The sequence below is a fragment of the Equus caballus genome, chromosome 4 (genome assembly GCF_041296265.1).
Source record: "Equus caballus isolate H_3958 breed thoroughbred chromosome 4, TB-T2T, whole genome shotgun sequence".
In the NCBI taxonomy this organism is placed as follows: Eukaryota; Metazoa; Chordata; class Mammalia; order Perissodactyla; family Equidae; genus Equus; species Equus caballus.
Window position 1 is genome coordinate 93667411 of NC_091687.1, and position 131336 is coordinate 93798746.

The 131336-nt window shown below is 43.7% G+C and overlaps 2 protein-coding genes and 1 long non-coding RNA gene across 25 annotated transcripts; 2 read left to right on the top strand and 1 right to left on the bottom strand.

Annotated features, from left to right (window-relative positions):
* Positions 1 to 8967: 8967 nt before the first annotated feature.
* Positions 8968 to 67091, top strand: LOC106783088 (WD repeat-containing protein 91). Of its 7 annotated transcripts, XM_070265891.1 has the most exons (16): positions 9051 to 9187; positions 10512 to 10774; positions 17489 to 17668; positions 18458 to 18664; positions 20193 to 20275; positions 22514 to 22613; positions 23822 to 23977; positions 25765 to 25958; positions 26736 to 26886; positions 28236 to 28330; positions 28488 to 28656; positions 30769 to 30877; positions 31573 to 31685; positions 62201 to 62287; positions 62768 to 62925; positions 65388 to 67091. In XM_070265891.1, exons 5-15 carry the CDS (start codon positions 20256 to 20258, stop codon positions 62921 to 62923), a joined length of 1350 nt encoding a protein of 449 aa, XP_070121992.1. In that variant the 5' UTR covers positions 9051 to 9187; positions 10512 to 10774; positions 17489 to 17668; positions 18458 to 18664; positions 20193 to 20255; the 3' UTR covers positions 62924 to 62925; positions 65388 to 67091. The 7 variants fall into 7 exon arrangements, with proteins under 7 accessions (XP_070121996.1, XP_070121999.1, XP_070121998.1 ...); XM_070265898.1 differs by lacking the exons at positions 62201 to 62287; positions 62768 to 62925; positions 65388 to 67091 and adding an exon at positions 54134 to 56440 and having other exon boundaries at positions 9005 to 9187; positions 10512 to 10691; positions 28413 to 28656; XM_070265897.1 differs by lacking the exons at positions 62201 to 62287; positions 62768 to 62925; positions 65388 to 67091 and adding an exon at positions 54134 to 56440 and having other exon boundaries at positions 9010 to 9187; positions 10512 to 10691; positions 28410 to 28656.
* Positions 26264 to 86360, bottom strand: LOC100067491 (solute carrier family 23 member 1). 16 transcript variants are annotated; one of them, XM_070265868.1, is made up of 14 exons: positions 86035 to 86302; positions 79379 to 79525; positions 76239 to 76396; positions 65089 to 65248; positions 59952 to 60133; positions 58908 to 59028; positions 57628 to 57784; positions 56544 to 56797; positions 35211 to 35375; positions 34693 to 34801; positions 34501 to 34596; positions 32892 to 33147; positions 27298 to 27436; positions 26264 to 26856 (listed from the first exon to the last, which is right to left on the bottom strand). In XM_070265868.1, exons 1-13 carry the CDS (start codon positions 86299 to 86301, stop codon positions 27418 to 27420), a joined length of 2091 nt encoding a protein of 696 aa, XP_070121969.1. In that variant the 5' UTR covers position 86302; the 3' UTR covers positions 26264 to 26856; positions 27298 to 27417. The 16 variants fall into 16 exon arrangements, with proteins under 16 accessions (XP_070121969.1, XP_070121972.1, XP_070121970.1 ...); XM_070265871.1 differs by lacking the exon at positions 32892 to 33147 and having other exon boundaries at positions 79379 to 79522; positions 86035 to 86310; XM_070265869.1 differs by lacking the exon at positions 32892 to 33147.
* Positions 83646 to 104312, top strand: LOC111773260 (uncharacterized). Of its 2 annotated transcripts, XR_011438268.1 has the most exons (6): positions 83727 to 84085; positions 84925 to 85022; positions 86028 to 86307; positions 87153 to 87441; positions 98576 to 98764; positions 101176 to 104312. It is a non-coding gene; the product is annotated as an uncharacterized lncRNA (long non-coding RNA). The 2 variants fall into 2 exon arrangements; XR_011438267.1 differs by lacking the exons at positions 98576 to 98764; positions 101176 to 104312 and having other exon boundaries at positions 83646 to 84085; positions 87153 to 92815.
* The last annotated feature ends 27024 nt before the right edge of the window (positions 104313 to 131336 follow it).

A 131336-nucleotide genomic window follows, 5' to 3' on the forward strand; every position in this document is an offset into this window, starting at 1 on the left:
TTAGTACCTAAAAAAAAAAAAGAAGGTGAGATGATAAGAAAAATAAAGCAGAGAGTGAGAAAGGGTGGACAGGGGAGGGGGTCCATTTTAAATATGGTAGTCAGAGAAGATGCTCAGAAAAGATGAGATTTGAGCCACAAGTTGAAGGGGGCCAAGGAGCAAGCCATGCATATATGATGTGCGAGAATGCTCTGGGTGGAGGGCACAGCCAATGCAAAAGCCCTGGGGCAGGAGTGTGCCTAGTGCAAAGCAAGGTATCCCTGTGGCTGGAGCAGAGTGAGGGAGTGAAAGGAGGAGAATAGTGAGAGGTGAGGTTAGAGGGGCAATGGGGATGGGTACAGGGTTTTCATGGGACCACTCTGGCTGCTGCATTGAGAACAGACAGCAAGGGGGCAGGGGTGGAAGTGGGAAATGGAAGACCAGTTAAGCCATTACAATAGTACAGGTGAGAAAATATGGGAGCTGGTGGTGGAGGAGGTTAGAAATCACTGGATACTGGAGGCAAAGCCAACAGACTATCCTGATGCATTGACTAGGGAGGGGCACCACAGAAAAAGGAGAGTCAAGGGTGACTCCCAGGTTTTGAGCCTGGAGAACTGGAAGGATGAAATGAAAGGATGGGCAAGACCATGGGTCAGGTGAGTTCAGTTCTTGCAAATCAATCATTGGTCAACTCCTCGATTAATTTTCTTTATAAAACTAATTTTAATTATGCAAACAATACACACTCCCATTGTAAAAATGAAACGACTTTGACCCCACCCTGGTCTTCTTTCAACCTTTACAGAATTAACTACTGTTGTTAGTTTGGTATGAATGCTTCCAGATCCTTTGCTAGATGTTTACATACCTACAGATATTCTCTTGGAAAATATAGTTTTATTTTATGAGTTTTTGGAGCAAAAAAAATTTACATAAGTGTATGACTCTGAAACTTGATATTTTCATGCAATAATATGAGTTGGGGATAAGCTCATATTTGTATGTAGAGATCTACCTCATTTTCACTGCTGTGTAGTATTCCATATATTAGACAACTGTAAAGGAAAGGTGAATTCATTTGAAAGTGAAGAAACCTTTTGCAAAGTGTAACAGTCAGGATTCTCCAGAGAAGTAGAATATATATATTCTGAGATTAAATATATATATATATATACACACACATAGAGAGAGAGAGGGAAGCTGCCCTAGCTACTGCAGAAGGTGGAAGCAGGATTGCAGAGGCAAGGAACTGTTTTTAGGAAGTGTGGCAATAGAGATGGGACTCGCCCATTTTGTCCTCCACTTGATGTTTGTGAAGGCAGTATTACTTATTAACCTGGGAGACTTGAATTGTTCCAGCAGTGAAAGTGAATGATTTTATAGACTCATAAATCTATGGACCTACTGCTGGCAATGTAACTCCATTATTGTCAGTTTACTGCCCTGTGCAAACGGGGACGTCTCCACCTCCTAGGCTGGAAGGCAGAGGGGCTGGAGAGAGGCAGGTTCTCATTCTCACCTGAGCTAGCCCTGATTAACATGATCACAGTGTCCTGAGAGAAGGTGGCTCACTTTCAGTCTCTGGAACGTGTTACCTTGAAACAGACAGACCAAGGTTCCCAGCAGGTGCCTGATACCAGCATGAGGCCCGTAGACTGTAAGAGCTGGAAGGACCTCAGGCTCCCTCTCATCCAAGGTCTTTATGTTGCAGATGAGGAAGCTGGGAGCCAGGGAAGTGACACAACTCGATAATCAGAGTTGAGTAGTGAGGTCGTATATTTGGTTCCAAAAACGGAATTGTATAAGCACAGGATTGGGAATTTCTATTCAGCAGCAGTTTATATTTAAAAGTGTTGGGGGGTTACTTGATAAAAGTTTTATGTGAATCAGCACTAAGATATGGTTTTTATAACAAATGGACATGCTATGTTTAAAGACATTCACTATATCTATAAAATCAAATTAATGTGTTCATAGTAAGAATTCAAAAAATATTAAAAAGTATAAAGACAAAGTCAGAAATAACTCATAAAATCCAACACCTCTAACACCTAAAGCCAATAACTTTAAATATTTTTTGTGTACACACATATCAGAAATATTATATAAAGCAGTCATATTGCATTTATAGTTTTGTATCACATTTCTTAAAATTAAACATTTTAATCTGAGATAACTGTAGAATTCACACGCAGTTGTAAGAAATAATACAGAGAGACTCCATGTACCTTTTACCAAATTTCCCCCAATGGTAACATCTTACAAAACTATAGTTCAATATCACAACCAGGAAACTGACATTTACAATCCACTGATATTATTTATATTTCCCTGTTTTACTCATACATGTGTGTGTCTGTGTGCTTAATTCATTAAAATTCTATCACATGTGTGGGCTCATGCACCCACAACCCCAGTCAAGATGCAGAGCAGTGCCGTCACCACAAGCCCTTATATAATCATACCATTTTCCTCTCATGTGCCCACACCTATTGCTGACCCCTGGCAACCACTAATCTGTTCTCCAAAATCTCTGAATTTTGTCTCTTCAAAAATGTTTTATAAATCAAATCATACATTTTGGTATGTATGTAACCTTATGGGACTGGCTTTTTTCACTCAGCATAATTTCCTTGAGGTCCATCCAGGTTGCATGTGCCTCACTAATTCATTTCTCTTCATTGCTGCATAGTATTCCATGGTGTGGATGCACCACAGTTTGTTTAACCAGAAGAGACGAGGTAGACTGGCCATGCCCCGAGTCCCAGTATTGCCTGTTTATTTTAGCCTCTACTAAAAAGAGTTGAAGAACATTTGAGCGGTTTCCAGTTTTTGACTATTACGAATAAAACCGCTATGAACATTCGTGTACACGTTTTTGTGTGAAGATAACTTTATATTTCTCTTGGGATAAATGCTCAAGAGTACAATTGCTGAGTCACATAGTAACTGTGTGTTTAATTTATAAGAAACTGCCAGAATTTTTTTCTGGAGTGTGAAACATACATTTTTAACATAAGGTGTGACTACTTTGCTAAACAATTAGTCTTTGAAAAAAAACATGATTTTTAAAGACTACATAATATTGCATAGGATGGATGTAGCATAATTTATTTAAGCTTTTCCCAAATGCTGAAGATTTTGGTTGTTTCACATTTCTTTCCACACAGAAATCATTAATAGTGCCCTGCATGTGGAGTTGGCACGAAGCACAGGCCAGCTGGAACTGGTTCTTGCAGTGCCCAGGGGTGAGCAGGTTCTGAAAGACTGATTCATGCCAAGTGCACTGCACAGGGGCCTCGGGAGACATCAGGCTGTCACTGTTTTCATCATTTGATGAGAAATATAACTGTCAGACAGAGAGTGTTTATGGTAGCACTGGCATAAACGACACCCCTGCCACCTATGTTGGAAGGCTGTCACAGTCAGAAATTCCCTTTTAGTTTACCAGGAGAAAGACACCAGAATGTCACAACTCTTCGTGTTGTCAAGTGCCAGGAGAATCAGATGGTCCATTGGTGCACTTGGCACCAGGAAAAGGGTGGGATGCCGCCAATGGCTCAATTTTGAGTGGTCTAGACCATCCTTCTCATTTTGGGAATGGCCTTGTCGTAGGACAGAACACAAGACCTCTGCTGGCCAAGGTGCACAGAGAGCTTTGACGGGCTCTGCCCAAAGTCACGCTCTTGATTTCTGTGTTTAAAATCTTTTCTGACTGACGCCATATTTGTTTTGTGAGTTGATGCCCTCAATCAAGTCCTGTGTTGTTAGTGCCGTGGAGTGGATTCCATCTCCGAGCAACCCCATGTACAGCAGAGTGGAGCCCTACCTGGTCTTTTTGCACCATCCTCTCCCCTTCTGGCCTATATCAGACAAGGCTCTGCTGCTATTCACGGGGTTTTCATGGACAATTTTTGAGGAGTGGGTGGCCAGGTCCTTCTTCCTAGTCTACCTTAGTCTGGAAGCTCTGCTGAGACCTGTCCACCATGGGTGACCCTGCTGGTATCTGAAATACCTGTGGCATAGCTTTCAGCATCACAAGGTGACAACCAAGAGATGAGTGATGTGGTTCCCTGACAGGAACATGAACCCAGGTTGGGTGGTGAGAGCGCCAAATTTTAACCACTAGATCACCAGGGCTGGTTCAATCCTGTGAGCCAGTAGCTTTTCTCTCTTTTTCCACTAACTGCATCTTTGCTTTCTGAGTAGATTCTGCAGTTTCACACTCAATGGGAAATGCAGGTTCCTCATCCTCAACTTCTTAGGGGATACCTCACTATAGCCTCCAAGTACTTACAACTTTCACTATCGTAAGTAACTTTCATTATTACAAATAACTTGCACTTTGATAAACAACCCATTCTACATGAAGCTTGCCATTTTTTTAAGGGAAATTTTAGAAGTGAAATTATCAGGTTCAAGAGTATGAATATTTTGGGGGGTTTGATCATTTATAGATTTATCCCTAGAAAAGTAGCTAATTCTGGAGCTTTATGAGAATGCCCACTTCACTTTATTTTTATCAACACTAGGCAGTAGTTTTTTAAAAAAATGCAAATTTGTAGGTGAAAATGGTATGTATTTTAATCTCTGTGTCATTATTTTTGGTGAGCTCCACACTAACGTGTAAACAAGCTGCCTCCTAAGCCAAGGCTGAGGGTCATCAATAGGGAAACTGGGAATTGCTAGTGAGTCATGGGGGACCACTTCCGGGTCGCAGAAGTGCTCATACATTTTTACGGCACTGGCCACAGTAAGAAAAGATGTCTCTGCTGAAGGCAGTGGCAATGGATGCTCTGGACTGAGCAGGTATCTGGAGTTCCAGGCAGCACAGTCGTGTGGACTTTATTCACTCACACATTAATTCACCAAACAGCTATTGAGCACCTACGCTGAAGGGACTATACCAGGCATGGGGGAAACTAGGACCAGCAAGACATACTCTCTGCTCTCGGAGTTTATAGTCAAGGAGGTAAGACAGACAGTTACAAAGCAATGTGGTAAGCTCATATAGGGTGCCATGCTGTGGGAACAGAATGAGAAACACCCAGTGCTACTGTAGAAGTAAGCTCCAGGGATGACGAGGCTGAGTCTTAAAGGATAGTAAGAGTTCAAGTGAACAGCCATGGGCAGAGTCAGGCAAAGGACTGGGTAAAAAGAAATCTTGGAAATTGTAGGGCACACCAAGGGCAGCCCAGAGCATCAAGATTAGAAGTAAAGGCAGGTGGCGAAATTCTAAGGAAACCCCAGGACCTGGGATGGCTGCGGGCGCTCTTGCACCTCTGCCCTGTTATCGCTGGCTGCCCAGGGTTAGAGAGAGTGACCCCTGCCCCATGCAGAATGCTCCAGCCATTAAAGACCCTGCATGGTGTTCTGAGCTCTAATGCTCCTCAGGAGGAGGGGTAATTCATCCTCATTCACCCAAGTGGCCTGTCTCACGAGTTGACTGACTCAGAGATGCTGCCGTGAAGCTCTCAGCAGAGCACTGGTGGACTTGAATCAGAAACGTGAATTTGAGACCTTAACTAAGTCATTCAGTCTCCCTAAACTTCAGTTTCCTGTTTCAAAGACAAAGAAAAAAGGACTTTACAGGGCTGCATGAGGTTCAAATGAAATAAGGTATGTACAAGTGTTCTGCAGCTATAAAACATTATCAGTATTGCTATTAAGCTTAAAATACTCACTTATACATGGAACCCTGTTGATGGGCAGCTGACCCCATCTACCCTCTCTTACCATGAAATAAGTGATTCTCAAACATATGTGTCCCTAAGAATCACCTGGAGCTTGCTCCAAATGCACATCCCCAGGCACCATCCCAAGCAATTCTGACTGAGTAGGTCTGGGTTGGTCGCAGGAATTTGTAATTTAACAAAACCCTGAGGTAATTCTGATGCAGTTGTGACACAATTACACTTTGGAGAAACAGGAGCTGAATTCTACAGTCTAATGTAGCAATGTACAATGTACAATGTAGCTCCCTCTGAGGAGCAAGACTGAAGCCCTCATTCACCATTTCGAACTAAGAGCCTCTGTAAATGCTTCTCAACTGAACCGGTACAGTTAGGTTTGAGATGTCTGTGGAATATCCAGATGGAAATATTGCCAGGGATTGGGGCGGGAGCTCAGGAGGAAGGTCTGGGCTGCAGGGAAGATTTGGGAGTCCTGAGTGTACAGGTAATAGTTGAAGCCTCCAGGGGGGTGAGGTAGGATGGCGGCCATGCTCCAGGTCCCAGTCTTATTTACTGTCTACACGTCCCTGTTTGTTTTAGCTCCTACCCAGAAGAATGTGTCTGGATGCCCCACAGTCTCCTCTTCCTGAGTTCTGTCAGACCATGAATGGTATTATCATCCATCCAGAAGCCCAAGCCAGAAACCTGCCAATCACTGACTACTCCTCTCCTTACTCACCTTAGCTAATCAATCACCAAGTCCAGTTGATTCCACTCCTCGATAATCCTCAGATCTTCCCCCAGTCTAGTCTCATCTCTTGCTTGGAATGTCACAGCCTCCTAACTGACGTCCATCCCCCTTCCAGCCCTGCTCCCATCCACTCCAGACTCTACTCTGCAGCCAGAGTGTATGTGCTTCAGTTGTCTCGCTTCTCCGACCAGCCGGAGCTGGTCCTGAGGGCAGAGACAGTGGTCTTGCTTATGAATATGTCCCTGACACCTAGCACAGTGCCTGGCTTCTAGTAGCTGCTCATGAAGTGTACACTGCCCCTCCACCGTCCCCGTGCTCCTTGTCCTCCCTTCTCTTCCAAGTCTAATGCTCAAAGGCAAAGAGAGATGACTAGATTGGAAGAAAAGGTAACTTGTGGTTCACCTCATGGGCACCCACATAATTCTCTTTGCATAATGGAACAGCTGTGGCCCTGATAGTACCTTCTTAAGTGACCCCAGGCTACCTGCTACTTTCATAGCAGATGCCAGAGCATAAGCAGTAAAGGCTTAATCAGATCAACTAACTGCAGCTAATGAAGGAGCTGGAGAATCCAGTGCCTTCTCCATGACATAAGACAACTCAGTGAAATATCTCCAAAAATCTTTAAAGAGGAGTAAAATGGTATGAAGAGAAGATGGGGGAAGAGGAATGCTTAGGATGGGAAACCGGTCAGAAGCCCACACACAGGAGTAATTCAAGAGTGTATATTCCTTCCAATAGGGCTGCCCTGCTGGGACCCTCACTGAAATTGCCCTCACTCATGCATTCAGTAAGTATTTATTGAGCATCTACTGTAAGCCAGATACTGTTTTAGGCTCTGGGGATATAGAAGCAAACAATTCAGACAAAAATCTCTGCTTTCATGCAGCTTATATTTTAGTGTGGGAAGGGAGACAATAAATTAAATAAGTAAAACATCTAGTTTGTCAGATGGTGATAAGCACTATGGAGAAACAGCTATCAGGGCCAGGGGTTAAGAACACTGGAGGTGAGAGCACTATTTTGTACAGGATGGTCAGAGAGGGCCTTTCTGAGAAGGTGACATTTGCACAAATCCATGAAGCCTCCTTCCCATGTTTGCTCAAATGAGCTCTCCACGTGGGAATCTAGGAGAAGACATTCCAAGCAGAGGAAAGAGCTTGTGCTAAGGCCCAGAGGAACTGCCTTTCATTGATCCGAAAACCAATCTTAGCTGGTTTTATAGGCTCTGGTCTGGGAAGGGCCAGGGCAGGAGGAGGCTGGGGAGGTGGGAGCTGTGGCTGCACACTTCAGAAGCCCTCAGGGAAATCTAATTCACAGCTTTCCCCATAGAGGAAGGTTTTGGCGGTTGCTACTAGTCCAGATTTCCCAAGTTCACTTTCGAAGATCTGAGATCCCAGGCAATGTAGGATCTGGTCTGGTCCTCCCCGCAGTCACTCTCCTTTCCTGCCCCACAGGGCAAGGCTGGTTGCCTGGGGATACTTACACCTGTGGAGACAGGTAAAGCAGGCGAAGAGATGGAACCAGTCTCTACCTTGTCTTGCTGTGGCTTGCTCTTTGTTATCTTTTCAGGTTCCTCTAGCAGAGATCAGAGGCCTCTGGGGCTAAGTTCCCATATAGTTGGCTTGGAGGGTCTGGGCAGAGCAGCAGAGATGACTCTCAGTTGTACTTTGACAAATACAGAGCCATTCCTCTAGAGGGAAAGAGAAAGGCACAAACCTTGCTTTTTAAAGGTGGGCTATTCACTGCTAAGCGTTTCACATACATTATCTCATTAAATTTTCAGGACTACTCTGCAAGGTAGGTGCTATTGTCACTATTTTACAGACAAGGAAAGTAAGGCTCACTGATACTGGCTATTTCCATGCTTACAAAAATATTTACCCTTTGTAAACATTTCAAACAAAAAATCGTAAAAGATAGGAAGTGAAAGTCCCTCGTAATCTCACCTCTTTGAGAAAACTACAAGCGGTTAGCGTATGATCTTCTTGAATTTTTAAAATGTACAACACACACACACACGTACTTTTCTTTTCCTTCTTTTCTTTTCTTCTTTACAAGAAACTGGGACCCTATTATACATACTGTTCTGAAACTTGCCTTTTCCTCTCAACAGTGTGTCTTGGTTATCTTGCCGCATAGTTAATCTTATTAACAAGAGCGGGGCTTTGGGGGGAGTTAGAGCTCTCTGACGACAGGCTTGGCTGTGGGACTTCCCACAAGTCACTCTGCCCCTTAGGACTCCAGTCTCCCCATTTGTAAAACGAGGGCAGGGCACAGAGGAGTCTGCGCTGTAATGCCAATGAGCAAGGCACCTCAGCCCCCAGCCCGCCTCGTGACTATCTCCAAGGTCCAGCCCTCCTTGACTCGGACAGCGGCCGCTGCTTTCAATAACTCGGACGACAACACCGCCGCCAGCGTAGCCAGGAAACTAACGCAAGCAGCGCGCCTTCCAGTCGCTCACCCAGAGAGTGCTGACGACGGACCGGTGGGGCGGGGCCGGGGCGGGGCCTCAGGCGCGCGGCGCGCGCGGCGTGTGTGCTGGTAGGCCGGCCGCGGCGTGACGTCCTCGGCGCCCGCGCCCCGCCCCGCCCCCCGAGGCCCAGGCCCCGCCCCCCGGTCCTGGCCCGCCGCGGCTCCTCCCCGCTCTGGCGCAGCGATGGCGGAGGCCATACAACGCACGGACGAGCTGGTCCGCGAGTACTTGCTCTTCCGCGGCTTCACGCACACCCTGCGACAGTTGGACGCCGAGATCAAGGCGGACAAGGAGAAGGGGTTCCGGGTGAGGGGCCGGCGGGCGCGGCGCGGGCAGAGGCGACCCCGAGGGATCCCGGAGCGGGCTGTCCCCCAGCGCTGCCCTCCGGGGCGGGAGCGGCGCTGTCACCGCGCCGGGGGGACCGTCGACTTTGGCGCGTCAGGGCCTCACTTGACAGATGAGGAACTGAGGCCCTGAGAGGTCACGTGACCTACCTGAAGTTGCCCAGCGAGTCAGGAGCATCGCCTAGGCTAGAGCCCAGCTGCCCTGACTCCTGGTCCAGGGCTCCGTTCTCCATCCCAGCCTCTCAGCAGCTGGTGGCCTGTCGTGGGCCAGGATGGCCAGGAGGTTTTAGGAGCTAAGGTTGAGTTTTGGCAACAGAAGTATTCCAAAGTTGGCTTCCGAAGGCATTGGGAGCAAAGGCTTCTGCAGCCCTCAGTGTTAGCAGGGTTCAAGTATCCGTGGTGTTTGTGTAAAATGGCTTTGTCACTGACTCCTTGGCAGTGTTCTTCGGCAGTTGAGGAAGCCTTTATTGAACATTTTAAAACGTTATACTTCCTCTGCTCAGACATGATTTTCTGCTGAGAAGCTCTTGGAATTTGTGTGTGTGTGATTTGTTTGCTAACTTCAGTTGGTGTTGGCAGGTGAATTGAGAGAGACAGTGAGCCATCAGCAAGAGCACTGGAGGGGAGTTAGGAGACCTGGGTTCTTGTCTTCCCGAAGCTAGTGTCTGCTTAGTGGCAAAAGCAAATCATTTCAGCTGTCCAGGCCTCAGCGTCCTGATCTTTAACATGGGCATGTTGGATTGGTATTGGTATCCAAAACCTCTTCCAGACTGTGTTCTGGTGTGATTGTTCCTCACAAGGAGGTGACTTCTTTGGCTGACACACTGAGCAGTGGTCTGGGCTTTGGTGGTGCCTTGATGACTTGAAGGAGTCATCTCACTGTGAGCCATGGAATCCTGGCCCGGCAGAGCTAGGAGGAGGACCATGGAGACTGTCTCACTCTCTGTATTTTCACTTGTTGAAGTCTTAGGCAACTGAGACCAGAGAGATGAAGTGACTTTGCCAAGTTGGATGAGTAAGTCAGGCAGATCCAAGACCTGAACCCAGATCCCTTGCTTTCTGGCACCTGAAATTTCCACGATGTTAGAGAGTCAAACCACATATCTAACATCAGAAAATAACCTAAAAGCCATTACTGTTTTGAAAGTTTTATGGATTGCTAACTTTAAAAAAAAATAACATCTAGAAGCCACAGCAAAAGGAAAAAGCCATATTTACTCTGTGGAGTGAGGGGACAATTCTGTTCTGTCCTTCACCACCTTCTCCATCCTTCTTTCTCTCACCAGGTGGACAAGATTGTGGACCAGCTGCAGCAGTTAATGCAGGTGTATGACTTGGCTGCTCTTCGGGATTATTGGAGCTACCTGGAGCGTCAGCTCTTCAGCCATTTGGAGGATATATATAGACCCACCATCAACAAGCTGAAAACTAGCCTGTTACACTTTTATCTTGTCTACACAATCCAGGTGCCTGTTGGTACAGGGATCCCTTGTGAAGAGAGTTCTTTGATCCAGAAATAGATTTTCTTTTAACCCCTAGGGAAGACTCGGTATGTTACTCTGGGAAAAGGTGAAACAGTCACAGTGCAAGTTATTTTTGGCTGTTTTCCTGTGTTTTTCCTTCTCATCTGTAGATCATCTGACTTGTCCTCCTCTTTCCTGATTCCCCTCTTGTTGTAAGCACGTAAGCCTGGGTGGTGTTTTAAAGAACATAAGTAGCTGGGTTAAAGTTTGAGTAATAAAGGTTATAGCTGACCTGGGGGAATAAGTCACTTAGATTATTTGAAAATCAACTAAGAATTAATTTTTAGGATGGAATTTATCATCAGGGCTTCAGTTCAAACCAGCTTCTTTGAAATTACAAGGAACTTGAGAAAAGAGTGATGATTTCCTTTATTTTATAAGTTTGTAGATCATGTTTGGCCACTTACCTAGCAGGCTGGTATCCGAAGGCTCTGTGTTGTGCAGTGATGAAGAATCTTACCTGTGGACTTCTGTCTCTTCCCTTTCCTTGCTCCCTCCTCTGTCTTGGCAGACAAACAGAAATGACAAGGCTCAGGAGTCCTTTGCAAAGCAGGCCACAGAACTCCAGAACCAGGCCAAGTGGAAGGATTGGTTTGTCTGCCCTTCCTGCCATCCCCAGACACCAACCCCACCTTTGCCACCAACTTCTCTCGACAGTGGGCTGACACTTTCATTGTGTCCCTGCACAACTTCCTGAGTGTCCTGTTTCAGTGCATGCATATCCTTTCAGCTGCCTGGGGCTCTGGGCCCAGTCTGAGGCATCTAGACAGTGTGATCAGTGGCTGCTGCTCTTAATGCAGTCATTTCTCTACAAAATGCCCAAGGATCATTGTCGTATGAGGGGCTGCACAGATTGTGGTTATTTTCATCACTCTGCCAGGGAATCATAGGTCTCAGAGCTGACGCTGTGCACAGGCATGTTACTCTCGTATCAGTGGGGTGGAGGAGCCCTCACCCAGAGCTGACACGGGTTGGTAGGCAGCTGCTTTTAGTGAAACCGCTGGCCTCCAGAGCACCCTCCAATGAGCAGGCACTTCAGCCCCTAGCCTGCCTCATGACTATCTCCAAGGTCCAGCCCTCCTTGACTTGGAGGGCAGCTGCTAACACCCCAAGAGAGCAGATCACAAGAGCAGAGCAAGAAAATCACAAAAGCAGGCAGGAGAAAGCACCCCTCCCCCCACCCACCCAGCACCTGGCTCTAGTGCCTGGGATCTCAGCTGAAGGCAGAAACCTCAGAATACGCACCTCTTGACCCCCACCCAGTGACAACAGGCAGTAGCTGTGACCAAATAACACCAGAAAGCGAGAAAACAGAGCCATTCCCTCTAGCAACATCAAACATTATATCAGATCTGTAGAGCAGAGAGCAAATGACAAGTACCCAGAAATCAGTCTGGAGGACACAGAAATATGTAATCCAACTGACAAAGAATTCAAATTAGCTATCATCAAAAAACTCAACGAGTTACAACAGAATGTAGAGAAATAATTCAACAAGTTCAGGAGCTACTTCACAAAAGAGATTGAAACTGTAGAGAAGAGTCAGTGAGAAACGTTAGAGATGAAAGACACAATGGAAGTAATAAAACAAAGTATGGATTCCCTGAACACTCGAGCAGACATCATAGAGGAGCATATCAGCATAGTCGAATATAGACATGTTGAAATGCTCCAGATAGAAGAGGAGAGAGAACTAAGACTAAAAAGAAATGAAGAAAGTCTCCAAGAAATATCCGACTCAATTAGGAAATGCAACATAAGAACAATAGGTATTCAAGAAGGAGAAGAGAAGGAGAATGGAGCAGAAAGCTTGTTCAAAGAAATAATAGCAGAGAATGCCCCAAACCTAGGGAATGAGATGGAAATTCATGTGGAAGAAGCTATCAGATCTCCTAAATATGTCAATGTAAAAATACCTACTGCAAGGCAGATAGTAGTGAAACTAGCAAAAGTGAATGACAAAAAACGAATACTAAGGGCAGCAAGGCAGAACAAAATAACCTACAAAGGAACCCCTATCAGGCTTTCAGTGGATTTCTCTGCAGAAACCTTACAAGCTAAGAGAGGCTGGGATAACATATTCAAATCTTTGAAGGACAAAAACTTTCAGCCAAGAATACTGTATCCAGCAAAAATATCCTTCAGATGTGATGGAAAAATAAGAACTTTCCCAGGAAAACATAAGTTAAGGGAGTTTGTAGCCACAAGACTCCCCCTACAAGAAATTCTCAAGAAGGCCCGCATACCTGAAAAAAAAAAAAGAGAGAGGGTTTACAAAGCACAGAGTAAGGAGACAAATAGGTAGACAGAATCAGAGCAGGATAGGAAATACTCAAGTATAGCATTAAAGACAAAGGGAAGGAAACCACCAAAAACAAAGATAATCTTGTCATTTTAACCACAAACTCACAACACAAGATGGAATAAGATGTGAGAAAACAACTTAGGAGGGGAAGAAGCAAGGGACTGAATCGGTTTAGTCTAAGGAAATAAGAGGCCATCAGAAAAGGGACTATCCTACCTGTGAGATTTTGAATGCAGACCTCACGGTAACCACTAAACAAAAAAGCAGAAGAGAGACACAAATAATAAATAAGGAGAAAACAGAAACACAACATAAAAAATTATATAACTTGACTGGTAAGCCAAAATACAAAGGACGAGAAACAAAGGAAATGCAGGAGAACCAGAAACCAAGTGATAAAATGGCATCATTAAGTCCTCATATATCGATAATCATCCTAAACATAAATGGATTGAATTCTCCAATAAAAAGACACAGAGTGGTGAGATGGATTAAAGAAAACATCCCCACAATATTCTGCCTCCAGGAAACACATCTCAGCTCCAATGACAAACACAGGCTCAGAGTGAAGGTATGGGAGACAATACTCCAAGCTAATAGCAAACAAAAGAAAGCAGGTGTTGCCGTATTTATATCAGACAAAATAGACTTTAAGACAGGTAAAGAGAGAGAAAGAGGAGCAGTATATAATGATCAAAGGGACATTCCATCAAGAAGATATAACACATAAGTATCCATGCACCCAACACAGGAGCATCAAAGTACATAAAGCAACTATTAACAAACCTAAAAGAAAATGTTAATACAATAACGGTAGGGGACCTTAACATTCCACTCACATCAATGGATAGATCAACCAGACAGAAAATCAACAAGGAAATAGTGGAATTGAATGAACAGCTAGACCAGTTGGACTTAATAGACATATACAGAACACTCCATCCAAAAACAGCAAAACACACATTCTTCTGAAGTGTGCACAGAACATTCTGAAGGATAGATCATATGTTGGGAAATAAGGCAAACCTCAACAAATTTAAGAAGATTAAAATAAGAATCTTTTCCAATCACAATGCTATAAAGCTAGAAATTAATTATAAGAAAAAAGTTGAGAAATGGACAAAGATTTCGAGGCTATACAACATGCTGTTGAACAACCAATGGATCATTGAAGAAATTAAAGGAGAAATAAAAAAAATCTGGAGACAAAATGAAAACATACCGTACCAACTCATATGGGGCAGCAAAACATGTATTAAGAGGGAAATTCATCACAATAGAGGCTCACCTTAATAAACAGGAAAAATCCCAAATAGGCAAGCTCAAACTACACCTAATTGAATTAGAAAAAGAAGAATAAAAAAAGCCCAAAATCAGCAGAAAGAGAGAAGTAATAAAAATCAGAGCAGAAATAAATGCTATTGAAACAAAAAAGGCAGAAGAAGGGATCGATGAAACAAAGAGCTGGTTCTTTGAGAAGATAAATAAAATTGACAAACGTCTAGCCAGACTTACAAAGAAAAAAGAGAGAAAGCTCAGATAAATAAAATTAGAAATGAAAGAGGAGAAATAACAATGGATACCACAGAAATACAACAGATTAAAAGAGAATACTATGAAAAACTATATGCTAACAAAATGAACAATCTAGAGGAACTGGATAAATTCTTAGACTCTTACAACCTCCAAAAGCTGAGTCAAGAAGAAATAGTGAATCTGAATAGACCAATCACAACTGAAGAGATTGAAACAGTAATCAAAAGCATCCCAAAGTATAAAATCCCAGACCAGATGGCTTCCCTGGGGAATTCTACCAAACTTTCAGAGAGGATTTAATACTTATCCTTCTTAAGCTATTCCAAAAAATTAGGGAAGACAGAATGCTTCTTAAAATATTCTATGAGGCCAACATCACTCTGATAACAAAGCCCGACAAGGACAGCACAAAAAAGGAGAACTACAAGCTAATATCACTGATGAACATACATGCAAAAATCCTCAACAAAATATTGGCAACCTGACTACAGCAGTACATCAAAAAGATCATACATCACAATCAAGTGGGATTTATACCAGGGACATAGGGATGGTTCAACATCTACAAGTCAATCAATGTGATAGACCACATTAACAAAATGAGGAATAAAAATCAAATGATCATCTCAATAGATGCACAGAAAGCATTTGACAAGATCCAACAACAATTTATGATAAAAACTCTGAACAAAATGGGGACAGAAGTAAATTACCTCAACATAATAAAGGCCATGTATGACAAACCCACAGCCAATAAGATACTCAATGGGGAAAAACTGAACACCATCCCTCTGAGAACAGGAACAAGACAAGGATGCCCACTGTCACCTCTCTTATTCAACATGGTACTGGAGGTTTTGGCCAGAGCAATTAGGCAATAGAAAAGAATAAAAGAAATTCAAAAAGGAAGTGAACTCTTGCTGTTTGCAGATGACATGATCTTACATGTAGAAAACCCTAAAGAATCCATGGGAAAACTATTAGAAATAATTAACAACTACAGTAAAGTTGCAGGGTACGAAATCAACTTACAAAAATCAGTTGCACTTCTAGACTCTAGTAATGAATTTACAGAAAGACAATTCAAGAATACAATTCCATTTACAATCACAACAAAAGAATAAAATATCTAGGAATAAATTTAACCCAGAAGGTGAAGGACTTATACAATGAAAACTATAAGACATTATTTAAAGAAATAGATGATGATATAAACAGATGGAAAGAGATTCCATGCACATGGATTGGAAGAATAAACATAATTAAAATGTCCATACAACCCATAGCAATTTACAGATTTAATGCAATCCCAATCAGAATCCTAATGGCATTCTTCACAGAAATAGAACAAAGAATCCTAAAATTCATATGGTGCAAGCAAAGTCGCCAAATTGCTAAAGCAATCCTGAGAACAAAGAACAAAGCTTGAGTCATCACAATCTTTGACTTCAAAATGTACTACAAAGTCATAGTAATCAAAACAGCGTGGTACTGGGACAAAAACAGACGCACAGACCAATGGAACAGAACTAAAAGCCCAGAAATAAAACCGCACATCTACAGACAGCTAATCTTCAACAAAGGTGCCAAGAACATACAATGGAGAAAAGATAGTCTCTTTAATAAATGGTGTTGGGAAAACTGGACAGCCACATGCAAAAGAATGAAAGTAGGGCATTATCTCACACCATACAAAAAAACTCAAAATGGATCAAAGACTTGAAGATACTATAGGTAGCACACTCTTTGATATCAAACTTAAAAGGATATTTTTGAATACCATGTCTTCTCAGACAAGGGAAACAAAATTAGAAATAAACAAGTGGGACTTCATCAGACCAAAGAGCTTCTGCAAGGCAAAGGAAACTAGGATCAAAACAAAAAAACAACCCACCAATTGGGAGAAAATATTTGCAAATCATATATCCGACAAGGGGTTAATCTCCATAGTACATAAGGAACTCACACAACTGAACAACAAAAAAATATACAGCCCCATCAAAAAATGGGCAGAGGATATGACTAGACATTTTTCCAGAGAAGATATACAGATGGCCAATAAATACATGAAAAGATGTTCAACATCACTAATCATCAGGAAAATGCAAATCAAAACTACATTAAGATACCACTTTATGCCTGTTAAAATGGCTATAATCACTAAGACTAAAAATAACAAATGTTGAAGAGGGGTGTGGAGAAAAGAGAGCCCTCATACAGTGCTGGTGGGAATGCAAACTGGTGCAGCCACTATGGAAAACAGTGTGGGGATTCCTCAAAAAACTAAAAATAGAATTCCCATATGACCCAACTATCCCACTGGGTATGTACCCAAACAACTCAAAATCAACAATCCAAAGTAACATAGGCACCCCTACGTTCATTGTAGCACTACTCACAATAGCCAAGACGTAGAAACAATCCAAGTCCCCATCAACTGATGATTGGATAAAGAAGATGTGGTGTTTATATACAATGGCATACTACTCAGCCATAAAAAAGACAAAATCATCCCATTTGCAGCAACATGGATGGACCTGGAGGGAATTATGCTAAGTGAAATAAGCCAGTCTGAGAAAGACAAACACCAGATTGTTTCACGCATATGTGGAGTATAAACAAACACATGGACAAAGAAAACAGTTCAGTGGTTACCAGGGGAAGGCGGGATGGGGGTTGGGCACGGGGGTGCAGGGGAGCACTTTGTGGTGACAGACAAGAAATAATGTACAACTTAAATTTCACAATGATGTAAACTATCATGAACTCAAATAAAAATAAATAAATAAATTTAACATCCAGAAGCCACAGCAAGAAGAAAAAGCCATATTAACTCTGTGGAGTGAGGGGACAATTCTGTTCTGTCCTTCACCTTCTCCATCCTTCTTTCTCTCACCAGGTGGACAAGATTGTGGACCAGCTGCAGCAGTTAATGCAGGTGTATGACTTGGCTGCTCTTCGGGATTATTGGAGCTACCTGGAGCGTCAGCTCTTCAGCCATTTGGAGGATATATATAGACCCACCATCAACAAGCTGAAAAACAGCCTGGTCTGCTTTTATCTTGTCTACACAATCCAGGTGCCTGTTGGTACAGGGATCCCTTGTGGAGAGAGTTCTTTGATCCAGAAATAGATTTTCTTTTAACCCCTAGGGAAGACTCGGTATGTTACTCTGGGAAAAGGTGAAACAGTCACAGTGCAAGTTATTTTTGGGGTGTTTTCCTGTGTTTTTCCTTCTCATCTGTAGATCATCTGACTTGTCCTCCTCTTTCCTGATTCCTCTCTTGTTTTAAGCACGTAAGCCTGGGTGGTGTTTTAAAGAACATAAGTAGCTGGGTTAAAGTTTGAGTAATAAAGGTTATAGCTGACCTGGGGGAATAAGTCACTTAGATTATTTGAAAATCAACCATGAGTTGATTTTTAGAATGGCATTTATCATCAGCACTTCAGTTTAAATTAGCTTCTTTGAAATTACAAGGAACTTGAGAAAAAAGTAGATTTCCTTTATTTTTTTACTTTTTATTTTTGCTGAGGAAGATTCACCCTCAGCTAACATCCACAGCCAATCTTACTCTTTTTGTGTGTGAGCCACCACCACAGCATGGCCACTGACAGACGAGTGGTGCAGGTCTGTGCCCAGGGATGGAACCGAGGCCACTGACATGGAGCACACCAAACTTAACCACTAGGCCACCAGGGCTGGCCCCATTTCCTGTATTTTATGGAGTTTGTAGATCATGTTTGGCCACTTACCAAGCATCTCCGCAGCAGGCTGGTATCCAAAGGCTCTGTGTTGTGCAGTGATGAAGAATCTTACCTGTGGACTTCTGTCTCTTCCCCCTCCTTGCTCCCTCCTCTGTCTTGGCAGACAAACAGAAATGACAAGGCTCAGGAGTTCTTTGCAAAGCAGGCCACAGAACTCCAGAACCAGGCCGAGTGGAAGGATTGGTTTGTCTGCCCTTCCTGCCATCCCCAGACACCAATCCCACCTTTGCCACCAACTTCTCTCGACAGTGGGCTGACACTTTCATTGTGTCCCTGCACAACTTCCTGAGTGTCCTGTTTCAGTGCATGCATATCCTTTCAGCTGCCTGGGGCTCTGGGCCCAGTCTGAGGCATCTAGACAGTGTGATCAGTGGCTGCTGCTCTCAATGTAGTCATTTCTGTGCAAAATGCCCAAGGATCATTGTCTTGTGAGGAGCTGCACAGATTGTGGTTATTTTTGTCACTCAGCCAGGGAATCGTAGGTCTCAGAGCTGATGCTCTGCTGCTGAAGTAATAGCTGTGCCTGGGGACAGGGACTGTCATGGCAGTGGGGTGTTAGTGTTGGGCTCTGAGAGGAGCCCTCACCCAGAACTGACACAGGGGTTGGTAGGCAGCTGCTTTTAGTGAAACTGCCAGCCTCCAGAGCACCCTCTCTGGGCATGCCCTCTGCCCTGCGGGAGATCGCTTGCCTTTGTTGGGGTTGGGTAGCAGGTGAGAACACTTCTTGGGCTGGAACTTCCTCCCTGTGATGGTGACCTCAGTGTTCTTCAACTTTGCAGAAAACAGAGCAGCTTTAAGAATAGATGTGTGGATACTTGAGAGAGAACGTAAATAATTTACAGCCTGCCATATCTACCATTTTGTCCTGGAAAGCCTGCGATCCCCAGGCCGAGACCAGGGCATCCTCTGTTGCTCATGCTCTAGGCTAGAAGTCTAGGGGAGGAGAAGGGAGTCTGGTTTGAATGGGGCTGCCTGGTGAGGCACTGATAAATTGGGCGTGTGGAGGCCCACCCCCAGAGGCCGTTTGGCCTCCGAGAGGACCGTCTTCTGGGGGCAGTAGGAAGGGTGCCCTTTCCTTCCATGTTGTGGGTGATCATTGATTCCACTTGCTCATTCCAGGTTTATCTGTTTCTCTCCCTCTTGCTGCTCTTCATGCTGAGGGCTTTCAATAGAAACTAGCAGGGGGCTCATCCCAGAGATGGTTATGTCAAGACTACATGGGACCTCTAGGGAAATTGGAAATGTCACTCCAGATCTTATCAGTAGAAGACAGTGCCCTGCAAACCAGGCCACACTCATTCCAGCCACAGTCTCTTCCTCAGCACTGAGGCCCTGCCTGCTGTGTGCCCCTCCTGACTGAAGCTGTCTGAGATGGTTGGGAAAGATGGACACCCTGACCCAGAATGTGGATGTTCATGGGGTGGCGTGTGGCCAGCCCTCCTGCCCAGCTGGTAGAGCAGCTGGCCGTCTGCCTGCAGAGCCACTGGCTGCCGGGCTCACTTTTAGCCGAATGTGGCTAAAGCTTAGACTGGCTGTGAAGCCCACTGTATTCTGGCTCTTTACTGCTGGTATTTGGCAAAAACCATTCAGGTTTGGATTTATGTCCTCTCTGTGGGCTGGCTGGGCAGATTGTCATGTGCCTGTGAGTCTGTCTGAATGAAATCAGGCCAGGCCCAGCATCGGGGGAGAGACTTTTCGTAAAGCCGTGAAGAGCCCACAGCACCGAGTCTGTTCTCTCTTCCCCGCGTCTCCTGTTCAAGGATGTGGCTGCTGTGTCAGGAGTTTGGGAAGGACTTTTAATCGTTTCACAGGCAGGCTTATTCTTTAACCTTGTGCACCAGTCCCCGTGATCCTGAACTTCGACGCGGAATGCCAGAGGACCAGCCAGGTTCAAGAAGAAAATGAAGTTCTGCGCCAGAAGGTTTGTTCTGAACAATCTTGCTGCTTGGGAAGTGCTTCTGCTTCTCGTGTGTGAGATAGGGTAGTGGCAGTGGAGGGCTGATCAGTACTGGAAAGCACTGATGTCAGAGGAGCGTGTGTCACCAGGGAGTCAGTGTTGGGGATTTGGGGGCTGTAAGAGTCTCTGAAAACCAGATGCGAGGTTCATATTATAAGTCATGTGTGTAGCGTGAACAGCATAGTAACAGTAATGAACTTCGAAGAGGAAAAGACTGTATGTGCTCATGCCTTACGACTAACCTGTTTTCATGTCTATTTTGTAACCCGAGTCCTTTTCCACGTCTATATTGTTTACAACCCAGATACAGCTGTTCTGCTCAGCTCTGTGTTTCTCTAGTCTGGTAAAATGGCAGAGCCAGGAGACCCACGTTTGCTTTTACATTTTGTCTGAGGATCACTTTTCTGTCTGGAAAGTAAGATATCCTCAGAAAAAGGAGAATTATAAGCTGTTTAGTTTTTAGAGTTTTTAAGATTTTTGGGTTTGGGTGTGTGTGTATAGTTTTCTTCAGGCAAAAGATGAAAAATGCTGAACCTGTTACCACCTACAAACATAGCTTCCTAACCTTCCACACAAGAGGGGCCAAGTAAAAACTGAAACACCAGGCTTATGGCCAGGAAAGGGTTTCTATTTTTGGGTGACAACAGCCAGGAGATGAGAGTGAGTCCTCAAATTTGTCGCATTTCATTTCAACTCCCTGAAAGAGGGGAAGCAAGGGGTTTTAAAGATTTATGAGAAGTGTGGCTGCTTGTAGATGTAGGGGGTGGGGGGTGCGGGGTGGGGTTGGAGTCAGTGGCCTTGCTGGTCATAGCTTTCCCACTAGCCTGTATTCAGCCTTGGGAGGCTGTATGCAGGGAGGAGGAGTTGATAAGGAAATTTGCAGGTAGGTAACCTTGGCTGTTTGTCTTCATGGCGATAGTGGCTTTTGGAGCCAGGGAGTAAGCAGGGAAAGAGTTTTTTCGTTTTAACCCCACATGTGCTGAGTATAATGTAGGGGAATTGATACATGAGTATGCTGTTGTTTAATCTCCACATATTTATGAATTTCTTAGTTTTCTTCTTGGAATTGATTTCTAGTTTTATTCCATTGTGATGCTTGATATGCTTCCAGTCTTCTTAAATTTATTAAGACTTGTTTTGTGGCCTAACATATGATATGTCCTGGAGAATGTTCTATGTGCACTTGAGAAGAATGTGTATTCTGCTACTTTTGGATGGACTGTGCTATAAATGTTCATTAAGTTCATCTGATCTAATGTATAGGTTAAGTACAATGTTTCCCTTTGATTTTCTGTCTAGATGATCTCTCCATTATTGAAAGTGGGGTATTAAAGTCTCCTAATCTTATTGTATTGTTGCCTGTTTCTCCCTTCAGTAATATTTGCCTTATATACCTAGGTGCTCCTATTTCAGGTGCATAAATATTTACAAATGTTATATCCTCTCATTGGATTGACCCCTTTATCATTATATAATGACCTTCTTTGTCTCTTATTACATTCTTTGGCTTAAAGTCTATTTTGTCTAACATAAGTTTAGCTACCCCTGTGGAATTCTTCAGTCTAATTTGCCCTCTGGATGAGTAGATATGGGGAGGACTCAATGGATTTATGTAATGAGGGCTGGCACCCTGCAGTCACATCCCAGGGAGTGAGCACGGCCCCCCTGGGGACCATGTGAGGGACGCCGTGGTTACATAAAGATGACCTCTCTGTCATCAGTTGTCTTGACCACCTTTTGCTTCTGGGAAGGTAAGAGAAGTCTTCTTCTAGTTTCTAAAACTGTGGAACCTCTTCAATGTTCCATGGACCATGGGATACCTCTCAAGAATGGCCAGAAGCACAAAGAGAGGGCCTTGTCTTAGTTATGTTATTTAGCTCCAGGATTATGACATTTCTTCTTATCTTTTCTATTCAGCATCACTTTCTTCCAAGTGCTCCCTTCATAGTATTGCTTTCTTCAGGTTTCTCAGAGCATGGGGTTTCCTGTCAGATCTGGGTGTGAATTCCTGCTCTAATAAGTTCTCCCAGTGTAGACCAAATAACAACCTCTCTAAGCTTCAGTTCCTCATGTTAAAATCATGTCTTCCTCTTTAACGGAATGTTTGTAAGGTTCTTAGCATGGTGCCTTATAGATGGTAAACATTCAATGAGTAATATATATTGGTGCTATCATTGTGATTGTTGTTGGTTTTCTTCTTAGGTTTATTTCTTTGGGCTTGACTAAGAATCCTACTTCTCCCAAAATAAGCCGAAATTCAGAGAATCAAATACTCTCTCTAGAAGAAACATCTATTATAAGCGTAAGTAGATGCCACTGGAGGTTGCCTTGGTCAGAAAAACAAAAATAACAAATACCCTGTAGGTCAGCCACAGTTAGGCTCCAGGTAAACTGATCATCCTTTAAAATTTCCTTTCTTAACTGTTCACATGGCTCCAAGGTCCCAAGGAATCTATGTTAATCAGTTTGAGTTGTTTAGTGTTAACAAAAAAAAAAAAGTAAAAGAACTAGAAAGCAACAAGCAGACTGTGGTTGAGTTTATTCTCTTGACTTAGGTCTTGTGTAGAGATGGCTTGTGAGGAGGTTGGTCTCAAGCCTGAGTGGCTGTTTGCTTCATATCCCTTTGCTAAGAGTGTAAAACAAAGGATGGGGGAGGCAGTGTTGACCATCACAGTTTGTGGGAATAAAGTTGGAAAAAGGCCAGCCAGAGAATCTGGAAAGGTGCTGAGGTGACAGCTCCTGTTAAGAAGGCTCTAGATTAAGAAATTTCTCTCCATGGGGGCAGAGTAGGGGTTATTAATACATTTGCTATAACCTTGGTTGACCTTATCACTCTTGTTACGAAAAAGAGCCAGAAGATGCCAGTTTCTTTCCTGTCCAGTTTATCTTGCTCCAAGTTGCTTGAATTTTCAATAATTTCTGTTAAGAATTTTTGGTTGCCTAGTGATCATTTCCAAATACCTCAATATTTGTTACATCAGCTGGCTTAGTCATACACTTGGCCCAAAACAAGAGAGGGTCTTGTGTTCCTTTTTCCCCCCAGGTTGTATGTTGCATAAATATATATTTCTTTGTATTGCCCAAACATACAGTTGATAATGTTTCTAACACCAATCATAGGGCCTGACCTGCCTCATACTCATCACTTAGTAAGTGCTGGTCTCCTGCCCCGTAACTAAAGGGAATTGTTCCGATCAGATGAAGGAGATAGATGTCTGTCTACCTCCAGGTGACAGCTGTGGCAGGCTGAGGGGTGCAGGTGACCTGTCTTCTCGTGACGGGGACTAGAGAACAGAGAGGAGGGGTCCAGACTGCTCGTGTTTCACTCTTGCCCTTGCCCACCAGCTGAGATGGTAACATTTTAACTCCCTGCTCAGCACAGCCAGGGGACCCTTACCTGGGAGCTGTGGGTGGAGAGGCTACCCCTGGGCTCCTGCTCCCTCCTGGCCTGGTGTCATGGCCTGGGCACAAATGGCAAGAGACTTCCCAGCCTACTGTCTCTCCCCCTAGACCGCTAAGGGGAAGGAGCCGGCGTGTGGGCCCAAGGACAGGAAGAGCCTCTTCAGCGGGCTGGCCACAGGGGAGTCCAGCTGGTCGCAGCACCGGCAGCAGCACCTGCAGGATCACGGCAAGGAGAGGAAGGAGCTGCTCTCTCTGACTCTGCAGGTATGGCTTGGCCTCTCACGCCCGCCACACGGACAGCACGTGGCTACTGTGGAGGGCCGTGGGAAATGGAGGGGGCGTGCAGGGCCTGCTCTCACCTCTCTTGATTTCTGCTGCTGTGTAGAGCGTGGTTTTGCCTAAGTGGGTCTAATTGCTTGTGCTTTGGCTGTTTTGCTGATATTTTGCCTGGCTCCTCCATGGTCCCTTTTCCCAATATAATATTTCCCTAATTGGGGCCATAAGATGCCAACTGAAAGTGTTCCCACAATGTGGGTTCTGTGATTGAATTGGTTTGGGACCCCTTGCATACAGCGTCCTCCCCAAAAGTTAACTGTGCATGTTAATAGCAGCATGCCGCACGCTCTCAGTCTTGGCAGAGAGACACTTGTTTCCCTTGGTTTAACCCAGAATCCCCAAGACTTGCTTGATCACAGGAGCCTGTCTTCCTGCACCGCCTGAGGCCCATCTGCTAAAGTGGCGGCCCTGAAGGCCATGTGCCCACACAATGTCGTACGGCGACCCAGGCCCTTGCCATGCTGCCCCTGAGCCTCCCCTTGCTGCTGAACATGGCTCAGGGTCTGCTCTTCCTGGTAGCATAAGCTGCCTCCATTGTATCAGATGCTCTGGATTGAAGACAACAAGCCCAAGGGATTTACTGCCTGTGTCTCTTGTCTGTGCCACCTTGTTGATCATTTGTCTCCTAATTGGGGCTACTTGCCTATTTTAAAGGCATTTCTGCCCCTGCCCAGCCCTGTAGTGGTTCTGGTTTGATGGTAATAGACCCTGACACTCCCATCTCAGATCCTTCTGTTCTGGCAGGAGCTGCAGGATTAAAGATGCACCTGAGCTCAGCCCCTCCCATAAGGCTCCTTTCTGAGCTCCGAGGTCTCTGTGCTCTGTTATTTTTTACCATAGAACTGCTCTTCCTGTGACCCAGAGGAGCATCAGGAGCCACAGGGTCGCGGAGGTTGGCTGATGCACCGGCCTGGGTTATGTCTGGGTGAGCAGGTAGTGATGTGGCAGCCACCACTTAGTGCACCAGGAGGCGGAGACCAGGGCAGCTGCGGACCCCGGGGTGGCAGGGTATGTGGGGTGCCCTCTGGCGTCTGGCCTTGCTCTGCTCCGCTGCTGTCCTTGGGTGGCCATGTTTATGCCTGGCCCGTGGCCTCAGCCTCTCAGTCACCCCCTCCCAGGAGGAGGTGCTGGTTGGCATGGTGGAGTACTCGTGAGGGCCGGGCTTACCTCTGATTGACCCGGCTTCACATCCACATCCTACCCCTTGCAGCTCGTGACCTTGGGCAAGTTACTGACCTTCTGCAGCTTTCCGTCTTAGTTTCCACGGCTGTACAATGGCGTTAATGATGGGATCTCAGATGGTTTTGGGGAGGATTAAGTGAGAGAATCACTCATACTCACACGGCATGGGACACACAGTAGGCACTCACTAAGTGGCTTCTGTTGTAATTGGCCTGTGTAGGCACTGTGTATCCTGAGCCCCATCAGCCCTGACAGGGAGGGGCGCCGGTGACCCCTCCTCCCTTAGCAGGGCCTATGTGAGGTGCAGGGTCTCTAGAAAGGGGCCGTCGGTGAAGCGGGCCCCTGCCTTTCCGGGGGTGAGTGGGCACTGTTCTGGCAGTTCAGAGCTCTCCTCTAGGCTCTGAGACCACAAGACCTCCCTCATTGTGCTGTGGCCTAGCGTTCTGGATATCCCATTGTGTGTCCCCGGAGGAGGTGAGGCCGAGCCCAGAGCAGACCCGTCACAGTGACTTGTCCCACTTTGTTTTGCACAGTGTGCAGAGAAGAAGCCTGAAGCCAGTGGCCCAGAGGGAGAGCCCTGCCCAGAGCTCCACGTGGAGGCGGCGGAGACGCTGACACGGGCCTCCACAGCAGGCCCTGACGGCGGAGGGGTCCACCCCGAGCAGCCATTCACTGTGCTGGGCCAGGAGGAGTACGGAGAGCACCACTCCTCGATCATGCACTGCAGGTGGGTTCGGGTGGGGGCGAGGCCCACCAGGGAGTACACTGACCGGGGTGGGGGCTGGTCTTTTCGGGCTGTGCCTGTGAAGGTGTGGCAGGCAGGAGGATGGGGGAGAACAGAGGTACAGATGGTGGGATGGTCCCAGAAGGACCGTGGTCACCCCTGAACAGTCAGAGGAGGGCACGGCAGCTGTCATCGGGGGTCCTGCTCAGAGCTGCTGTTGGCCTGGTAAACCTCTCCATCCTTTCTAACCATGGGAGTCTGAGCTTTAGGAACAAGTTACCTCTTATTTAACTCAACTTTAGACTCACTCAACTTTAATTTGCTTTATGTGGGTACTTTCAGGTAAATATTTGATATGGTAAATATTTTACATGGTAAAAACCTGCCCTTTCATGAACAGACCCTCCTGGGGTGGACAGAGGGTCGGTGGGTTCCTTGCTTTGACAGCCCTGATGGGCTCCGGAGCTGTGAGGCTGGAGGCTCTCAGTCTCCAGAGCCTGCGAGTGCTGAGCACGGGGCCGGGGACATCTTGCCCACTGTCCTGTCCCCAGGGTTACCCACAGGGCTCGGCAGACAGTGGCTGCTTCATAGGTAGTTCTTGGACAAATGAGTGAGTGAATATTTCTGGAAATCGTCCATGCCCATCCTTGGTGTGTAGGCAATTGGCGATTATTTTTTAAAACAATTGGCAAGTCAGAACAGCCATCATCTGGATGTTAGCTGAGGAGGTGGCCGACTGAGGCAAGGATGCTACCAGCTTCCCTCTTTCTTTGGCCTTAGAGTGGACTGCTCGGGCAGGAGGGTCGCCAGCTTAGACGTAGACAGGGTCATCAAGGTGTGGTCCTTCAATCCCATCATGCAGACCAAAGCGTCCTCCATCTCCAAGTCGCCGCTGCTCTCTCTAGAGTGGGCCACCAAGCGGGACAGGCTGGTGAGTAACGTCTTGCCTCGTGCTCGCTCTGCGATCTAAGTGACGAATTCCCCAGGGCTCTCCACCATCGCCTCTGGCACCACAGGCTGAGTTGAAGCAGCCAAGCTAGGCTGCCTCCCTTCTCTCTCTCATTGGGAGTTTGGGGACCACACATCCAAGACTGTCTCAGCAGGCTTCTGTCTGGGGGCGACAGGGAGGGTACTGGACTCACAGAATTGAAATTAGACTGCGGTGGGGCCTGGAGAAAGCTCTCCGGTCAGACGGCACAGGCCATCTTCCTACCTGTGGTGGTCTGGTCCCCTCTCTATCTGCCCTGGGAGGGACCCGCTACCTTCCTGTTCTCCCCCATTAGCTCCTGTCGTCTGTCCGCGTTTCTAACAACCCACCACAAACATTCTCAGCGGCTCCCACCTGCTGCTGAGACCTCTCGCTGTGCCAGCCCCAAGGGAAGCAGCTTCAGCTGTGGGTGGTGTCCTGTCTCGTTACAGGTCTAACGCAGTCGTGTTAGGAGAGTCTTCCTCCTTCTGGACTTTAATATTTGCGATAGGATCTGTAGTTAAGCAGGCAAAGTTGATTTATAGTTTTTTTCTTTCGTTGTGTTCATTTTGAGGGGATCATAACAGGCCCCACATGGGGAAAACCTTATTTTTTTGTAATTTCTGACAGCTGCAGGAATTATCTGCAGGAGCTTCCCCACACCAGTGTGATTTGCCCAGTGAATGCCGAGGTCATAACGTGGGTGACGCTCCTGGGAACACCCTCAGACCTGCCTCTGGTGCTTTCTTCTGGCGGTACTCGTTATTACCTTTGAAGCTTTTCACCATTAAATCACAAATTCCTGAAGGCAAGGAGAGCTGCTTCTGCTTTTTCTAGAGGCCTCCACAGACCCAAGCTGAAGCTGTCTCCAGAACACGCACACGGGGCAGTGACCCAGGCCCGGGGAGCACCAGGGCCGGGACCCAGGGAGGTGGTGGGGGAAGTCAGGAGCGAGAGGGAAGGTCTGGAACAGCTGGGATTTCAAACGGAAAGAAAAGGAGGGCAGATCAGAGGGTCTTCTTTAGTCAGCTAGAACATTCCCACTACTGCACATCTGAGCTGATGCCTCTCTGCCATCCAGATTTCTTTTGTGATTCTGCTTGTGTTCAAGATCAGCTCTCATGTCTTTATTAGATTTCAAGGAGGTCCTTTTTAGCCAGATTTCACTGATCTACCTGGAGAAGTGCCGGGGCCTCACCCCTGCAGCCTGCCCGGACTGGTCCCTCACAAGAGGGGGCCTGGCCCACAGTGGTCCTGCCTGACCAGCCTGACCCCGGGCTGTTCTTCACACCTCCCACGCTTTCTCATTCCAGCTCTTGCTGGGCAGTGGCATGGGGACAGTGCGCCTTTATGAGACGGAAGCCAAGAAGAGTCTCTGTGAAATCACTATCCACGATGATATGCCCAGGTGAGCTGTTGGCCGGCCCCCACTCACTGTGCCCTGTGGGCCTGGTCCTTTGCTGAGCCTCTTGCCCTGTCTCCTGTAGCAGGGCCCAGCCTCAGAGGCATAGCTCATCCTTCCTCTGTGGCGGGTGCAGTGCTGACCAGCCCCACGTGTGTTGCAGAATCCTGTCTCTCGCGTGCAGCCCCAGTGGGGCCTCTTTCGTCTGTTCGGCTGCGGCTCCGAGCCTCACTTCTCAGGGGGACTTCTTGGCCCCGGACATTGGCAGCAAGGGCACTAACCAGGTTCCTGGCAAGCTGTTGCTGTGGGACACGAAAACCATGAAGCAGCAGGTACGGGCCCTGCCCCTGGGGTCTCCCTGGGGCTGTCACCCTCCCAGACTCTACTTCTGAGTCTTTTCACTCTCTTTGCTTTGGTTTCCTCAGGTTTTGATTTGTCAGGAAATTTGAGAGTTGAAGTGTTGAAAAGGAGTCCTACCCTGTTTGGGCAGATTGCTAGCAACCTAAGTCATTCAGAATTGTGCCACAAACTGAGAAGTCACACACAGCCTATTAGAGGGCCCTTGTGGCTATTTAAAAAAAAATTTTATTTAATTTTTGTTTATCTGTAAAGACTTCATTTATTTTTGAGCAGTTTTAAGTTCACAGCAAAACTGAGAGGAAAGCACAGAGATTTCCCTGGTAGGCCCTGCGCCTTCATGTGCACAGCCTCCCCCACTGTGCACAACCCACCGGAGTGTGATACGTTTGTTACACTTGATGCATCTGCACTGACTTGTCATAGTGACCCAAAGTCCGCGGTTTACATTAGGGTTCACTCTTGCTTTGAACATTCTGTGGGTTTGGACAAATGTGTAATGACACGTATCCCCCATGATAATATCATACAGCGAATTTTCACTGCCCTAATAATCCTCTCTGCTTCACCTCTTCATCCCTCCTCCTGCCTACCCCTGGCAGCTGCGGATCTTTGTACTGTCTCCATAGTCTTGCTTCTTCCAGAATATCATCTAGTTGGAATCACACAGCCTTTTCAGATTGGCTTCTTTCACTTAATATCGTGCATTCAAGTGGTTGATTTTTTAGGAGACAACTGGAATCTCCTTCTGACTCCCTGTTAACTTAGAATTGCTTAAAAATTATAGCAGCAGCTAGAAGTAGTGAGGACACATGCGTATTCTTGAGAAGTGACAGCCGTGTGAAAGCTTGCTCATGGGGCCACGTGGCCCACCTTCCTCAGGAGCTGAGGACCTGTTCCCGCCCAGAACAGTAGGTGCTTGCAGCTGTGACCCGAAGGCCTAGGGAGATTAAATGATGTTTAAAGTCACTTCTTTAAAAGGCAGTGATGTTTCTTATTAAAGTTAGTTTTGGTGCTCAGAAGTGGTGTGGCCTTAAGTTAAACAGATGGTTTCCTGATGTTGCTGGACACTTGAAGGGTCCCTGTCTTACAGGTGGCCTGTGTTCTGAGTGTTCGGTTTGCTCCTCACTGCATCTGCCGGTAGGTAGAAATGGTGTAAATTCCCATCCGGAAGTCTCACAGGTGTCTCTAGCCCATCAGGGCCACACCCGAATTCTTGACCCCCGCGCCCCACCACGCCTGTTCCTCCTCTCGTTTTCCTCATCTTGGCAAATGCATCCCACTGAGAAACTGTGCCTTTCTAGGCCCATCCTTCTCCCTCACCCTGCACAATCAATCCATGAGCAAACGTTGTCAGTTCCACCTCCAAGATGTGTTTCCAGTCTGACCACATCTATGCACTTCCAGGGACACACCCTAGACCTGCTCTCTAGCGCCCCTCAGCGGACAGCTGCAGGACCTCCTACTGTGGCCACCACACCCTGTACTCCCCACCCCACCCCCCGCCAGGGGTAAGCAGACAGTGCAGCACGTCATTCTCCTTCCTGCTCTGCCAGGTTTCCCATCCGAATTCCCTCAGGCCCTGCATGGTCCACTCCTCCCCACGCTCCAGCCTCCTGGTACTTCCTGCCCTTCTCGTCCTGCACCGCAGGCCCTTCCTGCATGCTGTCCCCTCTCCAGAGGGTTCTTAGCCCACTCTGTCTGGCAGACATCTGTCCTGCCGCATCTCTTAGAAGCTTTCCTGTATACAACTCAGTTTAATTAGGTCCTTCTTAATCTTGCTGTTTTCCTCAAGGCACTTACTATGATTTGTAATTTATGTTCACTTGTTATTTTAAAATTACAAAGTAAATATTGAATACATACAGGAGAATATTGGAATCATAGATATATGGTATAATGAGAAGAAAAGCAGTAAAATAAGCACCTATATACCACGACAGTTTAAAAATGAAACATTACCAGTATTTTTTGTGTGCCCCTCCCCAATCTCTGTCTCCTACCTCCTATCAGAGAGAACTGTCTTGAATTTTGGCTTATTATTCCATTAAATTTTTTAATTAATTTATTTATTTGTTTTTTGCTAGCTCCAGTTCTCCCTGGATCCAGAGCCCATTGCTATCCACTGCACAGCCTTCAATCACAATGGGAACTTGCTGGTCACAGGGGCGGCTGACGGCGTCATCCGGCTGTTTGGTAAGCAAGTGTGCTCATGGCAATCCTGGTCCCCTCCTTAAATGGCCCAGGGAAGAGAGCTGGGTTTTTCCCGCTGGACTATAGGCTAGCAAACCCAATTCAAGATGCTCATAATAGAGATTAACTTTGGTCAGGGTCTGCTGTTTCCAGAACACCCTCTGTAATCACCTTGCACATGGTCAGTTTCAGTGGACGCAGGAGGGGTGGAGCTTAGCAGCCCATCTGTCTTGAGCTGTTCCATCTGAGTCCTCAGGCCTAAGTGAGATCCAAGAGGACAAGAGGACACACGAGAGTAATGCTGTCCTGTCCTCTTGGTGCGGCTAGTTGATTATAACATAAAAGCATTACAACAGTGTGCACTGGAATCATCTGGCGTGCTGTTTAAATATGTTCATGCTGCGCCTGTCGCAGGAGACCCAGAGTCGGAGGGTCTGGGATGGGACTAGTGACTGTGTCTTTAACAGATCCCCAGGGTGCCCTGGTGGGAAGTTACAGAGGCCTCCTAGGAAGGACTTGTGTGTCCTCCTAGACATACGGGCTCTGCCCAGGGATTGCTGAACCTTACTTATGACCTAGGGAAAGAAGCTGCTTGTGAGGCTCAGGGGCAGCCTGGCCTCTTCGGCAGGTGCCTCCTGTCATGGGCAGATGCCTCCCCAGGGCCCGGGTGGGAATCTTAGTGGCGTCTGTTGCCTCAGATATGCAGCAGCACGAGTGCGCGATGAGCTGGAGGGCCCACTGCGGGGAGCTCTACTCCGTGGAGTTCAGCTACGACGAGAACACCGTGTACAGCATCGGCGAGGACGGGAAGGTGGGTGAGCAGGGTCTGGATCAGGAACTTCCCTCCCTCTGGCTCAGGCATCTGAGATTCCAGAGCGCACCAGAATAGCATGATGGGCTGGGTTTAAATCCTGACCATAGCTTTTACTAGCTCTGACCTTGAGCCTCTCTCTACCCTGTTTTGTTGTCTGTAAAACAGGGATAATAAAAGTGACCAATCTGAGGGGATCTTTGTAAGATTTAGATGAGTTCAGTGTGCATTGGCCATTCTTATGAAAGAGGAGTACCCACATCCTTTCTCCTTGTTGTAGCAAAGTGACTCATCCCACTGTAGATGGAGCGGTGGGGTCCGGATTTGGGGCCAGGTTGTGCTGCCGTGAGCTTGATTGTTGGATGGTCACAGCATGGATGTCTCAAGTTTGCCAGGGGTAGCTGCATAGGCCTGAGCAGAGTCAAGAATTGTAAAAAGGAAGCTGGGGGAAAAGGTAAAACTAAGTGCCCCCTTGTAGATTTTCTACAGGGTGGGGCAGACAGAGGTGGGAGACAGACTTGCTGTTCATGTATGCTCTCCTGGACCTTTTGGATTTTATACTATCTACTTGTATCATCCTTTGTTCATAGGATTCCTTCTATGGTTTTGTAAGTTCTCCCAGTATCCTTCCTTCCTAGTTACAAGAACCAATAAATCCCATCTCCCGTGTTTTGAGTTACACTTTTCTAATTTCCAGCCAAAAGGGCCCTAACAAGTTTCACAGAGATCTCCTATGTGGCTTAGCAGGGAATTTGGACCCTGTGGCCACCACTCTTGCTGCACCAGGGCAGAACCGTCTGACTTATTTCACTTAGAATAATGCCCTCGAGGTCCATCCATGTTGTCACAAGTTGCAAGATTTCATTTGTTTTTATGACTGAATAATATTCTATTGTGTGTGTATGTGTGTGTGTATATATACAGATATATACATACATACATATATATATAGACACCACACTATCTTCATCCATCAATGGACATATGTTGTTTCCGTATCTTGGCTATCGTGAATAATGCTGGAATGAACATGGGGATGTATATATGTTTTTGAATTAGTGTTCTCATTTTCCTCAGATAAATACCCAGAAGTGGAATTGCTGGGTCATGTGGCTGTTGTTAAATTTTTGAGGATCCTCCATACTGTTTTCCATTGTGGTTTTACCAATTTACATTCCAACCCACAGTGCAGAGAGTTCTCCTTACATCTTGGTTTCTGTGGCAACTTTGAGGCACTCTCCTGAGGAATCCTGGGAGTAGAGGGTAAGCTGGCACGCTCCCACCTCAGCTCTCCCACGATGTTCCAGTTTGGGCCAGAAGGGGAGGTACCGGGTATAGGAGGAAGTGCAGAACTTTGTGCCAATCCCACAGGGGAGGCCGTAGACCTCTGACACCTTCGCAGTCTCCTCAGACTCCTCATGGATTTGATCCCATGTCAGGAGGCCTCTCTCCTCCAGACTTCCTAACAGGAGACAGTGAGCAGTCAAGACTGAGCCCTGATAGAGCTGGGCAGACATGGGCTGGAGGGAGCCTCCAGCACCCCCTGCAGGCACTCATGAGGTCTCCTGTCACTGCCCTCCACCTGCCAAAAGGGCCCCCTCCTCCTCCTCCAAGCCCATCTCAAGAATCACAGCTCAGCTCATCAAGCATTCCCTGAGATCCCCCTGTGGGGCTGATGTGATCCAGAGCTCCGGGGCACAATCTTATATGAAACACCATCCTTTCCTCATCTTCAGGAGTGGGCCTTTCCACATTTAATGTTTCTGAAATGAAGATGCATTTTACATGTGGTAGAGAGAAGAAATGTGGAAAACAGAATACCATGAGGCAGGGGCTGTCCTAGAGGGCCTGTCAAGAGGCCGTAGGAGGATCCAGAAGGGAGGACTGAAAGCCGTCAGTGATGGCAGCTCTGCACCCTTCACCTTCAATGTCCTCAGCACTTATGGACTCACTCGGTTCATCATCACAGTTATTAACCAGAGTTGTAATTGTCTGTTTTCTTGTCTCTCTCTCCTGTTCGCCTTGAGTCTCTGGGAGGCAGAGGCATGTCTTTCTGCTCCTTGTATTCTCGATACATGCCATATGGAATACAGCAAGTGCTCAATGGGTTTTTATTAAAAAAATGAATGAACGGATCAATGAATGAATGAATACTTGTATTCTCTCCCTCAACAACTAGACTGCAGGCTCTGAGGATGAGCTTGTGGGTTTTTTTTTTCCCGCTTCTGGTGTATTTCTCACCTTAGGGCCTTGTTATGGTGTGAACTGTGTACTCCCAAAAGTCATATGTTGAAGCCTTAACCCCCCATACTTCAGAATGTGACTGTGTGTGGAGACAGAACCTTGAAAGAGGTGATTAAGTTAAAGATGAGGTCTTCAGAGTGGGCCCTAATCTAATCTGACTGGCATCCTTCTAAGAATAGAAAATTAGAACAAAGAGAGAGACACCAGGGATGCACATAACCAGAGGAAAAGGGATGTGAGGACACTACAAGAAGGTGGGCATCTGCAAGGAAGGAGAGAGGTATCAGGAGAAACCAACCCTGCCAAAACCATGAACGCAGACTTCCAGCCTCTAGACTGTAATAAAATACATTTCACTTGGTTAAGCACCCCAGTCTTCGGTATTTTGTTATGGCAACCCTAGGAACCTAATAAATGCCAGTACACCACACCCAGACCCAGGGTCTCCTCAAGGTATGCTGTGGCCAGCCTAAGATGGCTGGCTACATCAGGGGCTGAGAAGTAATGTGAGTGGCCCAAATGTTTACTATGTACCTGAATTTCTGGCTTATAGAGGGAAGGTGAGCCTTACCTGGGATGGTGTTGTCCAGTAGAAAGCCCAGAAATCCGCCTACAAACATGTCCGTGGTCAGCAGCACCTGGATGACCTGGTCCAGTTGGAGAATCCCTAGAGTAGAGACAAAAGTGATGGGGATTCCCAGGGACAAAGGGCCCCACTGGATCTGCCCTTGGAGTGGTCACAGTATAGAGGATGGAGAATCACCTGTTTGGAGCTTCTCACTGTTCTTGTTCACCCAGTTGGGAACGGCAAGCCCACAGAAGATGGAGAAGCCAAAGACAAAAATGTTCCTGGACGAGTTCATGTCCACGTACTGCAGGAGAGAGGGCCCCGTGGCAGCCCAGAACCATCATCTGTACTGCATATCAGTCTAATATCCTCAAATGCCCCCTCCCCTCCCACCACTACCAGAGGTGGGGAGCGAGGCTGGACTCAGAGTGACACATGCTTTCAGCAGACAAGCCAGGCCCCAATTCCCACTTGACCTTGGGAGTTGAGTGGTTTACATAATCCAATTCAAGCTGATGCAATTTCTGTTTTTCAGAAGTTTGGATGTTTCTGGCTATTTATTTCTTCGATTTAGGGGCAAGGGTGGTTCCTGAGACCAAGGATCCCCTCCTCTTACTCACCCCTGCCCCAGCCCTGTTCCATTCATCTCAGTCCCCATGGGCTCCTTTCAGGGCATGCAATGCTGCTCCTTTTCCAAAGGTGCCTCGCCTCACCTGCAGATTGGAAATTCCCACAGCAGCGATGACCCCGAACATCACCAGGAACATGCCTCCGATCACAGGTGTTGGGATAGTTGCAAATGCAGCCCCAATCTTCCCAAATACTCCCATCAGGAGCAGCACACAGCCTGCAGCAACAATCACCATTCTGCTCCCCACCTACAGTGCTCAAGGAGATGGAGGACAAGGAGCTCAGCACCAGCCAGGCCACATGCCCCAGAGGTCTCTGCCCTGCTCCCAGGACAACTGAAACATCACTCCAGTTGATTTGAGAGAACAGCACCTCCCAACCCCAAAATGGCCCCCCTCTGCTCCCACATGGGGTTTGAGAAAGTATAAGGATATGACCTTTGATCCTGGTCTCTGCCCTCACCTCTCAACTCTGCTGTGCTTACATTTGTTTTCAAGTCCTGACTTAAATACTCCTCCTCTAAGAAGTCTTTACAATGGACCAGAAATTCTCTCTTGGGGAGGCATTTCTCCCATGCTTAAGAATAGAGGTTTGAGAGCCAATCCAAGCTCTGTCTCTAACTATCTGTGTGACTTTAGGTACATTACCTAACCTCTCCAAATGTCAGCATCTAAATTTATCAAAAGGGATTAATAATGTTTACTTTGCAAACTCATTGTATGAGGCCAGTACTACCCTGATACCAAAGCCAAATAAGGACACTACAAGAAAATAAAACTACACCCAACATCCTTGACGAATGCAGATGTAAAAATTCTCAACAGAATATTAACAAACCGATTTCAACTGCACATCAAAAAGATCATACACCATGATCAACTGGGTTTTATTCCAGGGATGCAAGGATGGTCCAACATCTGCAAATCAATCAATGTGATACACCACACTAATACAAAGAAAGATAAAAAATCATATGATCATCTCAACAGATGCCAAAAAAGCATTTGATAAGATCCAACATCCATTTATGATAAATATTCTCAACAAATTTGGTATAGAAGGAATATACCTCAACATGATAAAGGTCATATGTGACAAACCCACAGCTAACATCATGCTCAACAGTGAAAGGTTGAAAGCTTTTTCTCTAAGGTCAGGAAGAAGACAAGTGTGCCCACTTTCACTACTCCTATTCAACTTAGTAGTGTAACGACATAGTACTGGAAGTCCCAGAAAGAGCAATGAAGTAAGATAAAGAAATAAAAGGCATCTAAATGAGAAAGGAAGAAGTAAAATTGTCTTTATTTGCAGATGATATGATCTCATGTGTAGAAAATGTGTAAAAAAGACTCAACCAAGTAACTGTTAGAACCAAGCAAAAAATCAGTAAAGTTGCAGGACACAAAAGCCAACATACCAAAATCAGTTGCATTTCTGTACACTAACAACAAAATATCTGAAAAAGAAATAAAGGAAACAATCCTCTCACAGTAGCATTAAAAATAATAAAATACTTAGGAATAAATTTGACCAAGGAAATGAATGATCTGTACCCTAAAAACTATAAGACTGATGAAAGAAATTGAGGGAGAAACAAATAAATGGAAAGATATCCCATGTTTACAGATCTGAAGAATTAATATTGTTAAAATGCCAAAACTACCCAAAGCCGTCTATAGATTAAATGCAATCCGTATCACAATTCCAATGACATTTTCCACAGAAATAGAAAAAACAATCTTAAAATTCATAGGTAACCACTAAAGGCCCTGAATAGCTGAAGCAATCCTGAGAAAGAACAATAGAGCTAGAGGCATCACAATTCCTCATTTCAAACTATACTGCAAAGCTATAGTAATGAAAACAGTAGGGTACTGGCATAAAAATAGACATGTAGACCAATGGAACAGAATCAAGAGCCAACAAATCACCCCTGCCTATACAGTCAACTTATATTTGACAAGAGAGCCGAGAATACTCGATGGAGAAAGGATAGTCTCTTCAATAAATGGTATTGGCAAAACTGGATAACCACACACAGAAAAATGAAATTGGACCCCTATCTTACACCACTCACAAAATTTAACTTGAAATGGATTAAAGACTTAAATGTAAGACCTGAAGCCATAAAACTCTTTGTGGAAAACAGAGAGAAAGCTCCTTGACATTGGTCTCACCAGTGATTTTTTTGGATATGATAGCCAAAGCACAAGCAATTAAAGTGAAAATCAACAAGTGGGACTACATCAAACTAAAAAGCTTCTGCACAGCAAAAGAAACAATCAACAAAATGAAAAGACAATCTGTGAAATGGGAGAAAATATTTTCAAACTATATATCAGATAAGGATTTAAAATGCGAATGTATAAAAGACTCTTACAACTCAATAGTAACAAAAAAAGTGATTTAAAAATGGGCAGATGAGGTTGGTGTCAAGATGATGGTGTAGGCAGACTCTGAACTCACCTTCTCCCACAAACTCAACCAATTTACAACTATTCTTAGAATAATTACTCCTGAGAGAGCACTGAAAACTGGATAAAAATAACCCCAGCAATAGGGAACCATCCTGACAGAGATGGAAGAGGCAGAAATTCTTTTCTTGGGAGAAAAAAGGCTACTTTTGTGAGCCACAGAGCTTCATGGCTGGCTGGGAGCAATCCTAAGGTATGAAGCCTTCCCTGGAGGAGTGGGGAACCTGAGCGAGAGATTGATGCCACTATAAGCATTCTTCGGACTCAGCACAATTGAGACATGTCATAATATTGGGCTTTGCCAGCTATTAACTACAATGGGGAATACCCCCCGAATAGATATCAGACATAAGCAAAAAAAAGTCAGCTTTTAAGGGGCCCACACACAAATTCACCCATTTCAGAAAGCAACCTAAAGTCACCCAGAAAGAAAGGTGCACAGTCTTTTCTTGAAAGAGACTCAGCTGATAGGCTCTGGGCACCTCTTGGTGAGAGGTGAGAGCTCTTCAGGGACTGAGACATTGGTGGCAGCTGTTATTGTAACCTAGTACAGGCATGCTGACACACACTGGCAGATACCATTGGAGTTCTTCCCCTGGCCTCTTAGCCCAGGGGTCTGCCCCACCCACTATGGCACTAATTTAATACAGCTCAGCCAGGGCAGGCAGCCCACCCTAGGGACTGGCCTCTCCCAACAGCAAGCCCTTGGGCAACTTCTTGGCCTGCATAGACTGGGTCCCTGGAGCCTCTGCAGGCAGGCAAGTGGGTCTGCCTCTGCAGGGCAGGGTGTGTGCAGGTAGAGTGTGTGGGGACCTCTGCAGTGGTACAACTGGGTCTGCTTCAGGAGGTCAGGACATGTGCATGGACCAGGACTGTGTTTACAGTGTGTGTGGACCTGTGGGGCATGGGGCTTGTCAGCAGCAGAAGACCTGTGCTTCTTAAACAGCCACATAGGGGACCAGCCCCACCTTCCAAAGCCTGAAACAATTGGTTGCTCCTATGCGTGGGGCCAGCCCCACTCAGCTACAATCCTGAGACAGCTGACAACAGCTTAGCAGGCCAGTGGCCTATATCAATTGTAAGCCCCTGAGCCTAGCAGCCAGCCACACTGGGGGCCTACTCAATTGACAGAGAAACTTCAACAGTAATATGCTATTATACATTGTACCCAAATGTGCTGGGGCTCCCCAAACCTGAAAAAGTGCCTGAAGGGTCCATAGCAACCACATGCAGCTGATCATTAGAACCAGCTGGCAGGGGGGACAGCCTAGCCTCCCTACCACAAAAGAAGGACACACGTAGCTCACACAGGGGACACCCCTGTAACATTTGGTACTGGTGACAAGAGGGAAGCAAACTGCTGGACTTCATAAGGCATCTCTTACGTAAGTCCACCTCTCCAAGATCAGGAGACATAGCTGACCCACATAGTATATATATACTTATAAAATATATATATTATAATGTATATTATATATATATTATATATATAAGTACAGAGAAAGAAGCAAAACAAAGAGGCAAAGGAATACTTTCCAAACAAGGGAACAGGAAAAGACCCCAGAAAAATAACTAAATGAAACAGAAATAAATAATCTACCTGACATAGAGTTCAAACAATAAGTCATAAGGATATTCACTGATCTTGAGAAAAGAATGGAAGAACTCAGTGAGAACATCAACAAAGAATTGGAAAATATGAAAAACAACCAATCAGAAATGAAGAATACAATACTGGAAATGAAAAATTAACTGGAGGGTCTCAATAGTGGAGTAAATGATACCTAAGAATGGATCAGCAAGCTGGTTGAAAGACTAGAGGAAATCACCCAAGCTGAACAGATAAAAGAAAAAAGAATTAAAAAGAACAAGAATAGCCTAAGGGAACCCTGGGACAACATCAAGCACACTAACATTTATATTATAGGTATCCCAGAAGGAGAAGAGAGAGACAAAGGGTCAGAGAATCTATTTGAAAATGTAATAGCTGAAAACCTTCCTAACCTAAGGAAGGAAACAGACATCCAGGTACCAAGCACAGAGAGCACCAAACAAGATAAACCCAAAGAGGCCCACACCAAGACACATTATAATTAAAATTTCCAAAATCAAAGATAAAGAGAGGATCCTAAAAGCTGCAAGAGAAAGGCAAGAAGTGACGTAAAAAGGAAACCCCATTAAGGCTATTAGTTGACTTCTCAGCAGAAACCTTACAAGCTGGAAGGGAGTGGCATGATATATTTAAAGGGCTGAAAGGAAAAAACCTGCAGCCAAGAATACTCTACCCAGCAAGGTTATCATTCAGAATGCAAGGAGAGATAAAGAGTTTCCTAGACAAGCAAAAATTAAAGGAGTTTATCACCAGGAAACCACTTCTATGAGGAATGCTGAAAGGACTTAAGTGGGAAAGAAAAGACCACAAAGAGGAATAAGAAAACTATCAAAAAATAAAAAAGGCAATAAAATCACTGGTAAAGGCAAAAATACAGTAAAGTTAGTAGGTCAACCACCAACGAAGATAATATGAAGGTCAAAAGACAAAAGTACTAAAATTACCTACTTCAATGATGAGAGGGTAATGGATATACACACACAAAATAAGAGGTTAGATATGATATCAAAAACAAAATGTGGGAGGAGGGGAGTAAAAGAGTAGAGCTTTTAGAAAGAGGTCAAACAAAAGAGACCATCAACTTAATATAGATTGCTATATACATAGATTATTATATATGAACCTCCTGGTAATCACAAACCAGAAACCTATAATAAATACCGAAATAATTAAGAGAAAGGAACCCAAACATAATACTAAAGAAAGCCATCAAACCACAAGGGCAGAGAGCAAGAGAAGAAGAAAGGGACAGAGAAGAACTACTAAAACACGCAGAAAAAAAGTAACAAAATGGCAATAAGTACATATTTATCAATAGCTACTTTAAATGTCAATGTACTAAATGCTCCAGTCAAACAGCATAGGGTGGCTAATTGGATAAAAAAACAAAACCTATATATATGCTGGATACAAGAGATCCACTTTAGACCTAAAGACACTCACAAACTGAAAGTGAAGGGATGGAAAAAGATACTCCATGCAAATAACAAAGAAAGGAAAGCTGGGGTAGCAATACTTATATCAAAAGAAATAGACTTTAAAACAAAAATTGTAACAAGAGACAAAGAAAGGCACTACGTAATGATAAAGGGAACAATCCAACAAGAAGATATAACACTTATAAATATCTATGCACCCAACATAGGAGCAGCTAAATATATAAAGCAACTATAACAGACATAAAATGAGAAATAGACAGTAACAGAATAATAGTGGGAGACTTTAACTTTCCACTTACACCAGTGGATAGATCATCCAAACAGAATACAAGTAAGGAAATATCAGCCTTAAATGACACATGAGAGCATATGGACTTAGTAGATATATACAGAACATTCCACCCCAAAACCACAGAATACACATTCTTTTCAAATGCACATGGAACATTCTGCAGGATTGATCACGTATTAGGCCACAAAACAAGTCTCAGTAAATTTAGTAAGATTGAAATAATACCAAGCATCTTATCTGACCACAAAGGCATGAAAATAGAAATCAACTACTATAGGAAGAAATCAGAAAGTCACAAATATGTGGAGATTAAACAAAATGCTACAATGGTTGGGTCAGTGAAGAAATCAAAGGAGAAATTAAAAAATACATGGAGACAAATAAAAATGAAAATACAACATGCCAAAATCTGTGGGATACAGAAAAAGTGGTTCTAAGAGGAAAGTTTATAGCAATACAGACCTACCTCAACAAACAAGAAAAATCTCAAATAAACAATCTAACAATGGAACTGGAAAAAGAAGGGGAAAAAATGCTCCCAAACAGTAGAAGGATGAAAATAATAAAAATCAAAGCAGAAATAAATGAAATAGAGATTTAAAAGACAACAGAAAAATATCAATGAAACCAAGAGCTGATTCTTTGAAAAGATAAACAAAATTGATGAACTTTTAGTTAGACTCACCAAGAAAAAAAGAGAGAAGCCTCAAATAAATAAAATCAGAAATTAATGAGGAAAAATTACAATGGACACCTCAGAAATACAAAAGATTATAAGAGAATACTACAAAAAGCTATATGCCAGCAAATTGGATTATCTAGAAGAAATGGATAAATTCTTATAATGATACAACCTTCCATAGCTGAAACAAGAAGAAATAGAAACTTTGAATGACTGATTGGATCACCAGTAAGGAGACCGAAACAATGATCAAAAACCTCCCCAAAAATAAAAGCAGTACCAGATGGCTTCCCTGGTGAATTCTACCAAACATTCAAAGAAGACTTAATACCTGTCCTTCTCAAGCTCTCCCAAAAAATTTAAGAGGAGAAGAAGCTTCCTAACTGATTCTATGAAACCAACATTACCCTGATACCAAAACCAGTTGACAACACCATAGAATAAGAAAAATACAGGCCAATATCACTGATGATTGTTGATGCAAAAATCCTCAACAAAATGCTAGCAAATCAAATATAATAGTACATTAAAAGGTCATATACCATGATCAAATGGAATTTATTCCAGGGATGCAGGGATGGTTCAACATCCACAAATCAACCAACATGATACACCACATTAACAAAATGAAAAATAAAAATCACATGATCATCTCAATAGATGCAAAGAAAGCATTTGACAAGATACAGCATCCATTTATGATAAAAACTCTGAATAAAATGGGTATGGAAGGAAAGTACCTCAACATAATAAAGGCCATATATGACAAACCCGCAGCTAATATCATTCTCAGTGGAGAAAACCTGAAGGCTATCCCTCTAAGAACAGGAACCAGACAAGGATGCCAACTTTCACCAATCTTATTTAGCATAGTATTAGAAGTCTTAGCAAGAGCAATCAGGCAGGAAAAAGAAAGAAAAGAGATCCAAATTAGAAAGGAAGAAGTAAAACTGTCACATTTGCAGATGACATGATTTTATATAAGGAAAACCCTAAAGAATTAACTAAAAAACCTTTAGAAGTAAGAAAGGAATACCATAAAGTTGCAAGACACAAAATCAACATACAAAAATCAGTTGCATTTCTATACACTTACAGCAAAGAAGAAGAAAGAGAAATTAAGAACACTATCCCATTTAAAATTGCAAAAAAAAAAAAAAAAAAAAACCCTAGAAATAAACTTCACCAAAAAGGTGAAAGATCTGTACCCTGAAAACTAAAACATTGTTGAAAGAAATTGAAGAAGACACAAAGACATGGAAAGGTATACCATGCTCTTGGATTGGAAGAATTAACATAGTTAAAATGTCCATACTATCTAAAGCAATCTACAGGTTCAATGCAATCACTATCAAAGTTCCAACAACATTTTCCACAGAAATAGAATAAAGAGTCCTAAAATATATATGGAACAACAAAAGACCCTGAATAGCCAAAGGAATCCTGAGAAAAAAGAACAAAGCTGGAGGTATCACACCTCCAGGTTTCAACATATACTACAAAGCTGTAGTAACCAAAACTGCATGGTACTGGCACAAAAACAAACACACAGATCAATGGAACAGAATCAAGAGCCAAGAAATAAACCCACACGTTTATGGACAGCTAATATTCGACAAGGGAGCCAAGAGCATACAATGGAGAAAAGAGAGTCTCTTTGATAAATGGTGTTGGGCAAACTGGACAGCCACGTGCAAAAGAGTGAAAGTAGACCATTATCTTACACCAAACACAAAAATTAACTGAAAGTGTATTAAAGAATTGAATGTAAGACCTGGAATCACTAAACTTCTGGAAGAAAATGTAGGCAATATGCTCTTCAACATCAGTCTTAGCAGCATATTTTCAAGTACCATGTCTTACCAGGCAAGGTAAACAATAGAAAAAATAGACAAATGGGACTAAATCAAACTAAAAAGCTGCTGCATAGCAAAGGAAACCATCAACAAAACAAAAAGACAACCTAACAATTGGGAGAAGATATTTTCAAACCATATATCTGATAAGGGGTTAATATCCAAAATATACAAAGAACTCATACATCTCAGCAACAAAAAAATAACCCAATTAAAAATGGGCAAAAGGTCTGAACAGACATTTCTCCAAAGATAATATACTAATGGCCATCAGGCACACAAAAAGATGTTCAAGATCATTAACTATCAGGGAAATGCAAAGCAAAACTACAATGAGATATCACCTCACTCTCATCAGAATGGCTATAATTAACAAGACAAGAAACAATAAGTGTTGGAGAAGATGTGGAGAAAAGGAAACACTCATACATTGCTGGTGGGAGTGCAAACTGGTGCAGCCACTATGGGAAACTGTATGGAAATTCCTGAAAAAGTCAAGAATATTACTACCATATGACCCAGCTATTCCACTGATGGGTATTTATCCAAAGAACACAAATGCATCAAGATACATGTACCCCTATGTTCATTGCAGTATTATTCACAATAGCTAAGACTTGGAAGCAGCCTAGATGCCCATTAAGTGATAAATGAAGTAGGAAGATGTGGTATATATACACAATGGAATACTATGCAGCCATAAGAAATGATGAAATCCAGCCATTTCTGATAACATGGATGGACCTTGAGGGTATTATGCTAAGTGAAATAAGTCTAAGGGAGAAAGTCAAATGCCATATGATCTCATTCATAAGTAGAAGATAAAAACAATGACAAACACATAGAAACAGAGATTGTATTTGTGGTTACCAGAGGGGAAGAGGGGAGGTAGGAGGGTAAAAAGGGTGATTAGGAACATGTATGTGGTGGTGGATTGTAATTAAGTCTTTAGGTGGTGAACATGTAATCTACACAGAAATCAAAATATAATGATGCACACTTGAAATTTATATAATGTTATAAACCAATGTTACCACAATAATAAATAAATGAATGAATGAATAAAAAATGGGAAGGGGAACTTAATAGATATTTTTCCAAAATACATAAAAGTATGCTCAACTTCTCTAATCATCAGGGAAATGCAAATCGAAACCACAATGAGATATTATCTCACACTTGTTAGAATGGTTATCATCAAAAAGATGAGATAACAAGTCTTGATGAGGATATGGAGAAAAGGGAACCCTTGTAGACTCTTGGTGGGAATGTAAATTGGTGCAGCCATTGTCGAAAACAGTATGGAGGTTCCTTAAAAATTAAAAAATAGAACTACCATATGATCCAGCAATACCACTTCTGGTATTTATCTGAAGAAAATGAAAACACTCACTGGAAAAGATATATGCACCCCCATGTTCATTGTAGCATTATTGACAATAGCCAATATATGGACAACCTAAGTATCCATTGATAGATGAATGAAGAAAATGTGGTATATATATATATATACACACACACACACCAGATGTATATCATATCACAATCAGCCATAAAATATGAAGGAAATCCTGCCATTTGTGACAATATGGATGGACCTTGAGGGCATTATGCATGGTGAAAGAAGTCAGACAGAGAAAAATAAATACTATATTTTGTTATTAAAATGTGGAATCTAAAAAAGCTAAACCTGTAGAAATAGAGAGTAGAATGGTGGTTACTAGGGGATGTAGGCTGGAGAATATGGGTAAATGTTTGTCAAAGAGTACAATTTCCAGTTAGAAGATGAATAAATTCTGGGGATCCTAATGCATGGGATTGTGATTCTAGTTAACAGTACTCTATTATGTACTTGAAAGTTGCTTAGAGAGTAGATCTTAAGTGTTCTCACCACAGAAAAGAAGTGGTAATTATGTAACATGATAGAGGTGTTAATGGTGGTCATCATACTGGAATATAAAAGTGTACTCAATAAACACACCATACACCTTAAACTTACACAAGGTTATATGTCAAGTGCATCTCAATATGGCTGGGGCTGATAAAAGGAAAATCAGTGTACCTGGAGCACAGTGACACACAGAGACATAGAAGATGGGATGGAGAGTAAGGCAAAGGCTCTGTCATGAGGGGCTTTAAGGGCCGTAGAAAGGAGTTAGAGTAAAATCCAAGGACAGAGCATGAGCTAAACATGGTACATATCTACTATGGAATATTAGTCAGCCTTAAAAAGGAAGAAAATTCTGACACCTGCTACAACATGGATGAACATTGAGGACATTATATGAAGTGAAATAAGCCAGACACAAAAGACAGATACTGGGGGCTGGCCCCATGGCTGAGTGGTTAAGTTTGCACGCTCCTCTTTGGTAGCCCAGGGTTTACTAGTTTGGATCCTGGGCACGGGCCTACACACTGCTCATCAAGCCATGCTGTGCTAGCATCCCCATAGAAGAACTAGAATGACTTACAACTAGGATATACTGGGGTGCTGGGGCTTTGAAGAGAAAAGGAAAAAAGAGGAAGGTGGGCAACAGATGTTAGTTCAAGGCCAGTCTTCCTCACACACACACAAAATGATACTGCATGATTCTACTTATATAAGGTACCTAGAGTAGTCAGATTCATTGACACAGAAACTAGAATGGTGGTTGACGGGCTGGGGCAGGGGGGAAATAAGGAGTTGTTTAACTGGTTCAGGGTTCAGATTTTCAAGATGAAAAGAGTTCTGAAGATTGGCTGCACAACAATTTGAATGTATTTAACTCTACTGAACTGTACACTTAGAAGTGGTTACAATGGTAAATTTATGTTATGTGTACTTTATCACAATTAAAACTAAAAATCCAAAGACAAAGGAAACTCAATAAAGCTGTGTTAAATAGGGTGGTGACATGATGTGAGTTACATTTCAAAAAGTTCCCTCTATAAAAAGTCACTTCATTATTATTAGTAGATACATTTCCTCAGGACAAATTAGATTTTCTCGACAAGCAATTATTATGGAATATGTGTAAACTATGATTTCTCCTTAATCTCTATGGGGGTTCATTTAGGTACGAAACTGAGACAAGGCTCCCTCCCAGCATTAACTGGTCCTATCAAGAATCTTACAAGTGAATTTTTTCCTAGTTCATTTCTCCAGAGGATCGATTATTTCACTAGGGTCACTACTAATTGCTATTGCCTGGTTTTCATAGACTTTTTGAGTAGCTAGGAGTGTGAGAATGCTAAGGATGTACATTTCACCCCCTCATAGTAGATTTTAAAATAAAATAAGTTTATACAAAGGTTAAAAGAACCAAACAAGAGGAGTGAGGTCTGCATCATCGCAAAGTGAGCTCTTCCCTTAGACTCTCTGAGATACAATGAAAAGAACGCTCATAAACCAACAGAGGACATTCACACAACATAATAGACATCTGAGATCCCATGCAACCATACGTCTGAAGGTAGAGGTGGTGGACCCCCTGAGAAGCAGTGGAAAGAGTTAAAGGGATCTCCTCTCCCTCCCCGAATGGCAGTGATCTAGGGCATGCGACTGCATGTAGCTCTGAGAGAAGAATGGGGAAAGGGGAGCGTCTACAGGAACACCTTCACCTCAGAGTGGCCTCCCAGCCTGTGGGAACGCTCAACACCGAGGTGGCTAAACAATCACAGGGTGGGTCTTCACCAAGTCGATCAGCCCAAAAGGGCAGACAGTGAGTGGAGAGAGGGAGCACCTGTGGGATTGTGCACATGAAAGTGAGGGCACCTCCCCACTCCTGGTGCACCAGCTTGGCCAGTCAGTAGGATCAAAGGACCCTCACCAGAGTGCCTGCGCACATATGTAAATCAGCAGCAGCCAGTGGGCAAATGCAGACAGGCCCTACCAGCACAGCTTCCAAAGGACAGGCACAGCTGCCAAGGATCATGGTGGACTTAGAATACACAGCTCCTGCCCCCCACCCCATGGCAATTGGTGGATATGCAACCAGATACTATCACTATGTAAAGACACAAATCCACCCTGTCAAATAGTATGAAGAGGTATATTAACACTCCAGACCAGAAGGAAAAAGACAAGCACCCAGAAATCAATCATGAAGTCACAGAAATTTATAATATAAGTGACAAAGAACTCAAAATAGGTATCATAAAAAAACTGAACAAGTTACATAAAACTCAGAAAGACAGCTCAGTGAAATTAGGAAAAAAATTAATGAACAGAGGGAATTATTCAAAAAAGAGATTGAAAGTATAAAAAAAAGCAACCAGAAATGTTGGAGATGAAAAACATAATGAATGAGATAAAGAAAAATGTGGAGTCCTTAAATAACAGAGCTTATAGTATGGAGGACAGAATTAGCAATTTAGAGGACAGAAATACAGAAGTGCTTCAGATGGAAGCATGGACTAAAAAGAAATGAAGATGGACTAAAAAGAAATGAAGAAATCCTCTGAGAAATATCAACAAACTCAATGAGGAAATGCAACATAAAAATTATAGGTATTAAAGAGGGAGAAGTGAGGGAGAAAGAAGCAGAGAGCTTATTCAAAGAAATAGTAGCTGAGAACTTCCCAAATCTGGAGAAGGGGCTGGAATTACAAGTAAATAAAGTTAACAGAACTCCTAATTACATCAATGTAAAGAAAACCTTCTCCAAGGCATATATTAGTAAAAACTGCCAAATCCAATGACTTGGAAAAAAATATCAAGGGCAGCAAGGCAGAAGAAAATAATATACAAAGGAAACCCTATCAGGCTTTCAGTGGATTCCTCAGCAGAAACCTTACATGCTAGGGAAGAGTGGAATGATAATCAAAATTCTGAAAGATAAAAACTTTCAGCCAAGAATACTCTATCCAGTGAAAATATCCTTAAGATAGGATGGAGAAATAAAATCTTTCCCACATAAAGAAAAGCTGAGGGAATTTGTCACCACAAGCGCCCTCCCAATAAGAAATGATCAAGAAGGCCCTAATAACTTGAAAAAAAAGAAAGAGTTTACAAAGACTTGAGCAAGGAGACAAATAGGCAGACAAAATCAGAAAACTGCAGCTCTCTCTCAGAACAGGTTAGCAAACACTTAATTATCACATTAAAGATAAAGGGAAAGAAAGCATCTAAAATAGCTATAATCCCTTCATTACAACCACAAACTCACAACACAAAACAGAACAGGTTGTGAGAACAATAACTTAGATGGGGAAAAGGAAAGGGATGGAACCTGTTTAGACTAAGGAAATAAGAGGCTATCAGAAAATGGACTATCTCATCTACAAGATCTTTTATACAAAGTTCACATTAACCAGTAAACAAAAAATCAGAACAGAGACACAAATGATAAATAAAAAGGAAATTGAGAAATCATCATAGAGAACCACAAAACTGAATTGGCCATTGGGAATACACAGGATGAGAAACAAGGGAAATACAGAACAGGAAAATGAGATAAAATGGCAGTATTAAGCCCTCATATATCAATAATCACTCTAAATATAAATGAATTGAGTTTTTCAATCAAAAGACACAGAGTGGCTGGATGGATTAAAAAACAAGACCCAACAATATGCTACCTCCAGGAAACACATCTCCACTCTAAAGAGAAATGCAGGCTCATAGTGAAGGGATGGAAGATAATACTCCAAGCTAATGGCAAACAAAAGAAAGCAGATGTTGCCATACTCATGTAAGACAAAGTAGACTTCAAGATAAAAAAGGCAATGAGAGACGAAGGGCAGCATATAATGATAAAAGGGACACTCCACCAAGAGGACATAACACTTATATATATTCATTTATATGCACCAAACACAGGCACACCAAAGTATATAAAGCAAATATTAATAGAGCTAAAAGGAGATATTAACAGCAACACAATAATAGTAGGGGACCTTAACACTCCACTTACATCAATGGATAGATCATCCAGACAGAAAGTCTAAAAGGAAATAGTGGAAGTAAATTAAAAACTACACCAGATGGACTTAATAGATATATATAGAACACTCCATCCCAAAACAGCAGAATACACATTCTTCTCAAGTGCACATGGAACATTCTCAAAGATAGAACATAGGCTGAGGAACAAGGCAACCCTCAATAAATTTAAGAAGATTGAAATCATGTCAAGCATCTTTTCCAGCCATAATGCTATGACACTATAAACCAACTACAAGAAAAAAGCAGAGAAAGTTGTAAATATGTGGAGAATGAATAACATGCTACTGAACAACCAATGGATCATTGAAGATTAAAGGAGAAAAAAAAAATATTGGGAGACAAATGAAAATACACCATACCAACTCATATGGGATGCAGAAGAAGTAGTCCTAAAAGGGAAATTCATAGCAATACAGGCCCACCTTAACAAACAAGAAAAATATCAAATAAGCAATTTTAAACCACACGTAACAGAACTAGAAAAAGAACAAAGAAAGCCCAAAGTCAGCAGAAGGAGTGAAATAATAAAATTTAGAGCAGAAATAAATGAAATTGAAACAAAAAATATAGAAAGGATCAATGAAACTAAGAGCTGGTTCTTTCAGAAGATATACAAAATTGGCAAAACCTTAGCCAGACTCACTAAGAAAAAAGAGAGAAGGCCCAAATAAATGAAATTAGAAATGAAGGAGGAGAAACTACAACAGATACCACAGAAATACGAAAGATTATAAAAGAATACTATGAAAAACTATATGCCAACAAATTGGACAATCAAGAAGGGATGGATAAATTCTTAGGCTCATGCAACCACCCAGAACTGACTCAAGTAGAAATAGAGAATAAGAATAGATCAATCACAAAGAGATTGGAACAGTAATCAAAAACCTCCCAAAATATAAAAGTCCAGGGCCAGATGACTTCTCCAGTGAATTCTACGAAACATTCACAAAAGATTTAATACCTATCCCAAAATATGAAGAAGATGGAACACTTCTTAACTCATTCTATGAGACCACCATCACCCTGATCCCAAAGCCAGACAAGGAAAACACACAGAAGGAACTTTACAGGCTAATATCACTGATGAAAATAGATGGAAAAATCCTCAACAAAATATTGGCACACAGAATGCAGCAATACATTAAAACAATAATACACCATGATCAAGTGGGATTTATACAAGGGACACAGGAATAGTTCAACATCCACACATCAATCGATGTGATACACCACATTAACAAAATGAGGAATAAAAACCACATGATCATCTCAATAGGTGCAGAGAAAGCATTTGAAAAGATCCAACATCTATTTATGATAAAAAGTCTGAATAAAACTGGTATAGAAAGAAAGTACCTCAACATAATAAAGGCCATGTATGACAAAGCCACAGCCAACATCATACTCACTGAGGAAAAGCTGAAAGTTATCCCTCTGAATGCCCACTCTCACCACTCTTATTCAACATACTACTGGAGGTTTTGGCCAGAGCACTTAAGCAAGAAAAAGAAATAAAAGGTATCCAAATCGGCAATGAAGAAGTGAAACTCTCACTGTTTGCAGACGACGTGATTTTATATATAGAAAACCCTAAAAAATCCATCAGAAAACTATTAGAAATAATTAACAACTACAGCAAAATTGGAGGATACAAAATCAACTTATGAAAATCAGTTGGATTTCTGTACTCTAATAATGAACTAACAAAAAGATAAGTCAGAAATATAATCCCATTTACAATTGCAACAAATAGAATAAAATACCTATAAATGAATTTAACCAAGGAGTGAAAGACCTATACAATGAAAACTATAAGACATTATTGAAAGAAATCGATAATGACATGAAGAAATGGAAAGATATTCCATGCACATGGATTGGAAGAATAAACACAGTTAAAAATTTCCATACTGGGGCCAGCCCGGTGGCACAGTGGTTAGGTGCGCCCATTCCCCTTCAGCAGCCCAGGATTCGCTGGTTCAGATGCTGGGTGCAGACATGGCACCACTTGGCAAGTGATGCTGTGGTAGGCATCCCACATATAAAGTAGAGGAAGAGAGGCACCAATGTTAGCTCAGGGCCAGTCTTCCTCAGCAAAAAGAGGAGGATTGGCAGCAGATGTTAGCTCAGGGTTAATCCTCCTCAAAAAGAAAAAAAAAATGTCCATACTATCTAAAGCAATCTACAGATTCAATGCAATCCCAGTCAGAACCCCCATGATATTCTTCACGGAAATAAAACAAAGAATCCTAAAATTCATATGGGGCAACAAAGACCCTGAGTATCTAAAGCAATCCTGAGAAAAAATAACAAAGCTGGAGGCACCATAATCCTGGACTTCAAAATATACCACAAAACTACAGTCATTGAAACAGCATGCTACTTGTACAGAAACAGACACACAGATCAATGGAACAGGATTGAAAGCTCAGAAATAAACCCACGCATCTATGGATAGCTAATTTTCAACAAGGGAGCCAAGAACATACAATGGAGAAAGAAAAGTCTCTTCAATAAATGGTGTTGGGAAAACTGGACAGCCACATGCAAAAGAGTCAAAGTAGACTATTATCTCACACCATACACAAAAACTAACTCAAAGTGTATTAAAGAATTGAATGTAATACCTGGAACCACTAAACTTCTAGAAGAAAACATAGGCAGTATGCTCTTCGACATCAGTCTTAGCAGCATATTTTCAAGTACTATGTCTGACTGGGCAAGGGAAACAATAGAAAAACTAAACAGATGGGACTACATCAGACTAAAGAGCATCTGCAAAGCAGAGGTACCAGCAACAAAATGAAAAGACCACCCACCAACTGGGAGAAAATATTTGCGAATCGTACATCCAACAGGCTTTATTCTCCGAAATATATAAAGAACTCATACACCTGAACAATATAAAAACAAACAAGCAAAAAATGGGCAGAGTATATGGAGAGACATTCCTCCAAAGAAGATATACAGATAGCCAAGAGGCACATGAAAAGATGTTCAATGCCACTAATCATTAGGGAAATGCAAATCAAAACTACAATGAGATACCACCTTATCACCTGTCAGAATGACTATAATTACCAAGACAAAAAACAACAAATGTTGGAGTGTGAAGAAAAGGGAACCCTCATACACTGCTGCTGGGAATGCAAACTGGTGCAGCCACTATGGAAAACAGTATCGAGATTTCTCAAGAAGTTAAAAATAGAAATACCATATGACCCAGCTATCCCACTACTGGGTATTTATCCAAAGAACTTGAAATCAACCATTCAAAGAGACTTAAGCACCCCTATGTTCATTGCAGCATTATTCACAATAGCCAAGACATGGAAGTAACCCAAGTGCCATCAACTGATAACTAGATAAAGAAGATGTGGTATATATGTATATGTGTGTGTGTGTGTGTATATATATATATATATATATTCAATGGAATACTACTTAGCCATAAAAAAGATAAAATCGTTCCATTTTCAACAACATGGATGGACCTTAAGGGTATTATGTTAAGTGAAATAAGCCAGACAGAGAAAGACAAAGACTGCATGATTTCACTCATATGTGGAAGATAAACACATGGACAAAGAGAACAGATTAGTGGTTACCAGAGGGGAAGAGGGTTGGAGGTTGGGCATAAGGGGTAAAGGGGCGCATGTATATGGTGCCTGACAAATAATAACCTACAACTGAAATTACACAATGTTATAAACTATTATGACTTCAGTAAAAAAAACGAAAGGAATTAGTGGAAATAAAACAAAACAAACACTCTAGATCATGGGCCATGGTCCATATCTATCAACTCCCGGTGGCAGGTACACATAGCTATCACACTTCTGAACATTACTGATTATTGTGCTTGTCAACGGTTATAGCTGAGGTTTGAGTGACAGCTACTACCAGTGAAACAAAAACGACTCCTGACCTTGAGACATTTGTCATCATCATCAAAAGTCAGAGCTGTACTGCAACTATCTGAATATCCTATCATGAGTCTGTGGTCAATGAATATATGTAGATAGTTCCTGAACCTTTCTTTTCCTTTTTGTCTACTCTCAGTCCTTAAAAGTTGCTCTAATGTAGTTTCAGTTTTGCAAGATGAAAAGTTCTGCAGATCTGTTGCACAAGTGTATAGTAGAGCATATTATTATATATTATTATAATATATAGTATAGTATATTAAGTAACTATACTTAACACTACTGAACTGCACACTTAAAAATGATTAAGATGGCAGGAGCCGGCCCGGTGGCGCAGCAGTTAAGTGCACACGTTCCACTTCTCAGCGGCCTGGGGTTCGCCGGTTCGGATCCCAGGTGCGGACATGGCACTGCTTGGCATGCCATGCTGTGGTAGGTGTCCCACGTATAAAGTAGAGGATGAGAGACACCAATGTTAGCTCAGGGCCAGTCTTCCTCAGCAAACAGAGGAGGATTGGCAGTAGTTAGCTCAGGGCTAATCTTCCTCAAAAAAAAAAAAAAAAAGATTAAGATGGTAATTTTATGTTATCTGTCTTTGACCACAATTAAAAATATTTTTTCTAAAAATGCTCTAATGTCTAATGCTTAAAGTCCATGAAGGTACTGATAGAGTAGCAGATTATGCCTCTGCTTATTTTTCTTTCTAATCTAAGAGCTTATTTACATAATGTCTTCATTAGAAGAGATGTGGTAAGAATTCACAACATCAGAAGAACTTTGTGCTTTGTTTTATTTACAGCCCTAACAAGGCACTGTGGGAACAAGGGCATGGATCCAAGCACAATACACCAATTTGTCAGGTTCAACCAGCGCCCTTTGGATATGCTGATTGTCTCATGAAGATGGCAGTCATCCCCAATCCTGCAGCCACAGAATTTATCATGCAGCCCTGGGTTTTTTTATCCTCAGGATTGGCATCTGAGATGGGAGCATAACATCCTAGAGAAGTGATGGGAGATCTCTTGCCTTCAGCGAGATTCCACCCCCAGCTCTTCCCAAACACACACACACACACAGAGGACTAAAACTTGCTCAGAGCTCTTCAATGCAGGTGCAACATAAAGCAACACCTTAAAAGGCCATAAGGTCAGGCCAGTCCGGTGCTGTAGTAGTTAAGTTTGCACTCTCCACTTCAGTGTCCTGGAGTTTGTTGGTTTGGATCCTGGGTGCAGAACTACACACCAATCATCAAGCCATGCTGTGGTGGTGTCCCACATAGAAGAATTACAATGACCTGCAACTGTGATATAGGACTGTGTACTGGGACTTTGGGGAGAAAACAAAAAAGAGGAAGAGTGGTAACAGATGATAGCTTAAGACCAATCTTCCTGGCCAGAAAAACATAGCTTTAAAAAAGAAAACCCACAAGAGGAGGTGTGAGTCCAGACCAGGGTTAATCTGTCTCCTGCTGGATTCCCAGCTTGCTCTGTGTCTATGTAGCTTTCTCTCCTGCTCTTTCCCTCTTCTCTAAAGGCCTTAGCTTAGAAATGATACATCAAAGAAACGTTTGTTCTGTTTATTGAATATAATTTTCTGTTCTGCATCAGATTTGTTCTCTTTAACAGGAAGAATATTTGCTGCTCTATAGTTATATAGCCTAGTCAACTATGTTTCTGTGTGGGTCAGTGGCCCTCATGTGGAAAAATTTTCCCCTCACTTGCACTAAAGATTTTGAAACCTTGACCAAGTACCACAGTCCACAGTGTCACAGCACACAGGACTTGCTGTAGAGGTGGGCACTGCCTCAGCTGTTTGCTCACAGATTTTAGCCCAGGCTGTGGCCCGGAGGCCATGCAGAATACAAAGGTAGACAGATCTGCTGCTAGGAAGATGAGATGCCACCCAGCTGCATATCAGAACCACTGAGGGAGCTATCAGAAAATGCAGGCTTGGGGACGTGGGTGGGGGAATCTCTATGTTCCAAAGCCCACAGGACTTCTGCTGGAGACCATTGCAAAGATGCCTGAAGCATGTGGAAAGCAACATCATAATATTACTCTTTTTCTAAGTGACCTAAGAGAGCACCATCCTGAAGATTTCTTGCTGACCTTATGGAGTTTTCCTGTGGAAAGTGGGGAGCCATGAAGAGATTTTAAGCGGGGACTAATCTAATTAAGTTCTGGAAAGATCCTTGGGCAACCATGTCATAGCTGGATAAGGGATGGGCAAGATCCCTAGAAAAGAGACTGTTAGGGAGTATACAGACGAGAGATGATAAAGTTGTGGCACTGGGAATGGAGAATAGAGGACAGGAAGGACAGCAGGCATGTTGAGAAAATAGAATCCACAGTAAGGATGCAGGAGAACGAGAAGTTCAGATGACTGGGGTGAACTCACTAAGACAAGCTTGACAGGAGGAGAAGTAAGGATTGGGGCATGTACTGGGCATCACAGAGGCCATATCAAATGTGAGCTACCCTTGGGATATTCAGGTGGAGGTGACCAAGTGGTCTTTGAATATTCAGGTTTGGAGCTTTGACACAGGGTTGGGCCGGAGGTAAGGCACCTCCCACCTAAACTTCAGAAAGTAAAGATTTCTGCAGTGCTCATAAAGCCACTGATGTCTGCCAGTGCCAGGATAGACTTTCTGCCTGTGGAATCGCCACAACCAAAGGTCAAGTGTGGTAGGCAGAGAAATGGCCCCTCAAAGATGCCATGTCCTAATCCCTAACCTGTGAATATGTTACTTTGCTTGGCAAAAAGACTTTGCAATTATGATTAAGTATTTTGAGATGGAGAGAGTATCCTGAATTATCTAGGTGAGCACAGTCTAATTACAGGAATCCTTATAAGCAGCGAATCTTTCCTGGCTGTGATCAGAGGGAGATGTGACCATGGAAGAAGAGTCAGAGAGATGCAACACTGTTGGTTTTGAAGATGGAAGAAGGGGGCCCTGAGCCAAGGAATGTGGGAAGCTTCTAGATTATGGAAAAAGCAAGGAAATGGATTGTCCCCTGGAGCTTCCAGAGAAGAACACAGCCCTGTGAGACCCATGTTGCACTTCTGAACTCCAGATCAGTAAAATAATAACTTTGGGTTTTTGAAACCTCTGTTTGTGATAATTTGTTACAGCAGTACTGAGAGACTAATACACTGATGACCAATTCAGGTGCCTAGCCTGCCCCAGGAGCCACCGTCCTCAGCCTTACCTTGGTGATCCCCAGAGCCCCGACATTCTCGCTGTAGGAGGTGGTGCCGTTCCCTGACCCCCAGGCCCCTGCCAGCAGGCAGCCAAGGCCCTCAATGCCGATGCCACGGTTGATGGCATGCTTCGGAGGTGGTGGAGCCCCCACCAGCCGGGCACAGGCATAATAATCGCCTACTGACTCCACCATCGAGGAGATCACCCCTGCCATGATCCCAAAGACCCCAGCCGGGCTGATGGTGGGCAGGCCCCACTGTCCTGAAAGGCAATGCAGAGGGAATATTAATCCACAAGACAACAGGCTGCTGAACCCCAAATAATTTCTTTGACAGAGAGGTCTCTGAAAGGCTTTAAAGCCCAGGCATGTCCTCCAACCCCACAGCTCTCCAGAGGCTTTGGCTCAGATCCTGCCCTACCATTCATCCCTGAGGGAGGGTCAGATGCCCTGTCCATGGGGTCATTGTGCCCAGAAAGAGCCAGCAACAGGGCCTCTTGCCAGAAAGGCCTTGAAGCATTTGGGAGACAAGATTCTTTGTCAGGGAGGCCCTAGGGCCACAGGCCATGAGGCTGGGCCAGCCATGCCTGGGACCTGGTTATTTATAAACCCTGAGCCAAGAACTGCAGGGAAGGGAGACCAGAAGTGGCCTAAGGGATGGCCTTGAGCTTGTCTCCTCAGAAATGTCCAATTCAGTCCAAGGCCTCCCTTGTGGGGGATCCACCGAATCCAAGAGGAGAGCCAAAGTTCTGGCTAGGAGGTCAGGACCTCACTGCCCTCTCTCCACTCCCAGGCTTGTGGGTTCTGAGCAACATGGAGGAAGGGATGAGGGATGTAGGCCAGCTCAGAGGTAGGTCTAGGAGTGGGATCCTTTGGCCTAGCACCCCCTAAAGGATTCTTAGGATAATCTGAGGGTCTTCTTCTCTTAGGTGTCTGATATGGACTCCCTAGGGCCTGTCTCTCCTTGAAAGATCCCTTGGAGGAGATCCCCCCAGCCCCGGCCCTATTCCACTCTCCATCCCATGCCCTGGGCCCCATGGACAGTCCTGGGAATCATGTGTCCCAGGCAGGAAGGGGCTCATCTTGTCATTACCTGGGTAAGGAAAGCGAAACCAAGGCGCCTGGCTGAGGACGTTGGCTTTGGTGTCGGTGCGGGCCTGGTACCCATAGGCTGTGGGGTCCTTGGGGAGGGCATTGGTGACTGTGAGCACGAAGCAGAGGAGCCATGAGATGCAGAGCGACAGCAGCACCTGCCAGAAGGAGGCATCTTCACCATGGGTCTCACCCTGGCCGAGGCAACCACCTCCCAGGGAGCGGGGCAAAGGAGGGCATTCAGGAAACCTCTTTGAAATGAGGACATGTTGGGTTACTCACCCTTCCAGTGACAACAGCAATCTGGTGTGTCAGTGGATAATTAGCACATTAAGGGAACGTAGCAAATAAACTATGGGGAGACCTTGTGTCAAACAGAGACAGAAATGTCTGGTAAAGTGGGCACAGCCTGGGTCAGAAGGATTACCCTCCGGCTCCCTTTCCACTGATTGTTGGTCACATGACCTTGGATCAAACTCTGAGCCTTGGTTTCCTCATCTGTACAACGGAATGACAACCACTGCTCTGCAGAGCCTGAAGCAGGATTTCTTCAAGTAGAATCCTCAGATATATTGATATTTAATCTCTGGTGGCAGAACCCCAGAAATGTGTATTTTTAATTATGTCCTCAAGAGATTCTTACGAACATTGAATTTTAGAACCACTGGCCTAGAGTGTTGTTGAAGGAGCATTGAGATGATTGTGTGGAAGTATCTTTTTACAATGCAAATGTAGTTTCCAGTTAAATGAAACCTGCAAACATACTTGTGTGGGTGACAGCTACACATATCGACAGTGTGGTTCAACAGGGAAAGCTCTGAGAAAGGTACCATCCTCATCCGGGGGTATTTGGATTACCCATGAGCCACCGAGAAAGAACCTGATCAATGCAACTTGGCCCTTAGTTTTGTGTAATTAGCGGTGAACCTGGCTGTGTCCCCTGGCACCTTGCTATGGGGACGGCCTGGAGAATGTCAGAAGGCTGTCCCACACTGGAGCCCAGAGCAGCGACCTAGGGCAGTGTTCTCTGCTCCCAGGAAAGAAGCATTGAGGAAAGACATGGGACAGCATTCCACCAAGGGTCAGAAAGCGCCCCCACAGAACACTTGGCTCCACTCGGCCTCCTTCTCCTTCTCTGGTAGATTAAGGAAGGCTGAGGAGGAGAGGCCACTGCAAATGGGGGGGCAGTTGCTTTGGGGGCCATCTGGGAGTGCAAGAGGCTGTGCCTCACTCTCCAGGTGAGTCAACTCAGCATGAAAGGGGGTGGGGAGTGCTTCTTACAGGGAAGACCTGAAACAGGTAGAACTTAGAGGTGTGAAGCTTCTTCTCTCGTCCATAAATGGGCATGGGCACCGCGACATTTTTCAGGTACTGAGAAAACAGCACGATGAGGAAGATGGTCCTGAAACAGAAAAAACCACACCCAGCCTGGTGAGCTGAGGCTCATCCCGAGTGAGGGTCCTGAAAGCTGGGCCACTGTGTGTCTCTGGGATTGGGGGCCGTGGCCAAGCTGGGAGGGTCCTCATGTAGACCCTGCTCTGCAGCACGGGCAGCATCCTGCCATCTCTGCAAGGGTGGGCTGTTGCCTGCCAGAAGCTGCTGGTGGCTGAGTGGGAGGAGAGGGAAGGGAGGCTGTTAGTCCCTGGGGGTTGGCAGCTCAATGGCTCCAGCAGGTGGGGCCAATGAGGCCAGAGGCAGAGAAGGCCTTCTCTTGCAGGTCATTCTGCAGGTCCTTGTGGTCAGACCACAAGAGGCAGAGTGAATGACAGTGTCCAGTGTCATCCCAAGTCCCTTCAAAGCTCTATTTAAATACTTCAGGCCTCTTTCCAGTAAGCCTTCCTGATCCTCCCAGCTGGCTGTCCTCACCCCCTCCCTGAACGTGCATGTCATTCTACGACTCATCACTGTCTCCTGGTGTCATAGGTACGTGGATTCCAGTCTTGTCTCTCTCCCACACACTACAAGATGTTTGAGTTCTGGGGCCATGTCTTTGCAACCTTCCTGGGGGCCAGAAGTTCACAAACATTTGCTCAATGAAATTATAGGAGGCAGGGGACCAGTAGTATCAACAATTGTGAACAGTGCACTAATTGTTCTTATACACTGCCTGAGATGAACTCACCGTCTGTGAGTACTAATAATGTAATAAGTAGTAAAAGTAATAAATTAAAATAGCAGTTTTCCTGCTTTTTAAGGTATCATAATGCTCATGAGAGTATTTCTAAAGCACAAGAGTTTGCCAACAGCCAGGACTCTTACTATTCTTCCCAGGTAATCTTCCACCAAAGAGAACTTGATGCCACTCCCTCCCCAGAGAGTACTTACACGGCAGCAACCCCCCAGTGGGTCCCGGCATTATTGCCCGCAGAACTGAAGAGAGGCAGGGCCACCAGGGAGATGGTCGGAGCAATGGTCAAGGGGCCAATGAAGCGCATGAGAAAGCCAATGAGGCCTGAGAAGCCCACTAGAATCTGGACACAGGAAGCGACCATGATGGCACCCTGCAACTGAAGAGGAAGAGTGCAGCTCAGGCCCCTCACAGCTTGCAGCAGGACTGTGGGCCCCAGTCGAGCCCAGGCCACCATGACAGGCCCAGCTGCTGCAGCCCACTTCTAGATCTGGTCAGCCCTAGGTGGTACATTCAGAGGCAGTGCAGGGGCAAAGCTGGACCCCAAAGGAACCGAGGAAAGAAGAGCTCTGATCTCGCTCCTCTTCCAGCTGTGGATTTCCAACGAGCTGTTGGACATTTTCACTTAATGGGAAGTTTTTCAGGGAGTTGCCTTCAAAATTATTTATTGATCACAGTGATGATGATGATGACTCAATACGAGCATCACTCAGCACTGTATCGAATATCTTGCTGCTTTATTTTTCTCTGTTTTCCTACTTTCTATTGCAGGAGTTGGCCATTTTTTTTTCTGTAAAGGACCAGATAATGAATATTTTAGGCTTTGTGGGCCATATGGGCTCTATCAAAACTTTTCCAGGTGAGCAGTAAACAAATGAGCCTGGCTTTGTTCCAAGAAAACTTCATTTAAAGGCACTGAAATTTGAATTTCATGTAATTTTGACATCTCATGAAATACTAGTCTTCATTTTATTTTTTTCAACCATTTAAAATACAAAACTGGGGCTGACCCCATGGCCAAGTGGGTAAGTTCACACACACCACTTTGGCAGGCCAGGGTTTTGCTGGTTCAGATCCTGGGCACAGACATGGCACCTCTCATCAGGCCGTGTTGAGGCAGCGTTCCACATGGCACAATCAGAGGCACTCACAACTAGAATATACAACTATGTCCTGGGGGGACTTTGGGGAAAAGAAGAAGAGTAAAAAGGAAAAAAAGGAAGATTGGCAACCGATGTTGGCTCAGGTGCCAATCTTTAAATATATATATAACCATTTTTAGCTTGTGGACTCTACCAAAACAGGCAACTGGCCAGATTTGGCTCCTGGACTATAGTCTGCCAGCCCCTGATCTCGTGGACTGATAGAATTTGCTTTAATTCTCCTGTTTTACTTTACTGGTTTGGATGTTATACGTTCTATTTTATCCCTGAAAAGCTTCTTTGCTTTTAAATCTGCTCTTTCTGAAAGTAACATAGTGACTCCCACTTTCTTGCAATTTGTGTTAGCATGGTATGTCTTTCTCCATCCCTTTACTTTTAATCCATGTGTGTCTTTCTAGTTAAAGTGGGTTTCTGGTAGACAACATATGGTTGGGTCTTGTTTTTTGATCCACTCTGACAATCTCTGCCTTTTAATTGATGCATTCAGACCATTGATGTTCAAAGTGACTATTGAAACAGATTAATATCAATGATATCAGTTACTCTTTTCTATTTGTTACCCTTGTTCTTTGTTCCTATTTCTACCTTACACCCTTTTTCTGCCTTTTGTGATTTTAATTGAGGATTTTGTATGATCCCATTTTCTATCCAGTTATACTTCTTTTTTTTTTTTTTTACTTTTCAGTGGTTTCCCTAGAGTTTGCCACATACATTTACAGCTAATCTAAGTCCACTTTCAAATAACACTATACCACTTCATAGGTAGTGTGAGCACCTTACAATAACAAAATAATTCTAATTTCTACCTCTCATCACTTGTATCATTCCTGTCATTTATTTCACTTATATATAAGTATACATAAGTACATAAATAAAAACTACCATGATACTAGAAGGTGAAGTTTAAATTGGTCTAATCTGTTGAAAACTGAACTTGCCATCTCTTCTCATGGTTTTCTACTTTTTCTGCTACTACCATTTCCTTAAAATAGAGTCATTGTTCACTTTTACCTCTCCTTTACTTCTTGTATCTGTTAAGTGAGGACATTCCTATTGGTCCTGTGTTCACATCACTTTCATCTGTGGCTGGGATTGTGATGGACAATTGGCCTGCCACCATCAGTGGTTTCAAGCCTTGAGAGGTGTGTAGACTTATATAACTCAGCGAGATATGGTGAATGTACCTTAAATTCTGATAGACTAGCTCAGTGAATTTAACCAACCAATCAGTCAATTAATAAAATGAGGGTGAAATTGATAAGAACTTTTTTCTCCTGTCACAGCACTGGAGAAACATTGGACCAGCAGAGGGAGCTACAATACCACAGAGAAGACTCCGGGTTTGGGCTCACTGTGTTGGACACTTGGAGGTGATGTGGACAAAGTAGTAGAGACTACCATCTGAGCCCTGGGCTGGAGGAAGCCCTTCCCTGGGCCCTGTGTCTTAGAGCAGGAGTTGGCAAACTTTTTCTCTGAAAGGCCAGAGAGTAAATATTTCAGGTTTTGTGGGCCACATGTGGTTTCTATCACGTATTCTTTTTTTAAACAACCTTTTAAAATGTAAAAACCATTCTTAGTTTGTGGGCAGTGAAAAAACAGACCACAGGCTGGATTTGGTCCAAGAATCATAGTTTTCTGATTTCTGCCTTAGAGGACTCCGGGTATCACAGACACAAAAATAAACAGTAAATGTATTAAAGAAAATATGGTGTCTCTGACCCTTGGGATGCAGTGCTCAACGCAGGCGCAGCACGACCCGTATCCCTAAACGTGCTCTCTCATGACTAATACTGTTCAAGGCCCAGGGGAATTCTTTCCCGTAACTCTTGCCCATTGTCCTCAAAACACAGGTAACTGCTTCTGAATGTGGTGATGGTTCGTGCCCTTGCAGTGATGGAGGCAGACGCCTCATCAGGACACAGGGAGGATTTGAGCAGCGGAAGGAAGTGCTCAGGTGGGAGAAGAGAAGGATTTCCCTGTCAGATCTGTCTTCCTGGATAATATGAAGGTAAGAGATTCTTGCCTAAGGAATTATAGTTCTCAGGAAGGCTGAGTGAAAGGGAAATCCTGCCCCTGGCATCTAGCAGGGCAGGGTAAGGCAACCCTGCTTCTCATTCTTTGCTTGGTTTTAATCTGGATTTACTAATGCCAAGTATAGGATCCCTGAAGGACAGAAAAAACAAAAACAAAAGAACGCCTCCACCAACTACATGTGTTCTGTGATTCATTCTATGATGAAATAATAAAACTAGGCTGCACTGAAAAAAAAAAAAAAGCCTAATTTGGAAAAGGTAGTGCAACCCACAATATTGGGAGATTAACCAGTCAACCTGGAAAAAATCCAGGGCCCACCACCCTGAGAAGTGAAATTCTTAACTATATCTTGCTCTGGAATTACATGGAAAAGTTCTTTAAAAAAGCCCTGTTAACTCTGGGTCCACCCTGAGATAAAAAGAAGCACAAGGACTTGATGAGGTTATTGAAGTTCACCCACATCTGGGTGCCCTTTTGGACTGCATATGAGAGCACAGGCACGGGTAAAGGGCTGTTTTGGAGAGGGAAGAACAGCAGGTGCTGGCTGAGAGCCACAAGTTCTGGCCCAGAGTGTCTACTGTGATCTTACAAGTCAGTGCTCCCTGAGGAATCGGAAATGTTGGTGGTGGAGTCCGTGCTGAATGAGGACTGACCCCGATAGAAGCCAGATGCTTCAGCTCTGCCATGGGGCTTTTGGTGTGGATGTGGCTTGGAGCAGCTATCCAACCACTCTCCCTCTGAAAGACCATTGCTAACTAGTCTTCTACCAGGTGCTGTTTAGAATTAGACCACTACTGAGTGTCACCAAATAACACTGAGGTCAGAGATCCCAATCACATTTTGACTGATGTCAGGAAAATATTCAAACAAGGAAGGGGCGATTAAAGGGAAATAGTTATATTCAGGAGAAGAAAAGGTTTTACCCAGGATGGGTTCATAGGATCCATAAGCAAGTAATAGTCCCCTCTCCCCTGGGGTGGACACCACCTCACAAGATAATCTAACTCTAGCAACACAGACTTGGATGCCACTATGTGTGTCTTTGAGTTCGAGTTCAAAAAGCACAGGTTGGAATCTTGCTAAAGGTGCTGCTCACCTAGCTGAGAAAGACTGAGACTGAAAGAGTATAGCATTTCAACAGAAGGACCTTGCTGGAAGAAGTAAGGCACGTCTAAATCCAGTCAGTGGTCCGAGTTACGTGTGATGTGACTGACTGCTGGATTGGAAAGTGCAGTGTTTTCAGGGTGCATCTTAACCAATTGAGAGGATCCAGTGACAATATGCTTATTAAATCATTTCAAAGTACCTTGGGGAAGGAAACACAAGAGGGTTTAACAGTGTTACTTTTGCTGCCCACTATTTAAAGGATAGCAGAGAATGACTCAAAATCTCTTTCTCCAACAGAAGCAAGGGAATGGGCTAAGAAGGACTACCAATGGGTAAAAAGAAGGATGGCGGCAGAAAGACAAAATACTGTATCAAATAACACTCCTTTGCCCTTTACATTTAAAATAAGTTGGAAATAAGAAAATGATTTCTTAGCAATATTTCTAGATACATCTTCAGTCTGGGATGAGAGATGCCAGCACCAGAGTTTATTCTACCAAACTGAAGCATGTCTAATAAAACTGGACCCAGAGTATACTGGGCTGTATTGTATGGACAAGTATTTCACAATGTGAAAATAGCCAATTCCTACTATGATGCTGGAGTATTAGGATGTGATCTGTTGCTTGAAATTTTGTATAAGATTAAGATGAGTCATAGACTAAGTATGAAATATGTAAGCATTTCCAAGTAAACCTATTTTCACTCTCCATCCATTCCACCCTAATCCCTCTCTTGCTCATCACCTTTTTTATTTTCTTCATTGTTCTCATGATCTCTGAAATTTTCCTTTTCTATTTACTTATTGGGGTATTTGTCGCTCCCTCCCATTCTGCCTGCCACATACACACACTAGTGTGTTAGCTCCATGAGGGCAGGGTCCTTGTCTGTCTTACCTACAGCAGTATCTTAAAGCCTGGAATCTTGCCCATCAGTGAGCTGAACAACGCATGTTGAACAAATGAGTCAACTCGGGAGCCCCTGTTGAGTACCCCTCCATTCCTCCCACCCACTTCCCCTGCCCCATTACCTCTCGGATCCTCTTCTGCCATTCCTCGATGAATTCAGGAGAGCTGGTGTTTACCTGGCTGGCATTGAGTGTCCACTCGGGGCATTTCCAGGCAGGAAGGGACAGCATGGCCAGGGAGGGTGCCACAAAACCAAATGTACCTCCCTGGAGAATGGGCAGCCTGGAGGAGGGGAAAGGATGTGGTTACCCATAAGATCATTTAGTACTAGTCTGTCACTGGCCCCAATGGGTACCTTTTAATCCCAAATCCTACCTCAGTTTCCAGGCAACACATGACCCCTGTTGTTTTCGGTTTACAGGGAACTCCTGCCAAACTCCAAGTCAGACCCATGAACTCTGCTACACTTTGGACAGGTAGGAGAGGTGGGGAGGGGAAAGACAAGCAGACCTAACCCCAGTCCTGGAGAGGCAAGCCCAGGAGGAGAGAGTCAGGTGCTGGGAAAAGGTCTGGAGACAGCACAGAGCTCAGTGAACACAGGTAGTGAGTGCCATTGTCTACCCCAGTCCCAGAGAATCTTCCCTGGACCAAGGATCAAAGCACAGCTCACACATGTGGAGTTCCCCACTGACAAGAGATGCACAGCCTAGAGTCTGGGTTGCCAGAGTCCTCTGTGTCTTCAAACTGAACAGCAGACCCAGACCTCCACCTTCAGGCTCCTTTTGATCACATGGACAGAAGAGGACAGAGGTCAGTTGTCAGGGCGTGTCCCCCATCCAGGCCCCTCTCACTCCTGGTCGGTGTCTCACTCTGGCCTCTGTGAGAAGTTCTAGCAGTGCCTCCCTGGCTTGTCCTCCCTTCAAGGTGAACACGGCCTCACAAGTCAACCTCCACCAACCCTCTCTTACTAGAGGTCAGAAGCTATTAAGTCTGCCCGCCCTGGATGCTAGAATTTGGAGGAGTGGGGATGGAACAGGGGTACCCCAGCCTCTTGATTGCATTTGTCAGCATGACCCACCCTGGTCAAGTACTTTTTCTTAACGATACTAGCTGGGTATTTTTGAACTCAGGATTCCATGAAGACAGCTTAAAGGACTATTCTGGAGAATGACTGAACACATTTTATGCAATAAAATATAAAGTGTATGAAAGAATTTTATTGCCTAGGTGGCCTTTGTGTCCTGGCTGAACATTGGAATCAGCGATGCCTAGGCATCACCCTCAGACAAGTTAACGGGCTTGTCTAGGAGCGCGCCCAGGCAGGGCGAGTGCATAAAGCTCTGGGTGACTCCAATGTGCAGCCGGGCCCAAGAACAACTGATCTAGATGCATAAATCTAGACCCATAACGCTCCAAAATAGAATGGAATACATTGCACACATAGGGCAGGAACACACGGGAGGTGGTATGAGTATGTGTGAATAACTTTTTTTAATTTAAAAATTATGAATCTAAGTACCTTGACAGAGAAGGGAAACATGCTATACTTAGATCATTGCAAACTTCCTTTTGAGCTTTTAAAATGAACATAGATATCTTTGTATAAGGGTATAACCAGAGAGTACATCATATAGGACTTATGTTTTAATTTTTGGCTGTAATTCTCTATGCACATTTCATTCATTCAACACATGTTCTTTGAGGACCTGCTATGTGGCAGGCACAGGGTGCCCCAGGTATTGGGGATACGAGGGTGAGGAAGACACAGCTCCCACTGCTATTCTAGTTACGCATTTCTGTTAGTCTTCGTACTAACAAACTAACCGTGTATAGTAACTGCCTCTCAGGGATTGCTTTGAACACCTTAGCAAGCACTTTCAGGGAGGCTTACACACCCCCCACCATGTTTGTATGCTACCGCTGCCTCAGCCATTTAGGTATTACTGGATTCTGTGAGGTCAGGGATTCATTATTTTCTTTTCCATCCCTCCAGAACTGAGCCTGGTACCATAAAAAACCTACTGACACTGGATTTTATTATTATGCTTTTTAGTTTAATAGGCATGTGATGAAACCATAACAAATGTTAATTTGTGTTTCATTAAGTCATAAAAGATGTGCACTCATTCATGTGATTTCATGTCTCTTTTTCCTGGCCATAAGCTGTCTATTCATTACACAGAAGTTGGATACTGTCAAAATACATTTATAGTGATTCTTTATTTACTATAGTGAGCTTGGTTTTCATTTTTAAAAAGTGTTTTCTCTTATCGTATGCAGGAATTCATCCCTAACTCAGAAATTATTTAAGGGAGTATTTCAAAATTTTCAAGTGGCTGAGCATTTTTCTAACTCTGTTCATGTTATTTTCTTTCAAGATTATTACATGTAGTTGGGATAATATGATATGGACTTTCTGCCTTTTTGTAATTGCCAAATACCTTTTATGTTCATGGGAAGATTATTTTTTTTCATTTATTTGCTTCAGTGTATTATCGTGTCCTACCTTTAGGTTCACACAATGTATCAATAAATTCTTCCCTCATCATTCTATATTCAGAACTTCCAACTCCATTCTCATTCATTCCTCTCTCTCTCCTCTCCTCATTTCATTAGCATTCCCATTTCTTTCTCATAACTTCTTATTGGTACCCTTTGATATATGGACAGATAGATAATAGATGGTAGATAGATAGGTAAATAGATAGATAGATAGATAGATAGATAGATGGATAGGTAGATATAGAGACAATAGATAGATAGACAGACAGATCTCTATGTACTAATTGTGTTTCTGCTAGGTTTTCCATTGTATAGTTTCCTAGTGGCTGTTTGAGATATATGCATTCAGTGTCATTACCAGGCTTTAATAATTCAGCATATCTCTTACCTTTTATGATGACCTTAATGTGTATCTCAGTGCTCTTTTAAATTTCATATTAATTTCATCTGCTACCATGATGGCAACTCCTTCTTTTTTTAATTTGCCCATGAGTATGATTCACATTTACTGTACATGTGCTTTCTGACTTAAATGTCTCTTCTATAAAGTACAGGTTATTGATTTAAAACTCAGCCTCTTAGAATGAGAACAGCCTGTGAAATATATCCAGCCTTGCACTGTCATTTTATAGATAGGGAAAATGGGGCCCAAAGCCACAGAGTTATCCAGGACAAGTGCTTGGGTCTCCTCACTCGTCATCACTGGCCCATGACACTGATTAAGAGCACATTGTAGACCAAAGGCAAGTTTGAATCTGGCTCTGCCTTATTAGTGTGTGACCCAGGCATGTTGCCCAACTTCTGCAAGCCTGTGTCCCCTTCACTAAAATAAAGACAATAGTACTCTCCTCAAGGAGTAGCTGTGAAGAAAAAATATATATAAATGCTCAGCCCAATGCCTAGGGCATAGCAGAGCTCAATAAGTAGCAGTAATTTTCATTCTTATTCCCTCTGAAATGTGTGGGTACTTCCCAGGAAGGTAGTGCACATCAGGGCATTCTCTTAACATTTCCCCTAAATAGCAGATGTTATTGTGTGAGCCTGAGTTTTACTGTTGTTTCAGCTTTTCCATTTCTTGCAGGTTGGTTCTCTAAGATTTGTCTTCTATGATCCTTGTTTTCTTTTGTGTTGTTGGACTCCAGGTGCTTGGGCTGGTCCAAGGCTGCATCTCTGCCTCAATGACCCCTTGCTCTGTGGCATCCACTCAGCCCCTCAGGTAGCACGGCCTTACCTGCACAGCCCTTCACAGCTTTCACTTTACTCCTCTGTGTTGTTTCTTCTGTTCTAGCTGTTAAAGTAGATAGTGTCTGTCTACTTTAGGGGCTCACGTTAACATGTAAGGATCAATGTCTGATGCACAGCTCTCTTCACATGGTGTCACAACATGTGTCAATTGGGATGGAGTTGCTTTTATTGGATCTACTAATTATTTTTAAGCTTATCATTCTAGTTGTCAGGTGGATTTCAGATCCTTTTTCTCTCTCTTTCTGTGTCTCTGTTTCTTTTTTTGTTAGATTTTATTTGGAGGATGTGCTCTAATAATGTGCCACAAGTCATGACATGCTATGAATTAACTTTAGCTATTGATTTACACTTCATCTTGTTCTAAATAGGATCTATGGGGACGTACAAATATGATACAGTAAGGACCTGCCACTCTATACTCAGACCTTCCAATTACGTGTTCCACTTATTCCTTCTCCCTCTCCCTACCCCATGTCACACACAGCCAGCCTCGTGAACCATTACAGAAAAAGCCATTCTGGGCTCAGATGGATTGAATCTGAGTGCAAATCTCCACTGCCACCCTGATAACATCCCATAGAAACATGGGCAGACTCTCTCTGTCCATCCTACTCCTCTCTCCACCCTTCACCATCTCATCAGTCTGCTTACGTACAAACAAGAGAACACTCCCGACCATTTTCCTTTACAACAGTGACTTGCATGTTTTCTAAGAGATGTAAAATGTCAAAATCTGCAGCCTCAGGAATGTATCGTAAAAGTCTGATAGGATTAGTATTTTAGGTTGGCAAAGCCACAGAAATGTGTCCCTGGGGGTCGTATTAACATCTAAGTTTATACGGTATTTAAAAACTACACAACACTTTCATTTTGATATCTCAAGAGTACTTCAGGGTGGGTAGGGTGACACTGCATTGTCTGTGTATGAGGAAACTGATGCCCAGGGGAAGCCAGTGGCAGGGTTCAGCTGGGAAGTGGGGGAGCCCTGATGAGAAAGTGAGTCATGGGGCCAAATTGTAACAGTGTGTTTGTTATAAGGACAAGTGACAACAGGAATTGAAGTAAGAACATTCAACTTGAAAGGTTTAAGCTAATGATGAGGTGGGACATTTTTCTCCTCTCTTTGTAGTCCCATTTTGGCCCATCAACCAGGAACATTTAACCTTTTGGACATATTGGGAAATTAAGCCTCAACCCTTCTCTCTGAGCTCTCACGTACTCCTGTTAAAGAAAATATTATTCATGACACTTGTTAAAGATGTTAAGGCAGATTTTATTCAAAGGGAGGGGTGCTACAATGGGATTTTGTGATGGGCAAGAGCTTGCTCAAGTCCCCATACAAGAAAAAGTAAAAATTTATAGCCAAGGAGCAGGGTGGGGGTCAGTGGATGGAAAAGTACTAAGAGGAAGTCTACTGGATTTAGCAAAAGGATACTCATTGTTGATTTTGTGACTTAGACACTGTGACTAGATAAACTCTCCCAGTTAAATGTTAAACAGACAGAAAACCCAGCATGACTTGAGCCTGTACAAAATCCTGCAGAGAAAGAGGAAGAGGACATAGGCTTTGGACATCTTAAAATCACATTGGAAACTAGAAGACAATGGAACAATGCTTTCGAAATTCTGAAAGAAAATTATTTCCAACCTAAAATTCTATACCCAGCCAAGCTATCAATCAAGTGTGAGAGAAGAATCAACACGTTTTCACTTACACAAAGTCTTACAAAATTTACCTCCCATGGACTCTCTCTCTGGAAGCTACTAGAGAATTGTGTTCCATCAAAGAAAGAGGAAGATATGGGAACAAGAAATCTAGACTTGAGAACTGACAGGAAGGGAATTCCCAGCATGAGGGTGAAGAGGCATCTGAGGATGACAGCTGAGCACCAGGCACAGGCAACCACCAATCCAGACTGCAGCAAGTCGGAGCGCTCCAGGAGAAGTTCACCAAGAAGATGAAGCTGATCGACTGCGCAATGTGAATGAAATTATTAAGAGATTCAGACAACAGGCAGAGAGTCTAGAATTGAATTAGAAATAAGTACTTAGAAAAGTAAGCATACTAAAAACAAGAAATATTTTAGCTCCAGGGTAAACAAAAAGTTGAGCAGGAAAGGAGCTTTGTGATTCAGATCTGAATAGCATCATAGTCATTATAACATAAGCACCGAATATTGATCTGTGCTGGGAATGTAGGAGAACAGGAGGATGGGAAGTGTGCTTGTATGTAGTGGGAGGGAGGGGCTGTGAGAGAAAAATAAATTATACTCATCCATCTTGGCACATCAACCAGTAATGCCTAAAACGGAAGTGTATTAGTTAGAGACTTGGAGGAAAATGCCTAAGTAATCAGCTTGGAGGGATGAGAGTGCTTGCCTCTGCCTGAAAGAAAAGGGGGGAGATCTCTGATTGGGGATGGGGGAGCCTGTTCATCTGTCTTCTTTAAACCCATAACTACTCACTCCCCTGAATGTGCCTTTGACACCTGCTCCCAAACTGTCAGTGGACTGGGGGCCATTGTTCCAGTCCCTCCTTCTGTTCTGCACCGAAGACATGCACACCTGCCTTCTCTTGTTTTTATGGGCTTTAATACTGATCATCACAGGGAAACAGATTGGGGAAACAAAGATAAAAGCAGGTGAGGTGACAAAGATTGTCAGAAGTTGTCTCAAGGCGGGGGTCTTGCTCCATAGCTCCTTGCTTCCCTTCCAAGATGATAATGGGCAGCCTTCTGGACTTTTCCTCTCAGGCACAGATTCAAAGCTGTGGCTCGTGAAACACACCCTGATACTTTTCTAAAAAAACATTTTAAGTGGTTTTTATTTTTCCCAGTTATAAGTAACAGATGAACTTTGAAGAAAAATGAATGGAAAGTAAAGAGAAATAGAAAGAATAAATTTGTCACCCTAATTCTACAACCCAGAAATAATCATTAACATTTTTTTCAGTCTTTTCTTATCTTTAACTAGATAAGCTTTATCAGCACACATATAATATGTACCTTTCATATATAATGTATATCACCCAGAATAACCTTTAACATTTCTTCCAGTCTTTATTCTGTCTTTAACTAGATAAATGATTATCAATACACACAAAATTTATACTTCTCATAATTACAAATTACATTGGTCACTATTACAATAATGAAAAGCTCAAAAAAACTTATATGTCCTTTAATAAGAAATAGTTAAGTAGGCTAGAATATATTTATATATTCTAGAATTTAGAAGACTAAGTGGACATTTTTTAAAAAGTGCTATTGTGTAAGTGTGTTTATTGAAACTGAAAGATATGTACAATGCATTGCATATGTTTATAAAAGGGGGTGGAGTGTTTTTACCCAAATTACATTTTTTTAATTATTAAAAAAGGAAGGGAGGGTGCAAAATTGCCTGTATGGTACAATCCTTTCCTTGGTGTGAAAAATAGATTCTTTTTTTTACTGAGTTAAGCACTTTACATGCATTATCTAATTTAATTCTCAAGACTTTGGAAAAATTGAAAAACACTTCCTTTTCACAGAAATGTGAGAACTCCAAGAGAAAAGAAATGCAAATATTGTCAGGGGTAGAAAGGAGAGGGAGCACTAAGTCCCCACTGGGCAGGGCAGTATGTCCTGCACATCTAGGAACCTAGAAGGAAGAGGAGGAACAGGAACCAGGAACCCCAAGGAGGTTTGAGGTTGAACCATGTGGAGTTTGAGGGGCCAGTGGGTAAACGGGAAAGATGTCCACAGTTGGGAACAGATGCATCTGGAGCTTGAGTCACTGGAATCCAACCTCACCTGTGATATCATTCTGATGTCCCCTTCTTGGAGCCAATCCAATGAGTGGGCAAAAGAGAATGTCGAGGGACTTTTCTTTGAAATAGGTCAGGATGGGGAGCAGAGCCTCAAGAATGTAGGAGGGGACTGATGAATTCTTCTTGAATTTATAAGAGTCACTGCATTGTGAGAAATCCTGGGCACCCCAAGAGCCCCAACTACTTCACTCTTAGATGAAGAAGACTTTGTTCATCTTTTTACTGGGCTCCCTACACCACGCAGGTAAGGACCTGCTAAATTGCGGGAAAGCCCATCGCGCACCTTCCCTGTGGATAACCGCCCAACTCAAACCCACAGGAAGCAGAAGCACCAGCCCCCTCTTTGGGACTCATCAACCCTTCTCCCTCCTCTGATGTGTCTGATGGCCAGGTACCCTGTACCTCTTTCAGTTCTTGATAGGGAATTTGGAAGAAATCTTGGCTCACAGCGATGGTGACAAGAGAAGATAGAGGGAGAAAGGAAATAACCTGCCAAAGATGTAGGCACTCCTTAGCGGAGAATGGGAGAACTTCAGCACTGGCATAGCTCCTGGACATGACTTGCAAAGGAAGCACTGTGGAAAGTGCCCTTGACTTGATTTAGCAAAAGACCACGGTAGGAAGGAATATTCTCCTCCGGATGCTGCCTGCAGTCAGCCTGTCCTGGAAACAATGGGTCAACCCCGTATCAGCCTACACCTGTGGGGCTTGATTCAGATAACTGATAAGGAATAAATGGGTATTAATTTTTCGTGTCCAGTCATTTCCTCTTAAGACAGGCCAGGCAGAAGCACACTGCAGGGAAGGTTTTCCATGTTCCTCTGCAACTCCAGGGCTGAGCACAGGCCTGGCACAGATTAGGTCAAAGCAGATTCACAGTGATGGGCCCCTCACTTGCATGGCTCCTTCTAAAGCCCAGCCCACTAGCCATACACCTTCATAAAATTTGCGAAAGTAAAAGGTTTCAGCCACAATTGTCTGTAACTACCGTCTCCTTCCACCGCCACCTCCCTAACTCCAACCCTTGCGCCAGATGGCATTTGAAAGGCCATGGACACTTTTAAGATCTGGCTAAGGGGGAGTTGAGTCAGGATAAATTTAGTTTGAATGTAGTAGGATATATTTTGTGGTTTGAGACCACTAAACTACCCAGGTGTAGTTAATGCGTTGCTAGCCATGTTGGAGTGTTCATGGTTTCTAGCAACACTCTACAGCCCACTGTGCCAGCTCATTCTATGTCATGAAGGTGCAGGACTAGAGGCCACATTATGGTATGAATGTGCCCCACAGCACCTGCCACTTGACACATGTGGGTGGTAGATGAGAAACAAGGTTTTAATGTATGCATTCAGAAGCTAGTCTGTGGCAAATTGGCCAACCAGCAGCTACGCCAAATTACTGGAGAAGGTCTGGTTCTCATTGACGTGCAGGCAAAATGGAAGTTTTCTCCTGTTGGGAATATGCTTATTAACGCAGCGTATACAATGATAAATGCACCGTGCATTTATAAAACATTGATAGGAATCATGTGCCATAGAATTGGTCAGAATTCCTGTGTTTGGGGGCACAAAGCTACAGCAGTACTAAAGTTTGCATGTGAAGGCATGATAATGCGTCCCAACTAGCAGTCATAACAAACAGATTTGGACTGACTCCTGCTAGAGGAATGACTGAATTATGTTTCCTTCTCTCTGTGAAATGAAGAGGGGACTGAAGGGTATGCAACCATAAAATGTGGGGAAAACTGTATTACAGGGGCTTATCAGGAAGTTAAAGAATAAAAAATACCTTGCTATGTTTTGAAATTTATGGTGTTTATCTGCTTTTAAAAATTTGTATTTGTTTTGACTTTTTTTGAATTTAATACTATTCTCTTCTGTACATGATATATGTTCATAATTTTGTGTTCTCTTCTTAAAGGGGACACCAAAAACTGTACAAGCTTTAATCTGAACAAAACCTGGGTCTGTCCTTGGATTGGATGCTAAATAAATGTGAGAGGGAGAAGATACAGGACTGACAGATGTGGGGTGAGGGAGGTGAGCAGGAAAGGTCTGGAGGACCCACAGAGAAGACTTTCCTGAGGAGGTGGTGACCCAAGGGAGCCACTGTGTGGTGTGCAATCCAGGTGGGGCCGGGGGTGGTGGTGGAGAAAGTGAAGACCGGATGTGTGGAAATGAGGGAATGTTCTAAAGACGTGTTTTCCAGGCTGCATTCACAGTTTTGTCCAGGCCAGCTCCAGAGCAATAGGACTCCATTTTACTCAGGCTAATTTTATGAGCCTACATATGAACAAAAAAGACTTGATGGTTTAAGGAAAAAAAGATAATTCCACTGATTATAACAATTGATTATCTCGATGACACTGTAAGGGAGCAGGACACATATTATCATGAGCCTCATCTGACAGATCCCAGAGCACATATCTGGTTCAGCGAACGTCTGCTCTATTGTCTACTCAGAACAGACATCGTCTTTCTCGCTTCATTTGGAAAGCTGCCCAAATGGGAATTGCCATATTTGTTGCCCTGGGGGGTCCAGGGCTGGGCATGTGGCTTAAACTGGGCCAATCAGAGCTCTCCCCTGGAATTTTAAAATGTGAGGACAGCCAGAGCGGTACTGACCTGCTTTTGAGGGGTTAGTGTGAGGCCTGCCAGCAGCCCTGTCTGTGGACACATGCAGGAAGCATGTCTGCGAGAATGAAGCACAGGCACTGGCAGAGTAATGAAGAGACAGTCTTGTCTTCAGACTAGGAAGGGAGAGCCCCCTGCACTTAGCCTGATGCTCTAGAGGCCTCTACTCTGGCCTCCTCTGGGGAGGCGTCTGCAGGGCCAAGGGACCCACATCAAGTCTATGTGCCCCTCTTCTTTTAGTCCCAAGAATTCTCTGCTCAAATGGCCTTAAACCTCTTCCAGAGCCTGCTTGGGCCTCTTCCCCAGGTCTGTCCTGCTGAAGGCTGACCATGATGCTGGTATGCAAACCCCTAGGCCTGAAGGATGGCCAGGGGGCAGCTGTTTGGGGAATCCGGAGGTGGGAGGGGGTGTGGATGGAACTAGGGTGTTCAGGTTGAGGTGTCCACATTCATGCATGTGAGACCATTTGTGATCTGGAGCAAAGCTTGTGGTGGGAAGAGAAGGGAGAAGCCCACAGGCTTGGAGCCAGCCCTCCCCATGCTGTAAGTTTCCAAAGCAGAACTTGAAGGAATCAGAGAATTCTAATTCAAACCTGGCCTTCCAGGTGGGATGATCAGAACATATTTTATTTAGGAGTTTGTAAGTTTGGTCTATAACTCTCTGATATTTAGACATGGAGTGTGTGGGTCTGCATTTGTACTCTTGCCCTGGGTCTCACAAATATTATGGGCAGACCTGAGTAGAGACAAGACAAGGAGAGAAAGTCCCAGTCGCATTGACTCCCTGGTTCAACATGTTCCTGATGCAAAATGCGCCCTGCCTTTCTCTTGGCTTGATCTGATAAGTTAATAAAGAGCAAATTTTACCTCGGTTAATCTGGGTTTGTGTTACTTAATCAAGATTCCTAACTATTATGAAGAGTAAGTGTTGAATCTAGGACTTGAACCCAGGCTTGACTCCTGGCTCTGTGCTCCTTCTACCATGTCACACCAGCTTCCTAACTGCCTGTCCTGCCACAAGCCAAGCAAGACATGCCAATACCCTTGCAGGTAAAAGTCTGAACCCATGGGGAGGATTTTACTTACCTGACTCCGAAAAAGACTTGCAGGAGAGTACAGATGCCAGAGGCAAAGAAGATGGTGCTGATGAGGTAGCTCTGGGTCAGGGGGTCATGCTGCAGACACAGTTCCTTGGCCAGAATGAGCGGCACTGCCACGAGCCCCCCCAGGGCTGTAAGGAAGTGCTGTGGGCAGAGCAGAGAGAGTAGATGGGTGTGTAGATGCTGTGGCTTCCTGAACCACCCTCATTTCCATTCCCACTGCCAGAGCCAAGAGCTCCAACTCCAGTCTCAGAGGGAACCTGGCCATGAATGATAGGCACAGATCCAGACAAACAATAGAAACTAGGAAGGCCTGGCAGCAAGAAGCAGGGATCTAGCTACAGAGTCTGGGATTCCAGGGCAAACCCTGGGTAGGATCCAAGTGCGGGGAACAGATATCCTGGCTAAGAAACCAAAGTAGAAACAGAGCTTATGTGGACGTAACAAGAACCAAGGAGAGGGCCACAAGAATAAGAACAAGGCAAAAGGCTCATTATTAAAACAAGGCACAAGGTGAGGGCAAGACCATTGACCAGGAAGGCCTAAGCATGTTCTCCAGGATAGATCATGTATTAAGTCACAAAACAGCTTTAGCCAACTTAAGAAGATTGAAGTCATACCAAGTATCTTTTCCAACTAAAGTTGTATGAAACTGGGAATCAATAACGAGAGGAAAACTGAAAAATTCACAAATTTGTGGAAATTAAGCAACAGGCTTCTGAACGACCAATGAGTCAAAGAAGAAATTAAAAAATATCTTGAGACAAATGAAAATGCAAACGTAACATACCAAAACTTACGGCATGCAGCAAAAGCTGTTCTAAAAGGGAAGTTTATAGTAACCAATGCCTACATTAAGAAAGAAGAAAGCTCTTAAATAAACAATCTAACTTTACTCCTCAAGGAACTAGAAAAAGAAGAACAAACTAAGCCCAAAGTTAGCAGAAGAAAGGAAATAACAAAGATCAGAGCAGAAACAAGTGAAACAGAGACAAGAAAAACAATAGAAAAGATCAAAAAGATAAACCCTTAGCTAGACTAAGCAAAAAAAAAAAAAAAAGACCCACAAAATCAGAAATGAAAGAGGAGCCATTACAACTGATACAAGAGAAACACAAAGAACCATAAGACACTAGTATGAACAATTATACACCAACAAATTGAATAACCTAGAAGAAATGGATAACTTCCTAGAAACATATAACTTATGAAGACTGAATCATAAAGAAACAGAAACTGTGAACAGAGCAACAACAAGCAAGGATCTTGAATCAGTAATCCAAACCATCCCAACAAAGAAAATGCCAGGACCAGATGGTTTCACTGGTGAATTCCATGAAACACTGAAGAAGAATTAACACCAATACTCAAACTCTTCCAAAAATTGAAGAGGAGGGGACACACCCAAACTCATTTTATGAGACCAGAATAACCCTGATACCAAAGCCAGATAAGGACACTACAAGAAAAGAACGATACAGACCAATATCCCTGATGAATAGAGATGCAAAAATTCTCAACAAAATAGTAGCAAGCTGAATTCAGCAGTACATTAAATGGATCATAGACCACGATCAAGTGGGATTCATCCCTGGAATGCAAAGATGGTTCAACATAGACAAATGAGTAAATATAATACAACATATTAATAAAATGAAAGATAAAAAATCATATGATCATCTCAAAAGATGCAGAAAAAGCATTTGACAAGATTCAGCATCTTTTCATGATAAAATATCTACAATATCCATTTTATTGGCTCATCATAATATTTTTAAAATGGTATGACATTGTTCTTATTTTATGGAAAAGTACAAAGAAGCAAATAAAAATGTGTATCACATCCCTGCAATCCCATATTGAACCATCTGTAATAGTAAAGAAACACATCTATGAAATTAGAAAATTCATGTTATAAAAGGTTACTCAATAAAAAAAAAATGAAAGTTGAAAGCTACCCTGCCTTTCCTAGTTGCTCTTCCCAAGGCTAAATAGCTTTATTAGTTTCTTGTGAACCATTCAAAACATGTGAAGTTACTACATATACTTATTTCTGCCATTTTATTTCTTTTTTGTTTGTTTTTAACACAAAAAAAGATCACACAATACACAGTTATCTACTGTGATTTTTCATTAACATATCTTGGGGAACATTCCCTAACTGCACAGTAAATATATCCTTCTCTTTTTCTTTTCTTTTTTTTTTTTTTTTTTTTTTGAGGAAGATTAGCCCTGAGCTAAGATCTGCTGCCAATCCTCCTCTTTTTACTGAGGAAGAGTGGCCCTGAGCTGACATCCGTGCCCATCTTCCTCTACTTTCTATGTGGGACGCCTACCACAGTATGGCATGCCAAGCGGCGCCATGTCCACACCTGGGATCCGAACGGCGAAACCTGGGCCGCCGAAGTGGAACATGCAAACTTCACTGCTGAACCACTGAGCCGGCCCCTATCCTTCTCTTTTTAACAGCTGCATATAAATGTTCTTTGTTAGGATGTGTCACAATTTATTTAACCTGTTCCCTGTGATGGATATTTTCATTGTTTCTAAGGTTTGTTTGTTTGTTGTGTGGTTTTGATTTTATTATTACCAATAATGTTACAAGAACTTCTTTGTACTGATCTGAACAAGCCTTGTCAGCACATCCACAGAGAAGTTCTCAAGCATTGGGAACTGGGCGAAAGGGTATATGTGTTTTACATGTTGATGGAAATCACCAAATTGTCATCCAGAAAGATTGCAGCAAATAACACTCCAACGAAAGTGTTCAAGAGAGCTCGCTTCCCAAAATTCCCCAAGCATTGGTTAACAAATTTTTTAGTTGTTGCCAATCAAATAAATTAAAATTAGTTTCTTGAAAAAACAAACAATGGCCCAGTTGGTGTTCTTGATGTGACCTATCAGCCCAGCATGAGAGAGATTCCTAGCTAATTCCTCCTCCGCCCCCCAAACTCCTGGACAGAAAGAGACCAGAGGAGCTCTGAGCCCCCCTAGAGCTCAGTTACATGGAAGACAACAATATCAGCAAAAGAAGTTGTGGATCTTGACTAATTTGACCCGGGTGTGCACTGATGTGGCTTTTGAGGCAGAGCCTCTTTGGACCCAGTGTTTGCTGGGTGGCATTACCTGGATCCCCAAGAGGATGCAGAGATACCATGGTGGGACATCCAAGATGCCATAGGCCAGGTGGCTGCTGCTGGGACTCCCGGGCTGATCATCCTTCTTCTTGCCTCGGCCATCAACTTGGCAGCTGAACATGTTATCATCCTGCTGCTGAGAACAAGAGAAGGACACGTGGGCATTTGCAAAGGAATCAAATGGACTTCCTGAGTTCAACCACGCAGATGGACAGCCTTCCAGAAGAAAGAGGCAAAGAGACAAGGATAACTGTTGGCCAGCTTGGGATTTCTAGGTCCAGACTCAAAAGAGCAGTGATTTTCTTTATTATACATCTGAACAGGGCTCTGTGTGAATCTGGGGCCATGCAAGAGGAGTGGATGCCTTGCCCGAAGCCCTGGCAGAGAAGCAACTATGTGCAAAAGGGGATGGGGGCCAACTCCAAGGTCAGAAAATGGGCTGATTTCCCTTCCACACAGTCAGGTAAATGGGTATCCTGGCCCCAGAGTGGTGTAGCTGCCCTCAGCTCTGGGCTCACATCTGCCAAAGCCCTCATCACAGGATGGTTACTATATGGACTGTTTCCTTATCCATCTCTTCTGCTGGGCTGTGAGTTCCTAGAATGCATTGATTGTGCCTTACTCTTCTTTGTTGTCCCAGCTTCTAGAGCAGTCATTGTGCTCAGTGTAGACTTAATGAATGGATGTCACACACAAATGTAAATGAGTGCAGTGCATACAGAATGCTCTGGGGTCAATATTACATTCCTACCAGTTTAACCAAAATTAACTTCAAATTATAAACTTTCCCCTCCAACTTATTGGCTGCATAGCTTACCAGGCTTGGGCAAATTACTAATATTTCTAAGCCTCATTGTCTGATCTATAAAACAGAAATGTTGTAACATCTACTTCATAGATAGTTGACAAAATTAAATAGGAGTGTGAAGAAATGAGGAGATATTGGTCAAAGAATGTAAACAAATATTATAAGACAAATAAGAGCTAGGGATCTAATGCACAGCTTGGTGATTATAGCTAATAATATTATATTATATACTTGAAAGTTGTTAAGAGAGTGGATCTTAAATGTTTTCACTGCAAAAAAGAAATGGTCATTCAGTGATGTGAGGCTGTTGTTAGCTAATGCTATGGTGGGAATCATGTTGCAATATATACCTGTATCAAATCCACATGGTTTACACTGTAAACTTACACAGTATTATTTGTCAATTAAATCTGAATAAAGCTGGAAAAAATTAGTGTAAGAAGCACAAAGTCCAGTGCCTGGCACAGTGTAATTGCCCAATAATATTAGCTGTTATAATTAAGATGAGCTTCCAGTCTTATGTTTCACAGACTTTAAATTTGTGGTTAGGGCTGACATTTGAGCATCTGGCTGTGGGTGACGAGAGTATGAGAACAATGGCTCTGGTGTGGCCAGAAGGTGGCAAGCTCACCAGCATGAAAATCAGGCAGCCCTAGGTAATATGCCCCAGCGGGGTCCCAGGCCGTAGTCAGACGACAGAGGGCAGGGTCTGCACAGTGGCAGAGCCAGGGCTGCCCTGAGGGTGGTGTGGGCTTCTCACAGAGAAACTTCCAGAAAAGAACAGTAACACCCACCTCCATGCCTCATCCCCCTTTACCTCAGCCAAGACTCAGAGGAAACTTCTGAACCAGGGCTGCATGATGACCCTCGTGGGTGCTGAGCACTGCTACTCTATGAGATCCTTCTTCCACAAAAAATTTAATATTATATTTTGTGACTACATTGGTATAAAGACAAATATTTTATTATATGTTGAAACACTTTCTTTGATCTAAAAGTTCTTTTCTTTCTTCTGCTTTTAAAAGAAGTAAAAACATTTTTGTGGACCGCTACAAGAATGATGGGCCCTGGGCACTGTGGCTGCGGTACATGACAGGTCAGCGGTCCTGTTCTGGAGAAGTGGAAGAAGGAGATGGGAGAGGAGTGGCTTTCTCCACTTACTTAGAAGTGGAGAGAAGCAAGAAACCCACCAGGTCAAGAACTGGGTGGTTGTCCCTACCACCTCCAGGACCAGCACTGGTCCCTAGGGAACACTATCTTCTAAGAGAGGGTTTCTCGCACTAGCACTGTTGACACTTTGGACGAGGTAATTCTTTGTGTGTTGTGTGTATGCGTCCGGGGGTGGGGCTGGACTGTGCACTGTGGGATGTTAAGCAGCACCTGTGGCCTCTCCCCACTAGATGCCTGTGGCACCTCCTCCCCTACACTTGTGACAACCAAAAATGTCTCTGGACATTGCAAATGTCCCCGAAGGGGAGGAGTGAGATCGCTCTCAGTTAACAACTGCTGTTTTGAGTATTTGCTAGTTCCCACTACAGAAGTCCTAACTAGGGACAGTGCTGCCTGTCATGGGGAGGTGGGGCGGGTAGACCATCCCAGGTAGACGAGGTGGCAGAGACGTAGAATTCCACATTTCCTAGGTGGAGACTGAGGAACTCAGGCCTCCTCCATGAGGTTAGAGCATTAGCAAACACTGATCCTAATTCCTTCCCAGAGCCACCTGTGGGGCCCGCATCACTAGCCACAGAGCGGGCGTGGCTTAGCTCTCTGAGCCTCGGAACAGCCGGGGGAGCCCAGGGCTATGGTCAGGCTGCTGATGGTGGGCTGACTGATCCAGCCGCAGCCCAGCTCTGCAAAGTCATTTTCTTGCTGCGGTTCTGAACAGTGTTTGCTCATTAATCTTCCAACATTTAGGTCCTAAAAGATTAATGTAAGAGTTTTGCTTCTGCTCATCTGTTTAGCGATGGCTGGACGTATGCATCCCTCACCTGCTCCGGGAAGCCTTCCCTGACCTTCCCCAAGCCCAGCCTCAGACTAAAGTAGCCCTTTCCTCCTCAGGGGCTCCTACAAAACCATGAGCACGTTTACCCTGGCCCAAAACAGGCCTGAGTGCCCCGTGTTTCCTTGTCTAAAAGATCATCAAGTCCCATAAAGTCTCTATGGCCATCCCAGCACATAGTTAGCACTCATACAACTCTCTGTTGACTGGTGAATTAGATGAATGAATGTATAAATTAATGACTATAGAGAGTTTTTCTCACTGATTTTCTTTTAAAGATTGGCCCAGAGCTAACATCTGTTGCCAATCTTTTCTTCTTCTTCTTCTTCTTCTTCTTCTTCTATCCAAAACCCACCAGTACATAGTTGTATATTCTAGTTGTAGGTCCTCCTAGTTCTGCTATGTGGGACACCGCCTCAGCATGGCTTGAGGAGTGGTGCTAGGACTGTGCCCAGGACCTGAACCAGCAAAACCCTCGGCCACCAAAGCAGAGCAAGTGAACTGAACCACTAGGCCATGGGGCCAGCCTTTGATTTTTTTTTTTAAGTAAATACCTAACTAACTGGTAGAACTCTTCTGAAACATCGTGCTTATCCTATCTAGACTTCTGAGAAGAAGGATGTATTGATGCTGCTTGGTACTTGGGTTGCACAGGAAAGTTGTTTCTGCCGAAGGAGTTTAAGGCTGGGCCCAAGACAGACTGCAGGGTGCAGGAGGGAAGGAACTCTGGGCCCCTGAGCCCTTGTCATGAGGTTTTAGTAAATGTATGGAGGAATCAGTGAGGGCAACAGAGGAAAAACAGGTGGAGGAAAAGAGGAGAGGGAGAAGGAAAGAGAGATTGATCGATCAATCGATTGACTGATTCTGGGTAGGCTACACAGATCAATGGAGCATGCAGTTTGAAGCTGGGCTGACATGGTCTGTCAGCGCCCTGCTTGGAGGCCAAAGGCACATCACTTCACCTCTCCCAGCCCCAGTCTCCCCATCTCAATCTGCGATGGTTGTAAGGACACTTGAAGACTCCAGTGTGTGCAGTGTATGTGGCATCCTGCTGTGTGCGCCCATGCGTGAGCTCACAGGGCTGTGGCTGGTACAGCTGTGCGTGTTCTGCCAACAAGCTCACCTCACATCCTCTCTCAGGACCTCCCAGAATTCTCAGGAAGGTGACGGGGAGGGAAACACTGACTGGAGAGAACTGTTGGCTCTGGACCTTCTGGTCTTTTGCCCTCACAGGAGCCAATGACTCAAGACTATTCCTAGTCTGTGGACCTCTCAATAATCTAAGTTCTGTCTGGATATCAAATTGGACCATCTGAAGATTATGGAAACCACTCCTGCATCCGCTTTAAAACAGTTATCAGGGAAAGCGACCTTGCACAACACCCCACGTAAAAAAAAAATCAAAAAAAATTGTTTAGAACTTAGAGCTGGGAAAATCCTGTCTTCCTTGAGAACAGCTGGTTCTTCTCTTCTGACAAGTGTGTGTGACTTCTGGGAAGCCCGTCAGCCATGGCTGGTAGACCTGGTGACCTCATGTCACTTATGCAAAGAGATGGAACAAAAAATAAGCAGGTACACAGATCACTAAGATTCATGTGGGTCAGAGATGAATCATTAGCATAGTAAAGACATACATAGAAACAAGTGACATTAGAGCAGCCTTCTCAAACAGAGGCGGACGCTGTCCCATCCGGGAGCATATCTGAATCTAGGAGGCGCTTTTCTCCCAGAGAATCCCCTGCAGGGAGAAGTCTGCGCCTGTGACTCATGCAGCCACAGACAGAAGCTTTCAAGCCCCTTTTTGGAGGAAGAGTGGATTCTTGACACAGAATCCCTGCCAGTGAGCACTGGGATGAGAAGAGAGGCCACAGCTCTTCTTCGGCTTGGAGGTGAGTCCATCAGCTCAATAAATAGCTGTAATCTCACCAAAACACTTGATCAAAAGAGGAGTTCTGCCGTGCCTTGGCGTTTTATAGAGCTTTACAGTTCACAAAGAGCTTCCGATGCATCCTCTCATCTGCCCCAATTTAGAGGTGGGGAGAGTGAGGCTCAGTGAGGCTCATGGCTTGTCCAAGGTCCCACTGTAAACAGGGGAAAGGAACCGTCCTGTTTTGGCGTCAAGGGCAGTCATCTGCAGGTGCGTCCCCTGTGCCTACAGCCCTCCAGCTCCCAGGACAGATGAGCAGAGCAGGAGGAGACCCTGGTGCAGGGAAAGCAGCAGTGGGAAGGGGGAGTTCCTGGGGGAAGACGGATCCCTGCCCTCTGACTCCATCCGTACCCCACACAGCCTTTGTGCCCCCACCGGACCCTCTAGGTTCATTTCCTAACATTCCCGTTGACCAGGCTCTAGCCAATCGGATTGTCCAGGTTTCGCCACATGTGGCCTCAATGATCCCGCCTCAGAGCCTTTGCTCCCTCTGTGCTCCCCACTCAGTGCCCTGCTTCCCCTACCCACCCCCTGCCTCCAAGAGCTCAGTGCCTCCTCCCCATCACCTCCCCTGACCCCGCACCCCCACGCCATCTTTCTCCCTAGTACTCCCAACACATGTTGCCTATGTTATGTAATTTACCATTTCTCCCTTGTACCAGAAGTAATTTTTGTGTACACTGTTTTCCCCTAGCTAGGCCATAAGCTGTCTTCCCTGTGATTGTATCCCCAGAAGGTTCTAGCAGAGAAACATGCATGTGAAAACCAAAAACATCTCAGAAACGTGACTTCTTAATCTAGATTAGTGCTGAAACTGAGGTTTTGAGGAAAATGAAGAGAAGACTCCATGGAAGAGGAGATGGATCCGGGCCCAGACCTCCCCTCCCCACTGGCCGCAGGTAAGCCCCAAGTGTGGCAAAGATCCCAGCCTTCAGAAAACAGAGTCTTCAACTTATTTCCCAAGACTTTTTTTCTTTTAGTTTTTGTTTTGCTTCCATGAGGTGGTGGCAGAAAGGATGCTGAGGAGAAGAAAGGGGAATGTTCTCAGGGGCCTCCCACAACTTTCCAGAAGAGATGGCCAGGGCCTCTTTACCAGATGGCTGACCAGCAGTGGGCAGGGTCTGGCAGCCTGGCTCCAGGGGACAGCTCTGGGGACCCAGCCCAGGTGCAAGGGGCAGCTGTCCCGCAGATGCCTTGGCTGGGACTCATTTGGGCAACAGCCCTGGCCTAGTGCAAAGGGGCTCTTTCTGCCTGTGGTGTGAGTGGCAAGAACAGAGGGTCTCTGCTCAGATCCCCTGTTAGTCTCAGGTGGGTAAAAGAGGTGGGAGAGGTGGTGGGGCCAGGACTAGCTCACGAGCCTCTGAATGGGTCACTGTGACTCTACTCCTCTGGGCCTCGGGTTCCTCATCGGGCAAATGGGAACAGAGGTGCCTGTGGCATTGGCTTGGAGGGAAGGAAGCTAAGTACATGAAGTGCCTGGGGCATGTGGGTTGTCAGCAAACATTAGTTCTCTCTCTCTGCTTCCCTCTCTCCTTCCCTTTGCTTTGTTCAGAAAGGGCTTCTGAGCAAAGAAATTGTAACACTGAGAACCCTGGAAAACAAATATTTGGATTCAACAGAGACAAACCTAAGGTCAAAGGTAGAGCAAAGGGGCTCCTCCAGCTCTTCCTCAGTCCTTGTGGTTCATCCACAGGGTCAGCCCTGGAGGAATCTCTGCCTCTGGGGACCAGGTGGGAGGGCGGCCGCCACCCCTGTTTAATCACCTAAAATCTTGTCTAGACTGTGAGGCTCGGTCCTTAGCACTAATAAGGAATGGGGGCTTTAGGACTCCCTGCTGGCCCCTCGGGGCCTCTCTCTCCCTTTCTGCCTGCTCCCCTCTTCTCTTTCCCTCTCTCTTCTACCAGCACTCACCAGGAAGTCGGGGTGCTCACAGCTGGTCATGGCAGACTTCACGGCAACTGGAGGACTCCTGTTGGCGTCCTCCCAGGGTGAAAAAAAAGGGAAGCCGCTCCAGTAGAGAAAGATTAACTTCTCAATGCCCGCCAAAATAATAAAAGTGAGAGGCAGGCAGGGATCCCTGGCCTGGCTCTGAGGAGGGTGGGGCCTCCTGGCTCCAGCTGCGGATCTGCAACAGACTCCTGCCACCCACACCGCCCCACCCCAGCCCTCTCCAGTCATAATTTGGTAAGTTTGGGTAATTGCAGAGAAGTTGATACCCCATGACGCTAAGGAACAAATCAGGGCACAGCCTGTCAGGGTGTGGCAGGAGCTCACTTTCGGGAAGCCGAGTTCCCGGGAGCAGGAAAGGAGGGGGGTGAGGGGGAGGCTCTGGCTGAAGAGGCTTTTCAGTTTCGAAAGCTGATTTCTGGTGACTGGCTGAGCTGCGATGAAAGTACTGCAAAAGCAGCCCAACCAACATGGCCCCTGAGATGCATTAATGAAGTCATGAGGGAAAGGGTATTACTGTTGACCTGGGAGCAGCCACTAGGGCTCAAGGGTACAGCAAAGCCTCAGTGAGAGACTGAGGAAAAAATGCTTCTAATTCTTAGGTGCTTGTCTCCCTAACACCCAGAAACATCTAACAACTCAGCTTTTAGAGAGACGGGTCCAGGAAGGCATCGTCTTACCCTCATTCGGCAGAGGGCACTTGACAGGCCCTCCTCGAAAACACGAGACAAACACTATTCCACAAAGTCCCAAGAAAACCAAGTGCCAGCTACTCTTGTTGGTGTCATGTTCTCGAATGGGTGGCGCTGGGTCTCAAAGTTCAAAAAACACGCAGGACGCACATAGACATCATTGGAAGTTGGTCCAAGAGGGAGCACTGAGAAAAGCAACAATGAGATGCTTGACCAGGGAGAAGACAGACTTGATTTGGGCTGTGACAGAAAGCCAAGGTCGGAAGACAGTCGAAGGTCACTAAGTACCTAGCTTTACTAAATGCTTAACTATGTTGAATTGCTGCACCTTTTTTGTATTATCTTATTTAATGTTCGCTGCAAACTAGTATCCACATCCTTATTTTATAGATCAAGAAACTCAGGTGTTGATGGGGTGAGCTCTTTGCCCGAGGCTCATAGCAAATGCAGGAGCTGAGGTTCAAACCCAGACAGTCTTGTTCCACAGCCCGCGGGGCTCAAGGAGATGCTGGATGGAGACCTGCAAACCCTCTGGGTCTGGAGAACGGAAGGACAAGGCTCCAGGGAAGATGGCCCAGAGAGAGTAGACACCAAGGGGCTTGCTCAGCCTGCCCCTGAGAGGAAACGTGGGTCCTCTACAAATGGCACCCAGGGGCTCAACAGTCACTTGGAAGTGAAGGTGAGACTGCTCAGCCCCAGGAGGGCATGGACTCCTCCGTCTGTTGGGTTCCCCTGAACACACGAAATGTGCGGTTCCCTGGGCTGCACAAGGTACAAGGTGGATGGATAGCAGGTGTCACCATCCACGAGGATCTCCACAGCGAGCAGCACAGGCTTCACTGCTGCAGGAGGGCCTGGCTGGTGGGCATCAGAGCAGGGGCTGCCTGTCCTGCCCGCCACAACCCCATCCCACAGACCTGCGGGCAGGGGCAAGGGTGGGTTCTTGTTGGACTTCTCTTTTCTCTGTCACTTCTGGGGCAACAGGGAAGAAGGGACCTTCTCCAAGATGCTGCCCTCCCCACACTGAAGGTCTTGCCTTTCTTGGCTTCACCCTTCTCTCCCACCCCGCCGACTGTTTAGGTGGACAGTTAACTCCCCTAGAGTGTAAGGAAAGATGCCACAGGCCTAGCTCCACAATTGAGGTAAATCACAAAGATGGTCTCCTGTTCCCACTTCGTTTGGCTGCCTGTTCACTGGGTTCCAGAACCCTCCTCACTCTTCATCTTCAAGTCCTTTCTTCTGGGCCTGACACTTTTTGTTTCACATGGTTCTCTGCACAAGTCCTTTCTGTGCTCGCCCTGTGGCCTGCAGTCACTGCTGCTGTCCATGTAGTCCCCACCCCCTCAGCAGCTCAGATGAGGAGCCAAGCCAGCACCGCTCCTTTTCCTCCACCTTCCGCCCCTCAGAAGTGATTTCCACGGACTGTGGTCTCTCCACTCATTGCCTGGCCTGGTTTCTGCCACCATCTCTCACACTAAAGCCACTGTGGTACCCAACAAATCTCCCAACAGTATTTCTGCCCCAGCTGATGGCCTCGCCCTCCTGCCCTAGCTGGAATCATCCCACCACCCCATACACACACCAGGTTCTCAATATACACCCAACACATTCACGTTAATTATTCATGACTCTGTGCTTTGAGTTACAGAAATCTAGTTCTGGTAATTAGCTCAAGAAATGAGAGGAATTTGTTTTAACAATATGGAGTCTCTCTGGGAACCAGTGATCTTTCCTCAAACACATGACGGAATTACAAATGTCCCATTCCATTGTCACACATAAACCCAAATTTGAGGCAGTTCCTCAGGCTCTAGGCACTTTGGGAGGAGAAAGGCGTTGGGCCTCTCCATATATAACGCATGATGGCCCCACTGGATGCACCATCTTTGCCTGTGGAGTAGGCTAAGCAGGAAGGCTTGACCTGGACCTTTTCTCTGCTGGGGTCAGATACATTGGCAGTTGGCTGTTGTAGGAGGGAATTTGCCAAGACATGGCCATGAGGAAAATCACGCCTGACAACAAGCATGAAGAAGGCCACCAGAGCTTCTCGAGAGTAGGTCAAACTAAACTGTGGGTGCAGCTTTTGGTTTTGCCATTCATAATCCATTCAGCCTTCCCTCATTTTCCTCCGGGGAACCATCCTGATCCACGGCAGCCAGCCTACGTGCTTCATGCAAATTTACTCTGCCCAGTGGTTGCCCTGCAGGAGGGGGTGGGGCAGCTGGAGCACCGCAAACTCCTGGCCACAGCCTTGGTTGGATTAGCAATGGGTACAGGACCCAACTAGAGCCACTGAGGTGCAATGAGACTTCTGCCGGGACTTTGGGGAGAGAGGCATTCTCTCTTTTTCAATAAACTTGAACCTGGAGGATGCTGCTCTATAGCTGCTGGCAGTCATCTGACAACTGTATAGAGCCTGAGAAGGAAGTCGACATGGAGAACAGAGCAGAGATGGAGAGAGACTGGGTGCCAGTGATATTTGATCCCATGTATCTAGCCATATACGTCAGCTGGTAAATTCTCTTTTTGGCTTAAACCAATTTGATTTGGGTTTTCTGTCATTTGCAACCAAAACACCAATCCACAAACTTAGACTTTATCTCCAATCCTAGACAGGTTCTTCTTTTAGAATTACTTGCACAATATTTGCTAAGTTTTACCCTTCAGTAACAATGATTACTGCATTAATTAGATTCGATTACAGTAGAGCATTAAAAATAACTTACACATTTGTTCTAATGTTAACCATCTCAACATATTTTTCCACAACAGAATTGTCTAAAATGTAGCAAAAACAATACAAGAAACTGTTGGGGAACAATTTAAAGCCCATTTGTCCATAAGATGCTTCACTCAAATGAACAGTCATGCATCGCATAACAACATTTTTGGTTAATGATGGGTCACATATACAATGGTGGTCCCATAAGATTAGCACCATGTAGCCTAGGTGTGCAGGAGGCCATACCATCTACGTTGGTATAAGTACACTCTGTGATGTTCTCACAACGACACCGCCTAACAACGCATCTCTCAGAACATATCCTCATCGTTAAGTGACTCATGGCTCTACCTAATTTCATATACTCTTGTTCTGAAAGGTCAAGAAACCAACATTAACCATGGACAGTGGGGTTTCCTAACATCTTTACAGAGCCCTGGCTTGTTTCACTAGAAATTGGAGTTGTAGAATTTTAGGTTTAGATTTGCAAAATTATTTTCTTCAAAGTTTGATATGTACAGCTTGGAAACACTGCCTCAATGGATTGTGGCTCTTGATTTGTGACTTCCTGGTCTAAATAGTCCAATACTCATGCTTAACTGAATCTCAGTTTCTAGAACAAGGGTTGGAAAACTATGACTCACAAGTCAAATCTGGCCCACAGCCTACTTTTAAAAACAGAGCTTTACTGGAACATATCCATGCTCATATCCTCTGCTGAGAAGGGGCAGCTTGGAGCATCAGTTAAATTTGGCAACCTGTCTTCCCACTTTGGAATCTGCCTGCTTATATTGGAGTAGTAGTTTTCAACCCGACTCTCCATAAGCTGGTTTCGGGTCTTGCTTCCACAGCCCCCAGGTCAGTTCCATCGCATCCAAGTCCTAGGACCCCACCTGGATATTCCTCCCTGGGCCCTTGCAGAGCACAGGGCTGACTCCAGGGCTGCTTAACAAAAACATCACAACAGGCAATTTGCCATTTATAATCTTTGTTCTCTGCTCTTATGGAACTAACTGCTTCTGCTAACCCTTCAGCTCGTCTCTGTCTCTCAGTGTCCAAGCTCTTCTATTGGACAAGCAGGGCACGGAGGGAAATTTTTACGTCCCTTATGCCCGACTTGGAATTTCTAAAAGAATGGACCCTCTTCCAGGAGAGAGAGGGGCAGTTCCAAAAGCAGCAGCCAGGGGTCTGCCTCCAGGGCAGAGAGGTTTTTACCAGAACTGGCAGCCCTGGTGGCACTTGGCTGGTGTCACGGGCCATCAGACAGGGGCACCTCTACCTGAGGCAGCCAAGACCGAGGGCCCCAGTGCTCACCAAACAGTCAGGGGCTGGACTTAATGCAAACTGAATTCAGGGGAGGATTCTGAACCCACAGCAAAGCTAGAGGGAACAACGTGTAGTTCCAAGACAGCTCTTAGGAACTGAGGGCCTGTAAGTGTCTTGGTTGGCTGTGCTTCGAGGAGTGATTGACATTTCATGGGAGTCTTGACCCATAAAGCCATGAACTCTCAGCCAAATGTGTGGAAGTGAGGTGTACTTGGGAAGGTCTCAGGAGACAAGGGGGAGCAGAAGCAGGAGCCCTGAGGGTCCTCCAGGATTCCAGACCCAGCTGACCCCTAACCTCTGCCATGGCAGACAGCCGAGGCCCAGGGATGGGACGGTGATTGAGGAAGAAGCAGATGAGGCTGGAGATTGGGGGCAGGAGCTAGCCCACAGTTATTGCTGCCTTTAAGGCAAAGACCACAGGGAAAGCTCCCCCACTCAGTGAGACACTCAGAGGCTTCTCTGGATCCAAGAAAAGTTCTGCTGGGCCCCTGGTAGGAGAGGGGAGGAGGAGGGATGGGCACAGTGCCCAGGAGGGAGGAGAGAACTTAGCTCAGTACTCTGTGACTGCTGGCTGATCCTCAGAGACCCTGAGGAGTGTCTTACCCACAGAGCCAGGCACAGTTTGTGTTGGGTAGAGCCCAGTGTCCCCCTTCTTCGAGGGGACACAAGGACTTATTAGGAAGACACTGAGGAAGAATAACATTTTGGAAATAATAACAATGCTAGGTTCCTCAGGCAAAATATCACCGTTTATAGAGGGAGGGATTTCACCCCACAGGTAGTTGAGGGGACAATGGTGAGGGAAAAAGGAGAAGCAAGAACACTGGCTCTGCCACAATTTCTGGGGGAGAGGCAAGCAAGACGCCAACAAGATGCCAGAGAGGGACCATCTGTATGACAGGTGGCAGGGCCACAGACAACACCTCCCAGGACACTGAAGAAGCCGAATGATTCCTGGGTGCTCAAGCCAGAGTCAGAGAATCTGAGGTGGTCAAGATGGCTGATGGGCCAGAAAGGACAAGGGCCTTCGTAGTGGGGACACACACGAACTGAAGAATGTGGACAAGACAGACAATAGACACCTCAGGGGACACCTGTGAGCACAGGTGACTCAGGGCCAGATGGGGTCTTCCCTAAAGCCTTGGCATCACACAACTGCTCTGGAATTTAGCCACAAAGTCCAGGAAAGGGGTGAACATCCACCATCCCAGTAGAATGGAGGTTCAGCATAAAAATTAACTTACTTTGTCCACCTGCACTTTTTGATTGAACTTCCTACCTGTTGTGGATGCCTTAAGGAGAAAGGAGGGTCACCCTCTGCATCACCAGAAAATTTCTCCAGGAGCAGCAACTCTGGTTGCGTGGGCCTTGGATGAAACAGATTCAGTGTTTGTCCTCCCCACATGCCACCTCCATCAAATGCTCAAATCAGGGACCAGTTATCATGGAGGGTGGCCCTTCGTTACACTATCTACAATGTTGTACTTCCACCAGTGCTGTCCTGGCACTGGGCTCCATCGCAGCTCCTCTGCTATCCAGGGGTTGACTGCAGTGGAGTCGGTGGGAGCCCAGGTCTGAGGACCCTCCCACTCCTGCATGTCCTCCCCACTCTAGTGTAAGCACCGGCTCCTGTTAGTGAACCAGCTGCAGCTGGGTGAGGGGGGAGCCTAGGGCCGGAGACCTTCTGAGATCTATGCTATAGACTGAATGTGTGTGTCCCCCCAGATTCATATGTTAAATCCTAATGCCCAATGTGATGCTATTTGGAGGTGGGGCCTTTGGGAGGTGATTAGGTCATGAGGGTGGAGCCCTCCTAAGTGGAATTAATACCCTTACAAAAGAGACCCCAGAGAGCTCCCTCGCTCCTTCTGCCATATGAGGAAACAGCAAGAAAGTCTATGAACCAGGAAACAGGTCCTCACCAGACAGTGAACCTGTCAACACCTTAATCTTGGACTTCTGAGCCTCCAGAACTGTGAGAAATAAATGTTTACTGTTAAAGCCACTTGACCCAAGGCATTTTTATCATAACAGTACAAACAGATTAAGACAATCTAGAATGTGTGGAATTCTGCTTGACTAGATTTATAAGAAATGAATAATGGTTTTGGCCTCTGCTCTTTTGTTTGCTCAATTCCTCTCAATAGGAGTGTGACCTAAATACTTCTTGCACGCAGTATCCATCTTCTCTTTGATCACTTTTAACAGGGCTGAGAGGCAATGGAGCTTGGCCTACGTATTAAGGACGCTTCTCCTCAGGAGCACACAAGGTGGCCATCATGGGTAGTTTCTCAGCTCTGACCAAGACCCACGTGTCCTCAGGCCTTCACTGAATGCCAGCCTGACAAGACGTTCAAAGGTTAATCAGGGTCCACTAGTGTAAACATCCCTTCCCCCTTTATTGCCTCCACCTTCTTGCAGAGAAATGTCCTCTCTGGGAAGTAGGATTCTAGATTATGAAAGCCGGAGGGAACTGGAGAGGACACTAAGGCCCAGAGAAGGAGGACAGCTGCTCGCTCCACGCTCCTCCTCTCAGTGAACGACACCGACATCCACCAAACGCCCAAGCCGGAGCTTGGTCCACCACATGCAGTCCTTCCCAAGCTCTGCCAAGTTCACCTCCTAAATATGTCTCGAGTGTGCAGTTCTCTCTAATAGTAGCAAATCTGTTAACTTCATCTAAGCCAACGTCATGGCTCCTCTTTCAGTTCTGCATCAGCTTCCTTAGGATTGTATGCACAGCAGTCTGGATAAACTCTTAAACATAAGTCTAGTCATGTCATTGTACTTTTTAAACTCTTCCAGATTCAACCATGCCCGGAGGACACAGTAAAACTAATCCTTAGCAAGGCCTACGATGTCCTTCACGGTTTGGTTCCTCTGAGCCCCACTGCTCACCAGTCCTGATCACACAGTGTCTGGCACACACAGTAGGACTCCAGGAATAGCAGGAAGATTGAATCAAACTATCCAAGCTCATTCAGCATGTCTCAGTCATGAACTTGTGACTCTGAACTCTTGGGCCAGGTCTTTGTGCAGAAAGAGGTGGACTTCAATACCTTCCCTTCCACTGTCAAAGATTCTGCCCACAAAACAACAGGGGATGTCTAGAGAGTGCAGGGTGGGTTCTGGCCTCCTCTGCCTGAGCCCAGGGTTGACAACACAAGGCTCACCACTTGCTGGTCAGACCCCGAAGGCAGAAGATGCTGCTGTCATTGCCACACGGGGCACACGGAGAGGCACGAGGGTCAGACAGGAGGAAGAGGGAGCAAGGGGAAAGCACTGGCAAAAGCATTTACTGGGGTTTCTGCAGGGAGGGATGAGCAACGCAGGGTAAGTAGCTGGCCAGGCTGAGGACTGGTGAGTTTGAACAATTCTGGAAGGCTCTGGGGCTTAGCTGTGTCCCTAGTTGTCAGGTATGCAGCTCTGGGATGATCAGGGAAGGGGGACAGTGACTTGGCCAGATAAAGGAGGTAGTTGAAGGTATGGGCTCTGGATTGGTTGGTTTGCGTGGAACAGGCACCCTCACAGGGAAGTCATTTGCTCCCTCTGGGAACTGGCCAGCCCTGGGAGAAGCCTTCTTCCCCTGGTCAGCAAGCCCCAAATGCCAGAGCACCAGGAATCCAGAAAATAAGAAAATATCGTTAACGCAAGGCTCGGTAGAGAGGGTTTGAGTTTCTCACGAGCACACTGCTCTCCAGAGCAGCTACTCAGGGGCCTTCCCTTTGCCATCATCCCTTTTGCAAGGACCTCAAAAGTCCCTTCTTCCAAAAAAGGAGTCCATGGAAAAAGGCAAAGGAAGACTTCTGGGAGAGAGGTGAGTGTTAAATAAAACCTTTCTTCACAATTGGTTCTAAATAAGCTTTGCAGCTTGGCAGAAAAAAGAAACGTCAGAGCTGAGAAAGAAGGGAGAGAGGGTGCCAGAGATCTCAGAGGAACGTGGGTGCAAATAGCTTAGCGCTCAGGAGGGTCACTTGGCTTTTGGTCTGGGCATCAACGGGACCATCGCAAAGGCCCGTCCTCACTGACGTCTCCTTCCCTCCCTTAGATCTGCTCTGCGTTGAATCGAGGTGTGCAGAAGGCTGCGAAGGGGGATACAGCTGCGAGTTTCAAAGCAGCAGCACAGTCAGGCTTGGAAACTTGGGTTTGTGGAGAGGGAAGATAGCGAGGATTGCACAAACAGCCCTGCAAACTATGAACAGGAGACGGGGGAGTGCACGGGAGAACTTCCGGTCAGGGCAACTGAAAAGTGAGGTGGACAGAACCTTCCCACGCTGAACTCGGAGGTCTAGTCAGTCCAGTATCCCATGGAAGTTTCTTTGAAGGAAACTTGTGCACGTCTGCTTAAGTTTACACACCCTCCTCTTGATACTGTCTTGTTTTTGGTTTGGGTTTCTTTTCTTTCCCAGGGTATTGAAAGTGCTAGAGTTAGACCTTTATCTGCTCTGCATCTGATGTTCTGGAGAGGTCTGAAAGCCCCTCGGCTGCTGCAGGAGATGTGAATGAATTTCCTGAGCAAGTCCACTCTCTGGACCAACAGTCTAAAGAATTTTGGGGGTTTTCTCAGAATCCTAAGACCGAGTCTGAGAGCCCTGGGCCACCAGGTCAAGCACACTTCTTCTAAGACAGCCTGGTAAAAGTGACTTCACTGGCCAGGACAACCTCATTGGCCAGAGGGGATTCAGTGGGTGCTGTGCGTGAGTGTTGGGAGGGTGGGGAAGGGGGAGAAGGATAAACTTGAAATGGTGGAGCGGGGCAGGTGGAAATCCAAAGGCATCATTAATATTAGGTATTTTTTTGTGGTCATGTTAACTTTTAGGCTTAAAGCACACTCCCTAAGTAGAAGTGATGGCTTAGGAGCCTTGGGAATTAGAAGTAACTGTCTTGGCATAAAATGATCAAGTCACAAGCAGAAGCATAGGAAGAAGCCAGGACCCAGGCCAGGACAACCTGACTGAGCTGTGACTCAGGTCTCATCTTCCCTCCTGTCTCGGAAGTGGCAGCCACCATCCTTCATACAGTGTCCCTCCCCTGGCGAAGTCCTGACCCCGTTACCTCCTGAACCCAAAGTCAGTTGCTGTAATGCAACAGAGCATCCTCCTTCTGAGCAGTGAAGGATGAGCAGCCAGCACTCAGAGCTGTCACTAAGCCTCCAATAATTAGCTTAAAATATGCTCCCAGACCGATCACCACTCTGGGAATCCAGATAGGACACCTTAGAGAATAAAGGAGATGACTCGAATCTGAGAAAAATGATTTTTGAAGGGAATAAAATAATGTCCTGTGGGGAGGGCTGCCGTTTATGCTGGATCTTGTTCAACCTGGGACAGCTTCATGGAGGAAGGAGGCTGGAGGGAATAGGAGGGAGGCTGTGAACTGAAAGAACTGGAGGTGGGGTGGTGCTGAGGGCTCAGAGAGGTTAAACTCTGCTCTCTCTGCTGGATCCCCCCATGAGTCCCCACTGAAGTGGCTCAGGTTGCCATTCAAAGGATGGTTCTGTGGGGTGAAACCTGTCGTGGTCCAGTGGGTGGCACTTTTGTTGATTTTACTCTTGATGACACACTTTCTCCCACAATCGTTTCCTGGCATAGAGACAGGGGAGGTGCTTCACTGACCTGCAAGCCTGGCCAATGGAAGATGAAACTGATCTACGTGCCAGTTTGGGGGTGATGGGAGCTGTAGAATGACTTCAGTGGGATCATTTGGGATGTTCTGTACTAGAATCACTCCTGGGGTTTTCTGCAGAGAAATATGTTTTCTGCAACTTTGGAGGCTTGTTCTTTTTGGCGTTAGTTCTCTTAATTCTGGCCAGCCCCTCTGGGTTACTCCAAACAGCCCCAGTGTCCAGGCTGCTGCCCTTTCCCTTTCAGCTCCCACATCATTAAGATAGGCTCAGGCCACTCTTTGGGCTCTGGGGTGACCTTCTTGGTGCTGAGTGGGATGTCAGCTAACAGGCAGTGCAGCGTTGGCCTGTCCCTGGGGGACGGTGCTGCAGTCTGGAGCCCCTGAGGGTGAGCGTGCAGCACAGCAACACGTTGTGGGCTCCCCTCCATGCAAGTGAGCCATGTGTGGGGCTTTGCCCTCAGCTCTCTCAGTTTTTGTCCCAGTCACTCCTCAGGATGGCTTCCACAGAGCAGTGAGTGCCTCTGTCTCAGTAGTGCCATTATCCATTCTTCGCCGTGTCGTTCCTTTGGGAGAAGGTGCCAAGGAGCAGCTCTGCAGCTGCCTGTGCTGTGTAAGTACCTTGGATCTGTGAAGCTGAAAGCCCTAAAGTGTGGGCACACTGAGCACACACCGGCCCGTGCTGACCATGTGGGTGGATGGGCCCAGGGAAGGGAGGGGAACTGGGCCTCAGCACTCCTTCTTGGAAGAGGTCATCCCCACCTCCAAGCTCAGAGGTTTGAGAGGATGCTGCATGTATGACAGGAAGCACTGGGGCTGGGACAGTCCTGGCTGCAGGAAACAGCTTCAAGCAGAGAGTTCTGTCACAGAGCTTCCCTCCACCCTAACCTTACCACCGAGGTCAAGTGGGGTTGCTGCATGGTGAACAGCACACGAAGACTATAACCCTTGACTGGGCCCCCAACCAGCATTCTCCAGGCTGACCCACACAATTCCCTCCCTTGTTCCCTAGTTGGGGCATAGGGAGGGGCCTCCTTTGCTTTATCGCCTTGCAGCCTGCCAGAGCTTGTGTGATAGAGAACAAGGGTAGCAGTGATGCCCAGTGGAGAAATAGACACCAGCTCTCCTCTCCCTAGAGACAGGCATTCACTCTCCCTCTGCTTCGCCAGAATTCTGAACAGATCCCATCTTCCTGGGCCTGGGCTTGAGTGCTGTCCACGGTTCTGACATCCTAGGGCTGGGGGAAGGACAAGCTGGACTGGAGAGCAATGGAAGGGCCTGACATCTGACGTCTGCTGTCTCAGGGGCCTCAAGGCCACAGTTCACACAGTCGCCAATCACACGTGACTTCCCAGCCCTCTAATGCTGTTTTCCTGAGCCCAGCTCCAAGTCTTGGCCTTTGTCAAAGTCTTCTTCTGCAAGTCCATCCTGCAAGGAGAAGGCAAGGAGAGAAAAGATATTGTTCTCAATCTACAAAGCCGTATCAACTTATATCAGAAATCTAAAACAGAACTTTAGCTTCGAGGCTTACTTCCAGCCCATGTATTAATGAGCATTCCTTCCTTCTTGGGTCCTCTGAGTCTCCCAGCCACCGACCATTCCACACTTTACAGAGCACTTAATATCACTTAGTATGTTTTGAGTATCATGCCAGGTGATGAGTACACCCTAGGAGCAAGAACAGACACACAGGCCCCTGCCCTCATGGAACTCATCATCTAGCATGGGAGACAGATGTTAATCAAGACTTATACAGATTAATATATAATTTCAACTGTGATCAGTGCTATGGAGGCGAGATGAATGCTGCTGCAAGACTTTATTACAAGAGAATTTCATGTAGTCAAAGAAGTCAGAAAGACCTTCCCTGGGAAAATGATGACTGTGATCTGATATATTTTGATGAGTTGAGAATGTTTTAGGCAGAAGAAGCAGCTTGTGTGAAGGCCCTGGGGCAGGAGAGAGGCTGGAATGCTTGAGGAACTAAAAGAAGACTGGAGTACAGGGAATGAGGAGGAGAGTGATGCAAGCTGAGGCAGGAGAAGGGGGCAGGGGCCAGACATGCAAGGCCTTGTGGGCCATGTTAAGAGTTTTATCTTTCATCTGAAGAGCAATGGGAAGTCACTGATATGTTTTTTTATAGAGAGGTGGCATGAACAACTTTCGATCCCAAAAAGATCACTCTGGGTGCTGTGTGGAGAACAGACTGGGAAGGGGAAGAATGGATATGGTGAAACCATGTTGGAGGAGTCTGGGTGCTGAAAGATGATGGCTCAGACCAGAGTGACAGTGAAGATGGACAGAACTCAAGGAAATGAAGAGATACTACTAGGTAAGTCAACAGAACTTGACAATGGAGGGACATGAGGGTGGGGTAAGGGAGAAGGAAGTATTAGGGGTGACTTGGGGTTTCTGGACTGCTTGATGTGATGGAAGGTGAGGACTTTTATTGAATTGAGGAAAACTGGAAGGGACCAGGTTTGCAGTGGAAGAGCAGGAGTGCAGTCATAGAGTTCAAGGTGACTTTGAGACGCCCAAGTGGAGATGTCGAGGAGGCAGACCTACATACAGAGGACCACCCAGCAGGGGGCTGGAGGTAGCAGTTTCGAGATTCAACTCTATAAATGGTATCTGAAGTCATAGACATGATAACAAGCCCAGGGAGAGAGTGCAGAATGAGGAGTGGACACGAGGCCACTGACACAACAGGGCTCAGGGTGCTGCCCCGAGGGTGCACACGTCAGTCCATTAACAGCAGCTGGAAGGAAGGGAGAGCCCCTTTGGCTGCTGCCAAGACTAGAGGTCCAGTTGCTATGATCCCATCTGATTCAAGGATTGTGGGATCAGATCCCTGCAAGCAGAGAGAGAACATGGAGACTAGCGGCTGACCCAATGGTGTAGTGGTTAAGTTCAGCATGCTCAGCTTAGGCTGCCTGGTTCATATGTTTGGATCCTGGGCGTGGACCTACACCACTCATCAAGCCATGCTGTGGTGGTGTCCACATACAAAATGGAGGACGGGGGCCCACCCGGTGGCGCAGCAGTTCAGTATGCACTCTGCGTCAGCGGCCCAGGTTTCGCTGGTTCAGATCCTCGGTGCAGACATGGCACCACTTGGCAAGCCATGCTGTGGCAGGTATCCCACATATAAAGTAGAGGAAGATGGGCACGGATGTTAGCTCAGAGCCAGTCTTCTTCAAAACAAAATGGAGAACTATGGGCACAAATATTAGCTCAGGGCCACTCTTCCTCAAGCAAGAATAGGAAGATTGGCAACAGGTGTTAGCTCAGGACCAATCTTCCTCACCAAAAAAACAAATAAATAAAAGTGGAGACCAGAGAGAAGGATGCTGTTGCTGCGGGGACATGACCCTGTGGAGCTAGACCTTGCTTCCTTCTGTCCCTCCCTCTGTGGTAGAGCAGCCCCAGGCTGGGGCTCCCTCCTGTTAGGGCAGAATACCACTGGGCCCTGACCTGACTGTGGGGAGAGGTGGGATTGGGCAACCTCCTTATTCCCTTCCTGTGCTGAAGTTCACACTCTTGGCAGGCAGAGCAGTGGGTCTTGTGGGGCCCTCATGCCCATGCAGGAGGGAGGGAAGCTAACGATCCATGCCCGGCTCCCAAGTGCTTCTCCCAGGACCAGGCCCCTTCTCTCCACCCTCCAGGTACTACCCGGGGAGGTGGCCCCACACAGGAGGAGGAGCCAACTTCTCTGGCCTGGTGCTGGGGAGGCACTTGCAGCTTATGGACAAGGCTGACCTGGGGACATGGAGCCACCTTCCTGCCCCACTCTGTGCCCCAATAACTGGAGCTTTCAGAGGTAATATTCTTAAGATGGACCACGCCCTGATCTCTAGGGCCCCCAAGGCCTGAGCAGCTGGCCAGGGGGCAGTGTGGGTCACCCAGAGGCCAGGTTAACAATTTGGCTTCATTGATTCAGGCTGGAAGGAGTAGGAGGAGGGCACTGGATGTAGCCAGACATGAGATTCAGGACCAGTTTCTTGCCCCCAGATTTTTCCAGTACCTTACAGCCCTACAGCCCAGCTGCTCCTTGTCAGAGGCCAGGGCCCCCACACAGTGTCCCTAACACACACTCAGCCTTCCCACTGAGGTTGGCTTCACTCCCTGGAGCAGCCTCCTGGCCTCCCCCACTCATGTTCTGCCCCAGCAACCTCGCTGCTCCCTTCCCTGCAGCCAGCTTCCCAGCGGGCATCTGGGCCTTGAACAGAGATCACAGACAGCAGGCCCCACCTCATTGCTCATCCCTGAAACTTCTCTTTCTCCCTTTTACGCCCAACAATGGGTTACCCGGACTTCACTTGCCTCAATAACAGTAAGACAATGTGCACAGACCTCGCTCCCACAGCCAATTGATGCCTTTAATTCGATGGTAAGACAGCTTCGTGGTGATGGTGTGTGCAGGGGAGGAGGAATGTACGACTGGAAAATGGCTAGAATAGGTACCCGACTCTGCCCTTAGTGGCACTTATCATCTACTAGGAGGGGCTGGGAAAAGCAGTGAAGGGACATGTCACAAGAGAAAGTGCCCATCCCCTAGACCAGCGAAGACTAGGGGAGGAGCCCCACACTCTCCTAGGGGTAAGAGGCAGCATTTGTGTCTGAAGAGCAGGACGGCGAGTGGATGCACAATCGGGGAGCAGCCCCTCTCAACCCAGCCCCAGCTCTACTCTGTCCTCATCCAGATGACTCACATTCCCTTCCTTCCTTCCTCTTTCTTTGCAGCAGTTCCAGGGATGCCTCCTCAGGCCAACAGGCAGGCCAGAGTCTCCCCCAACGGAACCTGCACCAACCAACAAGCAGCCACCTGCTCCAGGAGCTGAGGGGCCCGCCCCTGCTGCTCACGCCTCAGAAAATACTCATCCCCAAGAGCCGCCTGCATCTGAGCTCCCCTGGGAGAGCTGGGAGGAGCAGCAGCAAGAAGCCCATCTCCCTGGGCTCCTGCCGTGCTCCTCTGAGCACAGCAGAGGTGTCCTGGAGCACGCTGCCCTCGTGGGAGTCATCCCAACTCCAGCGTCTGTGGTGAGCATGGCATGGCAGGAAAGGGGAACTGTCACCAACTCACAGCCATCTGTCCTGTCTTCTCCATCCTCCCTAGGACCCCATTCCGACCTTTTCTAGTGTGGACTGGAAAGCCCAGGCCAGGATTCTAACTGCAAGCTCAGCCCCTGTCAGCGTTTCTCACTGTGTCCTCAGAAAGATCTTTCTAACTCACCACATCCTGTTTCTTATCACTGTGTCATCAGAAAGGTCTTTCTAACTCACCATATCCTGTTTCTTAAGGAAACTGGACTTAGGAAGGAAGAGAATGTCCTGAGAAGCAAGAATAATGAGGAATGGGATGACTCTCTGTCCCTATAAGTCTTTAGGAAGAGGACAGGCTGCCTGCCATTGAATAGGAGCACCTGGGGACAGCACAACTCTGAGGACAGCCCACTCATAATATTTGCAGGTCCCAGGGCACAAGCACACATGGAGGCCTACCTACCTTGCATCCTTACTGAAAGGTTATAAGTCAAGTTAGCAAACTGTGACATAAGTATGTTCTATCATCCTGCCCTGACAAGCGTGCCCTCAAAGCAACCTGAAAGCCGGCTGGCATTTGGAATTCCCTGACTCCTTGGATTCTGTGCTCAAATGCAGTGGCACAGGGAGAGCAGGTCACAGCTCACAGCCTGGTCCCCTGCTTTCCTCACCCTTGGCTCCACCCCACACCACAAGAGCCTTCAGTGCATGCGAGTGGACAGCCAGTCTGCACACCCAAGCTCTGTCCACCCCTCCTCCATGAACATCCGCCCTTGGCCACTCCTTGGCTGGGCCTAGGGGTGCACACCTGGGGAAACGGCCTGCACAGGCTCTGCAAGTGACCATTTGGGCAGGAAGGCGAGGGTGTTGGAATGAGAGTGTGGTCCTGGAAAGAGGGCTGTGGCTCCAGGTCAGCATGTCCCCTTGGCCCCACAAACTCCTTGCCCCATGGTGGGATGGCATACCCAGAAGAGGAGTAGAACAGACCCCTCCATCTAGGCCTAAGTGTGGTCATAGACAGGGCACCTCAGCCACTCACTCTGTCTTCTACTGAGAAGTGATCAGAAGGTGGCCCTTTGAGCCTTGGAAATGGTGCTGTCATGTTGCCCTGTCCACGTTCTCCCTCTCACTCCTGTTCTCCAATGCTCTATCAGTCAGACCCCCACCAGGAAACAGATGGTACAATCAGTTTAGATCATTTTCAAAGGTGGAGATGGAATATAAGGCAACCACAATGGATATGTAGTAACCCAGAGGTAGTAAGAGTGAAGGAGACATTTCCACCTTTAGGCCCAAGGACTAGGGGAGGTAAGATGTACTGGAACCCAGGAGACATGTTGAGAAAGATGATTTGTGAAGTGCAGGGACCTTGGTTCAGGGATACAACCAAGCCAAGGTGCCTCCCAGGTAGGGAGCCAGGAGACTAATGATCATGGCCTCACTCTCCTTTCTCCCTCTACTTTCTTACTGGTGTTCCACATGGGCCAAACTCAACCAAGGCCAGAGGGCACAGGACACTGATGTAGCCTATGGAGGTCAGCCTCCTGGGGCTGAGCATAGGATAGAGAGGGGTGAAGGTGGGTCTGGAAGGGAAACGGAAAATACCCAGCACAGACACTAAATAATGACTCAGATAGAAATGATCAGTAACAGATGAAAGGTGGGTATTTATGAACAGAGTGTGCTCTCATGATCAATTAAAACTGAAGTCTTGATAAGAACGTGTATGTTCAATGCTGTGCACCACAGTTATTGGGCATAACTGGCATGAGATTCGCATTGATGATGCTTGCCCAGGGTTTCCCAACTCCGAAAGGTCAAGAATCTGCCCAAAGGCACCCAGCTATGTGTAAGACTCAGACTAAATCCAGGTCTACCTCCCAGCCCACAGCTTTTCCCACACCCCTCTCTAGTACTGACAAGTGAAGTCTACAAACACAGCAGGGAGCAGAACAGGTTGGGGGGAAATGGAACCAGGTTTCATGCATGTTGCATGTGAAAGGACAGTGGACATCTGCATGGAAATAGCCAGCCAGCAGCTGGAAATGCAGGACAATACCCATAGAGAAGAGTTGCTTACATGCTCCCTATGCTTGAGCACCAGACTCAGAACAGTCCTTTCAACAGAAGCTGGCTCAGGAAGAATGTGGCTTCCTGACCGGATGTCCACACGAAGGCCAGGAAGCCACATTCCAAGAAAGAGCATCCACCATTTCCTTTTCACACCTACTTGCTCAACCCGCTGAAGACTCCCCTACACATCCTGTGCCTTTGCCCTACTGTCAGCACACTGAGAAGGCTACTGCCCTTTCCTTAGTTCATCTAAAACCCAATCATGAGCAGTATACGCCTATAATGACCAGATTGAAAATGAGACATCATAAAACTTAGATGGGAAAATGAGAAGAAAATTAAAGGCATGATGCAAACCAGCAGCGATATTGGATACTGTAACAGAAATCCCACACAATTCTTCCCTGAAATGTCATCTGATCTGAGCATATGCACCAGTGAGAAATGAATTTTCCTGAAACTCTGACATGAAGCCTGCTCCAGGGAGCAGTTCTCAGTCTGTGACTTAGCTCAGCCCCCACCAATGAACACCTGCTAGGCTCATCTTGAACTGTTTGATCTGAGTGGGAAATGTGGCAGCATTCTCATCATTACTGGAAGAATACTTTTTTTATTTATTATTTCCTTTAGATCATAATAGTTTATAACATTGTGAAATTCCAGTTGTACATTATTCTTTGTCACTCACCATATACATGTGCCACTTTACTCCTTATGCCCCAACCTCCTTCCCCTCTGGAAACCATTAAACTGTTCTCTTTGTCCATGTGTTTGATTACGTTCGACATATGAGTGAAATCCTGCAGTGTTTTTCTTTCTCTGGCTTATTTTGCTTAACATAATACCCTCAAGGTCCATCCATGTTGTTGCAAATGGGATGATTTGGTCTTTTTTTTTTTGAGGAAGATTAGCCCTGAGCTAACATCCGCTGCCACTCCTCCTCTTTTTTGCTGAGGAAGACTAGCCCTCAGCTAACATCTGTGCCCATCTTCCTCTACTTTATATGTGGGACGCCTGCCACAGCATGGCTTGACAAGTGGTGCATAGGTCCACACCCGAGAGCCAAACCGGCGAATCCCGGGCCGGTGAAGCAGAATGTGCGAACTTAACTGCTGTGCCTTAGAGCTGACCCCAATTTGATCTTTTTATGGCTGAGTAGTATTACATTGTGTATATATACCACACCTTCTTTATCCATTCATCAGTTGATGGGCACTTGGGTTTCTTCCACCCAACTTGGGTTGCTTGGCTATTGCAAATAACACTGCAGTGAACATAGGAGTGCATAAGTCTCTTTTGACTGTTGATTTCAAGTTCTTTGGATAAATACCCAGTTGTGGGATAGCTGGGTCATATGGTATTCCTATTTTTAATTTTTTGAGAAATCTCCATGCTATTTTCCATAGTGGCCGGACCAGTTTGCATTCCCACAGGCAGGGTATGAGGTTTCCCTTTTCTCCACATCCTTTCCAGCATTTGTTCCTTTTTGTTTTGGTAATTATAGCCATTCTGACAGGTATAAAGTGATATCTCCCTGTAGATTTGATTTGCATTTCCCTGATAATTAGTCATGTTGAATATCTTTTCATGTGCCTGTTGGCCATCTGTATATCTTCTTTGGAAAAATGTCTGCTCATACCCTCTGCCCATTATGTGATTGGGTTGTTTTTGTTGTTGTTGAGTTGTACGAGTTCTTTATATATTTTGGAGATTAACCCCTTGTTGGATATATTATTTTCAAATATTTTCTCCCAGTTAGTAGGTTGCATTTTCATTTTGTTCCTGGTTTCCGTTGCCTTGCAGAAGCGCTTTACTCTGATGTAGTCCCATTTGTTCATTTGTTTCTTGATTCCCTTGCCTGAGTAGACATAGTATTCAAAAAGATCCTTCTAAGACCGATGCTAAAGAGAGTGCTGCCTATATTTCTTCTCAGAGTTTTATGGTTTCAGGTCTTACCTTCAAGTCTTCATCTCATTTTCAGTAAATTTTTTGGTATGGCAAAAGCTGATGGTCTACTTTTCATTCTTTTGCATTTGGCTGTCCAGTTTCCCAACATCGTTTATTGAACAGACATTCCTTTCTCCACTGTATGTTCTTGGCTCCTTTGTTGAAGATTAGCTTGACTTTTAATTCAGTTCCATTGATTTGTGTGTCTGTTTTGTACCTGTATGATGCTGTTTTGATTACTATAGCTTTTTAGTGGATTTTGAAGTCAAAGATTGTGACTCCTTCAGCTTTGTTCTTTTTTCTCAGGACGCTTTGGCTACTCAGGGTCTTTTGTCACCTGATATAAATTTTAGGATTCTTTGTTCTATTTCCATGAAGAGTGTCACTGGAATTCCAAAAGGGGTTGCATTGAATCTTTAGATTGCTTTAGGTGGTATGGACATTCTAACTATGTCCATTCTATAAATCCATGTGCATGGACTATCTTTCCATTTCCTTATGTCTTCATCGATTTCTTTCAATAATGTCTTGTAGTTTTCAGTGTATAGGTCTTTTATCTCCCTGGTTAAATTTATTCCTAGATGTTTTATTCTTTATGTTGTGATTGTAAATGGAACTGTATTCTTGAGTTCTCTTTCAGTAATGTTGTTATTAGAGTATAGAAATGCAACTGATTTTTGTAAGTTGATTTTGTACCCTGCAACTTTTCTGTAGTTGTTGATTATTTCTAACAGCTTTCAGATGGATTCTTTAGGGTTTTCTATATATATAATCATGTCATCTGCAAACAGTGAGAGTTTCACTTCTTCCTTGCCAGTTTGGATGCCATTTATTTCTAATTTTTGCCTAATTGCTCTGGCCAAAACCATCAGTAATGATGCTGGACCCCCCAGAGGAAGTGGAAGGAGGTAAAGGAATCTTGTGTCCCTCCTAAAAGGCAGTTACCCAGGCTGTGGGAACGTGCACAGCTCTAAGAAAAGAGGGGGAATGGGCGATTCTCCGTGGGAACACCTTTGCGCTCCAAGTTCCCTCACAGTCCAAAGGAAAGCCCCACACAGAGGTGGCTAAGCTACTGCAGGGGTGTCTCCATTGTTGTTGAGCTGTGTGAATTCTTTATATATTTTGGAGATTAACCCCTTGTCGGATATATTATTTTCAAATATTTTCTTCCAATTGGTGGATTGTCTTTTCTTTTTTTTTTCTTCTTCTTCCCAAAGCCCCCCAATACATAACTGTATATTCTAGTTGTAGGTACTTCTAATTCTGTTATGTGGAATGCCACCTCAGCATGGCTTGATGTGTGGTGCTAGGTCCACTCCCAGAATCCTAACTGGCAAAAGCTTGGGCCGCTGAAGTGGAGCTCTGTACTTAACCCCTTGACCACAGGGCAAGCCCTTGTATTTTTGTTTTGTTCCTGGTTTCCTTTGCCTTGCAGAAGCTCTTTAATCTGATGAAGTTCCACCTCTTTATTTTCTCTTTTGTTTCCCTTGTCCGAGTAGACATGGTATTCGAATGGATCCTTTTAAGACTGATGTCAAAGGGTATATTACCTATATTTTCTTCTAGCAGTTTTATGGTTTTAGGTCTTACCTTCAAGTCTTTGATCCATTTTGAGTTAATTTTTGTGTATGGCAAAAGAAAATGGTCTACTTTCATTCTTTTGATTGTGGCTGTCTAGTTTTCCCAACACCATGTATTGAAGAGACTTGCCTTTCTCCGTTGTATATTCTTAGATCTTTTGTCAAAGATTAGCTGTCTGTTGATGTGTGGTTTTACTTCTGGGCTTTCAATTCTGTTCCATTGATCTGTGTGTCTGATTTTGTACCAGTACCATACTGTTTTGATTACTATAGCTTTGTTGTATATTTTGAACTCAGGGATTGTGATGCCTCCAGCTTTGTTCTTTTTTCTCAGAATTGCTTTAACTATTCGGGGTCTTTTGTTGTCCCATATGAATTTCAGGATTCTTTGCTCCACTTCCATGAAAAATGTCATTGGGATTCTGATGGGGATTGCATTGAATCTGTAGATTGCTCTGGATAGTATGGACATTTTAACTATATATGTTCTTCCAATCCCTGTGCATGGAATATCTTTCCATTTCTTTATGTCATCATAGATTTCTTTCAATAATGTCTTACAGTTTTCATTGTATGGGTCTTTCACCACCTTCATTAAATTTATTCCTAGATATTTCATTCTTTTTGTTATGATTGTAAATGGGATTGAATTCTTGAGTTATCTGTCTATTAGTTTGTTTATTAGAGTAGAGAAATGTAACTGATTCTTCTAAGTTGATTTTGTACCCTTCCAACTTTGCTGATGTTGTTGATTATCTATAACAGTTTTTTGATGAATTCTTCAGGGTTTTCTATATATAAAATCATGTCATCTGCAAACAGTGAGAGTTTTACTTCTTCATTTCCTGTTTGGATTCCTTTTACTTCTTTTTCTTGCTTAATTGCTCTGGCCAAAACCTCCAGTACAATGTTGAGTAAGAGTGACAAGACTGGGCACACTTCTCTTGTTGTTCTTCTCAGAGGGATTGCTTTCTGTTTTTCCCTGTTGAGTATGATGTTGGCTGTGGGTTTGTCAGATTTGGCTTTTAGTATGTTGAGGTGCTTTCCTTCTATACACATTTTATTCAGAGTTTTTATCATAAGTGGATGTTGGATCTTGTAAAGTGCTTTCTCAGCATCTATTGAGATGATCATGTGGTTTTTATTCCTCATGTTTTTAATGTGGTGTTTCACATTGATTGATTTGTGGATGTTGAACTATATCTGCATTCCTAGTATAAATGCCATTTAATTATGGTGTATGATCTTTTTAATGTACTGCTGTATTCAGTTTGCTGATACTTTGTTGAGGATTTTTGCATCTACGTTCATCAGTGATATTGGCCTGTAACTTTCCTTCTTTGTATTGTCTTCCCGTGGCTTTGGGATCAGGGTGATGGCTTCATAAAATGTGTTAGGAAGTGTTCTGTCTTATTCAACTATTTTGAATAGTTTGAGACAGATAGATATTAAATCTTCTTTTAAAGTTTGGTAGAGTTCTCCAGAGAAGCCATCTGGTCCTGGACTTTTATTTTTTGGAAGGTTTTTATTACGGTTTCAATCTATTTACTTTGATTTTTACAATAGATTGGTCTATTCAGATTCTCTATTTCTTCTCAATTCAGTTTTGGGAGGGTGTATGAGTCTAAGAATTTCTCCATTTCTTCTAAATTGTCCCATTTGGTGCCATACAGTTTTCATTATATTGTGTTTTATAATCCTTTGTATTTCTGTGGTATCCATTGTAATTTCTCCTCTTTCATTTCTAATTTTATTTGTTTGAGCCTTCTCTTCTTTTCCTTAGTGAGTCTGGCTAAGGGTTTGTCAATTTTGTCTAACTCTCAAAGAACCCACTCTTTGTTTCTTTCTATTATTTTGTTTGTTTGCTCAATTTCTTTTATTTCTGCTCTAATTTTTATTACTGCCCTCCTTCTGCTGACTTTGGGCTTTGTTTGTTCTTCTTTTTCTAGTTCTGTGAGGCGTAGTTTAAGATTGCTTATTTGAGATTTTTCTTGCTTGTTACTCTGGACCTGTCTTGCCATGAATTTTCCTCTTTGGTCCACTTTTGCTGCATCCCACATGAGTTGGCGTGATGTGTTTTCATTTTAACTTGTCTCCAGATATTTTTTTTCTCCTTTGATTTCTTTGATCCATTGATTCCTATTGATTCATTGCTTGTTCAGTAACATGTTGTTTAGTCTCCACATATTTGTCACTTCCCCAGATTTTTTCTTGTAGTTAATTTCTAGTTTCATAGTCTTGTAGTCAGACAAGATGCTTGATATGATTTCAGTCTTCTTGAATTTATTGAGGCTTGCCTTGTTTCCCAACATATAGTCTGTCTTTGAGAATGTTCCATGTGCACTTTAGAAAAATATGTATTCTGCTATTTTTGGGTGGCATGTTCTATACCCATCTATTAAGTCCATCTTGTCTAGTTTTTCATTTAATTCCACTATTTCCTTGTTGACTTTCTATCTGGATGATTTACCCATTGACTTAAATGTGATGTTGAGGTCCCCAACTATTACTGTGTTTCTGTTAATTTCTCCCTTTAGGTCTGTTAACAGTTGCTATTTTGTACTTTGGTGCTCCTGTGTTAGATGCATATATGTTCATAAGTGTTATGTCCTCTTGCTGGAATGACCCTTTTATCATTACATTGTGCCCCTCTTTGTTTCTCAGTATCTTGACACCTGCTTTTTTTTTGTTTTCCATTAGCTTGGGATGTCATCTTCCATCTCTTCATTCTGAGCCTGTGTTTGTCTTTAGAGCTGAGATGTGTTTCCTGGAAGCAGCATATTGTTGTGTCTTGTTTTTAAATCCATCCAGCCACTCTGTGACTTTTGATCAAAGAATTCAGTCCACTTACATTTAAAGTGTTTATTGCTATATGAGGGCTTAATGCTACAGTTTTCTGTCTTGTTTTCTGGTTGTTCTGTATTTCCCTTGTTTCTCATCTTGTGTATTTCCGACTGCCAATTCAGTTCGGTGATTTTCTATGATGATTTTCTCAGTGTTCTCTTTATTTATCATTATATCTCTGTTCTGATTTTCTGTTTAGTGGTTATCTTGATGTTAGTATAAAAGATCTTGTAGATGTGATAGTCCATGTTCTTATTATCTCTTATCTCATTGGCCAAAGCAGGTTCCATCCCTTTCCTTTTCCCCATCTAATTTACTGTTGTCACAACTTATTCTGTTTTGTGTTTTGAGTTTGTGATTAAAATGAAGTGTTTATAGTTATTTTTTATGCTTTTTTTCCCCCATATCTTTAATGTTATAATTAAGTGTTTGCTAAACTGTTCTGATAGAGCTGCAGTTTTCTCATTTTGTCTATTTATCCACTTGCTAATGGCTTTGTAAACCCTTTCTTTTTTTTCAGGTATGAAGGCCTTCTTGATCACTTCTTGTAGCAGGGGTTTTTGGTGATGAAATTTCTTAGCTTTTGTTTATCTGGGAAAGTTTTTATTCCTCCATCACAAATGAAGGATAGTTTCACTGGATGGAGTATTCTTGACTGAAAGCTTTTCTCTCTCAATATTTTGAATACATCATTCTACTCCCTCCCAGCCTGTTAGGTTTCTGCTGAGAAGTCTGCTGAAAGCCTAATAGGGGTTCCTTTTTAGATTATTTTATTCTGCCTTGCTGCCCTTAGTACTTTTTCTTTGTCATTGACTTTTGCCAGTTTTACTAACGTATATACCTTGGAGAAGATCTTTTTAAATTGATGTATTTAGGAGTTCTATTAACTTCAAATACACGTAATTCCAGCTCCTTCCCCAGGTTTGGGAACTTCTCAACTATTATTTCTTTGAACAATCTATGTTCTCCTTTTTCCCCCTCGAATACCTATAATCTTTATGTTGCATTTCCTAATTGAGACGGATATTTCTCAGAGAATTTTTTCATTTTGTTTTAGCCTAAGTTCTCTCTCCTCCTCCACTTGAAGTATTTCCATATTTCTGTCCTCTAAATTACTATTTCTGTCCTCCATAATATCAACTCTGTTTTTAAGGAGTTCAGACATTTTCAAATGTCATTGATAGTGTTCTTCATCTTTAACATTTGTTTGGGGTTTTTTAAAATAATTTCAATCTCTTTTGTGAAGAATACCCTCTGCTCATTAATTTTATTCCTGAGTTCATTGAAGTATCTTTACGAGTTTTCTTGTAACTTGTTGAGTTTCTTTATGATAACTACTTTGAATTTTCTTTCATTTAGAGGGTAAAATTCTGTGATTCAGCGTTATTTTCTGGACACTTGTGCTTTTCCTTCTGGTCTGGAGTATTAATGTACTTCTTCATGCTGTTTGATGGGGTGGACATTTGCAGTCACATAGTAATAGTATTTATTCACAGAGTCAACCACCACTGTTGGGGGTGGGGGCCAGGAGATGCTTTTTCTGAGCTCACCACAACTCCTGGAAGTTGTGCCTGTGGGAAGTTGTGCCAATAAGTCTCTCTGCATCTCTCTGCTGCTGCTTCACACATCCAGGCACATGCTCTCTGGCAGGGATCCCCTGCCATGGCCACCAAGTTGATGTACTGGGGATATGGGGGGAAGGGCTCCTTATTTCCCATGCAGGCACCCACTCTGCACTCACTGGCTGCCTGCCTGGGCTGCTCAGCTTGGTGCAGGTGCCCAGCAACTTCAGTCTGGAGCATTCCTATGGGCTTGGAAGCAACTCCAAGAATGAATGTGTTCCCACAGAGGACTGCCTTTTCCCTTTTGTCAGAATCCCACACCAGCTGCCACATGAGGACTCATGCCTTAGATTTCTGCTGCTGGGGACGGGGAGCAGATCTTCTGTTCACCTTCCACTGCCTCCCAGAGGTCTAGCACCCTGACCTTCAGACAGATGGCTGTGTGGATCTCTAAGATGTCTGTTGTGTTTTGTGGATGTCCTCTGTTGGTAAATGAATGTCCTTTTCATTGTATCTTAGGGGAGCGAGCCTAGCAGATCAGCTCATTCTGCCATGATGCTGACGTCATTCCACCGGCAGATTTCTTAACTAACTTGTGATACTGTAACTATTTGGAGTGGAGCCCTACCTCCACTATTTTCAGGGGTTTAAACTAGGAACCCACCAGCCCCTTAGCCAGTGTGTCCTCATGTCTGTTGAATGTGGGCACCATGGGTCACACAGGAAAGGGACGCTGCCTAGGTGAGGCATCTGGGAGAATCTCACTTAAATTTCTAAGGGCTCTTTGGCCCCCTATTCTCTTCCTATTTCCCCTAACACACAGTTTCCAGATCAGCTCCTGGCCTTAATAAATCCATCAACCAACACCATGACCCTAATAAGCCAGTCTAAGAGAAAGCCTTAGTAGATTGGGCCAAGGATTCCAAACGCCAGATAAGACAAGAGGCCTTGGAGCCCTGCAGGCAAGAGAAATAAGAAATACTCAATGACAGGGGGTCATAAATATCAAGTCCCAGTATGGACTAATAGTTTTGCCATATTCCCCAGTCATACACAGCACCCCTTGTCCTGGCCACTCAACTGGCAAATAGTGCCACAGTCACAAAGGTAACTGAGTGGGAATGCATTACAACAGGGAAGAATTTTCAAAGTCACTTAATCCAAACCCCTCATTTTATAGATGAAGAAGCTGTGATCCAGAAAAGCAAAATGACTTATAATGTATTCTGCATTATACAGGTGGTTAGAGGCTAAACAGAAGTAGGATCCAGGTTTTTTAACACCCAGTGGATCACCTGTCAACAATATGTATCATGACCACTGGATACACAAAGTTTAAGTCATGATTTAGAGTCAAGAAAATCATCCTCCTCTACAAAGAAGACAGAATCATTACATTATTGAAGTGATTCTCTGAAGACAGAAAGAGTGGCTCCCACTGAAATAGGAGCCATCTTCACAATATCATTTATAATTACAATAGAAGATTGAATTCGATGTTTTTCTGTAGTTTAAGAACCTCACATTTAATCTGGAAAAGAGGGGCTGAGGGTGTAAAAAAGATTTCACTGAAGACTGACAAACAATGGTAAACAAGTAAGATTGGGCTTTAACTGAAATTATAAGAGTGAACACATAAAGAGATTAAGAATGAGGATTAATAATAAAACTTCTAGTGTTATTTACAAAGGAGATGAAGAATCTCATATTTAAAAAAATTTAGTCTCCACTGACTACTTCCATTTCTTCACTTCCCATTTGTTTCTTATCCCACATATTGCGCTTCTACCTTCCCTCTGGGAAAGGTCATCAATGACCTCCAAAGATCCGAATCTACCAAATGCATTCAGTCTTCATCCTAACCAGTCTCCATAGCATTTGACATAATTCATAATGACACTCTTTTCTCTCTCAGCCTCCATGAAACCATTTATTGTCTGGTTCTTCTTTTCTCTTTATTTCTTTTCAGTCTCACTGGATGACATTCTCCAAGACCCCACTTATGGCTCTTTTCTTTTTCTCCCTCTGCCCTAAATGATTTCAGCTCCATGCTGCCCACATACTGACAACTCCTAAACTATTTTCTCTGTGTCCTCTTTCCTGACCTATAGTTGTGTGTATATCTGTGTGTGTGCATGTGTGCACTACATAATATTTTCACTGTATAGTAGACCCCACAAAGTCAAACTTATCATTTTCTTCCTCCTGAACCAATACACACAGCTGACCAAACGAAAGACCTCAGTCATCTCTGTCCCCTTCTCTTCCTTGACGTCTTCATCCAGATATAGGTCCTGCCAATTATCTCTCAAAAAAGTCTCTTAAATTTAAATTACTCTGATTGGGGAAAAAAAGGAAAAAAATTTCAATTACTCTTTTCCTCTTTATCCTCATTGTCTCAGTTCAGAATCGTGTGCACTTTCTTACCGAGACAACCACAATAGCTTTGCTTTGTATTGGAGTAAAATACACATAAGATAAAATTTACCATTTTAACCCGTTTTGAGTGTATGATTCAGTGGCATTAAGTACATTCACACTGTTGTGCTATTCATCTCCAGAACTTTTCAATCATCCCAACAGACGATACGCCCCCATTAAACAGACACTCCTCGTTCTCCCTCCCCCCGGCAACCGCTATTCTACTTCTTCTGTGAGTTGGATTATTTTAGGCACCTTATATAAGTGGAATCACACAATTTTTATCCTTTTGTGTCCATATTATTATCAATAGCTTTTTAACCGGTTTCACTACCTCCATTTTTTCTTGTCCTCAAATGATTTTGTATAGGACAATCCAAGTTACCTTTCTAAGATATGGAAAGACCTACTCTTTCATGTTGACTACAAGAGAAAACCTACACTCCTTAGCCTAATGGTCAACGCCTTCCAAAATCTGGCCACAACCTGTCTTGCAGCTTCACCTCTTGCCACTCCTCCAACAATATCCCAGTCCCACCACTCTACCTGGTAAGCCCTTTCATGCCTTTCTCACTGTCTTGCACCTGCCACCTCCCTTGCTTGGAATGCCATATCCCTTCTACCCTCTGTGCTCTCCTCCAGATCCCTGTTTTTCACTTAACAAACTCTACTCATCCTTTGAAGCCCAGCTTCCATGTTCCTTCCCCTGGGAATTTTCCCTGATCCTCCACGACTGAACTAAACCCTCCCTCCGCCATGTTACTACAGCACTTTGCACATCTAGGTTTTATGTAATTGTCACTATTACTTATATTTCTCAATCAAAAGCTTTAAGAAATATTGATGTCAGTCTCCCCATTGAGTCTCTGATTTCCTTAGTGATCCAGAATACATCTTTTCATTCTTGGCCCTCTAGCTGGTGGGTACTCAATAAACATATGTTCAAAGAATAAACAAAATATTCACCCACCTATATTGGATTAAAATTCACCCTTCTCTGATATATAAGGACACATTAGGTGGCCCCTAAAAGGCTTTGGAGACACAGGATTCCAAAATACCCTTTAGATACCCTGCCACATACCATATAGGAGCATCTTTTCCCAAAATGAAAAGCTGGGATAACAGTTGTTATCACAACATATAGTTATGATTAGTAGCTCTTTAAGTGCCCAATATAATAAGGGTAATCACTCAAAGTGGTCATCTTGATAGTCTGAGGCAATTAAACCCAAAGCATTGGCTTTCCCCCAGGAGGGCTGGTAGCAGAGCTCAATCCTGGAAGTCACTTGAACTGAAGGTCTTCTTGAAGGGAAATTGCTGGTGCCATTCCCAAGGGGAGTGATGCCCAGAGTGCAATGTGGCCTGTGGGGGCTGCCTAGAGGCTCCTTGACTGACACTAAAGAAATCCATGCAGCTTAAGCTTATGCCCACGTTCCCAGCCACCAGCCTAAAACTTGGCAGCAGTATTTCATGAGAAGAAAGCATTTTGCAGCAAATTATTATACATTTGTTCATTGCATTTGTATTTTACTTTAGTTTTCAGAGCACTTTCATTTACACTATTTCATTTGAGTCTCACAGCCACGTGAGTATAATGATTTTGATGCATCAATGAAGAAAGAGGCCAACACTGGTCTTGTGGTCTTCCTGAGGCCGTACAATGAGCAGGAACACTTTTTGCTGCTTTATATCAAGGGCCTCTCAGGTAGAGCCTGGGAATCTTAAGGTTATTTAAGGTTATTAATACATAAGTTGCAAGTATTTTCTCCCACTCTTTTATTGGTCCAATTGTGTTTATGATGTTTTCTTTTATAATAGACAACTTTAGGTTAGTAAATTGATCAATATTTTTCCTTTAGGGTCTTCTTGTATTTTGTGTTTTGCTTGTGAATGCTTTCCTTATCCCAAGGTGATAAACATTCTTCAGCATTTCTGATATGACTGCTGGACTGTTTCTTTAATGGTCATCTCCACCACTCAAGTATGAGCTCTAAGAAACAGGGAGTCTCATCTGTTTTATTCCAACTATATCCCTAAAGCATATCACAGCCTAGTGGCACTGTGCTCAATAAATGTTTAGAGCAAAAAAACACAAACAAACAAACAAACAAAAAACTCAATGTGGTATTATTAACAAGAAAACACAGATATCCCTGGAATAAAATCAATATATGGAATTTGGCTATTGTGAATTTTAGAAAGGAATTTTATGCACTTTCTGTTAAATTTTACACTTAATTCTAGCTATTGCCAACTTCTGCAGTAATCCCCAAATAATCATAATTGAATTTTGGGAGAAACTTTAGGGATCTTAGAGGGATCCAATTTCTTAGTTGGTGTGGAACTGCCCTACATGGCTCTGTGCCAACAATAGGTTGCGTAGTCTGTGTGCACAGCTTCATGGAAACCAGTCCCTTTCCCAGGAGCCTGAAGTACAGTTTAAGAGCGCCCCCTACTGTTGGCTTTCTCTGGGTCCAAACTTCACAGTGAGCACTGAGACCTCCTGAAAGCCCCGACCCCACGATTTGCTGCCTCATCTATTTATTAGAACTCCTGCTAACCTCCACCACCTCCTTTCTTTTGCTCTAAGACTGATGAGCATTTCTGGACAACCCTAAATTATTCTGATTGGGTCCAGTTCAGGTAAATGCTAACCTCACCCAGGCCCCTGCTCCCTGCTTCCCACTCTTCCTATCATTCACTTACCTTCCTACTCCATTCCCCAAAGTGGAGGCTGCACACTTGGTATGTTCTGAAGCTGCAAATCCAGATTCTACCTCTGGCCACACACTATACTGAGCTGATCAGTTCCTTTAACATTTCTTGTCTTTACCCCAAAACCTTCTCTCTTATTTGGACTAGCTTGGAAGGAAAGTATCCCTCTTCCTAAGAGTAAACCTCCACGTGTGCTCTTTGTTCTCTTTTGTGGCGGGGGGGGGGAAGATTAGCCCTGAGCTAACATCTGCTGCCAATCCTCCTCTTTTTGCTCAGGAAGACTGGCCCTGAGCTAACATCCATGCCCATCTTCCTCTACTTGATATGTGGGATGCCTGCCACAGCATGGCTTGACAAGTGGTGCATAGGTCTGCACCTGGCATCCAAACTGGTGAACCCCGGGCTTCCAAAGCAGAATGTGCACACTTAACCTCTGCTCCACCAGGCTGGCCCCTCCACCTGTGCTCTTGAAACCATTCAATTCAGCTTTCTTGTTCAAAATTACCTTTTCAAAAAGACTTGTCTTCTCTGACTTCCAACAAGCTTATGACTTCCTTTGTAGGAAAAAACCAGCTTCTTTTATTCTGCTTTTGCCTCTCAAATTGTGTTGTCATTATCCCTTTATCAAACTTCTTTAAGTACATTATCTCCAACTCTTTGATTTCTAGTCATTCTTTATTCTTCACTCTTCTGCAGTGGGCTTCCAGTACCTCCACTGGATTAAAACCAGTCCCTTGAAGGTCATTACTGATCTCCTGCCAATGAAATTTAGTAACAACCCACCACCAAAAGCTTCCTTCCTTCCTTCTTTCCTTCATTCATTCAAACTGAATGTTAGGCATACCCTGAGCCCTGGGTATATGTAGACAAAAAGAAGAGTTCCTTCATCAGTGAGGCATATACAAGGTGCAAAGGGAGGTAGGACCACATAAATCTCCCTAGGAGTGTGAGAGAAAGCTTCAAGGAGAAGATTGCCAGGCTGAGGGTAGGAACGGTGTGCACATTCCAGGTTGAGAGAACAGATATGCAAGGAACAGAGGCACAGTCACATGAAATAGAGAATATTGTTCTGTCTATTAGGGGAGAGGGCTCTGGGGCCACACCAGCAAAACTGAAATTTCTATGAAGGTACTTGGGGGAAAGGGCTACTGGAGAGTTTTCACAGGGAAGTGACATGACCCATTTTAGATGCTCTGAGCCACAGGTGCTAGCTTGTCTGCTGACAGTTAATGAGCTCCACGCTCTGCCAACCTCTCTTCTGTATCACAGTCCTCAGATTCCATCCAACTGGATCCCAGGTTAGATCCTGCTGATGAGAGGCATGGAGGTGAAATTGGAAAGGCAGGAGAGGAGAAGTCCTATTTCGAGAGGCGGTAGCTGTGGGTAGGTGGGCGGCCACTGGCAAACGTGGGGTTTTGACAGCTGCTTCCCAGAGAGCTGGTGCTGCGGGCAGCTGAGAGCTCTGTGGTGGAGGCTTTCCTATGGCTCCCGCCCTCCCAGAGCTCCTGAGAACCGACAGGAGTCCTCCCAACCTTTCCTCTCCAGCCCTTCCAGTGGCTGTGAAACCCCTTGTTTCCTGATGAAACCCTGATACAGAATGCCATTTTGAAGAATTCTGCCCTAGAAACAGTCCTACATCAACACTGTACGCTCAGTGCTCCTTCATTTCAGACCACTTATCTCTATTTTTCCCAAGATTTCTATCTCATCTCTGTCCCTTCTAAAGATGAATCCAAAACTACATTTCTACCTCTGGCCTTTCTCCTAAGTTCCACATCCAAACTTCCAACTGTTTCCTGGACACCTCCACCTGGATGACCTGCAGAAATCTAAAACTCAACAAAGCCAAAAATAAGAATCATTCTCCTTTTAAATGAGTCCCTTTTCATGAGTCCGTGTTTCTTCTAAGCACAATACAATTATTTATTCCACTTATCTGGCTCAAAACCACAGGCATAGTGTATTTCACTCTCATTCAGGTAAACTATTGATGGAGAGGCCACTCTGTGCCAGGCCCTCTGCTAAGTGCTGGGACTCTCTTGGTTAACAGGCAGATGTGTTCCCTGCTCTCCAAGAGCCTACAGTCCAGTGGAGGATCTAGGAGAAACACAAGAAAGTTCTGACATGGTTTTTCTTTTATCCTTTTACTATATCCAATACATTGCAAAAATTCAAGATTCTGAAATCTCTCTTGAAATCTTTTACCTTCTTTCCATTCTCAATCCCCCTTGTCAACCAATAACCTACACCGGGATATTTCTATCGTTTACTAGCTAGACTTTTTCTTGCATCATGGATTAATAAAACATACACACACACACCGTATTTTGCAGACAATTTCAGGGAGACATTGATAGCCCTTTTGAGACCAAACTCCAAATCTCTTGAGTTCTTCCATTAACCCAGAGAACCTCAGCGTCCCTCCCACCTTCACCATTCCCACCTAAGGCTGTATATTTTAAAAGCACAATCCTACCATGTCTCTCCTCTGATTAGAAATTGTCAGTGGCTCATTTCCAACAAAAGCAGCGCTCAATCCACCCCCAGGCCCTCCCTCTCACAGTTCCCTCACAAACCCCAGGTTCCATCCAAACTGAGATGCTATCCCTAACCATGCCCTATGCGAGGTCATCTTTTATTTATTTATTTTTATTTTTTATTTTATTGAGGTCATAATGGTTTATAATTGTGAAATTTCAGGTGTACCTTATTATTTAATCAGTATTCTGTTCAGACTGCCTTGTGCTCACCACAAATAGTCTATTTTTTATCCATCAAAATATATATGTGCCCCTTTACCCCTTTTGCCCACCCATGACCCCCTTCTCCTCTGGTAAGCACTAATCTGTTCCTTTGTCCATGTGTTTGTTTATCTTCCTCATATGAGTGAAATCATGTTGTGTTTGTCTTTCTCTGTCTGGCTTATTTCACTTGACATAATACCCTCAAGGTTCATCCATGATGTTGCAAATGGGATGATTTTGTCTTTGTTTATGGCTGAGTTGTATTCCATTGTATATATACCACATCTCCTTTATCCAATCATCAGTTGATGGGCACTTGGGTTGCTTCCACATCTTGGCTATTGTGAATAATGCTGCAATGAACATAGGGGTACATAAGTCACTTTGAATTGTTGATTTCAAATTCTTTGCATAAATACCCAGTAATAGGAGAGCTGGATTGTACGGTATTTCTATTTTTAATATTTTGAGAAATCTCCATACTGTTTTCCATAGTGGCTTCACCAGTTTGCATTCTCACCAGCAGTGTATGAGGGTGCCCTATTCTCCACATCCTCTCCAACATTTTTTTTTTTTTGTCTTGCTAATTATAGCCATTCTGACAGGTATAAGGTGATATCTCATTGCAGTATTGATTTCCATTTCCCTAATAATTAGTGATGTTGAACATCTTTTCTTGTGCTTGTTGGTCATCTGTATCTTCTTTGCAAAAACATCTGTTCATATCCTCTGCCCATTTTCTGATCATATTGTTTGTCTTTTATTGTTGAGTTTTTGAGTTCCTTATATATTTTGGAGATTAACCTCTTCTCAGATATATTTTTTGCAAATATTTTCTCCCAGTTGGTAGGTTGTCTTTTCGTTTTGTTCATGGTTTCCTTTGCCTTACAGAAGCTCTTTAGTCTGGTGTAGTCTTATTTGTTTATTTTTTCTTTGTTTCTCTTGCCTGAGTATACATGGTATTCAAAAATATGCTCCCAAGATGATGTCAAAGAGTGTACTGCCTGTTTTTTCTTCTAGGAGTTTTATGGTTTCACATCTTACCTTCAAGACTTTAATCTATTTTGAGTTAATTTTTGTGTATGGTGTAAGATAATGGTCTACTTTCAGAATTTGCATATGGCTGTCCAGTTTTCCCAATGCCATTCACTGACGAGACTTTTCTTTCTCCATTGTATGTTCTTGACACCTTTGTCAAACATTAGCTCTCCATAGATGTGTGGTTTTATTTCTGGGCTTTCAATTCTGTTCCATTCATCTATGTGTCTGTTTTTGTGCTGATACCATGCTGTTTTGATTACTATAGCTTTGTAGTATATTTTGAAGTCAGGGATTATGATGCTTCCAGATTTGTTGTTTTCTTTTCTCAGGATTGCCTTCACTATTCAGGGTCTTTTGCTTTTCCACATAAATTTTAGGATTCTTTGTTCTATTTCTGTGAAGAATGTCATTGGGATTCTTATTGGGATTGCATTGAATCCATAGATTGCCTTAGGTTATATGGCCTTTTAACTATATTTATTTTTCCAATCTATATGCATGGAATACCATCTCCATTTCTTTATGCCTTCTTTGATTTCTTTAAATAATGTTTTATAGTTTTAATTGTATAGGTCTTCCAACTTCTTGGTTAAATTTATCCCTAGATATTTTATTCTATTTGCTGCAATTATAAATGGGGTTGTATTGTTGACTTCTTTTTCTGCTAGTTCATTATTATTGTATAGAAATGCAACTGATTTTTGTAAGTTGATTTTGTACCCTGCAGCTTTGCTAGAGTTGTTGATTAGTTCTAATAGTTTTTTGGTGGATTCTTTAGGGTTTTCTATATATAGAATCATGTCATCTGCAAACAACAAGAGTTTCACTTCTTCCTTTCCAATTCGGATACCTTTTATTTCTTTTGCTTACCTAATTGCTATGGTCAATACCTCCAGAACTATGCTGAATAAGAGTGGCAAAAGTGGGTACCCTTGTCTTGTTTCTGTTCTTAGAGGGATGGCTTTCAGTTTTTCACCTTTGAGTATGATGTTGGCTGTGGGTTTGTCATATGTGGCTTTATTATGTTGAGACAATTTCCTTCTATATCTATTTTATTGAGAGTTTTTATCATAAATGGATGTTGGATCATGTCAAATGCTTCCTCTGCATCCATTGAGATGATCATGTGGTTTTTATTCCTCATTTTGTTAATGTGTTGTATCACATTGATTGATTTGCGGATGTTGAACCATCCCTGTGTCCCTGGTATAAATTTCACTTGCTCATAGTGTATGATCTTTTTAATGTACTGCTGTATTACATTTGCCAATATTTTGTCAAGGATTTTTGCATCTATATTCATCAGCAATATTGGTCTGTAATTTTCCTTCTTTGTGTTGTCCTTGTTTGGCTTTGGAATCAGGGTGATGTTGACCTCATAAAAAGTGTTAGGTTGTGCCCCATCTTTTTCAACTATTTGGAATAATTTGAGAAGGATAGGTATTAAATCTTCCTTGAAAATTTGGTAGAATTCTCCAGAGAGGGCATCTGGTCCTGGACTTTTGTGTTTCAGGTGGTTTTTGATTTCTGTTTCAATCTCTTTACTTGTGACTGGCCTATTCAGATTCTCTATTTCTTCTTGATTCAGTTTGGGGAGATTGTATGAGTCTAAGAATTTATCCATTTCTTCGTGGTTATCCAATTTGTTGGCATATGATTTTTCATAGTATTCTCATAATTCTTTGTATTTCTGTGATATCCATTGTACTTTCTCCTCTTTCATATCTAATTTTGCTTATTTGACCCTTCTCTCTTTTTTTCTTGGTGAGTCTGGCTAAGGGTTTGTCTGTTTTGTTTATCTTCTTAAAGAACTCACTCTTAGTTTCATTGATGCTTTCTACATTTTTTTGGCTTCTATTTCATTTATTTCTGCTTTAATTTTTATTACTTCTCTCCGTCTTCTGACTTTGGGCTTTATTTGTTCTTCTTTTTGTAGTTCTGTTAGATGTAGCTTAAGGTTACCTATTTGAGATTTTTCTTGTTTGTTGAGCTGGGCCTCTCTTGCTATAAATTTCCCTTTTAGAACTACTTTTGCTGCATCCAATGAGAGTTGGTATGACGTATTTTCATTTTCATTTGTCTCCAGATATTTTTTAATTTCTCCTTTGATTTCTTTATTGATCCAACAGTTGTTGAGAAGCATGTTGTTTACTCCACATTATTGTGACTTTCCCACTGTTTTTTTTATAGTTCATTTCTAGTTTCATAGCATTGTGGTCAGAAAAGATGCTTGATATGATTTCAATCTTCTTAAATTTATTGAAGTTTGCCTTGTTTCCTAGCATATCATCTGCCTTTGAGAATATACCATATGCACTTGAGAAGAGTGTGTATTCAACTGTTTTTGGATGGAATGTTCTCTATATATCTATTAAGTCCATCTGACCTAGTGTTTCACTTAATTCCACTATTTCCTTGTTCACTCTTTTTCTGTAAGATCTATCCATTGAGGTATGTGGGATGTTGAGGTTGCCAGATATCCAGGACCTGGCTCACAAGACAGCCCAGTCAGACGCCCTGACTGTGCTGAACCCTGGTTTCCAGGATTCACCCATGACCTCACCCATTGTCTTCCCCAGAATTGGCTCTTGTAAATTACCAAAGAAGCTAAAGTCAAACTATGACCCAGAGACTCTGTTTAGCTTATCTTCTCCTAAAACCCTCAATCTAATAGTGATGATATTGCCCTTTTCCTTACACAGCTAGGTTTAGTGTACTATTCATCTTTTGAAAATTAAACAATGTATGATTCAGGAATACATATGTAAGTGGCAAAACTCTATAGAAAAGAAAGCTTAACACAGAAATCAAGATAATGGTTGTTTACGGATGGTGAGGAAAAAAAAGGAAGTATAATCGGAGGGGCAGAAAGGGGTCTTTTAGGATACTGAAGATTCTATTTTTAACCTTGGTGGTCAGCACACAGATTTTTATTCTTTCATTATTCTTCTTTAAATGATATTACATATTTTATAAAGTCTCTGTATGTATGATTCATTAAACATACAATCACAGCACAGCCTTGCAAGGTAGAATTTCCCTCCTTTCACAGAAAAAGCAACAGTTTTATTGATATACTCATATCTCAGGAATAAACAACCCCTCAGCCCACCCAAAAGCCTTGAGTACAATTCACTGCTACCTGAACATTACCTGTGTGTTCGTCCATCACTCTGCAGCAGTGTCAAGATTCAGGAGACAGAAGCAATGGTCACAAGCCACAGAAAGCCTGCGGGTGCTAGTCCTCTCCTCTCTACCACAGTAAGACTTTGGTTAATTTTTTAAAGAACAATTTACTATTCACCCACAACATCTCTTTGTAGTGACATTCGAGACTATTCTGTTTACATTTTTCAAAAACGGTGTTGAAGTTGCTGTTGTTGTGTTACTTTTGGTAGCAAATTGAAGTACAAAGTAATTGTAATAAGCAGAAAATCAATTCAAGAGCACAGGATGTAAGATTTAGAAGATCTACTTAATTCATCCTACAAAGATTCCCTTAACAAATGAGGCTGAAAATACGCCAGCTCCAGCTTTGGACTTCTGAACGCAATCCAAACCATTCAGATTCTTAGGAATCTGGCAGGCAACATCTCATTTCTGCCCTCTCCCCTCTTCTGGTGAGTGGAGTGACCATCTCTCCATCATTAGGTACCCCTAGAATGGTCGGTCATAAAGATTTATCTGTGGGTTGTCTACACCAGTGTTTTCTAGTCTCTTTCCCATCACAGCATGTGCACGAGGTGCTGCTCCTTATGTGGCACACTGGCTGCTGCTCCCGCCAGGTCTCCCCAAGACAACCAACATCTCAGCACAGGACAGCCCATCTGCTCCTTCCTGGCACGTGAGGCTTCTCAGCTGGGAAGGTCTGGTCTGCATAATACACAGCACGAGAAGATGTCTTCTACTGAAAGCCACTGGAAGAGGAACGCTGGAGGACAAGCTGGGCTGGTCTTCAAAGATGGCAGTGACGGACAAGAAAGTGGACTTTTTTCTAATTTCTTCTTCTAAGCCATCCTCCCTATGGTTGAAGATGTAAAACCAATGGAAACATCTGATGACTGCTACCACAAAATGTTTCAAACTCACATGCAATAAAACAGGGAAACAAAGACAAGAACAACCCAAGGGTCATCATCAAGTTTTCTGTTTTATTTAAGATTTTAGTTTTAATTCTGAAGAAAGAGGTACATTTCCTTGTTTTTAGTTTTAGCATCAGGTTATAACCAGGTTTCTGTTTTCTTTTCTCCTATCTTCTCAATACTGCACAAACGTCCAGAAACTACAGGGTTAAGTAAAAGCTGCAGGCAAGGAGGTCAGAGACTTGCTCCTCATGGTGATCAGATGGCCCCAGAGCAGTGCTATCTCAGAGCGCCCCCTCAGGTGACTTTAAGGTCAGAGAAAAAAAGATTCTGACAGAGAATGACTGAAGAAATCACTTACATTTCAGCTTTTATATTATGAGTAGGTATTAAATCTGTGAATACTTTTTTCTTTAAAACATTAGAATTTATATCTAAAGCCAAAACTTTTTTCTCCTTTATAAAAATCACTTCTCCCATCTTGATAACCTCTTTAGCACTAGGCCAGTTACTACTACAGATCAATTTGTCTTTCCATCAACATCCAATAAATTCTTTTGCTTAATAACACAATCAAATCCTCTGCATCAACTTGCCAAAAGAATTAAAAATTGAGTTAAAAGCATTTTCCCTACAATAGTGAGAAGCTGAATACAAGATGTATGCCAGGACCACTGCTTTCCCCCATGCACTTACTGAGCAATCTCATTTCAGTTAACCAGGTTTTCAAACTTCTGCAGTTGATAATGCATTTATTTGACCTTTCCTATAGATTAATCTCATTTTCTGCTAAGCAGATTACATCATTATTATGTGCAACAGACAAACACTAATTTTCTAAGCATGGAGATTGTCCTTTGGTTTCTCTTTCTTCCCTCCTTAAAAATGTTTCTGAAGAAACATTCAACAGCATCACTCAAACGCTGGATCAACAGAAACTGTTACAATAACAATAGATGGTAATGACCCTCTGATTGCATTGCATCTGGGGGTAGGGAGAAAAAAAAATTCATCAGGAACTGTATTCTTCAGAACATAAGAGATGAGAAAGAAGCTGTGGGTGGGCTGAGAGGGAGAAAACAGGATGGGAAAAATCCTGCATTTTCTAATAATTTCTCCGCTTTCTCTAATGGTGGTCCCACGTTGACTCTGTAGTATGTCTGTGGGGGTTTTGCTGGGGGGTCTGAAGGCCGTGGAGAAGCACCAAAATAAATTGGCCTTTGGGAATTCACAGGACAATAAACAAGGGAAATGCAGAACAACCAGAAAACAAGAGATAAAATGGCAGTATTAAGCCCTCATGTATCAATAATCACTCTAAATGAAAATGAATTGAATTCTCCAACAAAAGACAAAGAGTGGCTGTATGGATTAAAAAAACAAGACCCAACAATATGCTGACTCCAGGAAACACATCTCAGCTCTAACGACAAACACAGGCTCAGAGTGAAGGGATGGAAGAGGATACTCCAAGTGAGTGGCAAACAAAAGAAAGCAGGTGTTGCCATACTTAAAAGAGACAAAGTAGACCTCAAGATAAAAAAGACAGAAAGACAAGAGGGGCAGGATATAATGATAAAGGACACTCCAGTAAGAGGACATAACACTTATGAGTGTATATGTAACTAACACAGGAGGACCAAAATACATAAAGCAACTATTAACAGAGATAAAAGGAGATATTAATAGCAGCACAATAATAGTAGGGACCTTAACATCCACTTACATCAATGAGTAAATCATCCAGACAGAAAGCCAACAAGAAAATAGTAAAATTAAATGAAAAGCTAGACCAGATGGATCTAACAGATATATACAGAACACTCCAGGTACAAACAAACAGCAGAATACACATTCTTCTCAAGTGCACATGGAACATTCTCAAAGGAAGAACAAGCCTCGATAAATTAAAGATTGAAATCATATCAAGCACCTGTTCTGACCTTAATGCTATGAAACTAGAAATCAACTACAAGAAAAAAGCTGGAAAACTGACAAATATGTGGAGATGAAAGAACATGCTACCTAACAACCAATGGATCATTGAGTTAATTAAAGTAGAAATAAAAAAATATCTGGAGGCAAATGAAAATGAAAATACATAAAACCAAACATATGGGATACAGCCAAAGCAGTCCTGAGAGGGAAATTCAAAGCAATACAGGCCTACCTCAACAAACAAGAAAAATCTCAAACAATCTTAAACCACACCTAACAGAACTAGAAGAAGAAAAAGAAACAAACCCCAAAGTCAGCAGAGGGAGGGAAATAATAAAAATGAGAGCAGAAATAAATGAAAGGGAAACCAAAAAAAGGGGTAGAAAGGATCAATGAAACTAACACCTGGTTCTTTAAGAAGATAAACAAAATTGACAAATCCTTATCCAGACTCAGTAAGGAAAAAAGAGAGAAGGGTCAAATAAATATAATTAGAAATGAAAGAGGAGAAATTACAATGGAGGCCACAGAAATACAAAAGATTATAAGAGAATACTATGTAAAACTATAAGCCAACAAATTGGACAATCTAGAAGAAATGGATAAATTCTTAGACTCATACGACCTCCCAAAACTGAATTGAGAAGAAATATAGAAGCTGAATAGTCCAATAACAAGAGATTGAAACAGTAATCAAAATCTTCCCCAAAAGCAAAAGTCCAGGACCAGATGGCTTCTCTGGAGAATTCTACCAAACTTTCAAAGAAGATTTAATATCTATCCTTCTCAAACTATTCCAAAAAATTGAAAGATAGAACACTTCCTAACTCATTCTAAACAGCCAACATCACCCCAATTCCAAAGCCAAACAAGGACAACACAAAAAAAGAAAGTTACAGGCCAATACTGCTGATGAATATAGATGCAAAAATCCTCAACAAAATATTGGCAAACTGAATACACCACTATATTAAAAGGATCATATACCATGATCAACTGGGATTTATACCAGGGACACAGGGATGGCTCAACCTCTGCAAATCAATCAATGTTATACACCTCCTTAACAAAATGAGGAATAAAAGCCACAGGATCATCTCAATAGATGCAGAGAAAGCACTTGACAAGATCCAACATCCATTTATAATAAAAACTCTCAATAAAATGGATATAGAAGGAAAGTACCTTAACACAACAAAGGCCATATATGACGCACCCAGGGCCAACATCATACTCAATGGGGAAAAACCGAAAGCCATCCCTCTGAGAACAGGAACAAGACGAGGGTGCCCACACTCACCACTCTCATGCAACATACTACTGGAGATTTTGGCCAGAGCAATTAGGAGAGAAAAAGAAATAACAGGTATCCAAATTGGCAATGAAGAAGTGAAACTCTCAGTGTTTGTAGACAACATGATTTTATATATAGAAAACCCTAAAGAATCTATTGGAAAACTATTAAAAATAATCAACAACTACAGCCAAGTTGCTGGGTACAAAATCAACTTACAAAAATCAGTTGCATCTCTATACTCTAATAACAAACTAACAGAAAGAGAATTCAAGAATACAATTCCATTGGGGCCAGCCCAGTGGCACAGCAGTTAAGTTCACACGTTCCCCTTTGGCAGCCTGGGATTCGCTGGTTCGGATCCCAGGTACGGACCTATGCACCACTTGTCAAGTCATGCTGTGGTAGGCATCCCACATATAAAAAAGTGGAGGAAGATGGACACAGATGTTAGCTCAGGGCCAGTTTTCCTCAGCAAAAAAGAGGAGGATTGGCAGCAGATGTTAGCTCAAGGTTAATCTTCCTCAAAAAAATAAAAAAATAATACAATCCCATTTACAATCACAACAAAAGAATAAAATATCTAGGAATATAGGTGTTGAAAGACCTATGCAATGAAAACTATATGACATTATTGAAAGAAATCAATGTTGACATGAAGAAATGAAAGGATAGTCCATCCAAATGGATTGGAAGAATAGACATAACTAAAATGTCCATACTACCTAAAGCAATCTACAGATTTGAGGCAATCCCAAATAGAATCCCAGTGATATTCTTCATAGAAATAGAACAAAGAATATTAAAATTCATATGGAGCAAGAAAAGACCCCAAATAGCTAAAGCGATCCTGAAAAAAAAGAACGAAGCTGGAGGCATCACAATCCCTGACTTCAAAATATACTACAAAGCTATAGTAATCAAAATAGCATGGTACTGGTACAATAACAGCCACACAGATCAGGGGAACAGAATTAAAAGCCCAGAAATAAAACCACACACGTACAGACAGCTAATCTTCAACAAAGAAGCTAAGAATACGCAATGGAGAAAGAAAAGTCTCTTTAATAAAGAGTGTTGGGAAAACTGGACAGCCACATGCAAAACAATGAAAGTAGACCATTACCTCTCACCATATCCAAAAATTAACTCAAAATGGATTAAAGACTTGAAAGTGAGATGTGAAACCACAAGACTCCTAGAAGGAAATATAGAAGTACACTCCGACATCATTCTTAGAAGCATCTTTTTGGCTACGATGTCTACTCGGTCAGGAGTAATAAAAGAAAAAATACACAAATGGGACTACATCAGACTAAAGAGCTTCTGCAAGGCAAAGGAAACAGGAACAAAGTGAAAAGACAACCCACCAACTAGGGAGAAAAGATTTGCAAATCATGTATCCGACAAGGAGTTCATCTCCAAAATATATGAAGAACTCACACAACTCAAACAAAAAAATAAACAACCCAATCGAAAAATGGGCAGAGGATATGAACAGATGTTTTTCCAAAGAAGATAATACAGACGGCCAACAGGCATATGAGAAGATATTCAACATCACTAATCACAGGGAAATGCAAATCAAAACTACAATGAGACATTGCCTTGCACTCATTAGAATGGCTATAATCACCAAGACAAAAAAATAACAAATGTTGGAGAGCGTAGAGAGAAAAGGGAACCCTCTTACTAATTGTTACTAAAAATCCTAAATCATCTTCCTACAATTATATAACTATTCTGTTTTGAAGCTTAGCCCGTTCAGCTTTCTGAGGTATTTGTGAAATATTTATAGGTCATAAGAGGATTCTGTGTAACTCTTGATAACAATTTTAAGTATGTTGGTACATTAAAACTAATATTTCTCTAGTCATCAGAGCCTTAAAAACAATGTAACAATAAGCTTAATCATAAGTCACCATTTAAATGCTAAGCAAGTATGCACAGTTGAGAACTGAAAATCTGAAATAACAAACTCTCCCCACCTCCCACAAAATACAGCAATGATTAAGAACCTACAGTTGGTGACTTCATTCTTAGGATTCCTAGGGAGAAAACATTTATGCCTCTATGTTTGAATATATGCTAAAGAAAAATAAAAACCTGAAAAGACAGAACCATAATTTAAAGCCTCTCTTTTTTCATAAAGTATCTACTTCAAATAAACATTTCAAATGACTTACAAGAGGGCAACTACTCTCACAAATCAGTGATTACTCATTACCAGGGTGACATTTCCAAAATATCTAATGGCTTGAAATATTTGGGCTAAAACTGCTCTTTTTGTGCTAAAGGACAATATGATGACTATGAAATTGGAAGAACAAATAGTTTCTCAAAGATGGGCAAGTAATAAGTCAAATAAAAGTATACAATGAAGACAGCTAAGGACCAGAGTTCCACAAAGGCATCCTCCTTCCTATCAGATCAGTCCACACTGCTTGGCCTCGCTGTCAGAGCTCCCCATCTTCTCATCCATTCGATCCAGACGATACATGAAGCACCTCCTGTCACAGAAGGCAGTTCTATTGCTTCCTAACGTGAGGACTTACTAATTCCTGCCTCTAGGCCTTCAGTCAGGAGTTTCCACCAACATAAAAGGTCGTTCTCTTTCCCTGCTGATAACTCAAATCCAAGATACCACAGTACGAATCAATTCCTACTTCTTCAATAAAGCCTCCCAACATTATAGGCTCCACCGATGTCTCTCAGATTCCAGTATTACATAGTTACCACTTTCATCCATAATCTGATTTTATTTCTTCAACTACACTGTGAAGTACTTGAAAGTAGTGTCCATATTTTAGACTTCTTTGGTATTACCCACATGGCTTAGTTTATTGTTGGGCAACTAGGAACCCAAATAGTCATTGTAATTGATTTCATATTTTATTTTTAAATGTTTACAATATTTAGGGGAACTTGATTTTAAATTTGTGTGTGTGTGAGGAAGCTTGGCCCTGAGATAACATCTGTGCCAATCTTCCTCTATTTTATGTGGGATGCCACCACAGCAAAGCTTGACAAGTGGTGCTAGGTCTGCACCAGGGATCTGAACCTACAAACCCTGGGAGCCCAAAGTAGAGCATGCAAACTTCACCACTACGCCACCGGGCTGGCCCCAAATTTAACTTTTAATGTTATAAACAGCTTTGAGATACATTACTAGTAATTAAAATGCCACGTTTCTAAATGATTAAAACAAAACATAATTATACTGTAATATACTTTCTTGAAGAGAAGGAAAAACAGAGTATCAGGAACTGAACCCTTAGTGTTTCATAAGTGAATGTCACATAGAAGGAGAGGATTGAAAAATGTCACACTGGATTACCTACTAGCTACCATTATCAAATGAACAAATATCATGAGTGCCACTGATGTGCAAACGACTATGATACGTACTACCAAGCTTACGTAAATTAACTTCACTGTATCAACTTCTCACTTCACTGTGTCAACAGCCACAAACCATACTCTCTTAACTCACCTACTTGTCTTGAAAATGAAATGTTGTTGGTCACAAAGGAAATAGAGCCAAAGAATTTTGATGGATCTCTGTAAATTCATCTACCAACCTTGCTAAAAGCAGATGAACAAATGCCTTGCTGGTA

What these genes read in the sequence shown, in the direction of transcription:
- LOC106783088 (XM_070265891.1), top strand. Translation starts at nt 20,256, where the DNA reads ATGAAGTTCTGCGCCAGAAG. An exon ending in CCACCAAGCGGGACAGGCTG is followed by an intron (nt 26,887 to 28,235) that starts GTGAGTAACGTC and finishes TTCTCATTCCAG; the next exon opens with CTCTTGCTGGGCAGTGGCAT. An exon ending in ATCCACGATGATATGCCCAG is followed by an intron (nt 28,331 to 28,487) that starts GTGAGCTGTTGG and finishes CGTGTGTTGCAG; the next exon opens with AATCCTGTCTCTCGCGTGCA.
- LOC100067491 (XM_070265879.1), bottom strand. Translation starts at nt 86,301, where the DNA reads ATGACTGGAGAGGGCTGGGGTGGGGCGGTGTGGGTGGCAGGAGTCTGT. An exon ending in GGGCTCTGGGGATCACCAAG is followed by an intron (nt 35,376 to 56,543) that starts GTAAGGCTGAGG and finishes TGAGCACTGTAG; the next exon opens with GTGGGGAGCAGAATGGTGAT. An exon ending in CAGTGAGAAGCTCCAAACAG is followed by an intron (nt 34,597 to 34,692) that starts GTGATTCTCCAT and finishes TCTCTACTCTAG; the next exon opens with GGATTCTCCAACTGGACCAG.